This window comes from Cydia pomonella, chromosome 3, assembly GCF_033807575.1.
Source record: "Cydia pomonella isolate Wapato2018A chromosome 3, ilCydPomo1, whole genome shotgun sequence".
Taxonomy (NCBI): Eukaryota; Metazoa; Arthropoda; class Insecta; order Lepidoptera; family Tortricidae; genus Cydia; species Cydia pomonella.
The window spans coordinates 19,426,115-19,570,293 of record NC_084705.1 but is presented as its reverse complement, the minus strand read 5'-3'; the positions used below and the strand labels follow the sequence as shown (position 1 = coordinate 19,570,293).

The following is a 144,179-nucleotide window of genomic DNA, read 5'->3' as shown; positions in this document are numbered from 1 at the left end:
ATTTAGAAATACATGACGAGCACAAAAGGCAGACAAGACAGAAGGAAGTGGCCACAGACAAAAAAACAATCAGCCATAGGCAACGTTTCGGTATTGCACCATAAAAACTTAGTTTATGGTTATTATAATGCATACAATTAATATGCTAAACGCAATTTAACATTAACGAAGTACGTTTTTAAGCTTATCGCGAGGTATACAGCTCACAGAGCCACTTAGTAATATTCCGTGGTTATTAATGACACTTCATTGCATGTTAAACGCTCGCTTAGAGAAATGGCTTGATACGGTTCATGCACCTACATCTGCTTCAATGGCATCTTCTAAACTGCGAACTTGTACATCAGTAGCTTATCCACATGTCAGCCACGATTATAAAGCTTGCTTCTCTGGGCGAGTCTGCAAATAAGCATCGAAAAACAACATAGCCATACGGTGAAGCGAAAAGGTGCCGTGGCAATTGTCATGTTTGCTAATCGACAGTGTCGATTACGAAACCCCAAAATCAATGCACATCAATAACATTTGGCATGTACGAGATTATCTCATGAATGTTTCATGCGTCGGCCGCATGGAAAATTGCATGGAGAAACCGCATGCCGCATTAGGGAAATTGGATGTGAGTGAACAGGGGGGCTTAAGATTATTGAAATATTGCTAATGTTAATGTTTAACTGAATATTAAGTTGTTTTCTAGTTTGAACCGCGTCGTCGATCGTGCGGAAAATTTTACAAATTGTATATGAGTAACTAAATAAATCTAATATCTATTTGAAAAGCGTCTTAACAAATAAGAAATATCGAATTTGTACTACCTATATACTCGTATTACGATGAAAATTCAAGAAACGCATTTTATTTTATAAACAGATTCGAATGTATGTGATATAAAATGAGTGAAATTTAATATTATAAATATAAAATCTATTTAAATTATTAAGACCTGAAAGATGTTTTTTTTTTTTATCATAACATAGTATCAATGAAATTTAAGTTGTATGTATTAACAACAGGTTCAACAACAGCCTTACTTTTTATTATTGTGATTAATGATTTCAATGAAAAAAAAAGAAGAAAGTGTAGGCCAAGTCCTTCAGTGGATTAGAAGTGTAAAATTTTTTTCTTAAAGTAGGTAGTCAAGTAGTATTTATAAAGATAAAATTACTTAAACATGACGCCACCATCCCGTGACGTCACTAGGCCCGAGGAAGTTAAATTAGCACTAGTCTATGGAGCCACGAGGGCCAAGCGTGCGCAATAAAAGCTTCAGGCAGCGTATCATGGTCGCATTTTTATCACTTGTCATGTCATGCGTCACTTTCGCACTTACATACTTGTTAGAACGTGACAGGCATAGTCAGAAATGATAAAGAGCCGAGCATCTTAGCCCAGCTGGTAACCATAACGCTAGCCACTATTTCGATAGTTGAAATGTCTATAGGCAATATTTTCTAAACAAATATACTTACCATGAATGATCCTAAACCTACCTATATTATCTACTTATTCCATACGCCTCAGCAATTGTAAGATATTTTAAAATCCACCCTCTTAGAGCGGCAACACACGGATCATGAAGGGGGATTAGGTTGATCACACACCGACCACCGGGGTCACGGTTGTTTTTGTATTCTGTGCCGTAAGTAGATTAGTAAGCATAAGCAGATAGATAGAAGCGAGTTCGTAATTCGACTCGAGATAGAGTATCGTAAAATTATATTTGGATCAAGTGTGAGTCTATTAGGTATCACAATTAAGTTTTCAACACACTTGCTCAAAACGACGTTTTTATTCCACCGATTTTTGGCTCATAATCCTAGATATTTTATTAGACACGCGTCCTTTTCAGTATATTATAACAGTCGTGCTTTTTCATTATATTATTCGACTGAGTTAAGAAGGTAACTGATTGCTAATAATATGCATGGAAACGGAGCCTTCTTAATTTGGTCGAGTAATACATTTTTTTAAAACCAACTATTAGGTTTGAAATGTTAGTTCAAAGAGGTTTATCACACCAAACATAATTTATAGACTAAATTATCTCGTAAATTACATTAATGAATAAACATAACATTTTATCGATTTGATCGTCGATCCTCCTCCGCCGTCCATTTTCTATACGAAAATATTAGCTTTTTTAAAATTTTATATGGCTGTTCGTCGATTTCGTTCGCGCTTTTGCCTTGCGCGCGCATTGGAATCGTGCGTTGAAAAAAATAACGCGCCAGCCATTTTCCGTATTTGTCATAAAATTGGAATAGTTTTGCATGTTTTTAGTTTATATATTGACAAAAATGTAGATGAAAACATAAAATTGACGCTGCCAGTAATACTAATAGAGGCAAGAGCCGAGAACGATGGCCTTTTACTATCAAAATCGGGTGAAAAATAATTGGCGGCATATGAAACTTTTATTCCATGGAAAATCATCAAAAACACCCAGTCTTTCTCGGAAAACGTGTTGGTAGCTTACTTCAATGAACTGGTGAATAAGTGCCTACAAGCCCAGCACGCTTTGGTGCACTTATTCGATGTTAAAACTGTAAGCTACCATTTTGACAATTGTACTTTTACTGTTTTGACAAAAAAAAATCTAATTTATAAGTTTTGTTTTTACACGCAAGTGTGTTGAAAAACGTCGTATGAAACGCGTGTGCATTGGTCATTACCCACATCGGCTTTCTTATTGCACGCTCGCTTACAGCTCGCGCGCACAATATCGCATCGTGTGTGATGACCAACTTAGCACACCTGTATCATAATGGACTATTTGAGTACCGATAGTGTTGGAAACCTTCCTTGAAGATAGCATGTAATAAGAGCTAGTAAATTAGAAAGAAACAAAAATATGGCGCACCGTACGAAATTTGCGACGGATTCTGATTGAAATTTCGCTGATCAAATCCCTCGACTACTAACTATTTTATACTAAAATTATACTGCTATGGCATGCAGGCAATCGATATACAATTGAAAATAAATCAAAATTAGACATGTTTTTGTGATTTTTATATCGAGACAACTTTAACCTTTGAACTCTTGACTTGAACTTAGAAGGTTTTTCTTGGAGTAGCCCTCGGAAATACATTATGTAGTCTAATTTCGGATTCCGTATGAATTTCTTCAGTTCAATTTTAGTTCAGTTGCAGTTCATTAAAACGTAAATTTTACTCAAAATAAAAACTACAATTTTGCTACAGTTTAACGAGCCTACCACCTTAAATCATTTACCGATTTCTCGATGACGTGCTTATTTTCTCGGCGCCTATTGTGCTTTGAGCTTCTTTGCCGCGGCCTTACAAAACAATAGGCAAACGATGTTCCCATGTTGTTATTTTCCCTTGGCTACCTAAATATACTACACTTAGTACACGAGAAGTTACTTTAACTCCGGATTTGTTAAAGCATTGAAGTCGCGGTCGGGCGGGCGGAGTGACCTACCTTAGAACAATAGGATATTGAGGGACATTAGCATCCAACTGAACATGCATAACCGATTAGGTAGGGAAGGTTGGCCTGTAAACTCACTTAATTCATTTAGCGCCGTAAAACAGTCTAATTTTGCAATTAAATGTAACTTTTATTGTGCATACTTTTAGTAAGTACTATTAATGAAACCACGATTAAGTATCGTAAGACTATCCTTTTTATCCCTCTCTCAGGCGTGTTACTTTGAAAAATTGACCAAGGCCTCCAGTGCCCCAGGCTGGAATCGAACCAGCGTCCTCTGCTATCGCGACAGGTGCCTGAGCCACTCGGCCACCGGGGTCACGGCAGCTTTGGTCGAATTTTTCCAAGTATATGCATTTCTTACTGAAGGCTTACGGCGCCCCCTATTATTTCAGTTTATAATTTATATAGTAGTGTTTCTACTTGAAATAAAAACAAATTAAAATATTTTCTGAGAATAATTTAATTTGTTCTAATACTTCTAATAGTGTTACTTTGAATTATCAGTTTTTTCTTCCCGTTACATTTTATGCATTACCTACTCCGACAAAGTACAAGTACAATGCGAACACTTGTGCAGCAACTTTCAAGAACGCCCAAGTATTATACCGACCATAATACTTGGCCATGCTAAAAAAAAATATCTGTAGTGGAAACTTCATAACATTCGATTCCCGCTGACGTGTCTATTTTATTTATAGGTACTTACACTAGGATATTTACTTAATAAATACTTAAAATCTTGAAAAAAAGCAAGACAATAAACTACGGCTTAGACAAGGTGGTAATGTTCGACGCCCTGCCACTAAAATATATTTTCAATACTATGTTTTCAGGGCTGGCACTACTACCAATTTAATTACATCTCTTTGAAATAATAAAAGAATAATACATATAATTATGTATCTGTAATACAGCAAAAAGTGTAGATAGGCTTAGTATAGCAATATACTTTGTAGGTATCCTCACTTATTGTTTGCTCCATAAACTTAGTTATTGGTACCAATAAAGCTCTTACTACTCGCTCTATGTGGAGTTCTGAACTGGGTCGAGCTATCATGTGATGTTAGTCGGTACATAATGCAGTAATTGGTTCAAATTGTAGACTACCTGCGGTACACTGCGGGACATTGAATTGGGTACCGTATGCCGCACACATCTCACTAAATATCCTATGCTATTAAACGAGCAGTGTTTGTATAAATAAATAGGTACATAAATATTATTGTGAGGGGAAAATGTTACACAAATCAAAGTAACCTTTATAAGGTCTGTGTTGCAGGTACTAGATGATATGTTATAATTAAATACACAGGAAAAAAATCTTAATTCAGGGATTTCGTAACACCTAAACAATATTCAAAATATGCAGAAATAAATGCTCTATATCCATATCCAGCTTTGTAGAATCACTACCAACTTGGACATTTAACGTCCGTTAGATGATACTTGTACCTTGTAGGCAACGAATGAACCTGGACCTAATGGACGAATAAAATCGAACAAATTTAGTCTTTACTATTTATAATTTATTGGCGTCGTATGGTAGTGGCCTCCAGTGTACCGCAAGGGGGGCGTGCCGGTGACAATTTCCTTAAAAGCCTTCACGACCGAACTGAAATAATATCGCTCTGTATTTACCTACCAGAGTTAAGCAGTGGAATCTATATAGGAACAGGTATACCTAATGTCATTAGATCATTACTTAGCACTTGGGTAAATGTGGATATTTATGCACTTAAGAATCCTACACACTGATAAATTAAGGTCAAAACGTGAAGCTGGCTACCTTGATATTTATCGGTGCTTTCGTGTAGTGCAATTCCACATTATTTTTGTCATTCGGTGACATTGCAAGCCTTGGGCTATTGGCTGTTATATCCACATGCATGAGGGAACAATATACTTACCTTCGCTACCAATTTGTTCAATATTATATCTATTTCAATGGCACCTTGATTTTGGCACCATCAATTTGAAACATAAAAAAAAAGTTGCAAGTGCATAACGGCCCGAGGCATGATAAGTGACATATATAAAATAAAGACAGTTTGATTAGTCCGTATGTTGAATCCATAACAAAACAGTAGTGATGTTCATAAATTAATGATACAGATTGAGCTGATAAACAAGTTATAGAAAAAAAAAACATTTTTCATCGTACCGTCTGATTCGTCGTTGGTGTGTAGTTGCATGGTTTTATTGGTTGTATGGGTTCATTAGGACTGTCGCACGCGCGGATCCGTCACGGTGTCGTTCCCACGCCGCGCCTTCCCTGTTTTCATCCGACACGGATTCGACACGGTTAGTACTGTCGATAGTGTACTCTGCTTTTAAGTGATGCGAATAGAATATCGCATTAAACTACATATATCCAGTTAAATATGTACTAATAGGTATATATTGCTAGACTTCTTGAATTAGGTATGTTTTTAAACGTAACTTTCGTGAATGAATATTTTACAGTCCCCACTATGTAGATGTACCTAGGTAGGTACTTCTGAATGTAATTTCTTCTAAATTAACTGCGCAAAGGTTACAAAGTCACCTTAAAACCCATTTGGTCAGCTGTTGCTGCCTAATATACCTATCTGTGGTAATATGACCGTTATTGACCTAAGTCGAAGGTCGTGCCATTCAAGTCGCGGTAGAGCAACCTCCCCGACAGGACGGCAGCTAGGGTTGTGCACAATATGCTCTGTAATTGAGTTCTCACGACCTCTGCTCAAGTGCGTTGCGAATCTACCCGATACTGAATCAATGAAATATAGCTTTAAACTTTTTTAATTGTAACATATTGTACTCGTACGAATTTTCAATCATCAGCATGCTTTCAAACACTGCCCAATCGCGAAAGTTATTATTTTTAAATTTTCAAATAGGTACCTATTTTAAATAAAGAGGTAATAAGAAGGTGAGCAGTTCGGTTCAAATTTATTGTTACTTAGTGAAGTATTTTAGAGACATTTTTAACCCCTCGACCCTTGTCGAAAAACGCCATATTAATGTCTGGATTTAATACGAGTATTAACAACTAATTGTGTACAGTCTCATAGCCACACTCTACATATTTAATAAAAATTAGAAGCCACCTATGATATCATGATTATAACTTGAACCTAGCCGATCTTAATTCACACAAAAGCTTCATTCTTTCTTATCCATTATTAAACGATTACTAAAGGAAGCTGCCGGACCGATCTTATCAGCATTAGGAAACTGTTGGCCTATGTTGAAAGTAAATAGTACATTACGATACAAGTGCGAAAAATAGGAAATTCGAAACGAGTGGCGATAAATTAAAACACGACCGAAGGGAGTGTTTTAAATCGACACGAGTTGCGAATTACCTATTCGCACATGTATCGTACTACGTTTTACAGTACATATGGCTCTTTAAAGTTTCGACATAGTTACATAATGTGCTACTTTACGCACTAGTGCGGAAAAGTAGCACCATATGTACTGTAAAGAATGTTTTCGTATAATCCAAATCATTTTTAGGGTACCGTAGCATCTACTGTAAACCGGTCATATTAGCAGGTAAATATAATTAAATTTTCATATAATTATTAAAAATAGTAATAACGTTTGTTCAAATTCTGTCTAAACAACAAAACTTTGCACCGAATTGAACAGAACAAGAGTCATTATAAATATCATATTTTCATAGAAGTTTGGCATTCATGATAACTATGCTGCACTTTGTTAATGCAAATTCAATGCCCTACCCGTACTCATAGTATTGTGTTCCTGCCGGTGAGTGAGGTTGCCAGAGCTCAACGAGGGTGCGGAGTGTTAGGGTCGGCAACGCGCATGTAACTCTTCTGGAGGCGTACATAGGCTACGGAGACTGCTTACCATCAGGCGGGCCGTATGCTTGTTTGCTACCGACGTCGTATAAAAAAAATGCAGTGTTAACTTGGTCTAACTACTAATAATATATTAAAAATCCAAATCATGCAAAGTTAACAAAACAAATATTCATTGACCTCATTGTTTGAATTCAGCAGTAAGCCCCTCTCTCCTTTTCTGGTATAAAATTTATTTTAGGTGTCCTTATAAATCTGTTAACATTCAATAATAAGTGTATATAAAATTATACTACTACGAGTATTTGATAGAAAACTCGGACTCTCTTGTCGGGTTTTTAAATTTGACGTAACATTTTTATCACCTGTCACATCTGACATTTGAACGCCATTGTGGCCAATGGCGGCTCCTACTTTGAAATTCGAATGTTTTCGAACGGCCATTGTTTTATTTCAGTCAGTTACTTACTTTTGCGTTTTGTTTCTTTATCGGCCAGTTACTTTTTGCATTTTGTTTTTGTCCATCGGCCTATTGTCTGAGAAGTTTCTTTTTTAATTTCGTTTCGTGATTCAGATATGTGGCATACCTACTCGGATCGCGATTGGCTCCTTTGTTCTCATTGGCTTTGATTTTAATATTTATGTAAGTAGAGTATATGTAGTGTCTTGTGAGACTAGTAGATATTTAGTTTTTTACCCGGATTTAAGCCTATGTAGATAGGTATTTGGGATTTAAAATTATACGGAGAAGAAATATTTTATACCACTGCGATAAATGAAACCAATCGTGTAAATTATAGATATATTACAAATAACCCTTTTTTTACTACTTGCTGCATAATATGCAAAAACTGAACCGAAGAGCCCACATTCACAACCTATATTTTACACGTGTAGGTACCTCAAAATTACATCTTCCGGCTTTTAAAGCTAAAATTAGCCATCACTCAAAGATCCATCCATTTGCTGGTTAAATACACGTTGGTCGGTGAGAGTGGCTCGGTTCTGCAACTCACCCCGGGGAAGTTTAAAGGCGCACCCTCTTTGATGCGCCGACAATGTTTTGACAGGCGATTTTTAGGGTACGCGGGTTAAAAGCTTTCTGATATGACTTTGCGCTATGAAAAATTATCTATATGTTATAAATAATTATTATATATAGATACCTTATACTATGTGATAGCTAAAAAAGAGACTATTTCGGAAGTTTCTTAACATACTTACCTACTAGTACCTTAGTGCAGATGCAGGTCGGCCTCCGTTTTCAAGTAGGTAAATGTGATTGATATTATAAACAAAGAAAAAGCTAGTAAAGCTGGTAAAATTAACAGCTATATAAGGTGCTAATGCTTACAAATTAGCTACCGATATTTTTATAGCTGATACTACTTGGCCCTTGGAGTAAGTATATTTAAGTGTAATACATGTTTTATGATGATTTTTAGAGAAATTTGGAAATCAAATTCTATACAAACTAAATTACACATAAACATTTAATCAAATTCTAAAATACTTATTGAAAATCAGAATATCCCAAACATAAAACATATTCATAAAACAAACACGACATTGTCACACATGTAGCCTAATTCCTATTACGCGTGGACTTTTTGCCATACCCCTAGATAATAAGAAATAGTTCAAATCGAAATATAGTTTTAGTTTAACAGCAAAACAAAGCAGAATCCAATATGTTATGAAAATAAATTGTATAATGGGTTTTATATTAAATTCGCCGAGATGTTTACGGAAACGAAATGCCAATATAACAAGATCTATAAATCGATACATTATAGTGGCCCGACGATGGATCTACTTACCAAAAATATAAATCTTTCAACCGTACATTAGCACGTGTCTAAACTTTTTATTTTTATCTAATAATATGTGACGAAATTTTAACAAGTCGTAAACCATGCTTAACAAGAGTGTATTTATTAAAAAAGGTCATGAACCAATGAATACCGAAATTCGTTTCAAAAGTTTTTTTAAGGAGACTCTAAATTGTATCCGTCAAAAAAATAAAATATCTTGTATTACAGATCTTGGGCCAAGGACTACTTTCTTGTATAAAATAACAAATTACAACTATCAAATAAAAGAGCGAGTTCGTTTTACTCGCGCACCGAGGGTTCCCTACAAACTTTGAATGATCTCGTGTAACTATATAAATGCGAAAGACTTTTGATCAGAAGTGCCTATACCAAGTATAATTGTGTACAGCGCTATCTATCGGCAAAGAGTCTAATTAATTTGCGCAATGTAATGCACGTATGTTGGTTTTTCGAGGATAATTCTCTATCATGTGAACCGATTTCAAAAATTGTTATTTTATTTGCAAAATGTGTCTTTAGTGTAATCTCATAGAAATTGTATGTTCAAGTGTAATAAACACGTAAATTTGGATCAATTGTAAATTGAATTAGGCAAGATTTTTGTTAAAAAAAAAAAGTTACCAAGATAGAGTCTGATTATATTTTTCCTGTAAAATTTATAGTAATGTTAACATTATGTAAAAATTTCATAATTTTTCTTAGCTAAATTTCGTAGATAAGGGGGGGGGGGTATTTTTTTTCACATATTCCTTCATAAATCAATATTGAAATTTTCAATATGGAAAAAAAAGAAAAAAAATTTTTGGAATGTATAATTTGAGCTCTTTAAAATGATACCCCACTTGATCTTGTCACTAGACTTTGAAATTTTGCCCCCTCTTCATAATGGGCATTTTCCAAAGTTAAATAAAATAAAATAAAAAAATAATACTTTCAATGTGTCTGGGTTAACATTGTTCTTAATATTCCATATTTCAAATCGATAGCTTAAGTGGTTCTCAAGATATTTAGCGATGTGACAGACAAACAGACGGACGGACGGACGGACAGAGTCGCGCCCATAAAGATTCCTTTTGTGCCTTTCGTACGGAACCCAAGTAGGCTTTAAATTCTTGTCACAAGACTTTTAATTTTGAATTTTGAGAATATAACATTCTTGAAACGTTATTGGCATTATCTTAGTCTAAGATATTAATATACCTAATATATACCTTGGATCAAGATATATTAGTTAATAGATACCTATCTGGTTCTTGTTTCAAAACATTTGTTTTTTATGTGCATGTATGTATCCTACTTAAAATATTGGACGCTAGATTTCTAGCGCTAGCTATCTTTTTTGCTCGTATTTCACTTATCTTCTTTAGTAGGACATAGTATGGGTTATCGTCAAGTTCTGGCTAAATTCTTGTAATAAATATGGAATGTGCATTATTTTACAATGTAGAGATTAAAGTTATGCGCACGCGATGCCTTCCCGACCAATCACAGCGAAGCCCGCCGCTGCCAAGAAGGAGGGCGTGGTCCGGACCTTTTATGAATTTGCCGTCATTTTACGGTGAGATAGCTCTTTTGATAAATTGGCCTCGATTTTGGACAATGGCGTGTCATAATATTTTCATTTTTTTCCTTTTTGATTCCATGCCAAACTCAATCTTAAACCTTATTGCTAAGGTTTAAAATTGATCGACGATGCCATCCTATTGTTGCGGTAGATGCTATCTAAAATATCTTATTTTATTACGTTTTAAATTATAGTTTGCTGTCTATCATTTGAGTTCTTATGGGTCAAATTGGCCTCAACATTAAGCCCAATAATTGGGGTAATTTTATAAAGTAAGCCTATTTTGTAGAATAAGGATGACGTGTCAAGATGACGATGTTTTATAGAAAAATGTCTACCTAGATAGAATATATATTAGCATATATATGTTTAAAATGCCGGAATGATTTAAAAAACTTGATATATCCGGATAGTCTGTTCGGAATCGGAAAGAGAAGAGTCGTGGAATGTATGGGGCCCAATACATTCCACGACTCTTCTCTTCCCACACAGACTCTATACACGGTGTTTTTTTACAGTCCATTAATTTCAAGGGTGCCTTCCTGAGCTTAAATTAAGTAGTTAACTTTCTTAAAAAAACCGGTATTCTAATAAACTCCTTTTTGGAAATAATCAATGATTTATTATGTAGCGTAGCGGAAATGTGGGGAATCAACAATAGTTGTGGTTGTAATCCCGCGAAACTCTTACAGTCTTACTTGTTCTATATTTAAAATATCACTTTTTTTTAAGCTGTTACAGAATGGTAGATACTTATTAAACGTTATTTGATCCGCTACTTTTGATGCTGACTGTACTATCTCCGACAATCGACATTCGACATGTCATTGATAATGTGTCATAGTTTTCAATTGTTTAGAGGATTTAAATACGATTTAAATATGTTTCAACAACGCTATTAATTACTTTAACGAAAAATAAAATAAACTATGCCATTCAGTTTCCTTAAAAAATTTACTTAGCCATACCCTAAAGTTAACGGAGTAAAAAAGAACCACTGTGTATGTACCTACCCCAAAGGGCGTCTTGAAACGGGTTACACGCCAAATTTTTGTTTAATCTGGGGGCACGGCAGTGCCCCCACCAAGTCGAGCAAAAAAGCATCACGGCCGTACCATCCTTTTCTCGAAGCAATTCAGACCATTTTCGACCCCCTGTAACTTCGTTGTGGATAAAACTAGAAGACTGAATTTTCAGTAACTATGCAGGCATTGTAAAGACACGGTATATTTCAAATTTCATTCAATTTGAACCAGTATTTTAAGAATTATAACGGGTCAAATTTCTTAATTTTGTCACTCACTGACTCACCGATCATCAAAATTCTAAGGCACTTCTAGCAGACCTAGAAGCTTCAAATTTGGAATATAAGTAGTGTTTGGTGTATGAATCAAGGAAAAACTAAAAAATCTAGAAAAGACCGCAAAGAAAATTAAGCCCATACAGCCAAGTCTTCAGTTATTAAATTTTTCAATATTGGCTTTATTCGTAACGATGTTTTATTTATTTCGTTGCTGGTAGATATACATATATACAATAAGTAGAAGGTACCGAAAAGGAAAAAAGTAGAACTGTCTACAAAATACAAAAAGAAATGAGATCCCATCAAAAACAATACTTGTCAAAAAAACCAAGTCTCGCAACTCAGTTGTTCTGCGGTAAAAAGTTGTGAGATCCATGTAATACCAAGTCGGTTATTAATTTATTCAGTCTCTACTTAAGCGGCTTTCTGTCTTAATACGTCCAGTCTCTAAGACCACGATCGTGGTCCATAACAATTGAAAATCAATTGTGTCTGGAATCTCCGTACTCGAAGCATTAATTTGTTACGTAATAATTAACAGCATCTTATAGTGACGCATATCAATATTAAAATTCTTTAATGTTTTATATAAATATATTGAGACTTGGCCATCGCCTGAAAACACGTGTAAATTCAATCGCCTGAAAACACATGTAAATTCAATTATTTAGTGCGATGGCCAAGTCTCAATATATTTATATAAAACATTAAAGAATTTTAATATTGATATGCGTCACTATAAGATGCTGTTAATTATTACGTAACAACTTAATGCGTCGAGTACGGAGATTCCAGACACAATTGATTTTCAATTGTTATGGACCACGATCGTGGTCTTAGAGACTGGACGTATTAAGACAGAAAGTTGCTTAAGTAGAGACTGAATAAATTAATAACCGACTTGGTATTACATGGATCTCACAACTTTTTACCGCAGAACAACTGAGTTGCGAGACTTGGTTTTTTTGACAAGTATTGTTTTTGATGGGATAATAGTTCTAGTCTAACAAGTTACGGAAGTTTTATCTCTACTTCTCCAAATTTTCCTTTTTTACCAAATAAATATCATATCACTATTGTAAAATTCCATTAAAAATGGCGGCGCCAGCGCCTGGCAAGCTATGCTACCACAACATGACCTTCTGTACTCATCGCATATCGGGCTTTACAGACGAACCAATGCAATGGCGATCTTATATGACGCAGAATTGTTACGGATCTATAGGTCAACCTTGTAATGGTTCGCCGGTGCATTTTAGGCCGTAAGCGTTGTAAATGAGAGTGATGTTGAACGGAAACGCAATCAATAAGCACTCGACTCCCGCGCATTCCCACGCGGTTCAAAGCGGCGCCGGCGCCACGAGCGAGCAGGGCTGCCAACTCCTCTTAATAAAATGAGACGTTTTTAGGCTAAACCACGTTTTCAGATCTCTATGGCATTAACGCCCTCCCACCAATAATCCGCTTGACCAAAACAGCAACAAAATAACTGCAAAAGGTAAGTCTGTCTGTTACCCATTGTATTGTTCCTCTTCACGCTACCGCTGAACCGATTTTTATGAAATTTGGTATGGAGGTAGTTTGGGGCCTGGAGATAGACATAGACCAGTTTTTATCAATGCTCATCATCATCCACTTCAACGAAGTCGCGGGCAGAAGCTAATTAAGAAATAAAACGATACTTACTATAAAACAATATGCTACTAACTTAATGATATTCGTGGTAATAATGTAAGTGTAAGCTCTCATAACCGCAGTAAGTCTAAGTACTCACGATATTAAGCGTTTTTTATTAAGCAATCTCTTGATGATTACATTGATTACTCATACCCGTCACTCACCTTTAAAACTTGTTAAATTATAAAAGCTTCCACGTTTAAACTATTTAAATAGAAGTTTTGCGTTAATATTACAGAAAACAATGTTAATAGGTTTTAAAATATGAAACTGTAAAAAATCCGGATATCCCGGCATCCCTAGCGCCGAGATAAGCCCGCCTGGAGTGGTCCACAAATACCGCGTATATTTAGCCGCTCCGCGCTTGCGTAACACAACTGTTTTAGGACGCGAGTGACGTGAATGTTCCTGGAAAATTGTATTGTCCTTAGTAATTTTTTTTTGGAACCACGAAATAAAAGTAAAGGTAATTAATGATATTTTAAATTGATAGCAATATAAATTGGATAGTTCAATTACGCTATGAGCTGGACTCAAATAAGCTCGATTTGTGAAAAGGATGTGATTTTTCTATGGCGAATGTATGAGAATTGTAACGGGGAAATTAAAAGGGCTGTGGTTGGAAACGGCACCACTTTTCAGCCTGGCAACATCGAGTTTCTTGAACGCTAGGAGCACTAGTATTATATTATATTATTATGCATATATTTACATTCTAGAGATCCAGATCTAAATCCACTGTTCCACCTAGATTACCTAGTTACTACCCAAAGATACTGACTTGCTAATCGTTTCCCTGTATGAGCTCATGTAATGCAAATCTAACCAATAGTAGTCGCTACCTATTTCTAGTAGTAATACCTACCTAATAAATACTTATCGGACCCAACTCCTAAATCTAGGTATTAGTTTGCAATCGTAAGTACTGGTTGAACGGCAAATTAAACTAACTGCCGTTTGGAATCACGACACTTTATGACATTAAATCCCATCCATTCCTATGGAGTCTAAATGGCAACTAATCAAAAATCCGCAGATTACCAGTTCATTGTTGCAACCCTTGCCATTGTCTACCTTGATGACAACGGCTGCTCCAATGATTCCAATTGTACTCGGATATTCCCGATTGTTCGCAATTGTTCTCGCTCATGGGACAATATTGGATATTACAATAGGACTAGCTAGGCGTGAACGATGATGATATGAGTTTCGACAGATTTTTGATTGGAGAGTCGGTATGTGTAGCTATTGAGGTGCTGAAACCTAAGCTAGGTATGTTAAAAGGTTTCCTAATAACATTAATTAATTATGTTGTATAACACATTGATTGCCCAGTAACATAAATTAAATACGCTTTGTTCAACTTTCAAGTGAAAACAGATACCAAACTTAAGTGACTCTTACAATAGGGTTTCACATTTTACTACCCAGTTAAATTCGAACTCAATTTCAGACGTCTGCGACAATGTGTATCCCATTTATTAAAAAATACTATTTATGTATAGACAATCTGGATTGGAATACCTAGTGGTCTAAATTATAGATCAAATCAGATTTTACTACACATATGAAAAAGGAAAGATATGCGAGTTCGTCTTGGCTGCGTGGTTACCACTCTAATCGGGTATCTTTAGTACGATGTTTAATTAAGCACAATACAGTACCATACAGTACAATTAATAGTAGTAGTACAATTGTACTACTGTGCTACGCAGCATCCGCGCTCTTCAGACTGGAGTGCTCGGTGCTGCCGACATGAAAGAAAACCGCTAGGCGCTACACTTGCCACTTGACTGTCTCAAAATAGGACCATATCGCGTTCTGCGCTACTTTTTGAGTCAGTCGGTACCGACATTTTTTACAGGCGTGTAGTTATATCCATGTCGGTATATATGAAGATGCCGCGGGAAAAAAGGGAAATGGTAGTTGAGACGTAGTTATATATTTTTAATTAGAAAAGGAATGCTTACTTTAAAATACATACTTATATGTTGTTTGCACTAACTTAGACCTCCTATATTATAGATCGTGTCGTGTCAGTACCCGTACCTTGGTTCGTATTGTCATGCCTTTAAAGGTTAGTTTTGTCAAATTCGCGTGTCATTGTGAATGACACGATCAGTACATACTATTTTAAGGTAGATACTACATTATATCTGTTTATTTTTTCTTCCTCTATGTATTTAATTAATAAATGTTAATACTTACGGTCAATAAACAATCTCAAAACGCATAAAAGTCGAATCGCACAACATTCGGCAGTAGCATTAGTGCCATATTTGCTGACACCATCACGCACGAGTGCGTGGGGTGGGCAGCGGCGCGTCGCCCGCGCAATCTGCGCGCTGACCTGGAATCCTGGAGGGTGCCCAGCTGGGAGTTAAGTGATTGTTATTGATTTTTATTCATTAACTTGGTAGTTTGTTTTATGGATACTTAGGGTCTTCGACGTGACAGCGAGATGAGCTCTTTTGATCTCGCGGTGTTAACAGGGGCATTTACTCTGTCATGTGGACAACAATGTTTATCATACGCTCGCTAATATGGGAAATTGATATGCAGTATAGGCATAGTTGCGATAAAAGATGAGTTTGTTGTATATGTAAGTTATTTACCTTGGATTTATCTATAACCATGCTATAATGTTTACCATATGGCATATTTGATTGAATTGTTTTTGCTTGATTGAGATGTAAGCAAATCAACACAGACCACCTGAAGTGAGCTTTGAAACCTACCAAACTCTACCAACATAAGTTTGCACCATCACGTTTTTTTCTAATTATTGTTATTAATTTAGATTACTATAATTTAGTTGTATATCATAGTTTAGATTATCAAAGGTTGTCGGAAAGTTATTTATTCTCCTTTTGTATCCAACAGTAGTCAATATTTTATCATCACAATCTCGAAAGGGTGGATAACAGCAATTTTTTCATCAGTTTTTGAAGAAATAAAAAACACATCACTTCCACTTTCCACTTTTAAAATTCTAAGCTTAATAAAGGAAGCCTTTAACTCTTTATTGTACAAAAACTGATGAGAAATTTGCTTTTTATCCACAAAAGTAGAAAACGAGAGGTATTGGCACTGTGAATGTCGCCTCGCTTTGTGTGGTAAGGCACACCTCCACCTTACAGAAAACCGCAGCCAAATAACACTAGACCCTATTCAAAGTGTTCTGTTCCTGCCGGTGAGTAAGGTTGCCAGAGAGCTCAACGAGAGTGTGGAGTGTTAGGGGTCGGCAACGCGCATGTACACCTCTGGAGTTGCAGGCGTACATATGCTACGGAGAGTTCTTACTATCAGGCGGGCCATTATTATTATTATTATTGTAGTTTGTGGGCCTTTGATTTGCCACGTCGACCAGGCATTGGTCTATTGTGACAGCCCTTTAAAGTTCATTACTGATGCCCGTTGAATCCAGGAAATTCCAGATTCTTTGGGCCCCTAATGTTCTGTACCTCATAGGGTTGCAATACGTGCCGCCCTAAGTGGGTACTTCTTTTTGACATTAGTGGTCCACAGGAGCAAAGAATGTGCATTGCAGTCTCCTCTAACTCATGGCAGAACCTGCATGTCGCGTCTTGTTTCTTTCCAATTTGAAACATGTGTTTGTTCAATTTACAGTGTCCAGTCAAAATTCTGGTCACCACGCAGGCTTTGTGTCTTTTGAGCCCTAGAAGCTCCCTAGCAGTTTTGCTGTTGAACCCTTTGATTAGAGCTTTCGAGTGTTCTTGTCCTTTTACGAACTTCCACCAATCGTTTGCCCTTAATTTTTTCTAAATTGCTGAGCAGTGAATATGCATCCCGTTTTGTGATTCCACAGAACGGTTCTGGGCCGACCAGGGGTGTGTCTGCGCCCTTTCTAGCAAGTTCGTCCGCTTCTTCGTTTCCGTTAATGTCGGAGTGCCCTGGTACCCATCTAAGTGTGACTTTGTTGGAGTTTGCCAGTGCATTGAGGTTTGTTTTACAGTTCTGGGCTAGTTTTGAGTTTGACTCAAGGGATTCTAGTGCCAGCAGAGCAGCCTGGCTGTCTGAGTTGATGTAGATATGTTGGTGTCGTAGGTTTTTATCCAGGTTAATCTCCGCACATTTGTTGATGGCGTAGACTTGGCGGACTTGGACGTAGGCGGGCCATACGCTTTTTTGCCACCGACGTAGTAAAAGATGTAATATTATGAAAATTTTGAGTTGTTTCATGATGGCTGCTGAAATTGACTTTTAAGTAAGATTTTGAATGATAAATATTTAATGGCTGTGTTTTCATTTGATTTGTAATGTTTTACGGTATTTTTCTCACGTTGGTGTGGTACAGTCAGCATCAATAGTAACGGATGAAACAACGCGCCAAAAGTATCTGATATTCCGGATAACTTTTCCAAATATAGATAAATCTCTAAGATTCACATTCAAAAGTATATCTTTTACCGTCTTAATTGTTCTACATATATAACCACCACATTCTGTTAATCTGTTTCAGAATGGTAGATACTTTTGAAACCTTGTTTGATCCGCTACTTTTAATGCTGACTGTACAACATTTACCCCCTTATTCATAAACGTGTACTACAGTTACGATGCCGCTGATCATCGTTTGTCCCTTTCCAGCATACCAATACGTCACAAACGATGATCAGCGGCATCGTAACTTTAGTACACGTTTATGAATAAGGGGGTAGTGTTTAACTCGGTTCAATTTTGGAAATTTTCGCTTGTTCGGGTAAGTATCAGTATTAGCAAGAGGAGTTAAATAACAACTTTGCCCCCTTAGTAAAACAAATAACTATTGTCCCTCCGCAATGGCATGAAACTGTCGGCAATGAACTGCGTCCAGGTTGTACACCCAGCCGCTAAATTGCATGGCCTATATGAATGAACTAATTTTGTAACGTGCCCATGCAATTTTGCAGCTCGCTGTACTACATGTAAGTAACATGTAAACAAGCAGTCTAATTACCCGGCACGGACTAGATTACTCGTTAATGGGCGGGAACGGAGCCCCGCGCGTGCGAGCAATGACGCGTGCGCATGCGATGTGCCATATGACGCCACATGCTCATCTATCAGCCATAAAAATTATGGCATAATTCGTTTATAAGCCAGTCAAAAGTATTTATCATTATTTATTATACCGAAATTATGACCAAGGAGCATGAATGTATGGCACCTGACGATTAGACTAGGGTCAATCCCAGTTCGAGCATCTGTGAAAATAATATGTACCTGCTACAAGTTTAGTAGCTCCAGAACATTCAAGCTCCAACGGTATCTATAAGTATAAAACAACAAAGATATCTATAAGTTTTGTTTTTTACTTACGTCCTATTTCACAAAGTAATTAATTCCTATGTCACAAATAGATGGGCAGTGTAAATTACCGGATCCCTTTCTTTCGCATAATTATCGAAAGTCATAATGTAATGATAGTCATATTATCATTAGTCATAACTCTGAAACTGTTAACTTCTCAGGAATTTCCTTAGGGTATCCTATAGATAGGTTAGGTTAGGTTTGTTTTATGACAATCCTGAAAAGTTACGCGTTTCTGAGAAAAACCAAATTATGGCTAACGAAAATGCGGACAAACAATACATTATGAATTTATGGGAAACAATAGAGCCCCGTAAATTACTCGTGTGGCTGCGGTTTTCTGCAAGATCCTTCCCCAGTTGGAATAGGATTCCTTTCTAAGTATGGTATATATCTAAAGTTCACGTTAGCTTAAAGTTCAATTAAAATATAGTTCACACGCAGTGAAACGAAAAACGCAGGCAATAATGCTAAAAGTATTCAGGCATTATTAAGATGCATGCGCTTTTTGGTGGATATTACTATATCAGAGTCCAAGCTATGATCCAAATCTTTAGCTACCGATTTGACTTACCCTAAAAAATAGATAGGTATAGGTAGGCTTGTTGTATCGGTTGTTCGGCGCGAAGCTGCGCGGAGGCGCTTTTAATCCTCTTAATGGATCGCATTGGAACAGCACCCTCTTTAGATGCGTATTTGTAGAACTGAGGATGTAATACACCCTGTAGTTTGTGAGTAACAGATGATTGTAATATATGTATATTTTATAGTTTTCTTATACTTATACATATATAAATATTGAACATTCTTACCAAATCAATCTAGTCCCACAGTAAGCTCAATAAGGCTTGTAAAGTTGTGTGTAATAGGCGTTTCATGATATGCGTAGGAATTTCTTAATCTGGCGGACTTTATGATCGGCCGTCGATATATCGAAGATGAAAATCATTTTATTTTTTCACATAAAAACATTACATCGATCGCCGATTCAAAGTAATTTACCTGTACAATCTAATAAAATGAAAAGGATCTTCAAATTGTACATATTCATTATAATTTTAGTCGTAATTCAAAATTATTAAATAATGATGTCAAGTCCTATCCAAACGAGATAGGTATTCTACACCTTTCCCTGTTCTTGTCAAGTTGTCCCTTGTTTTTATTCGGGGGGCTTAAGTTTGGATCGAGCGCAGGCAACCCCGACGAAACAGCAGCGACAAGTGACGCGAGAAACTGTTCAACACGCCGGTGGCAACACTTATTCATAGATAGACGACCTAGGTTGTCTGACAAACAGTTTTTTATGAGGCAACTCGTTTATTTCGTCCCTTATGAAGATCTTAATAGGTAATTGTACTTTGTATAGATATAGCTCAGGAATTGAGATTTAAAGTTTGTGTGTTAAGTTAAACTATAAACCATATTTCTACACGACTGCCCAAAAAATAATGTCTTCAGGGTTTATGTTTGTATGTATTTGACTTTCTTTATTGTTTAACTATTCCCATAGCGCCTAACAGCCACTCACTCGCTTATGGTCCAATTTTCTCGGATATCGTATTACTACGTAGGAACATAGCATAACAATTCGAAATGCGAAACTACACCGTCGCATCAGAATTGGAAGCTCGCTCAATATTCTAATACCATCTGAAGTGTTTGGCCGGCGCTGGCACGGAAGCAATATCATTGAAATGCGGCTCATATCCGGCCCCCAGCCGGGGCCCGTTTAAAACAATATCACGCTGTAGTGGCATCATATAAATGCGAATTTGAGGGCCTGAGGTCGGACTGCTGCTGTAGTAAATACGCCGTAGAGCTCTCCACTAAACTAAGGGTTTTATCAGATAGCTATGTGTCTGATGGCGCATATTGACCGAGCGAAAGCGAAGGTCTGTATTTCAAATTGGGCATAAATGCTTTCGTATGTTCTCATCTACAGGTCGCATTTCTCAACCGGTTCTCGTAATATTTTGGAAGCTGGGTCGATAAGTCACTTTTTTTTGTCGTTTGGAAAATGTTATAAGTAAATTGTCACAAAGGACTTCAGCACCATTAAGGGGCTCTCTGGCGCCAATGACCTTGCTGAATCCCTTAGTTTTCTAATGTTTTTTGTAGCTTATCATATTAACAGCAACTGTTTTAAGCAATATTCTATCCCATATTTACTTCAATGTTCATTGTCTTCGAGGTTTTCTGGCCTTAACTTTTGTGTTAATTAGTTTAAAATTAAAATCACTGACCAGTATTTAGAGACGTTAAAACGAACCCAAATATGTAGATTTCGTAAAGTATGTAAGATTTTTAACAGCAATCGAGTAGGTAACGAAAAAAGTGTTTTTTGGACATTGTTTTAAAAAAAACATTCTATATGTAGTACAAATGTAGGAGTAACGACTCAAAACTCGTCAAAAATCGATGAAAACCGCGGGTCTTAAGGCGTAGGCGTATTATGGCGCTTAAGACCGTTGAGACTGTTCGCGGTGCGAATGACTAAACAAAGTAATTTTTATTTTTACAAATTGTATGCTTATTGCTCGCGGAACTACTTATTTAATAGGCAAATGTCACATTCACTTTTATATCTTTCAATGTTGGCGAAGAAACTAAATAATTACCTACTTAAGTAGGTGTTTATGTTTACGTTAGTTGCAGGTGCAAAATTGTAATGGGCGATTTTTGTAAAAACATGTTTACGACATGTCTCTACATTTTATAGGGTTTTTTTAAATGATATTTTCGATCATGCATATAATGAAGCCCTTAACTTTCGCCAGTTTGTTTATCAGGAAACCTTTACTAAATACCCTATTGAAATATGAAAGGTTAAAAATATAATTATTCATAGGAATACGAGAGCAAACATCGGTCTAGGAGCAGATGAGTTAGCATTGATTAGTGATAGCATGTGTTCATATTTTATGTCTGCATGCCATATTTTTCTTTGTACGATGTCGTGGCGTTATATGTATAAATAAATAAATTTTCTTTCTTTCTTAATGTTTATTCGACAATCGAAATAATGACGTGAAATGACAATGTACATAACTACGGTCTTTAGGTAGGTTTTTAATTAATAAAATTCGTCATCATTATCACCCATCACGTTTATTAGGCAAACAAATGTTTGACCGATGAACAATTATTGTAAAAAATGGAAAAGAGGGCAAATAGATTTTATTTAAATTGAACTGGATCATTCATCAATCGTCCAATAATACAAATGTATAGATAATGCGTTAATGACGGACGGACAGACAGACTGACAAATGACTTTGACTCGGAGCCACTAATAACATGCGCTCGTTATGCTAATGCATACGCGTCATTACTGAATTTCCTATAAATATTAGAGGAACAGCATAATAGACACTACGACGAAGTTAAAGCATTATCAAAATTATAATGTACATAGTAAGCTGGTAATTTGAATTTATTTTAAGCAGAATTATATTTTCAGAGTGAGGCGCATGGCACACTGCATTCGATTCGCACGTCGCTCCAATGTTTGAGCGAGACAACGCTATGCGCGTATTATAGCGACATCCCGCTCGCACGCTGGAGCAACGTGCGAATCGGATGCAGTGTGCTAAGCGCCTAATTCAGATAAAAGGTAAAACCATCGCGATGACCATATCTTCAGTCGGAAGTTTCGAGCCATATTTTTATTTATTTTTAATTTCCTTGCTTTACATCCCTTCTAAAAAGGTGACATTCGGATGACAACTGCATTACTGTTGCGAAATTACTGCTGCGCCATTGTCGTCACCTACGTATTCAACACCTTCAATATGATAGGATATCCCTTAATTACATAATTATATTATGTGCTTACTGCAGTCAGATCGTTTTAAAATTAGAAGTAGGTAATACTTAGGTACCGTTACTGTAGTTCTTGAGAGATTTTATAGGTACTAGCTATAGTTAATTTTCTACGAATAAGTAAGACTTAAACAGAATACTCTTAATAATTTAACTCCTGCCTGAGCCTGTATTTTCTGTCGTTTTTTTTTTGTTAAAAACTCAGTTGTTAATGAAAAAGTTAAGTTTGAGAGGATTCAACGCATAGTCACAATGTGCTTGGTTTCCATGCAACACATAGAGGCTACCTAATAGGTTAAAACGTGATATTGCTGTCAACAAAGATCTATGTGCCTCTATTACTTGTTATACTTTTGCAATTAAGGTAAAAACATTTTCTCGTTGAATGGCAGTTGAATGGGCATCAAACTAGACGGACTAAGATTAGATAACAGCAGTCAGTACCGAATGAATAGGTAGATATTGTTAATTTAGTACTCCATCATTCTAAAACGTTTCGTTGGCAACCGAGCAATTAGCTAATAGTCATACAATCCGGCAGCCGGGCCGCATCCCGAATAGGCCGCAGGCCAACCCTACCCCTTTCGTGCTATGGCAGGGATGAGTTAATAAGCAATCACTCCTAAGTACTGAAAGATTGGACGCGCTTTTGGTATATATATGGTTACTTTGAGTGATAAATGGTTACAACCTATATAAGTTATAAATGGTGAATAAATTATTAATAATTTACTTAAAATAATGGTATCATAAGCTTACTTAGAATGATTTAATTATTACATCTGTCAGTAGTGGGGAAGTAAAAAAACGTCCAATAGGTAGGTAACTCAACCTAAATGACCTAAACCTAATAAATGTATCGGAATTAGATGTATTTACCAACAAATTGGGTACCCAAGTAGCATTTTACTCCATTTAAGAGTACACATTTAGTTCCCAGGTGTACTTGAAGCATTATTACAGTTCACTCGTGATGTATAAGCTGCATTATTGCGATTAATAACACCTATACCTGTCTAAGGGACTTATAGGAGGGTAGAGTTATACTTTTATACGACTGTTGGTGTTATAATACTCTAACAACTATCCTTTAGTCAGCCGTCTGACTAAGAGCATTATAGGAGGGTAGAGATACGGCAACCGCTGTTTAACAGCCTACTTGTACGATGTTGTAGAGCTAGCATTTTAATAGAACACACATGGTCATTTATAAAGCCAAAAGCTGTTATGTTTACTTGTTTGAGACTGTTATACAGCTAGTAGCTGTAGTAGGACTTGTTTGTGATCATTAAAATAACCTTTTTTTACTAGCTGTACAGAAGTGTTTAAATGGTTCGCATGTGCACTGTAGGCTGTTAAAAGGATTATATGTGTTGTCCATTAACATCAATAGCAGTTTATTTGTCCACAAGTACTACTCTAATTTGCTGTAAGCTGAAAATGAATGTGAATGTGATATTCTATTACACTTATCCCACAAGCTGTGTGTTTATATTACGATACTTCATTTATTAAAACATACTAGTTTAAATTTTAATGTTACAGTCTTTAGGTAACAACGGTGAAAGTGTTTATTTTGTATGACTGTCCTTAGCATTGTCAAATATACCTACCGTATTCTCACTCTTCAGACTATATAATATGTTGTATATGGAGTTGGAGAATATTCAAAGTCCATACAGTTATGCCTGTACGAGAAGAGCAGTGTCCCCGCTGGAAAATCTGCGAGAGCAGCGCGTTAAGTGCGTAAGCTACCGGTCGCTTGCGCCGAATTGTGACTTGAACATTTAACGTAGACGTAGTTCTGCTACGCCGCACCACGTAATATAAGACATAACATAGTATAGCGAAGTGGATTAAATACAAATATAAGTAAGTTAAACCTTATGTTCTACAGAAATTTTTATTGACAAATTCGTATGGGTTAAATTTTTCTAAAGTAGGTATCACACTAGTTTATAGGTATATACACATTTTATCCTATTTTTAGGAAGTTTAAAAATCTACCTAAACATGCAAGTGTCTGCGTATTTAACTGAGCATTTGATACCTCTCCGCGTTAGTTGACGAAACAATCTTATAGAAAACAATAATATCTCATTGTCTCTCATTAGGTTTACCAACGCGCAGATTTAATTTCCGAGGATTATTAATTGTATCATCTTGATCAAGGATTATTTGTACAATGTAACGCCTCGACGCAACGAGCCCGCCCCGACTCTAACCAAGGGGAAGCCATCATCGTCAATCAGAAACTAACATAAATATGCTTTTACCTCCCCGTCCTCCCACCCCCTCACCGCTGGTCCTCCGGGAGGGTGCAAATGTACCATTAGCGGGGGCGCTAAGCACTGGGACATGTGGATGCATGAAATTTTTAGCCTTTTCGCTAGGATTAGGTGGCTTGAGGGTCCAGCAAAATTTAGTTAGAGGACATGAAAGGACATGTCTCTATACACAGGCAGTAATATATGTGTACCTTTTTGATAAAGTTGCCACAATAAAAGTAGAATGAATTAGGGATGTAGGTTACATAAGATTGTTACACGCATTACGAGTCTAACATGTTTATGATTTTGTGACGGATGGAGCTGTGTGTGTATAGATAGGGAATATTCCCTGTAAAACTATGTTTTCAATCTAATAATTCTACTAGTAATAGATTAACTAAGAACTATATACGTAACTAAGTGGAAAGCTATAGGAAAATTTCATTTTAACGATTTACTACGACTACGAATGCCGAGTTCATACGTTCATGTGCGTGATGGAAAACAGTATGTTACCACAAATTAGTATCCAATACGGCGAACAAAGCACGTTAACCCGGCACACGACTCGCGTTGCACCCCGGCCGCACCCGGCCGCGCCTTCGGCGGTAATCTTCGTGTTCCCTCTGTTACAAAGGACGTAATGGACGACTGAGCTCTGTTTAGATAAGCTCTTGTCAAAAGTCGTGTAGTTTGGCAGCATAGCCAGTTTTATTTCTCATCGCTTTCCGGGGCATGCGAGCAATCTGAGTTATCAGACGGATCAGTCAGTGTAAGTCTGTGAGCTGTGACCACACTATCTGTATCGAGTAGAAGTTTATATATCAGATTTTTCGCGGTTCTTGCACTATTCTCTTAAGATGAACATGAGTACCTAAGGTCGGAATGGGCCCTGTTCTCATTCCACTATCATAAATCATACCTATATTGCGAACCATGGTACATATGGCTTACAATATTTTACGTTTGTGCAGGTAAGTACTTTAGTCATATTAAAACAGCATACTCCAAGTGTCTGTCTACCCATTCACGTACAAACGATCGTATCATTTCGATCTTACTACTTAGCTATCTAACCCATAGTGTCAACTTCTTAACTGCTTTAGTTTGTACGAGGGATGGAATTGCACCATTTGTATTAGGTATTTATTTATTTATTCCCATCAACATTAGAAGAGAATGCCTCGAGTGACCTCTCTTAAAGTTATACATGACATGTATTCGGAAGTTTCTTTTGGCATCGAATTCTTATTATAAGTATCAGTGCCTGGATCCTTTAAATCCTTACTATGCTTAGATGTAATGGGTAGATGTTAATGATATTGTTGTCGTTATATGAAGTATGATACTAACCGTTTCGTCTGGGCTGTAATACTTAGTAGAGCAACTGTAAACATACCTACATGTTTCGCGTTTGCGAACAGGGCGGGATGACCCAAGCACCTCTGTGAGCGAGACACTCGGTGTGGGATCTGCCTAGTGTCATGTTTCTCTTTGAACAGATGATGATTGGAGTCGTTTTGGCAGATGTTATTTTTTCATATATAATACGTTTCTCTGTACATATTTACAAAATGGTAAGTATAGCAATCAGTACCTGTTATTTCTTGTTTACTTGTTATTTAAAGAGATTGAAAATTAGTTATTAACGAAACTCGTAATCAGTAAAGCAGCTGCCCTGACACGCAGTCACCAGTTAGACAGATACGTGCACTGTGCACCTTTTTTACCTAAGTAGAGTTTAGTGATCCTCAAGGTTCGGCTAAGATAGGATACCTAGGTAAATATTTACTTCCTTCCTACTTCTGCGAAAAGCTATTCGATAATTAAGCTTCAATATTACCTTACTACTGAATATCTGATAGTATGCTTTGTAATTGTACAGAGAAATCGACATCTTCTGCAGTGTAGGTATGCTGACACAGCGACACACGTGGACATCTACCGAGATTATTAAAATATCAGAATGTTCGGAATCAAAAAGTCAATGCTTTGGCCGCGCCCGCGTTACTCACCGTGGGGTGCATCCGAGGGCTCCATCTAGTTAATTACAGGGGGAGGCCCGCACGCGATAGGCGATAATGACTGCTGTTCGGAGTCACCTGGTGGTCGACAAACGACAATACGCGTCCGATTATTGCGATAATTGGGAAGTTTTACATTACACTGAAAAGTATTAGCATCAAGCGGATTTCGAAGCTTGTGCGAGTTGGGATATCCGCAACCATGTTGGAGATCCATCAGGACATTAAATGTCGGACTGTTTATTCCTCTCTCCCGGTTGTCAGTTTGTTCAGTTATCACATAAGATATGGGATAGGATGGAAGGCTCCTGGAGAATGGCCTTATGCAAAAAATTCCTCCTATTTGTGCTTTCGCATTTTAGCGATGATAGCTGATGATGAAAGATTCCTGTGGGTTCAATAGCGATAATCGTACTACACGCCGAATGTTTATAGAACAGATTTTTCATAATACGAGAGATTGATTGACAATTCTATAAAAGTGGTCAATCTACAACTAACATAAGCAGGCCCATGTTTCCCTCTAATATAACCCGGGTAAGAGGCTCCTATATCTGGCGGTGTAATCTACCCCTCGGATCGCCACGCCATGTGTTGCTGATAGGAATCTACATGAGTTCCTAGTAATTAGATGATACAGTAATAAAATCATTGGCCGCGTCATGATGGGGTGCTATCGCAGATCTTTGACCAATTTTGAGGCTATTGTTTGACATATGGCGATAAAAATCAAGTGATACACGCCAATATATACTGATTTGTGTAAGAAAACGCAAAAACCTCATTTCAAAGAAATAGCCATCGGTAGTTACGTTAATACTACATATTCCTATACGTATCCTTATTATCAGCTGATCGATCAGCCGGTCGCGACGGCCGAATTGAATGCACCTACAAGTTCAAAATTAGACAGCGAGCATAAAGAAAATGCAATTTTAAATTCCAGTGAAGGGGAATTTAAAACGGTGACGTACAAGAAAAATAAGCAGAAATATCGCTATAGAGGTCAATTTGGTGTGGCAAACGAGGTGAATACGAAATTTAAAGCTGCAGAGCGTAATATTCCAATGTTTATCTCGAACATTCATAAGGACACTCAAGAGGAGGACATAATTGAATATATTTTAACCAAAACGCAAGAGCGTGTATCCCTAGAAAAAATCGATATTAAAAAGGATGCTAATCATAAAGCGTACAAGTTCTTTGTCTGTCCGAGTAAACTGCCTTTATTTTTAGAAAAAAGTATATGGCCTAAAGGTGTAATTTTTCGCAAGTTCGTACACTTTAAATACAAACTAATAAATAAACAAACGATGGGTGAAAACTCTGAGCACGGCAATAAAACCATAAATCCTCCCGGGGCCTAGCCCCCGAGAGGTACTAATGATTTATTTACCTAAATACGTACTGCTATCATGGCATATCGTTTTTGTAGCTTCAATTGCAAGAGCGTAAAGCGATCAGTCGACTATATTAGGGATTTATGCCGAAGATCGGACATTGTAGCTCTTCAAGAAACGTGGCTACTTTCTGATGAAATAATGTTCCTTAATACAATTGACATCAATTTCTGTGCGACGGGCATCTCGGCGGTGGATACATCGGCGGGGATGTTACGCGGGCGCCCTTACGGCGGCGTTGCCTTGTTATGGAAGCGGTCGGCGTTTCAAAGTGTGAGTGTGGTGCGGTGCGATAACGCGCGGTTGTGTGCCATAAAGATAAATACTAAGGATAATCGACCATTCATAGTGGTAAGTGTTTACATGCCTACGGATTGCAGTGACAACTTGGCGGAGTTTACGGATAGTTTATCTCAGGTCAGTGCATTGGTTGACGATTGTGGCGTGGAATCCGTATATATAATGGGGGATTTTAATGCTCATCCGAATGAACGCTTTTATAAAGAGTTAGTTAATTATTGTAACGAACAAAAGTGGTGTTGTGCAGACGTACTAAAGCTAGGGGTCACATCGAATACGTTTACTTTCTTAAGTGATGTTCATCGATGTGAGCGTTGGCTAGATCACTTTGTAGTAACTGAATCGGCGATGTCGTCCGTATCCAATGTGTATGTAGATAACGATGTAACCTGGTCTGACCATTTCCCTATATTTCTAGAGTGTGACTTGAACATTATAATTCCGAGGGCGACTGGCTGCGCTCCTGTAAATAACGTAAACAATGTAATATGGGGAGAAAGAACGTCAGAGCAGACTGAATTGTTTTATAACACATGTCACGAAATGTTAAAATGTATTGATTTTCCATCGGAACTCAGAACTTGTGCTGATAAATATTGTCAGAATCCTGAGCACAAAAAAGTTCTCGATGTGCTGTATTATGACGTAATTAATGCCCTCAGGACGTCAGCGATGGTAGGAAGGCATGAAAAGGGAAATAAGCCTAAAAAACAAGTGACTGGGTGGAATAGGTTTGTAAGTGACGCACATGGGGTGGCTAGGCAAAAGTTTCGTGAATGGACACTGAGCGGCCGACCTACTAGCGGTTGTCTTTTTAAAGAGATGCGTGAGAGTCGGAAGATATTTAAATCACGTTTAAAATGGTGTCAAGATCATCAAAACCAAATTAAACTGGACATTATTACCTCTCATCACTCAAAAAAAGACTTCCGTGGCTTCTGGAGGTCCACTGGCAAAATGAAGCATAGGGCGGGGAACCCGGCTAGTGTTGATGGTATAAGCGATCCTAAAGGCATTGCCAACCTATTTAAGGACCATTTTTTTATAAAGTCTCCCTTAGATCAGTCGCTGGGGGAGCTCGATGTTGAGACCTATGATGAATACCTAGGCCCGGGTTATTCAGCCAAAGATATTGATAAAGTCATTAAATCAATGTCCAGGGGCAGATCCCCGGGACATGATGGGCTCAGCATTGAGCACCTCCAGAATGCTGGTCCTCACATATCCAGGGTGTTGGCAATGTTCTTTACCTTGTGTATGAGGCATTCCTATTTGCCCCTGGATATGATGCGGACAGTCGTCGTACCCGTGGTAAAGAATAGAACTGGTGACTTAGCCGACCGTAATAACTACAGGCCGATATCATTAGCAACAATTATGGCCAAAATATTTGATAGTGTGCTTAATTCACAGCTAAATGAATGTATTAATCTGCATGACAACCAATTTGGTTTCCGACCACGTCTGTCTACAGAATCTGCAATACTGTGTCTGAAGCACACTATCAAGTATTACACTAGGAGTAAGACCCCAGTTATTGCCTGTTTCCTGGATCTATCTAGGGCTTTTGACCTGGTTTCCTACAATATACTATGGAAAAAACTGCAGAAATCCGGTATACCAGCGGAAACGGTACGTATATTCAGGTACTGGTATGGAAATCAGGTCAACAGCGTTAGATGGGCTAATGTGCTGTCTGAGGAATACAGATTGGAGTGTGGGGTGAGACAGGGAGGTTTGAGTTCACCAACGCTCTTCAATTTGTATATTAACGAACTGATTGAGACGCTCAGCAGCATCCATGTCGGATGTCATATAGACGGAGTGTGCGTTAACAACATAAGTTACGCGGACGGCATGGTGCTTCTGAGCGCCTCGGTCTGTGGTATACGAAGACTGCTCAATGTGTGCGAGGCCTATGCTGCTAGTCACGGTCTGAAATATAATGTTAAAAAAAGCCAGTATGTCGTCTTTGAGTGCGACCGCAACAAATATTCGGAGTTCCCCGCAATTGAGCTAAATGACAGTACTATGGACCGGGTAACCCAATTTAAATATCTAGGCCATGTGGTTGCGGCCGACCTCAAGGATGACATGGACATCGAACGGGAGCGGAGGGCATTATCGGTGCGTGCGAATATGATAGCTCGAAGGTTTGCGGGGTGCTCCAGGGGGGTACGGGTTACTCTTTTTAGAGCTTTCTGTACTTCCCTGTATACCTGCAACCTTTGGGTTCAGTATTCGCAGCGGGCCTATGGGGCTCTCCGCGTCCAATATAATAACGCGTTCCGGGTGATTGTGGGACTGCCTCGCTTCTGTAGCGCATCAGGAATGTTTGCGGAGGCGCGCGTTGATTGTTTTCAGACGACCTTGCGCAGGCGCGCCGCATCCCTGGTGCGCCGGGTGCGGGACAGTCCCAACATCATCTTAAGAATGATAGGGGATAAGCCTGATTGTCCGCTAATGCTACACTGTGCGGGACTACATTCCCCTATGGGTTCCATACAGTGGTAGCTGGTAGGTTAAGTGTGTAGGTTTAGGTATAATTTTTAGGCTTAAGTACTAACCCTTTTAAAACTGTTTTTTTTTTTTTCTTTGTAACAAAATGTATGTGTCACAGTTACATGAAATAAATGTTTTCAATTCAATTCAATTCAATTATCCTTACTCAACAATCTTACCCAAATAAATATTAAATACTCAGTACAGTAGCCAGCTGGCCATATGCATGTATTTAGGTATATATTTATAGTGTAGAAGAACGAACGTCTCATACCTATATTTTGTACTCTGTCATTACTTTCATTACGAGAGGCACACATAATAATTACGTTATATTGTACGAATAGTTTTGCTTTATGTATATACTTATGTCTACTACTAAAATACTGGCACAGCGGGGTTGCGAAATGCAGCCATTATGTGTGTTTTTTTGTGTTTAAGATATATTTTATAATATGTATGCTAGTTAAGGTATTAAATACCTAATATAATTAAAGTTTATCTAATGGGTCAATAGTTGACTGAAATTAAAGATTTTTCATTTCATTTCATAAAATCAACGTTACGCTCATGTTACGCTGATACGGCGTAGAACTAATATCAGAATCATATCTATATTTATTATTTTGTAAATTCCCCTTTATTATGATTTAGACATTCAGACGTAATCTCTGAATAACAACAGTGAATTGATCTATTGTAAATACCAATACAATTATGAAAAGCATTGATAAATAATTATTTTAATCAAAAACACAAATTATTTTATGACAGAAAATGATTTTATGTTTATGGTGATATTTGTAGGTGCTAGCCATCAGACATATCGGTGTCTGGTGGAAAATAGACTAACGCGTAATGTGCACGTCTGCCACAGAAAGCTTTTAGAACGGTGTGCCGCGAACGACAACGCCGAAAGAGAACCAACAATATATTTCAAATGTATGGTGACTTGATATTAAGAGGGGGCTAACCCAAAATTAGTTCTATATTGTAACTTGGGTGACAATGCAATGTTTATGGTACCATCGAGATGGTCTGATGATGGAGACCGAAAATAGCAAATTCTAAACTACACATAATAAACCCACTGTGTTTAGGCTCATTTGATTTGTCTTGCAGTTATCTTTCTTATCGAAATCTGGGTTGTCAGGTCGATTACAATTGGAGTTCAAAGGTGATGGGTGATTAGAACTTTACAATTAAATAGAATTTTACACTATAATAATGCATTGAAAATTAGCAAAATAGTGTATCTGCAATGTACTTGTAATAAAAAATTTAAAATAAGTTCAAATTATTAAATACTAAAAGAAAAAGAAATCAAACAACATTATATTAGGGACCCGGGTATGTCCTTAAACTACGTCCAAAAGAGAGATATGGGCAATGTGAATGTCATCTCGCCTTGTGTGGTAGGGCACAGCACAGCAGATGTCATTCCAGATCTAGAGCAGAGCTCAACTGGGGAAGTACCTCCACCTTACAGAAAACCGCAGCCAAATAACACTTGACCCTACTCATAGTGTTGTGTTCCTGCCGGTGAGTAAGGTTGCCAGAGCTCAACGAGGGGGGTGGGGTTAGGGTCGGCAACGCGCATGTAACTCCTCTGGAGTTGCAGGTGTACATAGGCTACGGAGACTGCTTACCATCAGGCAGGCCGTATGCTTGTTTGCCACCGACGTAGTATAAAAAAAAAAAAATTTGTTTGTTGATTATTTTGTAACTAAAAATATAAATAGTTTTTTTTTAATAATAATAGTTTTTTGGCACAACCCTACAGTTAACGATATTTTTGTATAGAAAGTTTGTGGAACCTGCTACAACTTTACCTATTGCATGTGAAAAAAAAGTATTAAGCTTATGGCAATAATTTGACTGTCAGGGACAAGCATAATGTCTCATGCACAGGAGTAAATATTATTGCAAATAGCAACACATTATTTATGGAGATATGCGTCTAGGCAAAGTTACGTCTTAGGCCTACAACTTTGCCTGCCACTTTGATTGCTTGTAAATCGGAAATACAGTATGATTAGGTAATGAGATTTGAGTCTTATCTGGTAAGGCATAGGGTATGTTTTCCGACTAATACTCATGAAACTCATAATGAAAAATAGTTTCACAGATATAAGAAAAAAACGTCAAAATCCAGGCAAAGTTGCAGCGTTTTACAATACCATAGCAGTATAATTTTAGTAAAAAATTGCTAGTGATGCAGCCGAAGGATCTAACGAGCAAAATTTTTCAGAGTAATTGCGATAAAAGGTAATAAGTTTTTGGCAAAAAAATTGTGTAATATGTCCTTCCCCGCCGGGCAAAAATGGGAAGGATGCCTATTTCTATCTGTGGCCGCTGCGCTGTGGCCGACGGAGACAAATTGGAGTAAAGACCGCCTCGTTCTCTTCCTATGTTTTTTAACTTTTTATTAATGTATCCTTTTTTTGGTACAAGCTTTTCTTGCTAACTGTACTTTTTATGCCACAGGCAACTAAACTGTTTCGACCGGCAATGTATTTCGAACATCATGCACAATATGACGTTTTGAGTTAAAACTAAGTAGTGATTGCTTGCTGAATATTTTTATGTGGAAAAATAAAATCCGTCTATTTTTTTATAAAACCTATGATAGTGTGTTCATTAAAGCCTAAACTAACTACCCTTTGATTATGCGGTCGTATCAAAAATACACGCTGTTAAGTATGTATGCAAATCGCAAATCGGGAAGTAGGTCAAATTTAGCTTCCAAGATTTGACCCACACTAACTAACTAATAACTACTAAAAGGCCAAGTTACATAAAAGCTTATAAAAACCCGCGCGATGACCATACCTTCCGTCGCATGTCACGCGGCGCCTGCCGCGAGCGGCCTGGTACTGTACTTTTATTAATACTCGCTGCAGTATCGCTGCAAAGTTTCCAGCTACACCTCCTCGCTCTGCTCTACTTTGAGATTTTCTTGCCCTGGAATTATTCTTAACCGAGTAGATATATAGTATAATAGTAGTATAATTTAATTACCTCTCCTTAACACCTTGCGAATTGAATATAAATGTTTACGATTTAGTAGTACATCTATCTATCACTGAAAGTAACGCCGCTGAACGTTTTAATTACGTATATCATGACTACCTTTAAATCACTATAAGAATACTAACCGTAATTAGTTGTGAGCGTGGTTCAGTACCGGATGAAGTCAGTAGTTCATGTTATACGAGTACAAGGCCGAGTCACACCAGCCATTTCGATAGCACAAAGACCGCCGTAGAGAGATCCGTTTAAGAAATTATGATCATTTAATTATTTTAAGATGTAATACGTGGTAGATGAGTGTGGACTGAACTGCCTGCGGTATTTCCGGACTGATACGATCTTCAAACCTTCAAGAAAAGAGCGTACTCCCATCTTAAAGGCCAGCAACGCACTTACAACCCGTCTGGTGTTACAAGTGTCCATGGTCGGCGGTAATCGTTTACCATCAGGTGATCCTCCTGCTCGTTTGCCTCCTCTATCATAAAAAAAGATACTCAGTATTTTTAACAGTAGTCATTTATTATGGATAGATTGGATAGTCCTTAATAGCCACTATATAGTCTACTCGACAAACTGAAAACGATGAAAAATAGATATTATTTCAGTTCTGCAAGTATGGTCTTTTCTATTGGAGATATCCTCCTCTTTTATTATATTAATTTTGTTTACTAAAATATTAATACTTTTGCAGATATTGGGGAATTAAGAAATATCTATCTTTTCCCCCCTCTCTTTTTGTTACTAACTTATGATATTTTTTGTGTGCTAAAAAACGCTTGGAATACATTTTTCTAGACATCATTACGAATCTAATGAGATATCACACGTATTTTTAAGAGTAGTTTCTAGTAGTAGTTTTCAGTTTATTGCCGCGTAAACTATATATTTGGATCTTGACCAAAGGTTGCTTAAACGGAAAAACTACTCTGCCAAATGAAATTCTTCCAATAATTGTTCCACACTTCACAGAAGCGAAATGAATCGCATATGAACCGAAAGTCTACGAAACGTTACTCGACCAAAAGTTACATCTACGAATAAATCACTACGAACATTGACATATATTTAAGGACGGGCCTTACGGGCAATAATAATGGGGCAAGTACAGCGGTGTCACAAACACGAATTCGAACTAATCGTGCAGTCTCACGCCTCAACGCGATTGGTTGATGAGGTCGCATCACACGCGCGATTGGTGGTCGCAACTAGTTCCGTTAGACTGCACGATTGGCTCGAATTCGAGAGTGACACCACTGAACTAGCACAGTCCTTAGATATATATGTCAATGTTTGCGAAACGATGATCGACGAAACGTCGTCTGCGAAACACATATAGTTTTACAAGACAAAGGGCCTGGCCAATCGTTAATATAAAACGCCAAACGACAATCGAAACTTAAATAACATTATTGATGGAAATAGTCACGTGACTGTTCGTAGCATCTGTCATATTAATACATTTTTTATTTTCGTTTGGTTTAGTAATACCCCTCGAACCGGGTTTGTCAATCAAATTTGAAATGTAATTGGCAAAAATAAATTCTAACAAATAATATGGATAAGTGGTCACCACTTATCCATATTATTTGTTAGAATTAGTGGTGTATTACCATTTGTCCCCGCCGGGCACAGATGGGAATAGGTGTTTTCATATAAATCATTCCCAAGTCCCCGCCCCATGTATGGCGCTGGACATGTGGGCTGGGGACAAATGGAAATACACCGGATGAATACTAAATGGGTGGTAAAAAATAATTTTAATATATGCGGATACCTTCCACATTGCAAGAATGGCTTAGTTAAGTTTAAAATGTTAAAACCTACATCACACTAAATTATTTAATTAAGATTAAATTAAGTGATTGTGAACTTCACCGCGACTCCACCGATTCCCTATTCTCCATTAGTGCCGAGTTGACGTAGTATTTTTTAGAGCTCGCCTTTCGCCCTCCATATGCATCTAGACAGATCTATAAATAGGTAATAGAACAGGCGCTAGTCACGACTGGACAACGTTCCCATGACCAGACATGATTCTATTACCAATGATAATTCGTATACCACCTGCATTTTAGGTACCCCAAAAATGATAAAGGGATCAATCAGCAGCCATTGACATACATATGTATGTCAATGGCTGCAAAGATCTTAGAGAGGCTTAGATATCTAAGGACGGGCCTTACGGGCAATCAGAATGGAGCCAGTACAGCGGTGTCACGTACACGAATTCGAGCTAATCGTGCAGTCGAACGCCACAAGGCGATTGGTTGATGACTTCGCATCACCCGCGCAATTGGTCACAACTAGTTGCGTTAGATTGCACGAATGGCTCGAATTCGTGAGTGTCACCACTGAACTAGCGCCATTCTTAGTGCCCGTAAGGCCTGTCCTTAGATATATATGTCAATGTCAGCAGCAAATTAATCAGAAAAATTTAAAGTCCGTTAATTTCATTGGCGCATTCATGAACTTTAATTAAAGTTTCCTAAAAAACCGGTATTCTAATTAACTCCAGTTTGGAGATAATCAATGATTATTTTTTATCTGGTAAGGGTCCTACGTGCGTGTTGATTAGCAGTGTTTAGTATGAGTTCATACATTACTACTAACCGCAAGTACTATCTCGGACAATCGATATTCGAAATGTCATAGTTTTCAATTTGTTTGGTGGATTTAAATATAATGTCCGTGTTATAAGAACCATATTACAGTAAACACCCCTATAATGGAACAGGCGCCAGTATAAACAAATCCTGTAAAATAAGTATTTAATCGCTGTCAACATTTTACCATAAACAAGAGTCATATTGAGTCATAGAGCTGCTCAAGTTTAATTTTTCATTGATATTTGTTAGTTTGAAAATTAATGGCGCCATACATCCCATGACTGGAGCAAAAATATTATAGTTTTAATTGGTTAATAATATTGAAACTAATTGCAGTAGCTTTCATTAAATACGAGTATATAGAAAACATAAAGGAAATTGGACATTCAACTTTTAAAGCATATAACGGCAGATATTTTACAGATGTCGGTGAAATATCAAAAATACTCCAAATTTTCTCTTAAATGTCCCATGATTGTTGCCGTTAGCATAATTACTTTTTACAAAAAAAAAAATTATGCCATTCATTTTTCTTAAATGTACTTAGCCATACCCCGAAGTTAACGGAGATTTAAAAAAAACTGTGTATTTTTAGGTATGTTACAGGATACAGTGTGTATTTTTGATATAACCTCAAGCCTAGTCTAGTCTTCCCTACAGAGCCTTATTAATTTTTGATTTTTTTTCAAGCTTCAATGTATTTCGTACATCATGATCACTTGTGACAGTTGTGACGTCGCGTCATTAATGAGATGTTTTGAGTTAAAACAAAGTAGTGATACGAGTACATTGTTTGCTAAATTATTTTGTATGAAAAAATAAAAGTCGTCCATTTTTTATAAAACCTATGAAAGTCTGTTAATTACAGCCTAAACTAACTGCCCTTTGATTATGTGGTATATACAGTTGTGTGCAATATAATAGCAGTACATACGAAAATGTAAATTAGGGGAAAACTATAACTTTAGATCAATAATATTGGATCTTTTTATATAATTATTTTGCATTACTTGACATTGTTTCAAAATTAACTGTAAATTTTACTTAAATAATATTGAAAGTAAAAAAAATGTCATGAAAACCGGCTTTATTACTAACTCACGGAAATTATTATAAAAATGTAAAATCTTGTAAAAGAAATACAGTTGTGTACTGTCAATATAATTTAGTATCTTGCCTATTATTTCCAATCAAAGCTTTACATCTAAACCCATGTCATCCAGAAAAAATAAATCTATAAGACGATCTTCGGCGCAGAGTGTACAAGTGGTCCATCATTCGAACTATGTTGTTGATTTTTGACCGACTACTTACTTGGTTTGTCATGGGCGACACTATCATTTAGAGCCTCAAGCAAACAAACAAAAAAGTATTAGGGTTTTTTATATGAATTTCCGCAAGTTAGTAAAAAGCCGATTTTCATGATATTTTTCTTTTACTTCCAATATTATTTAACTAGGTTACTGTTACTTTTGAAAGAATGTCAAGTAATGCACAAGAAATATATAAAAAAATCTAATATAATTGATCTAAGTTATAGTTTTACCCTAATTTTCATCTTATTGAATGCTATTATATTGCACACTTAAGAAAAGACTTAAAGAAGACCATCACTACTATCATGTTGTATCGCTTAAATGACGTTATGATATAGTTTTCATAATATATATCATCAGTTGGAGCACAATTACCCAGTAGGCACATTTACGGTACTTGCTCAGTTTAAAAGTTCACATTCGAAAATTGTTAAGTTTCTTTTACAATGCGTCATCATTAGATCAAAAATCACCCATTGTAAGCGCTTTAAATTGCACTTCGAAAAGGAAAAATGCATTTAGAAAACCGCCATTCGTCTCCATCGGAAATGATTTTCCATGCGATCGCTTCTCAAAACTGCCACCGCACCGCTCCGATATTGCGGCTCACCCATGTGTCCCTAATGCTGTAATACTCGAAGGAAATCATTTTTTTTTTATTAACAAAAATTTGTTTGTACCTACTTTAAATAAGTCGGAATTTCCAAACCATACCTATGTAATTATCAAAGCTAGTATTTTTTAACGGTCTCATAGCCTAATCGATAATGTGACCCTGACATATAGTGACCCTGCGTACGAAGCTCGGGGTCCCGGGTTCGAATCCTAGTAATTATATTTATTTGTGTGTTTATCCTAACTAAACTTAATGAGTCGCTAAACGAAAGCAAAACAGTGAAAAACATTCCCAGAAATCATAAATAAGTAAATGTAGGTAAATTGTATCAATTTGTCAATTCATTATAAAATTATAATCTTAATTTCAAAACCTCTCTTAGTGTAGATATCTAAAACAGTAATCTGGAAGAGCGAGGTCTCCTGACACAGGTACTTCATACCTAATAGGAGGACTCGAACACTGTGTAATTTACCTACTAAGAATGATACGAAAAAAAAATTATCTTATCTCAGATATTTATGTTGTTCTCGATCTATATAAGTATTAATATATGTATATCAATTTAATTATAATACATGTCGCCATAGTACCCATAACTCGAGCCTTATTGAGCTTTTAAGGAACTGTGTCGATTTGTGTAATATTGTCCCATAATATTCAATATTTATATTACGTACTTACTCAAATCGAAGTATCCCCATCTGTCGCAGAACCACCGTTGGTGTAAGTGTGTTTTTCACCAACAACACAAAGCAGTCGACCTTCTAGCATAGGGCGCAGCTAGCGGCTCCAGATAGCATAGGGTACAAGGTTGAGAACCCCTGTTTTAACACTATACTATACATATCTTAAAATAAAGATCGAATGCACATACATGCTAACGTGCTACCAAATCTTTACTGAAGACGGTTTGATCACAAGACAACCTTTTAATAGGACGGGAAAAAGACTACCCCCTTATTCATAAAGGCCGGTAACAATCCTTTGTCTCTTTCCATCATACCAATACGTCGGAAAGGGACAAACGATTGTTAGCGGCTTGTCAACTTTAGCATACGTTTATGAATAAGGGGGTTGTGTTTAAAGTAGAGGACCGAGATTTGTGTCGGTCCTTGGCAGGTGCTTATAAATAAAACATTTCACTTTACACAAATATTTATTTGCCACTGAAGTACACAGGAAAAGTTTCACTCGGAGAAGTTATTACATCTAATGAAAAAAAATCACAGATAAAATACATTGGATCACTAGAACACATCGTGACATTACAGACTACAATAAAAATATTAATTTGAGTAAGAGTATAATTAAGAAAAATATACGTAAATCACAGTTTTAGTAATAAGAAATTTATCACAAAATTAAATACCTAAAATAAAAGTGAAAATAAAATAGAAAAATATTTTTAATATTGGATTGGCTTAAGCCTTTTTAAGCTTTTATGTTAACAATACATTTTTGTTAAGTTTTTACACAATGAAACGTTTAAGCAATTTAAATAATCCTTTTCTCGCCCTTCTATCACAGCATTCCCAAAATTATCGAATTCCTACTTATTGTTACAGTTTACAATCCAATTTCTCGCAATTCACATTTAAATTTGGAACTCCCCAAGGCACACCTCACAGTCCATATTACTAAATTCTTATCATTTCAAGGCATTCTTCATCTTCAACTAAATAAGAACCGTTTCCGTTTTTGTTTGTTTTAATACAAAATTATAAGATCTAAATACGAAAACGGCAAGCCGGACTAAATGATGTTATTTTCGTACATTTTACATTGTCGAATAAAAAAAATTACAAGTAAATTTATTAGACCTTAGCTTCAGGCCATAAATCAACAAAAAGGCTTTATTTTTCGTACAGTTCATAAATTATTTACATTACATCTGTACAAAAGTTACATTCACTAAGATTCTATGTCTTAACAGTTAATTTTAAATATTCTTCACCTCACCTAATGAAAGTAAAATAATAAATCGGCCCATACAAACATAAGGACGAATAGCAGCAACAGAGTAAAGGATTCCGATTGACACCCTTGGCGTACAGCAGAATCCTAATAATACTTAATTAACAACCGTTAAAAAACCACAAGATCTCTCAGTAATCACACAATCAGAGATATATATGGGTTATGCAATTAATTGATAGCAATCTCTCATAATGTATGTGCGTGCAACATAAGTTAAAGGTTGGTGTTAACGTATAGGAATTACTACCATTTCAGTTGTGCTTAGGATTTTTTAATTCTGAAAATGACATGTGGTGACATCACAACACAATCTTTAACAATGAGAATTTCATCTTTACCTAAAGGTTTCAGTGCTACTCGTGTTAATATTAACCAGTGCGTAAATATTTATTCAATAGACAATTTAAATCTGACGTTCTCTAGACTAGCTGTAAATAAGGTTTTTTTTACTTTATAACCTTAACAGATATTACTGATATTAGTGAGTTTGACAGATTAGATATTTTTTTGGAAGCTATTGTATTAATTGAAACGCTTTGTGTCGTATGTATTCTTCGAACTTGGCCAGATTTGTAAAAGTTCCTCAATTTAGAGAGACGACTGGAACGAATGATAAAATAATGACAATGAAACCTATACATGAGTCGCTCAACTTTAAACTAGGATAAAACTAACTGTTAGATTTTGGGTTTTTGGTATTAAGAAAAGGTAATAGGATACATATTTCCTAAGAGGGTAGAGTAGATTTATCCGAGTTTGAAGTTAAGCGACTGACATACAGATATGAATAATATTCTTACAATAATTCAAAATTTAACATGAAGTTAATAGACAGATAACTGTTAGCGTGTATACGACTGTTGTGTTGGAAATGCCTTGAATGCCATCTAATGTGCTTTTTTTATAATCACAATTACAATTTTACAGATTCGTTAGCTAGGTTGTATGCACATCAACGTATAGTGTGTGTGTAGCGAACGTAAGTTTTATTTAAGTACAAAAAAACGTCAATGTTTTATGATTATATTAAAACAGTTAATTGTAAGAAGTACCAACCATGAGATGAAACTGATTGACTAATAAACGGATGCCAAAGAAAAAAACAATGTGAAAATTGCAGTTCATATGTATTTTAGCAAGATATTATTTTGATTCCCACTCACTCCAGAGTTACTTACTCTCTATTCTACAGTACAACACAAGACATTTACTCACATTCCGCCTAACTCAAGCAATACATCGTTTAATTTTTTACAGTAACTTTATTGGGTAAATGCAAGCATAATAAACTTTGCCTTGTGCTCAATGAAAGTACTTGTATATTTGGCACTAAAAATCTACAAACAAAAACATCTAAAATCATCTGTGACGTTATCTATGAAAAGGGACCTTATTGCCGATGGCGCTTCCGGCGTAATAAACGATGCTCCGATACAAATACAACGCTGCGCGACACAGTGCGGCGTAAGCGCCCTCGACAATAAGGTCCCTTTTCCTAGATAATACCACATCTATAGGTACTTTTCTAGGTTTATTAGCGATTTTATAGTTTTTCTCCAGTCAAAGAACAAATGCCTAAATAATGACACCCTTTAATTAATTCGGAATTAAGTTGATCGTAATGCAACCTCCAACCACTTATTTAACAGAGAAAAAATTACCTACTGTAAACTTTTTAAAAATGCGATGGTATTTTCTTAATTCTTTGGAACTTGAATTTTCTTATTAACCCCACCACTTATACATATATTTGAATTAACTATTGGATACTTGTTTGGTCATGTAACTAGAAAGGCATGAAGCTAAAGACATTAAATAACATATTCAGTGGAAGCCTCGGAAGGTGCAGTCTCTACCCTTCATTCATTTGCGGCTGCAGAAGTAAAAATATTTTCTTAGCAATAGTCGTATGTTCACTTCGAACAAATTCGATTGCAAATAAATTCTGCTGCTGGTTGAACGAACAAGTCGAAAGTGCGCATATGAGTTTAACAGTCTGCATTTGATTTGAAAACGAAAATCGCTATGACAAAACGCGCACTGTTCGCGACTCTGAAAGTAGTTTAAGTTGAAGTTTTGATATTGGGCCGTTTCATAGCAAAGCTTAAATTAAAAATTGTGGAGCGGGATTATTGATTTTAATTAAAAAACAAGCATAATGCGCCATTTTTTTTATTGCATAGAATCTGTTCAGTGCCGATCCAAAGTAAAGAATGAGTCAAATTCATGCAATAAAATATGATGTTACTTTTCATCGTAACATGTAGCTTGCTATGTAGAAGATTTGATATTTGGTGAATATAAATACCAAAACTGTGATCATCATGAAGTGTTCCAAATTTGTCGTGTTGTTGTTTTTTTAATATCTATTTAGGCACCGACAATGCTACGGCACATTAATAATTTCGTTGGCAACCGTTAGGCACGGTATACCATAAAATTAACTAGAAATGCTTCTTGTTGTGGTGCAAGAAATTGGTAGGAAAAAGTTGAGCGAAATCAACGCAATATGGTATACCGACTCTCGTAAATAGACGCCCCTACGGTACATGAAGTGAATGCGTGCATACGTACGCGGCAATGTGCTTCCTCTTCTATTTCTTACCAGGCGGCTTCCTGGCGCGGCCCTGCTTGATGAGGTGGACTAGCTTTAGTTTCTGAGCATCTTCACTCTCCAAGTAGTTCTGCAGCATCTGAAATTAATGGCACATGAATCCCTTGTGTCCCATGATAAAAATGAACGTCATCATTATTAGTTTCATAAATTAGTCACTAAAGATTTTTTAAATAAAAAAACCTCAAAAATCTCAGAGGTAAAACCTATTATAATATTAGCAGTAATTATGCTCTTAAAGCATTATGATACTTCAAATCACAACAATATTGACCAAAAATGTAAAATATCCACTCAAAACCTTTTCATACATAAACCATTCAGCAGCTAATAGATTATAGTAAAAGTAAAGTTAACCAATCTAGCGTATTGCGCCAATGACCATAAACAAGCGAGCACTTAGTCGTCCATCAAATATTCAGAGCTACAAATTGGGTCTACATCTGCGACAACACAATTACTGAAGTTTCGCCCAGCTGCACCCGAACTTATGGGGAAACTTGTTTCAACAAATTAACTCCCATGTAAGCCACTGACGTAAAGAAGTAAACTTGGGGGTGAAAGCGATTGAACAGGTAGATAATTAATAAGTCAGAGATTTTTTAAAGCACAATTCTTGCTATGGTTTGTATGTGTGACGCCGCAAGGCGACCACGGGCCACATTACTTTGACAGTCGACATTATATGTCGAATGGCATTGTAATTGGACTCTAGGAAATTTGACATCACTCACCTCCAGGCTGAGGTCGGCGCGGATGACGGCGGCGGCCGGCGGGTGCGCGGCCAGCGCCGCCAGCGTGGGCAGCAGCGCGGCAGAGTGCTCGCCCGACACCAGCCAGTTGGCCGGCAGCGTGCACAGCATGCGAACCACGCTCCAGCCCGAGCAGACTGTCTCCTGTGAATAAATCTCGACTATACCACTTACGCCGCGGTTATACAGTATTAGCATTGGATTTTAGGAACAATGTAATATTACCTAAAACCTACTACGCTCGCTACGAGCTGTTGTAGCTATGTCATCACTAGTGCCGAATGAAAACTAACGTTTTCTATCGATGGCTAAGTATCGCAAAAACAGGAATCATATTGTACTAAAAACGAGTCTCTTTACATCGCTTGAACTAAAAATGAACATATTTTATTTCGGTACCTATACTCGTACCTAGTCACCGGTACACCCACAAGACAAAGTTATCGTTAGTTTGATATCTAAATGACAAGTCATCCCCTATACACGATTAAAACATCCCTCACGACAGCGAACGTCTTCCTGTCACACCTGTATGCCGATGCGTCCACGCATGCTTTATGGCCTGCGCCGGTCAATAATGGACACCTGACCCCGTGGGAACTACGACACGATTCAACATCACAACCGGTTAAACTTATCTAATGGAATCGCGACACTTTGTATGGTTATTTTAGTCGCCAATTTTGAATGATCATGAATGTAACTTATAAATGTATGCCGAAAGATATGCGCCAGTCTGATCTAAACCAAGTAAATATAGAGTTTCCATTGACCCAATTAGACCCAAGTAGGTAATATATGTCCATTGTACATTAACCGTTATGTTTGACTCGCATCATCGTGGGCATTTCTCACTATGTCCTTAAAATTGCAGGAATAGAAATATAATAAACTAATACATAGTTAAGAAAACTACATGCAGGTTTGTTATGTAGGTATGACATTATTGAAATCTTTCACAACCGACAACATTAAAGCAAGCGGCACAATTTAACGACATCGACATCAGTAACGTTAACGCATTCGAACGAAATGCATTTAAGATATGAAGAAATACAGCATTTTAATTATTTTTAAGCATTAAGTCTGCTGAAAAAAGCTGATAAATCTCAACCAAATTTAAAAAAATTTTTTAGCTTTGTGAAAAAAACTACAGTTAAAATAGCGTTATTTTTAATTATGCGGATGTTAATGTTAATTATACTATTAAGAATATATGTAGTATAAGATAAGGTAATCGATCGGAATTGGGAGCCATTATACCATGTTAAAAGTAACATGTCTTATCTGCCGTTCGAATGTAACTCATAAAAGACATGACTTAAGGTCTTTGAAGTGATTTGTATTGGTACTAACAAATTTATAGTTCAACGGTACTTATAAATGGATGTTAATTTCTGCAGCCAATTAAAAATCTATTGCGGTAGAGTCGCTGACTGGATGCTAACAAGGAAACGTAAGGTAATACAGGTGTCTCGCAGGTGTCGCCCGCATGGGAACGACAAACGGTCACACTTCTGCGTTTCTTGAATATTTGCTAATATTTGTGGAGAAAATGGTTAATAGAAACAAGTACAAAATCTTAATGAGAACATTCATATTATTATTATGCATACATAATCTTGAACTAAACTATAGGTATATTTTCCATTATAAACAAATGTTTCGAAATTCTCATTACGCGCTTTCACATCTTTAGAATTAATTAGTGATGTACCGACTGTGAATTACCTTAGTTTAAGAACATAGCCCTCATTGCCCTCTCTGGATATTAACATAATTAAAAATAATTTGACACTATTTGTTGTACATATATTTTTTTAATACTACGTCGGTGGCAAACAAGCATACGGCCCGCCTGATGGTAAGCATTTACCGTAGCCTATGGACGCCTGCAACTCCAGAGGTGTTACATGCGCGTTGCTGACCCTAACACCCCGCACCCTCGTTAAGCTCTGGCAACTTTACTCACCGGCAGGAACACAACACCTTGTTGTATGTATGTATATCAACCACAGCTATGCCCCTACGTTCGTTTTTTTTCGAAATTTTAAGTATTATAAGAGTTGGTGAAATCTGTTTTTCGCACCTTACAATAATAATAAGGTTGCCGGCTTCAGAGAGAGGGTGAAGTCATTTCTCACCTTCTGTACATGGATGACCTCAAATTACTTGCACCAAATAGCCAAGACTTGTTGGAGCTACAGAAAACCACCGAAGTCTTCAGTAGTGCCATCAACTTGGAGTTTGAAAATTCAACAAATTTACAACTTTCTGAGACAATGTCTTTCAGATCTACTTCAGGCAGACTTATCACTAAAAAGCGATATCTTCCATACAACCTTCAGATAGCGATTCAGTGGCTAGAAATAAAAGTTATTGGGCAGCACTGTAAAAACCACAAAAGTGTAAAGCTTATAAAATAAGTAAATAGAAACCACAAACAATGAGAAATAAACAACAATAATCAAAAAAAAAGAAAAGTCAAACGTAAGGGCATATACATCAAATTATATAAAAACATTTTCCAATATGTCAATATCCAGAGAGGAAAATGGAGACTACGTTTGTTTGGAGAAGCGGCCGTCCCCTTTCCTCTTAATCGGCGCTCGGATGGCCAATTAGTCGGTCGACAACTCAGCTAGTCGGCCGAATAGGGTAGTTGACTGGTTAGTCAAACCAGTTTCTTTTTTCGAACGGTCAAAACGATTAGCCACTACTATGGAGTCTATATGGAAAACAGAACGATGACGTCACGGTCAACTTACTCTTTATAGTTCTTTCGGATTAGAAATAAAATATAAATTGTGTCTAAAAATAACTGCGGTCTACATTTTTCCAATATTTTTGTGGAGCTATATTTCGTGCATGGTGTGAAATAATTTATTTTAAATACAGGAATCAACTCTATTTATAACCTACTTTACCCTCATTATTATATTATTGTAACCAACTACAACATGGATATTAAGGACTGCCACGACATACACATACTTTAAATATGATAATAGGCACAAAAATGTTCTTATGCGCCCTAGGTTTAATAGATATTTAAGTAAGTAATAGTGATATAGGTATAAAACATGAAGAATATTGGTTGTTTATTCCGTTTACGTCCAGTTTTTCTGTAACTTATAAAAGGCCGCATACGTGGCCTTTTATGCTGAGCAGTCGCCGACTAATCGCCGACTTCAAATGAGGCTATGTGTACGGTGACATTGGCTAAAATCGCAAACCTCGTAACTCCCATTTAAAGCACATTAAGAATTTGCGATTTAAGCCATAATACCGAAAATTGCCAACGTCTTATCTCCTCCAGAAGATACCTACAACAAGTGTCACTGTGAACCACGGCACTAACCTGCAAGAGTGGATTGTTCACGACCAAGAACCCGATGAGAACGACCAGGTCAATCACCATGTTTTCCGCCAGCGCCTCGTCCAACTTAGGCTGTTGCACTACATCAAACAAAAAAAACACGTTTTACGTACAAGCAAATAACATACAAAGAATTATGTGAGCCCATATACGTAGGATAATGTCGAAATAGTCAAATGAAGGAGCATAGCTTTGGTTAATATACATCAAATTATGTAAACATATTCTCCATAATGTCAATGTCCAGAAAAGAAACTGGGGACTACGTTTGTATGGAGAAACGGCCGTCCCCTTTCCTCTTAATTCCCGGAATTTTGAGGAAAACAGAAGACGACGGTCAATTTGTGCTCGGCACACAGACTAAACTGTACTAAACGTTATTTATGTATTGTATACCTATATTACCAGGATCGAAGTAAACTCACTGGAAGGGTTAGTTCTCGGTGCCTCCTTCTCGCTGGGCGCGTGCTGGGTGAGGAGGCGCTGCACCGCGGCACGGAACTCCAGGCCCCACCCACCTTCCATGAACGACTCCTGTGCAAGAAATATTTATGTTTAGGAACAGCGTATATGTGTGTGTTCGTAGTGTTTGACGACCTGGCTGGTTATTGCGTGGTCTGGTCTGTTGCAGATGCAAAGTCCCTGCCCTTTGAATAAACATATGTTGTGTGGACTTTTACGTAGCAATGGTTTAAAAAAAACTGTAACGAAATATCAGGGATTTTAATATATCTTGGTAATTACAACCCGTTTTTAATAGTACACATTTATAAATGGTCTCAACTGACACAGGTTCCCGTAAACTTCCAAGTAATTTAGACTAACAGTTAGCGAACTAGTGATTAGTGACTAGTGGTTAGTGAGCTAGTGATTAGTGACTAGTGGTTAGTGAGCTAGTGATCTGAGTAACACCCTTTCTCTACGTCTACTGTAGAAAATATGGCAAGATTTAAGCAAGTATTTACCGTATTGTATTGATATCACTACAAAGTATCTAGTATCCCAACCAGAGGACAAGCCATTCATCCGACATAAAATCAGTCCGGAAATCAGAGAAGAGTCCCGTGAAGCATACCTTTGTAACTGGCGTCCCTCACGCAACCAGATTCCGTTGGGGTCTGCAAACTACTTAACTTGCTTCGTGTAACTGATTTAGTGGCACGCGATGCGAATCCACAACTTTTGGTCAAGTTATAGTTTAAGGATACAGTCGGTTTAAGCCGTGCAAGTTTGCTTGCAAATTTTAATAAAAACTTTTTACAAAAATAAGTAAACAGACTTCAAAAAGGATAAAATATAATATTATACATACCTACATGCGTTCATACAAACATACAGGGTCAAACTGATAACCTTTTTTTGCCTAATTCGCGGGCGAAGCCGCGGGCAAAAGCTAGTTTATTTATATTTATACAACTTAAATAATAACAAAAGACATTCCAAAAAATAAACCCAATTATAACAGGTAAGCTCCACATATCGCCCGTGATCTTCATAATCAGTAAGTAGCCTTACCACGACTTTGACACTGATATATTTGCTACAGCGTAACTTACTTTCTATGCATCTCGCTCGTACTGGCATCCTATTAGTGCAAGCGAGATGTATAGAAAGTAAGTTACGAACACGTCAGTTAATATATAGCTTCAAACTCATGGTAAGGCTACAGTTGTACTACATCAAATTGGTAGTTTACGAGAGGAAAGGCTTGAGTTGCTTAAGAATACAGTCAAATCACCATACATGTGCCTTTAAAAATTGAGGAGTTCCCTCAATTCCTCATGGATTCCATCATCAGATCAGAACCAAAAATATTATAGGGCCACCTTGGAGGTAACTCCTTTCAAACAAAAAAAGAATTACTCAAATAGGAGCACGGGTGTCGGAGTAATCGGTAAACATACTACATTAAAAAAACATCATCATTATCATCACAAAATCATCATCATCAGATCCACTTCATCAAGTTGATGAATTTTGAGAGAAAATGCTCGGGTTGCTTAAGAAAACACCTAAATCACCATACACGTGCCTTTAAAAAATGAGGAGTTACCTCAATTCCTCATGAATCCCATCATCAGATCGGAACCCAATTAAAATGGGGCCAACTTGGAGGTAACTACTTTCAAACAAAAAAGAATTACTCGAATTAGACCACAGGTGTCGGAGTAATCGGTGAACGTACATAAAAAAATAACCACAACCGAATACTCCTCCTTCTATGAAATTGAAGTCGGTTAAAAACGGTTGTTTTTCTTTAATTAATTAATCGAACGGCAACAAAAGTAGTACGTATTTGAACAGATATGGACGGACTTTCCATCTACCACATACCTAATAGAAGAATATATTTTTTCCTTCTTATTCTTGTATCGTACAATTTTTATTTTAACTTCGTAGTTCTCTTTGACGGAGACAGAATCACCCCCTAAAACCGACTTCGAAATTAAACACTTAATCAACATTATTTCCTTTATTTAATTCACTTTTCCAAACAAACCCATCCAACACAAAGCAAACAATACAGCAAACATCAAACAAAAATCTCCACCGGCGTATCTAGTTGCTACTCCCAAGGGCCCTGGTTCGATTCCCCGCAGAAACTTTGATGTCTAGAGGCCCGGTGCGCGCTCGTTTGCGGGGTACGCATTAAACACAATTATAAGTTTATTACGCCGGCCGCAGATGTTGTTGGGGCCCAAATTGGCTATGAGTGATTGTAATGTTTTTGATATAGTATTTGAAATTTGTTAGTTCTCAGGGAGGCTCAACAAGATTACACATAATATTATCGGGTAAGATAACCAAGAGTTTCATTCCAACTCTACTATAATAACGTACATTATTGGGAAATTCGAGTACGATGTTCCTGGACTGAGTGGACTATAAGGTATTGAAAAACCGGTTTATATATTCACCTTTTATGACTCGATGCTTAAAATTGAGACGTCAGTAACACTGCCCGAACAACCATCAGTAACATTACATGAGCAAAGGTTACAATTATGCTTATCCACTATAATTTGTCAAAATAGTTAGTTGAAATGACGCTTAAGTAAGCCTGTAGCAACTTCGCACAAACGTTGCAATCAATAATTGTTTGTATCCTGTGAGCAACTGTAAATAGCATCGATGTACGTATGGGATAGCCGAAAGCTTTGACAAGCCAGAAAGCCTTTAAATTCCCTCCAAACCTCGCTTTTAGAGACTTTGCTTAGAACACATCGTCCAACAAGCACAGTATAGCTACAGCTAGCCACTAGGTCGGTAGGCAACAGTAGGTAGGTATAATGGGCGGTCCCGCCGCGGCTCGGCCATCGCAATCGATATCGGACTAATGGATTGGCTTGGAGTATCATTGCGTTCGCTGATGGTGAGTTTAAGGCCCGAGAATTGTACCCTGTAGGTATTTATATGATTTAATAGCATTCGGCATCACTGATTATTCTTTTCTAAGTTCAGAATCACTAATTACACCTAGTCCGCATGAACGCTACGCTTTTATAGTAGAAATTTATGTCGCGTGCCTATTGAACAACATATTTATTTTCAGTTGGTGGACAGTGAAGTATGATTGGATGTGACAACTATGGGATTACGAATTAATACTGTACCAAGCCAAGCTTCGATAGTTGGTACACGGTTCGATAATCCACTCGGAACATGTGCGTGAGAGCTACACAATCGATATAAGTATGACGATTTAGAAAGATTGTTAAAATCCTAAATAACAAAAATAAATTTAAGGCTAGCAAACCATCGGGCAATATAAACGTATCAAAAGATTCTGGTAGTTTCTGAGTTCTGTTTCACATTAAGGTTGTTCGCTTTCCATACAAAAAACGCAATTGTTTTTGGTGTGGAAAGCGAACCACCTTAAATTACCACGTTATCATGAAAATGCTCGACTGGTCAATTGATACTCTGACTCATAGTAACTTTACGCGTCCCCCATATCTCATTACCTTACCACAGACACACGCTGGAAACCCATAAACAAACAATTACCACAGACAATAATACTAATCAAACACGGCAGAGGGCACCGCTGTTTGCGCGAAATAAAGATGGCCACCCGAGAGGGGTGTCTCATGTGGATATGTGGTTCATACAAGAAAGCCCAATGGGCAATGAAGATTAAAGAAGTTAAAAACTGACGCAGCTAAAAACGCAGGAAAAAAATTGTAATATCGTATCGACAATTCGACAATAATCGAATTTTGTATCCAATACCTAATAGGTTTACAACCAGCATTGGGCCAGCGTGGGGACTATAGCACAAAACCCTCTCGCGCATGAAAGGACGCCTGTGGCCAGCAGTGGGACGTGTATAAGCTGAATTATTAATTATTATATTACCTTATGCTTTTCTTGACTGAAAAAAGCGCTGGTGGCCTAGCGGTAAGAGCGTGCGACTTGCAATCCGGAAGTCGCGGGTTCAAGCCCCGGCTCGTACCAATGAGTTTTTCAGAACTTATGTACGAAATATCATTTGATATTTACCAGTCGCATTTCGGTGAAGGAAAACAACGTGAGGAAACCGGACTAATCCCAATAAGGCCTAGTTTACCCTCTGGGTTGGAAGGTCAGATGGCAGTCGCTTTCGTAAAAACTAGTGCCTACGCCAATTCTCGGGATTAGTTGCCAAGCGGACCCCAGGATAAAATGAGCCGTGGCAAAACGCCGGGACAACGCGAGGAATAAGAAGATACTTTTCTTGACTGGTGTGCCAACTTCTCAACTACTTGACCACCGGAACTTTAGCCATGAACTTTGTACAGCATTATTTATGTCTTATTTATTATTTTAAAAAATCTGTTATTTAGCGGTGTGTACAGTAAGATGCAGAGATAACTGACCCCTCCCCTGCAAACAACTTTCTATGAAGGGTGTCCGTTATCTCTGTAGCTTACTGTACACATACCAATTAGTTTAACCGGCATTCGATCGTACGTTTATGAATGCAATTACCGTTTTTGGATATAGCTTTTGCTAAAAGTATGTATACTGTACTCTAATCGAAAAACGTACCTACATATCGCAATTTATAGATTGCCAGTACCAAAGCCCACTTGTGACTCTTCCCGTTAGTAAAACATCCAGTCCCTTTCGATACAGTCGGCTCCGTAAAAACGTGCAGCGCGCCGTATTTGAGGAAGGTCCGGTTTCGCAAACAGAGCAGCGAGCGGTAATATGTTTGCGGTAGTCTGTGCAAACTTTAGGGATGGGGACGGTAGCTAAGTACAGACTGATGTTTCCGTGTGTATTTTTTGTTTATTTTCATCTTCGTGGCCATCGTAAACAAAAAATAAGCTAGTACTTACCCGTGAATGCGCCTGTCTAATTAAAAATCTAAAGACAACGAGTGTTGAATAGTTGAATTCTTATGGTCCTCGTGAAATAACCCTGTCACTATAACATTGCATTGCCACTTTGTAAGCGACAATTTTTGCTCAATCAGACATTCGAAAATTACCTATAAAATATTTCGAAAAATACAAAAATCATAAGAACTTCTCCATTTATGTAAAAAATGTTTTATGAATAATTTTAGTTTATGGATTGGATCAAATGTCAAGTAAAACTATTTTTAAAAGCTTTTACTGTTAAACCATAACCTAGAAGAATTAAATGTCGTGCCGTTACAATTACCTATTTGAAATACAAAATGTGAGATATCGCCCAGCACTAGGGTAGTCGATATAAATTGGCTCCTCGCTACTCTGTTTTAAATTGATCGACTCGCGAGCGGTAACTTTGTTAAGCCAATCACGGCGCAAATTAGTTTGCCGACTGTACGAGATTTTTCCAATACGCTATCGGTATTGGTTTGATAGGTAGCTAAGTACAGTGAATAGTGAATGATGAAAAAAGTGATCCGATTACAAATTGTACAGATCAACGCTATGTAATTATAATGTAAAGATAATCATAAGTACGATAGGAATATGTCGTTGTTCAATTGTATCGTCGAGAACTCAAAGAGTTAGGAACGATCTAAAAGTCATCGCTGAAGTTTCAGAAAACTGCAACTAAATATGAGTTTTCATAGTTGAGAAATTTCATTTGGCACAAACACACACTTTCATACAACCTCTCGGTCTAAACGCATATACCATCACCTTTTCCTCCTGGGAAAAATAATATAACTTGATATAACCAGTTTATGTTGATATAAATGCACCGCCCTCAACCTCTCTTTAGGTTGACTGGTAGAGAATGCCTCATGGCAGTAAGTCCGCCTTTTGTTCTGTAAGGTTTTATTTTAAGGTCTGTACGGTGCAATAAAGGTTAAATAAATTATTAAATATTTGGTATATAAAGGAAAGGACGCTGTCTGGCTCACACGCATGGCAAGTACCTAATTAAGTGACATCGAAGTGGCTCTCTCTTAATCAACTTCGCGTAAAACGAAAGAATCTCTTCACAAATAATTTGATGCTTAGTTTCGTGACCGTGCACATCCTTACACTGGCCAGTCTACAATAATCAAGTCGGTGAGGTTTATAAATAGTCGTCCAGTGGTCTTATTAAGTACGGTTTCGTCCGCACGTTTACACGCAGCTAATTATTACGTTTTTATTTGTGGACGATACATTCAGCGTCAGTCGTTTGATTATTTGGTCTGTTTCGGGCACGATAGCGATGTTTGCTGCGCAAACACGTCAACTATACGGCGTTAATTAAGGACCGGTCAGCAGATGCGAGCTGCATACGTTGACTTTTATCTGTGTGAAGCTCATCGGCGCAGTAAGATCGCAACGCAACCGCAAATGAATGAATTTGAATGAATTTATTTCATAAACATCAAATTACATAGATTTCCTTAAATTAGAAACTCTGCTTCCTAAATAGATATAACCTGTACTTTAGGGTAAACAGCGCTCCTCCCCAAAAATTTAGTTGCAGGAGATGTTTTATTTATATAATTTTAGATAAAAATTGAAAAACATTTAGTATCATTAATACTGAGAAATTTAACTTATAAATCTAAACATGTGTATGTGTGTGTATGCAAAAAGAGAAAATGAATATGCAGAAATGTTCAACAGATAGTTAAGTAATTATGTTCATAATATTATCAGTGTTTCCGTAATTTTGATGTAAAAGCCAGTCTGTAACAATATATTTGGATTCCCTTTTAGTTTTGTCGTAAATATTTAGTGTTTTATTAAGTTAATTATAAATATACGGTCCATTAAAATCAAAGAATCTTCTGCTAAAGGCTGTGTTAATATTTTTGGATCTTTTCCCAACATAGAACGCTCTACGACAATTATTTCTTACATGTTGTCTATTGTAGTCAAGTGTTGAGTGGTATTTGAGGGCAACACTTAGAATAAATAATTGTCTTACTGATAGAACTTTTGCAGTTTTATATAAGTATTCTTTAGGAGTTAAGAAAGGCAGAGAGTGTATAACTTTAAGTACGAAGCGTTGTGCTCTTTCCAGATGTATGAGAGTTGTTTTGGGAGCACCTCTCCAAGCTGAGATACAGTACAATATTAGTGATTGACACAATGCAAAATAAATACGTTTTATTAAGGAAATATCAGCGACATGTCTCACATTTTTAAATATATATATTAGCTTACGCATTCTGCCAGTTAGTCCTTCTATTATATGCGCACTGAAGTTTAATTGCGAATCAATTGTAACTCCAAGATATCGGTTTTGTCAATTGATTTACAGGAGCACATAACACCAAGAGGAATCGGGCACTCATGCGCTATCAGACGTAGTTCGTTTGGAGGCTGGCCAGAAGCTCTGATAGAATGCGTAATATATTTGGTTTTATCTACATTTAGCGTTAGTATATTTTGCTTTAGCCAGTTAATTACAGTATCTAATCCAGTCTGTGCACTAAAGAAAGCGTCTTTCCAGGATTTTTCTGCTACCAGGAGTACCGTATCATCCGCGTACGTTATAATTTTGTTTTCAGAGATAGCAAGTTGACACAAGTCGTTTATATAAATAAGAAACAGCGTCGGCCCCAATATGCGTCCCTGTGGTACGGGAACTTAATCGGGAGGTCCTTACTTATAGATTTCCCCATAGCCACACATTGTCTTCGATTACTCAAGTAATCCCTGAATATATCCAGGGATACGTCACATAGAGAATATAAATAATATGCATATGTCACCTCGATGGTTCAGATCACATTAGTCTTTTGAACGATATGCTCTAATGTCATTTTAGAGCAAAAGTTACCAAGCTTACTAAGATCTATTTTATTTGGATGTCACCGACATTGCTGCCTTCCTCTGGAACCCTTAGCGAAGAGCTAAGACAGTTAATATTTTTGTGTTCTATTAAATTTACCTGCACCAGCTGATGATCCAGCTCGGCCATGACCCGCAGCAAATGGCCGGTCCTGGCGGCGCGTACGAAGTCTCGCGCGACCACCTCTGCGCCACTGAAGAGCGCGCAAAAGTCGGCGCGCGCCCCGCACAAGCCTCGTCCTAAGGCTACGTGGAGAGATTGAGCTGCCGCTAAGCGCTCTGGACTCTGTAGAAGAAAGGATTACATTAAAAATAAAAATAAAAATTGGTTTGATGATGATCTCCTGATCGGTTAACTGAAAGTTTACACTTAGATAAAAGTAACCCCTATTGAACTAGTTTCTAAATCAGTTTGTATACTAATAACTTTATTTTTGGTCAAAGAGATAAAATATTCATGACTAAAGCTATAGATTTAAAGATAGGAAGACATTGATGTCTAGTTTCCATCATGAAAAATTAATCCATTTTAAGTCTTCAGGCAGTTTTCAAATGATTCGCCTGTAAATCACCTCGGAAGAGAAAAATCTCAGTTATTTCAGGTAAAATATTGGAGCCGAAAAATAGCGGAATAGTAAAGACCTATGGTCATTAGGCACTTAACTACTTACATTGTTAATATTGTTGACGTCCTCCACGCGCGGCTTGCACAGCATGCAGCAGACGGTGAGCAGCGTGTGCAGCCCATCGTGGACCTCTTCCACGGTGTCGGCGCGGGCCACACCACTCAGGCAGAGGTAGCTGGAACAAGGACTTGAGTTACCCACTGTTCTATTGGAACTACCATCGACTAGCGTAAGCCGACATCTTCTATAGGCAGGGTTGTCATACGTCCCGTATACGCAACTGTCACCGTATTCAATTATCGCGTCCCGTAATTTTTCCAGTCCCGTCAATACCGATACCTATGGTCACAATAACCTCTGTTTAACTAACTTGTTTCCTCATCTATGTGAGTTAAAGTAACGAGAATGGGTATTTGCAACAATAAGTATTACTCATGAAAGCAATAGAATGTAAATGAAATTGTTACATATTTGCCGTGACTTATTTTTAAGTGTTTTTCAATAAAAATACACGTCAAAATCGCTTACCTTATTTCTAATGCTAAAAAAACGAACTATAATCATTCATAAGCATTTCACATAGCTGAAGTCAACAACTTGAGTAATTCTAACAAAGCCTGCTTACGAGTATACTACATATGTATAAGTAGGTATCTTTAATGCACAACACACGAATCCAGAATGAAAAGTAAACAGCATTGTTTTGGTTGCGGACAACTCTGCGGTAAGCCTGGCCGGGGGACGAATGAACAACAACAACCCGTTATTATATGTAAATTTTAAATCGTGTGGTTTGATTATATGTAGGTAGGTACCTACTGAAATTGTCCGGGCAAAAAATGTGTGTTTGCTTCAACATGTTGGAAGATAAATTATATATGAACGTTCCCCATAATCTTATCATGACATGATGATAACAAAACCCAAAAACCGTTCTCGAAAAGAAAATATTAGCGACGACGTTGCATTCGTCTTAAATGTATGTAACAAAAATGAGTTAATGTAAATGATTAAATGTAGGGGTTTTCCGAAGTTTTACTAACATTGTATACTGGTATGCAAACAATCAAACCAAAAATTAAAAAGAGCTATGCGATGCATCTTCAACCCCCGATCCAATTATAATTTGTATCAATATTTGCCGATTGTACAAGTAGTCAACACAATTATAAGTATTATAACAAGCCGACATCTTCATTTAAAACACGACTTTAAATGAAAGGGGTTTGCTGTTGATATTTCAATTTGATTAATTTTGATTACAGGTTTTTTGAACTGTATAACGAAATCTTAATTAGCATATTTGTGATGGTCTCGTATTTTTTCTATAACTAACTGAAATGTGATATTTTTTCAGTGTGTTTTTTTCTTAATTTCAACCTGTATGATTTTCACAACAGGCCGATTACTATGTAATGACCGGCTATAAATACAATACAGACCAAAAAACAAAACAAAAACATGGCGCCATTGGAACGTGAACAATTCAAAGTTGGAATTCGAAAATGCTGGCGTCTGATTCGTCACCCAAACTTAAACCACTGTACACAAGCAGATAAAACAAAGAACACTCGATTTTAAATCCACATAGAGTAGGTTTATATCATGTGTTTCGATAATTTGGTTGAACTGGAGGTCCGAGTTTCGGTGACGGGTTAAGATAAACTAATCTTAAATATTCGGTGCTTGGTAAAGGTCATTTTAGTACAACACGGACTAAATTACGGTCAGTTTTATCGGGAACTCCTGCCTTTCAGACGAGGATATCGAAAGGAATTTCAACAAGAACAAAGTGTTCGATAAAATTATTCCGGATTTATTCGACTTTTGAACTAACTTATCACCATCAACACCGAACTTGTATGATATGTGATATGATAGCTGCATATATATAACGCTGTTCGAAATATTTCTAACTTGTAACTGAAAGTAATATATGAATGAATGCTGTTTTGCAATTTTTTCTTTTCACACGGAGTACAGAAAAAAAGGTTTTCATTTCACGTCAACAATTTTCCTTCTTCTCTTGATTTAACGCTAAGCTATACGCTAAGATATATTTTACTCAGTCTGAACAGCTGTGTCGGAAGATTTGTACAGCCGTCGTTTTGCAAGCTTGTTTGTGTGTAACCTCATGCCAGGACTCAATACGCGTGCCATCCAACACATCTCCTTGTATACACCAGTATACAGGATGTGCAAAAATGTACAATATACAGACATAATAGAAGAAAGCAGCTAAAATAACTGTCTTTTTTTCTACACTTTGTGTAGACAGTAAGTAAGGAAAGTATGTATATTTTAATTGTTTAAATAGTTATTTATACAATTAAAGTGTACCGTCCTTGTTCTGACGTAATAATTAATTGATAATGAACCAGATCAGTATTTATCGTACTTTGCATAAAACGCGGGAGACACAAGCAATCAATGTATCTCTTAAATTACTTCAAAAAGTCGACTTGCCACCCTGTATTCAGGCGCCAATGCTGCCGAGTCAGTTGAAAAGCCCCATATCTTGTTAGTTAGCATTAACATGTGACCTTATGTTGTAGAATGTCATAATGATTCACGAGAGCCAATCACGCCGCGGTCTAAATTCAAACGCGCTAATGGAACGCGATCTTACGAGCGGCGCCCGCGCATCTATTTTGTTTAGGGTTGCCAATGCCACTGTTAAGATAATGGTCAATCGACTATTTTTACCAAGATCAGTCTGATTTACACCTCTAACCAGATTACATTAAATAGGACCACTATCATATAATAATATAATTTTACAAGTTACTTGCTGACTAACAAATATATTAACGAACAGGTCGCAAAATGTATCGTTACAGAATGTAAAGTGTGTTTTATCATTTAAAAAGGTTTTCTGGTAACTTAAAAAAAAAATCATACACATTTGGATCCTCTAGTATATTTTTGACTCAATATAAGGAAATATATATTTTTTACCGGAGTTCCCAAGTACCTAACTATGTTTGTTTTCATTGTGAAAATAATGATAATTATTTGTATTTATTTACCAACAAATTAAAATTATGAAATGATTTTACAACTTTGAGGAAAACACACATCACATGGCAACACTGTGACACGAGCACTCAAGTTGCATTTAAAATGTTCCCCTTAATTTCAGATAGATAAACGAGCGCATGCGCTTTTCGGCGCCTTTCAACGTGAAATATGCTTTCCCATTAACGACATTGTGTCGTGTTTGATACTCTTTGAAGACTAAAACGCCCAAATTATCATGATCCTTCTACGTACTCGATCTCTACGGGGACGAGAACAATTACATTCCTAATTCTTAGTGCGAGGAGACCACGCTATATTGGTTAAACAGTAAAATTGTTGTGGCATCTTAAAAGTAAGGTATGTTAATTTCGTCGTGAGTGAAATAATTTTAATTTCAGTGTGCTCTGATTTAACATTTCCTTTTTCAATTTCGTATTTGAGTGCTGTTTTTTTTTATGCACTTTGGGCATTTATTTTCGTGATACTCAAATTCTATGTTTGATTTAAATCAAGGCTATTATACTCCCTCTAACTTATTGTTAGTTCGAGTCTTTTTAGTTAATAATAAATAAAACATTATAAAATTTATAAATATAGGACATATATTTTATGTTCTGAACATTAAATTTATTGTCCTGATCCTGTCTGTGCCAGGTCTATATATTCAACCTCACACAGCTTTTTGAGAATGTTCTATATCCAAGTTTTTTTAGCTATAATGTGCTACCTTAACGATACATTTTCTATGCAAGAAACAAATGAGTGTACCATGCTTCTTAAAAAAAACAGACTATATTTAGTAAGTAGGTAGGCTAATTTGTAATAAGTACATATCTCCATTTTAAGATGATTTAATGGTTTATGTAGTTTTTTATCTAAACCGTTTTCAGCAGCTACATTAATAATACATTAAATTATAGGTTAAGGTTATGATTGCATGGGTAATTTCAATATCAGGAATTATGTAATTAAAAATATATGTAAACTTTAAAACTGTGAAAGCTAAGAAACAAATATCATATAATATATCTTAAAATATTTTTATATATAAATATCTTTTTAAATGTTCAATGTAATAATTCAGTTGCCAAATAAATATATTTTTATATTAAAATAATATTTCTTATTTATAATAAGAAATATTATTTTAAGATAGCATACAATAATTATACAACCAGTATAAAATTGTAACGTCGCACATGCTCCAAATGTCAAATTCTAATAACCATATGCATCAATTCAATATGTGAGCGAAGGCAACAAGTGTTTAACCCATAAACTAAACGCCATAAATGACCATAAAATCATCCACGCGTTAAAACTACTTTTATAAAAGGACGAAAAATAACTATGATTAGCATCGAATATAGGCCCTTACGTAACTGAAATACATCAGGCGAAAATCCCTAACGTTACATTGAGACATCAAATATATTGCATTTTAATGTACGCAAATAAATATGCAAATGTATTTTAAACAAATTCAAGCCCTTGGATTATTTCGGGCAGGAGGGTTTGCAGTTGATTGAAAAATAGAATAAATAGAATATTATTATTGAAATTGGTGTTTACTAATGTTATTTATTCTTACAATTCCATATCAATTTTGTTAAAAATGTTGAAATACGTAGATTGATGATATCCTTAAGGTAGGTAAGAATTGTTAATTAAAATATTAGTATAGAGATAAGTCAACCACATTCATATTTCATATACATAGATGATTTTAGGCATGTAATAAATTACACACGTCTTTAGTTCGATACATATACTTTGATTAATAACTTTACTTTGTCTCAACGCATCACCTAATAAAAATCTAAAATACATTCAGAATGAAGTACGGATCAAAAGCACCATATTTACATAGTGCAGCGGAGGGCGGGGTAATCCGGCTAAGTAATTCTCTCTCAGTAAGTAATTCGTTGATAAATGAAATTAAATCGCACAAACAAGTGCTGCAGTTCGCCCGCGGCTCCCCTTTCACTTACGCTCTCAGTTTGAACAGGGATGTTTTCCAAATATTGTCGATAAAATGAATATCGCAATCTAAGTATAAATAAACGCATGTAGAGGTACTTAATGTATTTACGGATTGTCCTGAAAATTGGTAAATTACCTATTAATAAAATGGACAACAGATAGCACAAATTAGAAGTTTCAAAATAAAATAGACTTCTTTAATGAACTACTACTGCACATTTCGTATTTAAATAGACTAAATTTTATCAACGATTACCTAATTAATTGATCATGTGATGTTTAGTGTTTTTGAAATTCAAGCGATACTAAAAGAAAAAAAAGTATCGATACATCCCACCCTATAAAGTTAGCAAAAAAGAGCATCGCAACGCGACATGTGCGCGGCAATCTGTCGATGCACTCAGCTTCCCTCTCCCTTTCACTCGGTTAAGTCAACGGAAGTCCATCTCTATCTAACCCCTCAAAAGTACCCTATTCACGGTTGTCGCGAAAGCTTAGACGTACGATTATTGCGATGTTTAGGATTGTTTTCGATTGTCCGATTCGATTATTGGATAAAAAATAAAATTATCGTATTATGCGCTTGGTATGGCTCGGATTACGAGTATGCATTAGGTGGTTGAACAGTTTGTTTTAACTTTTATTACATTATTTTATTAGAAAAAGTATGTAAATGTGTCAGGTTAAAAGAACAGATAAGTACAGTGTACCAACCGCAGTAGGTACGTTTTAGTCAAGAGCTAAAAATCGAGGGAAGGACAACTTAAATAACTATACATGGTTACTACATTTGGTTGAATCATTTTATTATATTTTATAAAAAAACGAATTATGTCAAAATTCACTTATATTGGGATAGTTCTCTAATAGGGAGACCGAGGTGAGTAAAAACAGCGGTAGGTGGAAACCACGTCAATTTTGAGACATAATTGTTATCGAGCTGAAAAAACTATGTTTAGCCTCGTCCCACCGTCCGCTGGTCCCTCAATATACGTCCTTGCGATACGCTTATAAATACCGCGCAATTGACGTTGTTTCAACTTACCCCTGTTTTAGGTGCACTGCGTCCGACACTCCGAAGTTTGATGGAGACAACGCTATGCGCGTATTATAGTGACATCCCACCCGCACGTCGGAGCGACGTGTGGATCGGCCGCAGTATATATAAATGGTTGGATCATTTCGGTTGCATTGACGTAGATAAAATCTTATACCTTTAAACGAGCAATTCTTGTATATATATATATATATATATATATATATATATATATATATTTCTGTGATCTCGGAAACGGCTCTAACGATTTCGCTGAAATTTGATATATGGGGGTTTTTGGGGGTATACAATCGATCTAGATATAGTCTTATGTTTGGGAAAACGCGTGTTTTCGAGTTTTCATGCGTTTTTCTTTCGACGCAGAATATGTTCGCTAATTTCGTGTTGCCGGCAACTGTCCGTCTGGTCCAGCGGGTTAAGACGCGGACGGCTAGAAATGAGTGTTACGGGTTCGAATCTCGCCCGGTGACTAACTTTTGTTTTTTTTATATGTTCAAGTTTATATATATAATTTTTAATTTTTATTGTTTTAGACAAGTTTAATTTAGTAAAAAAATGTAGTTAATGTTTGACATAACAATATATATTTCTCATAAATATGTCTAACATTTACCTATACTGATTACGTGAATAAGATTTATGCTTTCGAGTTTTTATTTTATTGAGACTTATGAAACAATAGTGCAAAACGAAAAATTTACCGATACAAATTTTAAATACAGTTTCTAGGGTAGTTTTTGTGACACCATCTCTCGGATAATAACATAAAAACTAACTACTATGCCTCGCGCAATGCGTATTGACCTAAATTGAACCATAGCTCACGAGCTATGTAATAAGAGAAATTGACAATAGATGGCGTTACTCTGTGACAAGTGCTGTAAGGTTGAGATTACGAATATCGAAAAAACAAACAAATTAATGTGGATAACAACAGACCTGAGACAATGTAGAAAAGCGACATCTTGAAAACCTATCAGAAATATCTATGGTATGTTTAGCTGTGATAGTCTTAGGGCACTTCACTGACCCGAGCGTATTGTGTGACTTTGGTGGCACAATTTTTTTATTATATTTTAATATTTTACCTTTCATTCTGAAAAAGGACCTAAATAAAAAAAAAAAGTCAGGAAAGCCTTCATGTGATCATATCAGTTTTTAGGATCACTGAAATCAAACATCTGATCTACACAGAAATCGATTGTAAATAATAATATTTGTCAGTTCACATTTTACTTTTTAAGTTTATGTAGATTATCACCTATACACCACCATATTACAAATGATAGTTATAACCGAGCAAAGCTCGGTCGCCCAGGTACTGTTATATTATATGTGATGTACATCAATATATATATCGATAAAATAATTATAACATCATAATCGGCCCACAGCCAATGGGCAGTGCGGTGGCATAACAGCACAGCGGATGGCGCAGCGGGGCGTCCAGTTGGGATTGTGAGTATATCTGGGTCAATCAACATTTTCTTGTGCCTTCACGCCGTGGTTGCCAGTTGGCTTTTACGGGACAAGCCTTTTAAAACAAATTCCCCTGTCGCGTCTATGTGTATGTATGTTCGCGATAAACTCAAAAACTACTGGACGGATTTTCATGCGGTTTTTACCTATTAATATAATAATTCTCAGGGAAGGTTTAAAGTGTATAATTTGTTGACCCGTGCGAAGCCGGGGCGGGCGCTAGTAACAACATAAATTAGATCCGCCCATTTACACCGAAGGAGAAAATAAAGTAAGAAGACTGACGCGACTGCTCTGATAAGAAACAGTGTTTTTCGTGAAAGCAAGAGAGTCAAAATATCAAAACACTAAAATATATTATTTCGGTTTTGGGTCTGCAATCAGCGACTGCCGATTCATCAGAATATATACGGCTAAATACTCAAGAGTGGCAAATTTAAAATGCCGACAACGAAAGCAGTACCTACTAAGTTTGATGGCGAGTTTGCACCGAAGAACACAATGCCGCCTCTCTTTTGTGTGCATTTCTACTACTAATGGAAATAAAGCAGTGGGCAGTGTGTGGGCACAACAGCGCGGCAGGGAGCCCCGCGGGGCGCCTGTGGTAGCTTTACGAACATTATTTAGGCACACGATGTTTGTAATCTGCCGGTGCCGTGGAAGGCGGGATTTTATTCATAACAATTCAATCCTCTGAGGCCCGATTTGGTTAACCTGAAAGAACGTAATCTAAAATATGGACTTATTTGTGAAATATCTTCATTGTATTGATATGAATGCAGAGAGCAATTCTCACTTGACAAGGTGTGATATCGATGTTTAATAACTATATACTTCTAAAATTTAATTGAAGGAATAAGATTTAGCATCTCTTGACATGAATTTATATTTAATATTTTTGGCTACACAATTTGGCTTGTTTTAAGTCAATAATAATACGACGTGCTCTGTCCTTATCCTAAATACCTAACCCTACTTCGACGGTCGCGTAAAAATTAGCAAGCACCAGCTTGTAACCATGGAACACAGTTCTAAAAACACCTAGTTACTGTTAACCTCCTTCGCTAACAATCAAAATGTCTTCAAGACATATCTTCACAAATATTTCACCAAATTCCCTAATATAAAGGGGACATCCGTAGCTACAATTACACGGATTGCAGGAGGGGTCCCGGCGCTAAGTGCTGTGAGACCGTCCAGGTGGCGTTCACGCGGCCCTGGGTTTGATTCCCGGACCCTTGACAAATGCTTTTAAGTGGGTGCCAGAATTATACACAAGCATGAGCATTATGTACCATTTCTTAGACAATTGCTCAAATATGTATTTACATAAATTTTACCAACACAAAACGTTTTTTTTATGAAGAGATCATAAAGGTAACTTACAAAATGCAAAACCTAAAAGTTAAAATTACACACATACGTTTTACGTACAATGCAGGTAAACCACCTAAATAAATTCGACGGGTATAAGTATGTGAAAAGAGTTCATATAATTATAAACTTGAGCTATGACTCAAACGCACAAAACAAAATAGTAGACCTAAAATTAAAGCCGGCCAAAAAATAGATCATCGCGCTAAAAAAAAACGATAAACAGTTCAATCAACAAGTTCTCATAGTAAGAAAAGCTTCCAAGAAAATAGTACAGTGTTAAAACAATGTAGTTATTAAAGTTTGCCTGTCTAGTTACATATCAGTAAATCTATCATCTCGTTTTAAACCTAGAATAAATGCCGTGCGAGATCCCAGGTGCGGCTCGGTCCCGGCCGTGGGAGATCCAGCACTTGTACCCAATTGGGGGTGAAATTATTATCATCTGATTTGGGGCTTACGTTACGACTGAATGGGTATCGTAGAATTTCATAACAAATTATCCTTCGCGTGCGTGTATATATGTACATCAGAATTCTGCTATGCAATTACAATGTTACATTTCTAAGTACTTCCTCCATAATCAATTCTTCCCCCCTTTTCATCCCCTCAATGGCTGATTTACGGGATAAAAACTCTTCTATATCCTATCCCGGGACTCAAATTATACCCATACCAAATTATATTTAAATTGGTTCCGCGGTTTAAGTGTGAAGAGGTAACAGAAACAAACAGAGAGGCAGAGTTACTATCACATTTATATTTGAGAACGGTGTATAGATTAAAATAGACACAGAAAACGAAAAGTGAACATGTCAACTTTTTAGTACACTAAAGCCTTATTTCTGGTAGATTTTGTTAATTCATAAACTTTAAAATTGTCGAAATTTGTACCTCTTATGTTCTGTAAAATATCTGCATGTTCCGTATATGTGATTGACTTAATATAACAATGAAATAAGCCGACTTTAAAAAAGTAGAGCAATAAAAAGAAAACACAACTGTGATTCCCAATTTAATTCGCCATTGTTTCTTAATCAGGCCTATTATTGCTCTATCCTAGGCAAGACTGCACAAAAAGCGTTGCTCTACCCTTCCAATACCCATGACAGTTCCATGACGACATGTCAAGGGCCAGTAATCGAACCCGGTCCCCGGAGTATACACAGAAACCACATTTGCGGCACGCGACCATAACGGTAATTTTGCGCAGTGGAATTAAATAATTATGACATATAACTGACGTTGGGTCCACCCTTCTAATGGTCTCTTTTTTTCATTTATTTGGAGTTAGAATTGTCACTTTTACTCTATTTTATCTAATTTTTTTGAGTCGCAAGGCAGAAGTTAGCTGTAGCGCAAATACTCTAAAAACTGTATTAATACACATGAAAACGGAATAATTTTAAGCGGCAAATCGCATAGTTATCGTTCGTGTCATTCACGATGACGCGCAGATTTGTCAAATCTAACCATTAATAGCATAACAATAGGAGTCAAGGCACGCGTCTTCGTGAATGACACGATCTATACATTGCTTAAATGTAAGTAAACCTACATAATTCTAAGATACTTCTACGCTAGAACATACTTCATTTTGCTTTCCTTAGTCCTAGTTACCTATTCTTAGTCCCAATTCTGTCTGCTGTCGATGTCGGACCTCTTATACAGCGGCGTCAAGACGCACTGTCGTGGACTTCGTGGAGTGGACGTGGACTGTGTGAGCCGCCTTAGGGTGTCATAGGGCAGGTCTGTTATGGGATGGTGTTAACCACAAAACACGCATGTATACGTGGAGGCATAACACTTTAAAATATGATTTAATGCTATCACCCCGTTAGAAGTTATAACTAGAACTTAACACTGTCGGGTAGAATGGATAGACGTGACGCGCCTCTAGAGTACATAGGCAATTAAATTCAAAACCCAAATAGAATTACAGAAAACCAACAATTTACATTGGCTCAATTATCAGACGCGTGTCTCCATTATTGCCAAAATTAACACTACCAGCAAATCTAACGAAAACCCAATGGCTATTCGAAAATTGCTCTTAACACGTTGACATAAAATCCTCACACTATTTTAACAAACGCAAAACCATACTAAGATTTGAAGTAATAGAAAACTCGACTTTATATTACATACCTACGACTCAAATCAGGATAAACATGTATATAAAAACATTGTACGAATCCCAAAATTTAAACACAGTGACATCGAATATACAACTCTATCCCACAAGTTTAAAACTCAAATTCATAATAATAAAATTAGTCACTTTTTATAGAAGGACATGGCCAAAGTTAGGCCACGTGTTATTGTCATCGCTAGGGATTTCTATCGAGTCCAAGAGGAACTCGCTGCGTTATGGGGAAGTCGACTTAACACAATTAAGAATAAGACTCAAATTGGAATGGACATTAAAACTGATATATTTCTCGCTTGGGATTTTGGCCGGGATCGAAGTCCCTACCCGAGAGTATTGCCGTCACGACACGCGACTAGGCGCGTGACAGTTTTGATGGCTAAATTGTGACTGTTTTTTTATGTAATAAATTTAAATTGGCATTGAAACTGATACTAATGGTTTGGGTGTTAGATAATTAGAAACGCGTGAATGAGAACATTGAGAGTTGTAGGGGTTTTTACCACTAATTTTCAACATTTAATTTTCTAGCATTGATCTTTAACCTATAGGTTAAATAATAGTTAACTTATTTCTGCTGGTGCTTTTAGAATTTAAAATATTCACTTTGCGCTAATAATAGAAATTGTCGATATTCCATTTATTTCATTATACATTTAATAAACCAATCAATCACGCTATGATGTTACGATCGAAATATTACATGTGATCAAATGCGATGAATGCAAATTAATTAACGACCAACTAAATTCAAAAATCATAGTCAGAATTTAACCTGTATTTCCTAAAGAAAAATAGAAAACTATTTACAGCTATATCACTCCTGTAATCTATAAAACAACAGTAGGTATGTTATGTTATAAAATGTAATTAACAAAAATAATTGATTAATTCACAAAGTTATCAGCATCGGCACATAAAAATCTGCGGCGTGTAATAAGTACTTTGCAATATAATAATAATACATGCCATAAATATATGATCAATCAGAATAAAGCTCGCAAATATGACGTCACAATCAAGGGGAGCGTCGGGCCAAATGGACCGTCGTCTATTAACGATGCACTTTTTATTACGTCTCTCCACTAGAGTGTGTTTTGATTCAATTTCACAGCCACTACCCGCATATGGCGCTAAGAGCACAAACTTTTTTTAAGTTGCCCGAGTGCTAGTCGCAGAATAAGATTAATAAATTGATATCAGGGAACAATATTACACTAATCATAATCAATCCAGTCACATATGTTTTGTATGTATGTGAGCTAAGTCTTGCTTTAAATCGGTATCTAGACCTACATTCATAAGCGAAGGCAACCATTCAAGACTCAAAATATTCGAGCCAGTCACATATATGTTTAATGATCAATTTTAATTTCCACCCAACACGTATTAAACCCCAGAATACGTGTATTCGAACGCTTTTCTTAAGAGAATGTAATGTCACGTATAAAAATCTTTAAATTTAGAAACATGAAAATTTTGTACATTAATTTTTAGGCATGAGGTAACAGGGTAGACCCATCGTTTGTATTTTATCGCTTTACATATAAGTAGTGATTATTGAGTAAAATAAAGTTCTTACTACGGTCTTGTTTCTCCTACTGACATAAAATCAGCACGAACTCGTTTCACCGTCAACTAAGTTAAATTGTTAAGTTATGAATTACATTAAGGCGAATGGAGCAAGTAATCAGCCGTAAGGCATTGTATTGTTATGTGATTACGTAATGCTCGTCGCATATGTTCGGTTAGGAAACTGAGAGATGTGCTACTGTAATATTAGAAGTAGAGTAAGTAATAAAATTACAGCCGACTTGTCAAAATGGTCGGGGATAGGCGGCTATATTAAATCGTACTACATACTACTAGATTTCTAATTGAACAACCTAGTCTTTATTTACACATGAAGCACCAAACAATGTTCCAATGGAATTACCCTCTACCTATAATCTGAGGGTCTACCGCTACCGAGACTTCTAATAATCTGCAATGGTTATCTGCCTCTGATCAAACATGCCTAGTCTTTTAAATTGTTCTATGGTTTACTGTCATAAGTACGATTTAAACGACCAAGTATTTTTTAATTGTATCAGTTCGATTTCGGTGTCTAGTAATAAATATTTGGTATAAACTTAACATACAAAATACTGAATGGACACAATTTTATTGTTGATTGTATATAAATATAACGATTATACGATTTATCTCCAACAGCCAACTCGTCGGCTAAATCGTACTGTTGACAGCCCCTTAGAAAAAAAAAAAAATAAGTTATTTAAATTTCAGAATGGCATGCTCATACATAACATACCTACTGAACTTTTATATGCCTATAAAAGCCCATTCAAACACATTTGTATCCACATTCATAAACAAAATATCGACGTTTAAGTAAAAACTGGTACGATATAGACGACGATTTTTCATATAAAAGATCGGTACAAATTGTCTGAGTTTCTAATTTTTTCATAATAATAGAAGTGTTTAAAATGAGCTATAACCTTTATAGGTTATTTGCAGTTTATATTCAAGATACAAAAATACAATTTGTAACTTGTTGTACTACGTGTATTTTTTATCTAAGCTAACCCAACCCCACTTGAAAAAAGAACTAAATTATATTTTAATACACTAACCTAAATAACACGTCACAGACAATGATATATTCAAAACAAACACTGTACATCTCGTAACACAACACCCACATTTATCACATGTGCCATCCCTATACAGTTAGCAGAGCTACTGCTAGGGGCGAGCCAAAGCGATAAACGTCACCTGCCATTAAATCGAGGGCGCATCATTGACAAAACACAAATTGAATGCGAGGGCACCCCTACGCGTAGGGGTGACCCTTTTAAGCGTATTGAATAAAATAAATATTATTTAAGGAATAGTTAAGACTTGATATTAATTCTGACGCATGCTTTTGTTTATTGCGTGAACAACGTGTTTTACAATTTGATACGATAATTTAACACAGAAAAAGTTAACGAGTTTTGTGATGATTATCTAATAGTAGTTAGCAAGATTAAAGCACGTTGGTGGCAAAACTTATGTATGAGTTGTATAACGCCTGACGCGTTTGACCTCACATTGAGCGTTTTACGAAGAAAAAGTAATCGCAAAAGCCGCGAATTGACAGCACTTGTCCACCAGTGAAGTGTCCTTTTGATCAGTATTGTTGAGAAAGACTTGTACAATAGTTACTTGTAGCTTTATGCTTGTAAAATGGGGTCCAAGCAGACGTCACCGACAATATACAGAGGCCAGAATTCACATATCACACACGCGAAATGTTGTTGTTAGAAATTATGAATAAGAGTGAAAATAAAAAGCAGCAGTCAACAGAGGATCACACAAATGTCCAGATGCGTGGCAAACTTCGGCGCTAATAAAAAACAAATATTGACTTCGTATATCGAACCCCCGCCATTTTAATGAATTAAAAATGTCCTCGTGATATTACTGGCGGTAATGTGAGGGCTCATTGTCAGCGAGAACGGGATAAGCATCCGTCTAAATTAATATAAGGTGAACGTGGAGAAGACCGTCTTTATATTTTTTTTGTCATAGGGCAAGAACTTTCGTATATGTATACGTACGTCGCTCAGACACAGTCGGAAAGGAAGAGCTTTGCTCTTTCTGCTATACCGACCTTCTGTACGTGGACGCAAGAGTTATAAGCGACAAAAGAGCTTATAGACGGACGGTAAAAAAAAAATATTTTTCTATTATCTCTGGTCTCCATTTGATTTCACCTAGTCCATCCTAATCGATTAATTTTCGTAGTACAAACGTAATATAAACACGAATGTAACACAAAATATCCGAACTATGAGTTAAGTAATAAGTACTTGCCAAATGATGTATAAGGCAATTGTAAATTGTAAACAATATTACGCTTTATTCGACGCTCCCGCTACCGCTCATCTGTCCGCTGCCAATAGAGCCCAAAACAGGGCGTATTAAAGCCAGGGTCCTTTTCATTTTAGAATTACATCGACTTTTTAATTTCGCAATTGGTGGGCGGAACCGGACGGCGACATGCTGTCTAATTACTGAGTGAATATCGTAGGCAAATGGGAGGTCAATTTATTAGAGGACCAATAAATTTATTTAAGCTTGTTAGAATATAAATGTTTTGGTTAATTTGTTTCAATAATCTTATTTAACCTTAAATATTCATAGATTATTTAGGGTTCCTCGGTATTGACGAAGAACCGAGAGAATATCCGAGAACACCCTAGATCAATGCAATTTTCGAGCAGTAAGTACTCGTACCTACCTTAGCATTTGTAGAATATGTATCTACTATGTTTGAAAAACGAGCGCATCTTGCCATAATTGAACTTGAATTTGTCATCAAATGCCTGGAGCCGTTTTTTTACTTGTACGCCTAATATTTCTTATATGTAATGTTTGCCTTGCTAGTGAATGTGTTTGTGTACGAAAATATAAACCTTTCAGAATCTCATTTACAAACATAATTCATTAGATTAGGCTAGCGAGATTTTATATAATAAATATCTAAAACATACTGCTCAGGAGTTGTGTGGCGAATTGAGGGGAACTGCAACGGAACGTCGGTTAACTCAATTATTGAGGAAACTTTCATGTTCTCAAATACCTATAAACTGCAACCGTAGCATATTTTAGAGTGCATAATAGCATTATCGAGTACCCTGGAATCGAAGCTAGGGTATAATTTGATTTGAAGTGGGGCTTCAATGCGGTTATGTGGCTCTCAAACCTAAGTGGCTCGTAATATTCCCGGGCCCTGGAAGCTATACTAGATGTGCATATTTCTACATTTTCTCAGGTTATTCAGCTGTACCTATCCTAAAATGCTTGATGAAAAGTATGAGAGTGTCTACGTCGAAATTAAGCCCCAATAAATGTGGCACTTGCATAAAGTAACTCAAGTTTCTAAGGATAATTTTGCTAAAACAGACATAAGGGGCTCCTCGCGGTTTTACATCGATTTTTGACTAGTTTTGCGTCGTTACTCCCACATTTACACTACAGATAGAATTATAAGACAAACGGCTATCGGATCTTCAATCTTTCATCTCCATTCTGGTTTGCCGGATTTTGAAAGAAATGAACACTTATTTTTTTATATATTTTTTAAACATTGTCTAAAAAACACTTTTTACTCGATTGCTGTGAAGGATTTAACATGTACGAAATCTACACATTTGGATTTGTCTTTGACGTCTCTAAAAACTGGTCAGAAATTTTAATTTTAAACTAGTTAACACAAAAGTTATGGCCAGTAAACCAGTAATTTGGCCTAAAATTGTTCAACTTTGATGCCAAATATCTCAAAGACAATGAACTTTGAAGTAAATATGGGATGCTATATTGCTTACACCCGTTGCTGTTAATATGATAATCTACAAAAAACATTGGAAAACTAAAGGGATTCAGATCGAAGGTCATTGGCGTTAGGGAGCCCCTTAACAGAACTGTTATCTATAAGGCTAAATCAATATTCAGTTACATGTAGGGCACAAGACTCACAGGTGCATCTTAAACATTTTCAGAAGATAAGTAAATTGCATATTTAATTATTCAAAATACTTTTGGTTTCAGACAGCAAAATGCCACAAGCTCAATACCCTCAATAGGTAGCGAGTCTTCATGAAACAGACGTCATAGATAAAATGATATTTTTGCACTTTATTCCACCGTGGTAAGGCCTAAAATGTACATATAAATTTGACATCGACTATACGGTACCATTTGTACTTTCAGGGTAAGAGCCCTACACGGGATTGCTAGTGTTTAATTCCGTTTGAAGAGGAGTTGATTGTGGAACGATGGTCCTTGAGGTGAAGTGTCTTTGATTGCTATTGGATGAGAGATCGCCTATAGGCATTAAATGGGTTTATGGAAAATCTAAAATCATAAGTGTAAAAACATAAGCATGCGTAGTATGTTACGAGATGTTAATAAAAAAATTAATGAAGCATTCCTAATGCCTATTTCTCAGTGCTATTTTTTTGCAAAAGACATGAAGATACATAATTTTAACCGACTCTCATCAATCACCATACAGTATATTTTTATTAGTCCGTTTTCTTTTTTTTTATTATTTTGATTCGAACTCAGATACACAAGGATAATTAAATTTTAAAACAACTCTATTGAAAATCAGAACCGATTAGAATTCGACTACTAAATGACACGAATACAAGATGTATTCTATTCTACCATTTTCAATATTATTATACTCTTCATGATTTGATACTTTGATAGATACAATACAATACAATACAAATACACTTTATTGCACACCTCAATACAGAAACAGTACAAATAATACAACACATAAAGAAGAGGTAAACAACAGGCGGTCTTATCGCTAAAAAGCGATCTCTTCCAGACAACCTTTATGTAGCGGAATTAAAAAAAAATATATATATATATATGTTACGAGTATGTCAGTAGGTGTTCCAGATGCAATAAAAGAAGTCTAGCACAGAATAAACACAAAACTAAACAATATATCATATACAAATATAAATAAAAAAGATATATAAATACATACACATACATATATTAAAATACATATTATATACATATATATATAATAAATGAGAGACGTTGGCTCTCTATGCCTGTTCTACCGTCTGTACAATGGGGAATGTTCTGAAGAACTTTTTGAATTGGTGCCACCGTCACGTTTTTATCACAGCACCTCCCGCCAAAGAAACAAAGTTCATCCTCACTTTCTCGACACGTGGCAAACCAAGAACAAGCGGGCATCTCGCTCGTTTTTTCCCAGAACGTGCAAGTTGTGGAATGAGCTACCTTCTGAGGTGTTTCCCTTGCACTATGACATGGGGTTCTTCAAGAAGCAGGTTTTTAGGGTTCTCAAAGGTTGGCAACGCATAAGTGGCTCCTCCGATGTTGCTTATGTCCATGGGCGGCGATGACTGCTTCCCATCAGGCGGCTCGTCTGCTCGTTTGCAGCCTATTACATAATAATAATAAAAAAAGAAAAAAAAATGCCAGCTATAAGTATGGAAAAGGAAGCAGATAATAGTATTACGGAGCAGGTAAAAAGTGAAGTTTCATGAGTCTCTTGAAAGAATTAGGACATTGAGCGCGCCTTAAGTCTATAGGCAGAAAATTCCATAGTCGGATAGCTTGAAACGTGAAAGAATTATTATAAAATTTAGAAGAGGATGAAGGTACAGAAAGAAGCAAGTTCAGGGAGCACCTAACAGAACGGAGGTAGCTGAAACGGTTCTTGAGATAGCGAGGAGTCGCGGGGTTAAAAAGAATGGAATACAGAAGGGACAAGACGTGAGAGTTACGACGTAAGCGAATAGGGAGCCACTTGAGCTGCGAACGGAAGTGAGAGACATGGTCATATTTGCGTAACCCAAATATAAACCGTATGCACACATTTTGGATACGCTCAAGCTTATTAAGTTGCTCCTCAGTGAGATCGAGATAACCAAAGTCAGCGTAATCCAGAATAGGGAGGAGAAGAGTTTGTGCGAGAGCAATTTTCGTAGGAATGGGAAGGAAGTTCCGTAATCTCCTGAGTGAGCTAACTGCCACGAACATCATCCTGCTAACTTCGGCCACCTGAGGTCCCCACGATAAGGTACTGTCCATAATGATGCCAAGGTTTTTTTACTTGCTGCGAGTAGGGAATCAAAACAGCATTAAAGTAAATAGGTGAGAGGTTGTTAAAGTCGATTCTGGGAAGCAGTTTTGGGCTACGTATTATAATAGTCTGTGTCTTAGACGGATTAACTTTTAGGCCAAAACTGCGACTCCATTTCGAGATTTCCTCTAAGTCGCTATTCACCCTATAGATAATGGACACGAGATCGCCAGTGACGCCCTGCGAGTAAATCTGAAGATCATCGGCGTAAAGGTGATAATGTGAAGTAAGGTTAGAAGTAATTGAATAGATGTGTTTGAATTTAAGAAAAAATAAGTTATATCAAAGAAAAAACTGAAATGAAAAACAATTTTCCTCAAATAATACAATCTAGATTCTGTAAATGATAAGATGCCTAAATAAAAACGGCGGATACGCACAGCTACAGTGCGGTGTCCAATCACTCTTTTAGGCGAGTCGATTCAATGAAAGTGCATGCTTTCTACCCAATTGTTCTATCACAACACACTCGATGTCAGAACATGTGCGAGCGACACTCTATTGTGTCCATATGGGACGCGTTCAGCCCCTTTCTCTGTCAGAGATTAGGCACATAATAGAATGTCTCCAAATAGCAAGTCAGTTTTAGGTAAAATATACCTCCATTTATAAGTACTAATTCCTATGGTTATAGATTTAAAAAAAAACTGTAAATTGTAGCCTCTTCCTTAATTAATAAATTATAAAGTTAATATAAAGTTTAATGTCATCCAAGAACAAAAAAAATGGTAATTGTATTAAGATGGCGAGACCACGAGATGTAATTAATTATTTCAAGGTCCTACATTATAACTGTCATAAATATATTAGCTTCTAATTTGTCTTTATTGTTCCTGTCCATAATTTGGACACAAACCTACGTCGCTAGTGCATAGTGATTTTCAAAACCAAAGCTTTTATTAAAGTAGTTTTCACTGACAAGGAATATTTGTGTTTTTTTAAGTCTGCCCATGAATCTACTACGTTTTTACAACGAGATCTCTTCCCCTAAAATGTCAAGTCTATTGCTATTAATCTATGACCGAGTGAATTGGGGCCATGTGACATCGATAGCGGGTAGATTACAAGTGATTATCGATTTAATCGCATAGCGTTAGTTTGATTAAAATAAACGAGAAATCGCAGACGAGAATTAGAGAGATTTATCACTATCTCGTCCGAAGGGTTCATTTAATAGAGCGCTACGGTCGAATAAATTAACTATCTTCATGACAATCATTAGATTTTAATGTATTACACGTATTACAAAATTGGTGTCCTTGTTTATACCACGACGGTGGCAAACAAGCATACGGCCCGCCTGATTGTAAGCAGTCACCGCAGAATATGTTAATTGTTACAAGTGTCCAAGTTAGTACACGGGTGGGCCCTGTAACAGGAGCAAATTAAATTGTAGGCTTTACTCCTCAAAACGGACTACCATCATCAGTTCATCGATTTTTAAAAATAACGTGTTTTTAGGTGTAGTACACTTTAATGTTTATTCTAAGACGCAATATACAGGGTGATTCATGAGACGTGAGCTGGACTAAGTCTACACAATCAGTAAATGTTAATGAATCGTTCACCATCATATTTAAGTAAAACAATCACGCTTTTTATCTGTTATTTAACGTTTTGTTAAGGGCAAATTTGATTATCTACAATCATGGATACCCTACAACACATAATTAACAAACATAAAACCTCTTTATCCGTTATGACAACACTTTGATTATGAAGAAAATAAAATGTCACACTTGAGTGAGATACGATTTTATAAAAGTAACCACACTCCGATGTCATTCAATTTGTCACTTATTATGGATAAAACAAAGAGGGTGACCATGAATATCGTAAATAAAATAAAACTCTTTTTTTTGAACAGTAAAAATTAAATTAACGTTAATCTCAAAAATACTGGTACGAAACAGTTGCTGATAATTTACTGAATATGCAGGCTTGATCCTGCTCACGTCTCCTGAATCATCCTGTATTGCGAATTTAGTTATGTTTCAAGCGTGACAAGCAACGTAAAATACAATGACGATAGCGTACATTAAAAATAATTACTATTTTTTATGAAAAATAGGTAGTCAAAGACTTGATAATTAAAAAAAAATTAAAAAAGTTTTATCGTTTGAGGAGTACAATATATGTTAATTTTTTGTTTAATTATTTGCTTGTGCTACAGGGCACATCCGCACAACGCAAATAATACACACTACAAAAAACAGTCTAAAACTAATAATTTTTAAGATACAGAAACCGACTTCAATGAGGGAGACCGGTGAAAGAACGATTATTGTTGATTTTGGATTTCATACAATGAAATTAAAAAGACGGCGTCCTACGCCTAATTATGTAGAAAAGGAGGTAACAAGGTTTTTTTTTGTCACTGCACCCATCTTGACACATTTCAGATTTGCCCTATGATTGACTGGTAAGATACCCGCAATAAGGTATTAGACTGTATTTAAGATAAATTATATCACACCATGCATAAAATAAAGCACCAGTTAATTATTAAAAAAACTAAATAGGATAGAAATAAAAAATGTGCCTTGAACACCTAACGGCTTGACAAACATGCAAAGATAAAACATTGCCAAACGAGTTCCGTTCTGTTCATCATCAGCAGTTCCACTTCATCAAATGTCACTTCTACAAATGTAAATACTTGATTTGTTAATTAAAATACTAAGAGCACTATATATATGCCTTTAACATTTGAGGAGTTCCCTCGAGTCCTCATAGACCCCATCGTCAGAACTCGAACTTGACAAAAATTTGTCTTGGAAATTTAATTTGCTTAACAAACACAGCGAAGAGGACAAATGGCCAAACGTGTATTATGCGTCGTTGAAGAGTACCATTCTGATCATCATCAGCAGTTCCACTTCATCAAATGTCACTTTTTTAAATGTAAATGCTTGATTTGTCAAAGAAAATACAAAAATCACTATATGTATGCCTTTCATATTTGAAGAGTTCCCTCGATTCCTCATGGACCCCATCGTCAGAACTGAGTTTTGACAAAAACGGGACCAATCTGTATACACCGTGTTTTTATTGAATTGCGTTAACTCCGGGGTTTCGGTAAGTACGTTTAAGGAAACTAAATGGCACAGTTAATTTTCAAAAAAAAAAAATTTTTTTTGTTTTTTTTTACAATTTTTATATTTATAAAAAGTAACTAAATGTTGCATATAGAGTTGTTGTAACATGGGCATTACATTTAACTCAACCAAACAATTGAAAACTGTGATATATCAATGTCATTTCTAACATCGATCGTCCGAGATAGTACGTACGTTTAGTAGCAAATGTATGTACTCGCACTAAACACTAATCAATAAGTAAACAGGCCCTAAGGCAAGTGTACACGCTCGTAAGGGCCTTATAATATAAAAATTTATGATTGATTATCTCCGAAATGGAGTTAATTAGAATATCGGTGTCTTTGAGAAAATTACTTAATTTAAGCTCAGGAATGCACCCTCGAAATTAACGCAAATCAAAAAAAACACGGTGTATATATAAATTTAAACAAAAAAATTATTTTCAAAATCGGTTCAGAAATGACGGAGTTATGGAGTAACAAACATTAAAAAAAAAAAACAATAAAAACATACAATCGAATTGATAACCTCCTCTTTTGAAATCTTGAAGTCGGTTAAAAAACATACAACCGAATTGATAACCTCCTCCTTTTGAAATCTTGAAGTCGGTTAAAAAGGACAACTGCTGCCACTCATAAAAACATGGCGAACATATCTGCAAAAGCACTATTTCTCTGACAAAGTTAATTTTGATTAGGCAAGTACTTCGATTACTGCGTTCGCGACTTCGCGTAGCTACTTTTACTAGAAACTGTAATAGAAAAAACACAGGTTTTTCAAGACATGAAAATACAGTCACGCACATGCGGCACATGCAAGTCAATTACGATATTGGTCGCTCTGGGTATTGAAAATAACATAAAACATCAGTGCCACCTTTACTTTGGGTGCCAAAAAAACCGAAAATCATTTAGCGCTCAATAGTATTCCGATAATAGTAAAGTTATTGTTTTTTTTTTTTTTTTTTCAATGTACAAACGTAAGGCGGTAAACAGCGGCTCGCATGTGAGTTTTTGAAGAAATAGCTTCTAAGATTGCAAAAACAGGTGATTTCTATCGCGATTAGCTTTCTTCGGATCAAAATTTTGCCAATACCTGCCGTAAGGAACTGATTAGTAATTAGGTTAGGTCTGTTTTGCCTTTACAAAATGTAAAAGTTTACTGCTTAATCTATTAAGCCTAATAATGAACTGGATCAGAAAAACTGTAGGGCTCCCGAGGGGGGCCCCAAGCTATTTCTTGCAAAATGCACTGCAGGGGCAGTTTTGTTTAGTATTTTTAATTAATCATGATGTGCTCGGTGTTGGTTTCCCATTGTTCTAGTGCCAACACCTGTTAGTGTTAGGGGTGATTCTATGAACAATAGAAATTATCGTGAAAAGCTGGTGCTTATTTGGTTGACTTTAAATGTCGTGTTTTGACAACATACTGAACGGAACAAGTTAGTTGATTTGATAGATTGGATTAGACTGACCTCTAAAAAGTAGCACATAGTAAATAATTATCATTTGTATTTACTTCATCTACAGACATATCATAAAATGATGCATTCAAAAACCGCAAATTAAGGCTAGCATAATAGTACATTACGATACAAGTGCGAAAAGTAGGAAATACGTATTACGTAACAAGTGGCGATAAATTAAAACACGACCGAAGGGAGTGTTTTAAATCGACACGAGTTGCTAGTTGCTAATTACCTATTCGCACATGTATCGTACAACGTTTTACAGTACAAGTGGCCCTTTAAATTTTCGTAATGTGCTAATTATCGTACGAGTGCGGTAAAGTAGCACCATATGTACTGTCTTCTTCCTCGCGTTGTCCCGGCATTTTGCCACGGCTCATGGGAGCCTGGGGTCCGCTTGACAACTAATCCCCAGAATTGGCGTAGGCACTAGTTTTTACGAAAGCGACTACCATCTGACCTTCCAACCCAGAGGGTATAAACTAGGCCTTATTGGGATTAGTCCGGTTTCCTCACGATGTTTTTCCTTCACCGAAAAGTGACTGGTAAATATCAAATGATATTTCGTACATAAGTTCCGAAAAACTAATTGGTACAAGCCTGGGTTTGAACCCGCGACCTCCGAATTGAAAGTCGCACGCTCTTACCGCTAGGCCACCAGCACCTTAGCACCATATGTACTGTAAACTTTGAAAATGTTATTATTGCGTAATAATAACATTCAAATTTCGAATATATCTGGTAAACGAAGGAATTTGATTTGAACTCATTTCTAGCATCAGTCGAGATGACATGCCTAAACACATCATATAGAGCTTATAATATGTATGTAGACAAAGCAGTGTATATAACTTTACATAATTAAGTAGGCATTAAAACACTCGTGTGATGTTTTTCTGAAACTCGCTTTCAGCTAGTTTCATAAACCCACACTCATATAATGCCTTTATTTAGCAATCTCATAAACTACACTTATTAAAAAAATAAGCAGTTTATAAAAAGAGTTTTGAAACTTGTTTAACACACGTAATAACCTATGTACATGTATCCCGATGACTGAGCACTGGCTAAAAAGCTGAGGTGTTTAAACCATCTGAACAGAATTTCATGACAGTATTTAAAAATGTGTGTCAGATCATTTAGAACACCTCACATATAGCAATTTATAAAATAGTAATCGTAAAATGTGGCATTTTTTCAAATGTTTTATTTTTTTATATTACAACAAAAAAAACAGCTCCCATAAAGGCAAATTTATCCATGCGCCTACCACCCCAACCTCTTACCTACGTACAGTGTCCACACGCCGCGCGCCCTCTAAGTGCGTCGCAAATTTCATTACGCTAACCGAATGACGCAAAGAACTCGTCATAATATTATTATACTCTTCTATTAGATTTTAGATGCTTTGAGCCGTTATTGAGATGGCAGCAATATGTATTTACATACATAGGTATGTTAACAAATTTTTGTATATTTAATATTAAATATATTCATATCGAGGCCAAAAATGTCCCCATGTTGGAAGGTTAGGTGGTTTGATTGATTGTTGTTTTAAGTTATTTCATAAATATAATATAAGCATCTTATTATGTCAGATATTATTTTAGACGTCTTACCGATACCGACTTAAAGTTTCACAATTTTTATGTTTTTCCAAAGACCAAATGGGGTACATAGTTCGAGTAACTCGCGCAGCTAGAAGATGTTGATGTGGACTTGAACAAATGTGCAGTGTCGGAGGTAGTTTTCAAGTGTGTTAATAACTAAAAAAGACTTTACAGCGACTCGTACAGAGCTTACACGATAAGATTATAGTATTAATAATTTCTATACAATAATAATAACAACACGTTTGAAGTGGGCCTCTAGTGAAGGGTAGGAAGGAAACGTCACCTCCAACTGTGTCAATATTTACCCGACTGCGCAGGAGAGTTGGCGGAGGGAGTTGCATTGTAGGTGGTAATGGAGATGTCAATGTATGGAAGACAGCATCTTTGTATACTAGCGAAAATAAATGTAAGTGTGCTGTACATCCAGTAGCTGAGCGGGTGAGGTTATCAACTTGACACGAATTTATTATTCATAGAACAAAGGCAAATAAAGATCATTTTGATTACGTGTGCTCCGTTTTTTTTCTGAAGCTGATTACATACAATCAGCTCCATAAAAAAACGGATTCAAATGTGCATGCAGGGGTGCCAAGCTATTAGCTTTGCTGACTGTACATACATACATAATTTAGCCCGAAAAGTAAAGTAACGCAAGAGCTAAGTGCATATTAAGGCTAATATAGTTAATTGACCCTGATAGTAGTTTGTGCCTAAGTTAGATTTGCAATTTGCGTCAGACCAGCAGCATATACGCCAGCTTTATATCCTGAAGATCTGTGATATTTCTCCTGCACCACTAACCTGACAAGCATGTGAGCCCTCGCCCAAGTGGCCGGTGGCGAGACGATCTGCGTCACGGAGTCCAGGGCTACCGACAACCAGTCCAGTAGGAGACACGCCAGCTCCATCTCCCGCGGATCGGAGAGGTCTTTCTCCTACAAATGAGATAACTATAAAAAATGTAACTGTCCACTTGATAAAGTCCAAATTGCATGTGCCATAGAAGCCATTGTCACAGCATTGACAGATAACAAAACTACAAAATATCAGAGCTTCATCTCCAGATGGGATCGGATCGGAATATGAAATTTCGTAATCATTATAAACTTCCTGGTTTCAAAAATGGACCAAATGTTCAAAAATACATACTGCATGGACTGCGGTACCGCTTATTGCCACTGCAAACGTAAAAAGTGAAAGGACTATTTCAATAACAAATTTGGTCGTTTCGCTACAGTTACAAATTCGTATCAAATCCAAATTAAACTTTATTTTTTGGATACTAAGAGCGTTTACTTATCTGTTGGATACAACTATTACATTGCAAATGAACAGAGATTGCAATCTCAGCAAACCCTCGTAAAGTAAATGATTCAAGGGAAATAAAATAAAAATATTCGACAATTCAAAGATGGCGTCGGAGATAACGTTCAATTAACGTCGGCGAGTTATTATAAGCTTTTAATTACACATAAAGTTTGTTTAGCGGTCGATGTACAGTCGGCCTGGGAATACGCTGTGCTTTGTCACAGTACTGCGTAGAAATCCTCGGCAAGTTGAATATATCAATTTAAAAGTGACGTTTTTACCATTAGAGTGAGCATTCAAAGAATCACGAGAAATCTAATAATGAAAAACCTACCTAGTTGCAAACGTTATTACAACTTTGAACCATAACTAAAGCGCAAAAGCTTGCAAATTAAAGTATAAATTATCAATGTATCATCACTTCTTTTGCACTCAACGAATGTGCAATTGTGCAGCAACTAATGTTTTAAAATAAATTTTAACCTTATTAACAATAGGTACGATCAAAAAAGTCTGAAATAAATCGACAAGTGTATTATTTTACCGTAATTAAGATAAAATGGCAATATTTTTCTCTTTAAGTACCTGTTTTACAAATACGAGGCAAAATAATTCCAATTTCCAAAGTAATTTGACTTTATAAACGCAAACCAACTGTCAAATTAACTTTAACTCTCAAATGACGGAACCTCTTACATTCATCGTCCTGCTTTCTCATGCAATTAAACCAAATGTATTGAGAAACCCGCTACAAAATACAAAGTATGACGGAAAGTATACGTTAATTAGTATAGCAATTGATTTTTAAACAGTACATTAAATTGGTACACGCTTTATACATTTCAGTTTTCAGAAAGTTGCAATTTTTAAAACTGTTAATTACATGTTACTTGTTTTAAGAGCCAATTATGAGTATTTATTTTCAAAAGTAAATTACCGCCCGATATTTTACTGCAAAATAATAAAATGTGATAGGTAGGAACTACGTACTTTTTAGCTTAATTACAAAGGCTGTGGACATGGATGAGAATGTTAACACAAGATTTAAGTAAAATGTTTGAGATATTTTGTGAACATTTTAGAATGATTATTAAAAACCGGCTAAGTGCATGTCAGACCATGAACTGTAACTCATTCATAAAAAATCGATTTGAATTCCATCGCAATCGAATAAAGGAAAAACAAAACAAATACACTTTTATTAAGGAAAGGAGTTTTTCGTCGATTATACTTGCGGTCCAACCGTTCATTTTCGATTTTACGTTCCTAATAGGCTATCCTCTAGCCGTACACAACCCTACCAAGAAGAGGATATAGAAGACATACACTCATTTAAAAACAAGATCATTCGAGTTATTACTGTACCCCTAGTGTAAATAAATTCGATTTCCAAACGTGACGTACGCGTTTGCGTAACGAAATTTTGGGAACGAAATGAGAAAGAGATTCTGTGTTTGACCGTTTTGATTTTTGCGTTTATTGTTGCGCATTTTTTTGACCAGTTTAGCCATTACTTAACGCTGTTTGAAGTAGCCTAGTTATTATATAAACCGGAATATTAAAAAAAGACACAGGTAATGGTTATATTGAACTCATATAAGAAAAATCATCTAGGGCCAAAATCCAGATAGGAAAATGTCGAGATCGTTTGTATGGAAAAATGTCCACTAATGTTTCCACTTAAATAACAACTCTTAGAATTATAGTACATTCAAGGAGAGGCCGGAAAAACGCTTAAAGATGAGAGAGTGAGTTTGAGTTCAAATAATACGAGTCCATCTTTAGCGTTTCCGGCCGAAGCATTACGTAGTGCTTTTCACGACTACTGCGAGGAAATGAGAAAACATTTGCATAACTATAAGTAAGTTTAATAGAAATTAATATTAATATTAGCGTGAGGACAATTGTTGAAAGAAAGCGATGTATTTTTGCCAGGAACATTTATATTTTCTCCACTAGTAGAACTCATTTTTATAGCGTAGATACGTGTTTCTTGTGTTTTTTAGTCTAACAAAATTAACACTATCCAATTCAGTAAGTATTTTCCGATCCCGCCTTTTTTACTTTTTTTATCACTTTTAAGAGGCGTTTTTCTGTTGTTTGCTTCAAACCGACTCTAAACAGTCTAAACTTAGAAGCGTTTTTGCTAAAAAAACCACAAACAGTTACAAAAGTAAAAACCTCTTAAGCGTGAACTGAATGTTTTTGACGTTTCTTTTTATTTAAGCAAGTAATTGGTTCTATAAATACCTAATTTTATTTTTGAAGGAAATAGTTGCGCCGCAAAAAGACCTTTTACCATCACCAATGACAATGATCACCAATGACAGATGATGATAACAATGAAACAGTGTAGTAGTGGTGGTTCAGATGCTACAGCTATTGCCTACTTTCCAGCTTGGTTTTAGACCATCTATTGAAACATTTCCGAACGGTCGCGTGAAAAGTTAGTTATATTTTATATCTGTTCTTTAAAATCTGAATATACCTCAAATTATTTTGCAAATTATGCGCCTAAAAATACACATGGTTCATAGTTATAATAAACTCTACAAATAATCAAGAAGTTATTAAAAACGGTAGGTATTTGTTTGTCACAAAAACAACCCGAACTTCGTCAACAGTGTTCAACCCTTTCAAAAAACAGATGTCGTAAACCTAAACCCAATCAAGTCCATAAGGAGATTGCGAAACTTTGCAAAGGATAACTACGTCAGATTGGGCGGACATCAAACCTAATCGACCATGTAATGTTTGGTACCCCTTTCACTGTGATAGAAAAAGTTAGAAACGGAATATGGATATAACAATAAAGTATAGTTTTATAGCTGAATCTGAAAAACCTTTTATTGCCTTGGAACTCCTAATTAAAGACAAAATTTAATTTATGAAGGACGTACCACATTTTGCAGGGTAAACGAAAGAGACATTAGAATAAAACACGTCACATTTTATAGTGAGACAGAGCCAGCTGGAAAACTGTATAGAATGGAGGCAGTTATTTTATTAGATAATATCTTCTACGCCGAGTTTCAACTTTCGAGACATGATGCGCCACCTAGTACATAAAGTTGACAGCATATTAAGTTATTAACGAAGTATAGATGGCGCTTATGTCGATAAAATAGTAACATAGACGCACTTCATAATAACAGCAGGAGCCGCTAGATGGCAGCAATAGTGTAAGGTAGACAATACGTATAGTTCGGTATAATAATGGAGATGTAAAGTGGAGCACACTCAAACTTTTTTTGTTATAGTAAATTGAACCTCATCACTGAGGCAGAATGGTGTTCTTACCAGACTAGAGAAAACGGTCCACTTGAGATAGCAAAAGTGGGGCGTGGTGTCTCACTCGCACATGTTGCCAATGTTAAAAACATACCATTGTGGTAGTATTTATATCATTATACTACTGAAATGAAATACTTTCTTATACAATTTTAGTGCTATATACAGAGTGCGGTTCTCAAATCTTTTAAGTAATTTGTAAATAATTATGATGTCAATATTATTAACTGATTAAACCAAGCATGTGCACAACAAAAAAAAACATTAATTTTAATATGGTAGACATTGTAGAAACTTTGAATATTAATTGGTATCCCCAACTTGATGACATATTTTCGAGATATTTTCAAAATACGTGAATGGTGGGGGGCTCAGCATGTAATTGCGAAATATTTAAAAAAGGGGTAAAAAATGTTGTGTGACAGGTTGTAGAAGTGAAAGTTTTGCTGATTTCGGTATATATTTTCACAGGTGAACCACAATCATTCAATTTTACGATAAAAATACAAGACGATAATTGTCAAACTCAGTAGGCTGACCATGATGTCGGCACGATGTGAATCAGTTTTAGACAATTCTTATTAAGTACTTAAGTAAGTTTATCTAATTAGGTATGTCTATATTTCGGCATGATTAAATTGTTGGAATGATAGCTATTACAGAATAATTAATTGGCAAAATTGAAATCCAAAGTCCTTAAACATTCCAGACTTACGTTTATACATTATATTTTAATACTGAAACGGTTTTACTAACTATTTATATATACGTAATCGATTCGATATAGGTTGGACACACATTTCCGCCAGTAGAAAAAGGCGGCAAATTTGAAAACTAGTTGCAATCACAGACAGATCTACGATGAGTAGATGACGCTTAAAGAATTAAAGATAGTTAAAGTGTGCAAAACGTAAGCCATGACGCATATGAACATGAAAAATGACTACAAATGAAAAATCGTGACCATTTTTGAGTTCGACAGTGGCGGCTAACGGCCACCATTTATTAATTTTCAAACACATGTCCGGCATCGTAACACCTTAAGTCGAAAAACCGAAGAACCGCGAAAATCGAAGTTCACCAATTGCGGGCGTTTTTCTCTGCCACTCTTATTACGTCTTAGTGAGAGTAAAAGAGAAAAATCCCCGCAATTTGCGAATTTCGGTTTTTGCGGTAGGCCCCCAGTTATTAGTATGTGTAAGCAAGAACGAATATCGACAGACGAAAAATTGGATATCGTTAGTGTTGTATGTCGACAGAGTAACATCCCTAGTGCGCAAAATGTTCAAGTCAATAAACAAGACCAAGTGCGAGTAGTTCGAAAAACTCGCGCGGCTAGAAGATGTTGATGTCAACTTTAGCCAGTCTTCTTCGAGACCACGGGGACAACGCCGTCCTCGGAACGTCGGACGTAAACATAAAACTTAATACGCGATTAAGTCCCGTTTAAATTAGTTAATAATTTATACATGGAGACGTAAAGGAGTTAAGAGTGACAGAGAAAGATGCTCGCATTTTGCGAACTTCGGCGTTCGCGGTAGGCTCGACTCTAACAAGCTCCATAATACTATCGTAAGAAAAAGATAATATGTTTCTCTCTGATGTCTATTATGCTCCATTGACAAGCGCCTTGGTTAAAAACTATAATAAACGGGCGGAGCGGACCGCGACCCTGGTCCTGTCAGCATATCTGTCTCTCTCTTACTCATACCTTGACAGAAGTTACGGCGGACCACCTTCCTCACGATCGATCATGGTGGCGGTCCGGTACGCCTATCAGTAACAGCTTTTAGGACGACTAAATTAAGTAAGATATTGTGAAGCGTTTTACAGAATAGAATATATTTATTATATCCCTTTTCAGGGGCCATAATACTAGCACAGCAAAACGACAGTAAGATTCTCTCTGACTATGCACGAATGAGAAAAGATCTTGGCCAAACTATATATTTCACGTTATCCTAATATCCCAGATACATATAACTCATGGTCACCCTAATTAGAAAGAGATGCAACGGCCCACCTTGACTTCTCATGTGGACACACTTTTTGGCCAATGTACCCTATCCGGATAATCTTATAAGTCCGTGGGTATAATGTAATACTTGAGCTTTGAAGGGACTGCCACTTGTGGACGAAATAGGAATATATATGATTTATATGAAATATAATTCAAACATCAATGTTAACTTATAAAACGAGACTCATCTACTGTAATATTTATTTAATTATTAATATTTCGCGCCGAATAATAAAAAATCCTGTACACCAGTCAATTTCAACCTGTTTCATGATTCATGAACCACCTTGGCAAGAGGAAGTATTTTGTTTAAACTTACCATTTGGTTGGCCAACAGCTTGACGACGTGGACGGAGCCGTTTGAATTCAAAAGGTTACGCGCGCTCTCAGGGTCCGTCGCGACGCCGCGCGTTGATATAGTCACAGCTGTAGATAGGCACCTGAGTAAAATAATCTCGTTTTAATTTAAATCACCATTAAATAATCTCATTTTAATCTAATACCGTCAATCCACGCGCAGCAAGACTGTAATTTTCTCATTATAGATGGCGCTAATTGACGGGATATGCGCGACAAGCGAGAACTAAAAAAAATGCAGTTGTTCTTTTATTGCCAATTCGTTCTAAGTGTGAGCTAAAACAGCAGCAGTTACTTTATTGGCTGGTCTTTAAGTGCTGAACAAGGTTGTACCAAGGGTCCTTTTCGAAATTAAAGCCGTTTGAACTTTAAACAACTATAATTATCTCCCAAACAAGTCTCACAAACAAGATATAAAAATACACACTTGATGTTCTAAGGCAAACAGTCGTTAGCTAGTTTGAGCAGGTGACAGCGCCATCTCTCGGTGCATTTGGAAACTAACCACCACGATATGTGTGATTAAAGTTATGAATTGGACATACCGCCCACCAAGGACCGAATGTCCTTTCTGACTGTCTACCATTGCAACATTAGCTATTCTATGCTTATATTACTTATGCTACATATTCACTGTTAGATACAACTAGCAGCTATTACATCTATGACAAAGGTTTATCTCTCTAATAGTCTTACTATTGCATTGCACACTTATTCACTTACTGGTAATACACAAATTTTAGAAGTGGGGCGTTTTATCACGGAGTTCTTACATTTCAAAGATACCACTCTCGTTAATCCATCTGAGCCAGGATATTTAGTGAGGATTTTACCAAAAAGCCACTTACTAGGAGGTAAATCGTCTTCCTTCACCAAAACTATGTTCCCGATTTCCGGTTCAGGGGTCTTGAAGGCCCACCTGTAACGATGCATGAGATGGGTAAGATATTCATTCGACCATCGTCTCCAGAAATTCTGTAACATTTCTTGAGTGATCTGCCATCTTTTTAAAGTACTTAGATTACAGTTCTCATAATTTGCCTCAGGGATCGTCACAAGTGGTTCTCCTACCAAGAAGTGACCTGGGGTTAAAGGAACGGCCTCTGTTGGATCATTGCTCAACATGGACAAGGGACGCGAGTTCAGACATGCCTCTATTTGGCTGAGAAGAGTGCTCATCTCTTCATATGTCAGAGTAGCTTCGCCAATTACGCGTTTTACGTGATATTTGACCGATTTTATGCCTGCTTCCCATAGCCCGCCAAAATTAGGTGCGCGGGGAGGGATAAAATGCCAATTAGTGCCACGAACAGCTAGGCTGTCTGCCACTTCTTTGGTCATTGTCGACTTCCCCGCATCGAACAACTCTTTGAGCTCCTTTGAAGCGCCTATAAAATTAGTTCCGTTGTCACTATACAGATTGGCACAGTGACCGCGTCTAGCAACGAAGCGTTTAAACGCTTCTAAAAAACCTCTGGAGGTAAGATCGCTCACCACTTCAATATGCACGGCTTTTGTAACCATGCATACGAATAAACTTATATAACCCTTGAAAGCCTTATGACCTCTGCCTTTAGAGGTTCTCAGCATTATGGGCCCCGCATAATCTACACCACTATTTAAAAATGCTCTCGCGGGTGTAACTCTAACGGCCGGTAGAGTGCCCATAAGTTGATTCTGCAGTTTAGCCTTGTGCCGCACACAAACCACACATTTGCGCACACGATGTTTCACCAGATTATTGACTCCGATAATCCAGTATGCTGATCGGATAAAGTTTAGCATCAATTTTGCATCACCGTGTAACGTTTTCCTGTGAGCGTCGTCAACTATCAAATCAGAAAGGTGTGATCTGTGTGGCAAGATTATGGGTTCCTTAAATCCTTGAGGTTCTTGTGAGTTAGTGATTCGTCCATTCACTCTAAGTAATCCCTGCTTATCGATGAAAGGGTTTAAGCTGAGTAGTTTGGACGATTTGGATGTGACCTGTCCGTATGTATGTATTTCTTTTATTTCAGCTTCAAATTCAGCAACCTGACTTATTTTAATGCAAGTCACTAACGCTTCATCGAGTTCCCATTTATTTAAATGCTTAAGCTCTTGACCTTTATTAATTATTTCTTTTTTCGTGCCGAACCTCCTGCAAAATGCTATCACTCTAATCAGCCTTTGCAGCGAAGAATATTTGTCCAATATCGGCACTGCTATCTCACTCGTAGCAATGTGAACTCTTAAAGATTGCTCTTGATTGGTCTCGTTGTTCTTTAACCTGTTGTATGCTATGTCCTTATTCCATAGAAACTTCGGACCGAACTTCCACAGCCCTAATTCTGCAAGCTCCGATGGCTGAACTCCTCGCGAAGCACAATCAGCTGGATTGTCCTTCGTCGAGACATGAAACCATTGCGAGGATTCCAATTTGGAATGGATTTCAGAAATTCGGTTCGCCACGAACGTTTTCCAGTTACTTGGATGTTTATTTAGCCATGCTAATACTACTGAGGAATCAGTCCAAGCTCTTATATCGGTCCTGGGAATATTCAAAACTCCAGCTACCTCAACCAACAGCTTAGTCAGCAGGGCAGCACCACAGAGCTCCAAACGTGGAATGCTGACTTGCCGAACGGGTGACACTCTGGTTTTAGCGCTAACTAGGACGACATGGACGTCTGAATTTGCGTTTATAACGCGCAAATAAACAACCGCAGAATAGGCGACATTGGATGCGTCCGAGAAGCCATGCAATTCGGTGACGACGTCATCTGCCTTTGTGAACATCCACCGCGGAATACTGAAGTTAGTAAGTTGAGCCAGTTCATTGCGGTAAGTATACCAATCTTCTAAGATGCTTGATGGTGGTTCCTCATCCCATTCTGTCCCTGCTATCCACAATCGCTGAATGAATATCTTAGCTTTTATTACGCACGGAGCTATCCACCCCAGGGGGTCGAATAACCGCGAAACGTCGGATATAATTTTTCTTTTTGTTACAGGTGCAGACAACGGCGGCAGCTTCACCGAGTATTGAAATTCATCGCGACTTCTATTCCAGGTGAGTCCTAATATCTTTACTATGTTGTCCTGTTTAAATTCTAAAGCTTTGTCCTGCTTGCTATTTTCTCCATTTCCTGAGTCATCTATTATCTGTAGTAATTCATCTTTGTTACTTGACCACTTTTGTAGAATGAATCCACCTTTCTTTAATAGTTCCTTCATCTCCTGATATAATCTTGTACCCTCCTCTATGGTCTCGCACCCGGTCATCAGATCATCCATATAGAATTCCCTTGCGACTTTCTCTGATGCCATTGGGTACTCTTCTTTATGATCTGTGGCGACTTGATTTAAACTTCTGACTGCTAAATAAGGCGCTGAAGCTGTGCCGAACGTGACAGTAAGTAACTTGTAGTCCCGTATATCATTTTCCGGCGAACTTCTCCACACTATGCGTTGAAAATCGCAATCTTCTTCTGCTACTCTCACCATTCGGTACATCTTAACGATGTCGGCAATTAAACATACTGGATGTTTCCTCCAACTCATGATCAAATGTCGCAGGTCTGGCTGCAGTGTAGGTCCAACCATCAAGTTGTCATTCAATGACACGCCGTCTTCATTTTTGCAGGACGCATCGAAGACCACCCTGACCTTTGTGGTGATCTTATCCTCTCTGACGACTGCATGATGTGGCAGGTAAGCTGATCTTTCTTTACTAATCTCTTGATTTGGTACAGGCACCATATGACCTAACTGTAAGTATTCATTTATCACTTCCGTATATCTCTCCTTTAGTACCTTATCTTTTGTGAACTTTCTTTCTAATGCTTTTAACCTTTTTATTGCTATCTCACGAGAGTTCCCATTGTTCCAGGTCGACTCCTCATCGCGAAATGGCAACTTCACGACGTACCTTCCAGTTTCATCTCTACGCGTCGTGGCTGAGAACAAGTCTTCACACCTCTGTTCTTCTTTTGTTAAAATCTGTGAACTTAATAAAGGCTCTTTTTCCAATTCCCAAAATCTTTTTATTATTTCATTGTCCTCCACCTGTGTATGGAAAACGGATATTTGATTATCTACTCCCGCGGCGCGCACTGTTCCAGACACTATCCAGCCAAAGGCAGTACACTGAGCTACCGGGGACCCGGCTGGTCCTTTCAATAAACCTTCCCGCAAAATCTGGCTATAAACTTCTGCACTCAGTAAAAGGTCTATTTTATTGGGCGTATCAAAGTTTTTATCCGCCAAACACAAGTCTTTTAATTGTACCCAATCCGGAACCGCCACTTGCCTCTCGGGAAGTAAAGAGGTAATTTTTGTCAAAACAAAACACTTTACCTGTATTTTAAAGTTCGGATCCGTTAATGACTGGAGTTTTAAAGTTACGGTTGCTTTTGACCTAACTGACCTTGGATCATCTCCTAATCCCGAGATTGTAGGGTTGGCAGATGTTTTCTGCAATCCCAACCCTTGAACTGTGGCCTCTGTTACAAAAGAGGCCTGTGAACACTGATCTAACAAAGCTCTGAATGGCCGATACTGACCTGTTTTGGACTCAACGTTCACGATTGCCGTGGGTAACAAAACTCGGTTTTTTACCTGACCTTTCGCAAAACAAGTCACTACCGGTGTAGTCTCCTCTGAAGCCTGAATGGAGCCTCCATCTGAGGGCCCGTTAGTTGCCCTTCCAACTGATTGATCTGAACTACCTGAATTACCCGTTGGAACACCCCTTGGATGAAGTAAGGAATGGTGTTTTTTCTGACATACTCTGCAACTAGTGGCTTTTTGGCAAAATCTAACACCGTGATTACTACCTAAGCAGTTATAACAAATTCTATTATTGGTTACGAACTCGTGCCTCTTCTCATATTCCTGGTTAGCAAATTTCTTACAAAAGCATAATTTATGGTCCTCGCCACAAAATTCACAACTTAATTTTACTATGGTGGTCGCATGCAAGACCTTTGTGTGACCTTTATTATTGGTAGCCTTTGAACTGACTGGTGTTGCCTTGTATACGTTTTTCGGTTCAATGAATTCCAAAGCTCGATATCTATTAGTTAAAAACGTTTGAAATTCTTTAAACGTCGGCAACGCATCCGCCGACACATTAGTTGCAACATTCAGCTCCCACTGTTTTCTGGATTCGGCATCCAATTTAAGTGAAAGTAAATGAATCACAATTAGGTCCCAAGACGATACATCTATACCCAAATTTTGTAATGCGTTCAAACAATCGGAAGACGTGTCCATCAACTCTTTTAAGCAACCTGCTGACTCAGTCGTAATATTCCGTTGACTAAGCAGACGTTTCAAAATGCAATTCGAAATATATTTTTTATTGCTATAGCGTTCCTCCAATTGTTTCCAACATTGCGCGTAATTTGCGTCCGACACAGGTGTGTGCCGAATCAATTGCTCAGCTTCCCCGGCCAAATAACCCTTAAGATATTGCAGCCTTTGTACATTATCTAACTCCGTGTTATTGTGTATCAATGACACAAACAAATCCCGAAAAGTGGGCCACTCTGTATATTTCCCTGAAAATGTGGGAATGCTAATCTTAGGTAATTTGACCAAAGAAGACCTTTTATTTACATTTTCATTTGCACTCACATTTATCTTACTTACATTAGACTGGAACTTAGTTAAAATGCATTTCAAATCACACTTGTATGTCATATACTGATCTTCTGTTGATTCATACATATCGTCGGTTGTATACTTCAAAGTACTTAGTAACGAAGCATCAGCTGTATGCAGTAGCTCTTTATGACCCTGCCTAAAATCATTCCACAGCTGTTCCAATGCCTCGAGCTTACTTTCAACATAATATTCAGTTATACGCTCCTTAGGGGACTTTTTAAAATTACTTCTCGCCTTAGTTATACGAGTTGACAAATCAATTTGAAAATTTACCAACGATTCCATGTTGAAACAAACTAAATAAATCTATAAAATCTCCAAAGTTTCTAAATTATAATTACAAGAACTATTTCATGCACAAACTAAATTAATTTAACACAAGTGTAAACTTGACACTTAGAAAATTCTCGAAGTAAAATTTGTAAAAAATTACAAGTGTTTAAAATATTGGCCTAAATCCGACATGGATTCCCCGTACCTTCGTTTTTTTTACTAAATATTCTAAGTCCTAAAACTAATGAAGCTAAATATTACAAGTTAATTTTTATTCTAAATCTGCACCAAGTCCAGCACTCCTTAGTTATAAGGTTGAAAATGTCTAACTTTCTTGATGAACTTCCACTGATCTTTAAAGTTTTGAACTTCTTTGAAATAAGGTTGAATTTCGCGTACCCAATAATATAAATGTACTCACGGTTTGCACTTTTCACTTAAATCAACTTTCCACCTTGATCTGTTGTGACGCGCTGCTTACGCCCTCTCCGCTGTCCTCCTCTCCTGGCAACACACCTCCTAGTGTATTCAGCTTGGCTCTCGCTAGATGGCGCCACCGTCGCTGTTGCTCTGCCAGCCAAATCGATCCCTCCGAACAGCAATCCACTGCTACTATGGGGTCGATGCGAAGAGTAGCTCTGCTCACACGCACTGCACTACAAACACCGTATCCGACTCGATGGACCATGAACAAGGTTGTACCAAGGGTCCTTTTCGAAATTAAAGCCGTTTGAACTTTAAACAACTATAATTATCTCCCAAACAAGTCTCACAAACAAGATATAAAAATACACACTTGATGTTCTAAGGCAAACAGTCGTTAGCTAGTTTGAGCAGGTGACAGCGCCATCTCTCGGTGCATTTGGAAACTAACCACCACGATATGTGTGATTAAAGTTATGAATTGGACAAGTGCCATTTTAGTAAAGTATTTCTTTCTTGGATCTAATACTTTAGGCACACTCTAAAATCACCTTTCAGAAAGTAGTTTTAAACGTATCCAGCAGGTGACAAACTTTTGTATTTAGGTGTGGCGGAACGTTTTTTTAGTGTGACTCGGAACCACAACAAAGCACAAGCAATAATATGAAGATTGTTTAGATGAATTTATTTGTAAATAAAATCTCTTCGGGGCTGGTGTTCAGTGTGTTTTATACTAACTTGGAAGTGATTTGATTGGCAAGGTCTTCTCTCTCGGCCGCCAGGGCCAGCAGCTGTTCTAGCGCCTTCAGCCCGTGCAGCTTCTTGAACACGGCCTTGTCTGGTGCTTGCTGCCAATAAATAAATAATAATTACACATCTAAGGTACTGGCGCCTAGGATAGCCCATTTTTTCCTATTTTGAATATGAATTTGCTGCAAGTTTTATTGCAATTTTGTCCATGGCACTAGTAAACATGGACGCAAAATTTGAAACAACTCACACTTCAGTATGAAATTTTGAAAGTATGCAGGCCTACGAACCGGTCCAAGGCCATCTTAGGCACAAGTACTACTCAGGAGGAGGAGGAAGAGGTGGAGTATGTACTACTCGAAAAGCTTATATAAACAATTGAGGTTCCATATAATACATAGTTTTGAGATTCCATTCACCTATGTTTCCCTTCTCCATCTCTTTCTTTAGGGTGATTATTTTGAAAATATAAATTACGGTATATTACCTTGAAAGTAACTCTTAAGAGTCTTAAGCTACTTTCACCTTGTAGAAAGACAGCATATGCGTGACGAAATACAAAGCAATTGTAGTAGTAGAGTACTTAAATATTTCTTCAAAATAACATTTTATAAAAACTAACTTCATTTACCTTATCCGACTTCTCCAACATCCTGTGTAATTCATTCAGTAACCTCTCCAAATGCATTGTGTCCAATGACACTTTATTCTTCCTCTCATTCTTATCACTGGTCTTGCTCATATCACTGAGCGAGCTGCAAATACTCTCAGTCTTCTTCATTTTCGCTTTATCATCCTTCTTTTTCTTTTTATTTCTTTTTCCTTCTTTGACTTCTATTACTTCTGTGTTAATATTATTGTTGTTATTATTTTCCGATGATTCTTGTTTGTCAACGTTCTTTTTCTTTTTAGATTTCTTCTTTTCGACAGGGTCTTCTTTAGCGTCATCGCCATTTACTTTGATTTCCGGTTGTTCAGCCGTTTTTTTCGTCTTTAGAGACATCTCCATTGACTTTAATATCTGTCTTGTTTGTTTGTTTGACACCAGTTTCATTTAATTTAGTAATTGGCTCACGTTTTTCCGTTTTCTGTTCGTCGTTTTCGCCGGCCAGCAGCGGGGAGAGAATGTTGTTGATTTGCTGGAAGACTTTGTACATTTTGTTGACGGCGGGATACAGGAAAGCATCGATGGGTATGCGAAGCTCGCTGGCCGATTGATCGTTTCCACTGCGAACAAGATAAATAGAATGCAAATTCAATAACTTACCAAAAACAAACTTACCTGTACAAACTTACCAAAAAATTAACAAGAACAATACCAAAAAATTGGAAATCATTAAATAAATGAATTATAATGTTTTGTGCAATAAAGTGTTTACTACTACTAAATAAACAAATATTATGGGGCATTGTTACACAACTTAACTAAGTCCCACAGTAAGCTCAAAAAGCTTTGTGTTGTGGGTTCTTAGACAACTTCTTAATATATAAATACTCAATACATAGAAAACACCCATGACTCAGGAATAAATATATGCTCATCACACAAATATTCATAGATACACATAGATTCTGTATGTAATAGATTAAGATCTATACTGTGTAAAATTATTAGTTTAAAAAATATAGTTAATAATAAAATATTACGAATGTTATACCATGCGCTGGCAGATGCTGTAATTGGATACGGTTTAATAGCTTATGGACGCACCTTCGAAACTTATTTGGAAAAAATATTAAACTTACAACTACGGCTATTAAAAAATATAATAGATAAAAAAACTAAAGCAAACTGTAGAAACGATTACACGGTCTTATTTAAGAAATTGAACATCCTGCCAGTGCATGATAAAGTTAAGTACTTAATAGCAGCTGAGCAATTTAATAATCCCAAATTTAAAACTCCGCGAGTATATACCCGAGCGCCAAGAGGGTTAAAGCGTCGTAAATACGTGGAGCCAACCGCTAGCAACTACTATGCTAAAAGGACGCGTAGCTATATCACACCGCGAATATTTAATGAGTTATCAGTAGAAGACGAATGTGCTAGTAAAAACATCTTTAAATCAAAAATTAAGAAGTTGCTAATAGGTACAACGCATGAATGAATAAATAAATAGGATAGGTAAATATACTACAACAACTTATACTGTGTTAATATGATATAAATATGTATTAATACTAAGGTTAATACTATTAACCTTAGTATTATAAGTTAATCATATAATTTAGATTAAGGTACTAACGTTGAAAATGAGTGCCTCATTTCGCCGTTAAACGTAAGTTTGGCGAACCTAACACAAGTTTAAAATGTACCATACTATTTGTGATAATAAATAAAATAAAAAATAATAATAAATAAATAAATGCCCTTACCAGGATTTGAACCCAGCACCATCGGCTTCATAGGCAGGGTCACTACCCACTAGGCCAAACAAGTCGTCAATCGTTGTTTAGTTATTTTTAGAATGTCAATAAAATAACATTCGTACAGTAAAACCGTGGATTCGGATTGGAATTCGGACATCGTGTGCGATCTATACAATAGTGACCCTAACGGCCAAAACAATAATTCAGCCACATACACAAGTTACTTCCCAGAAATGACACTTACGAGGCTAAAAGCTTCTGTTTGACCTTCCTTGCCTTCTTTTTGAGCGCCTTAACCTTGTCCCTCTCTTTCCGCTCCTGCTCCAACCGCACCTCCTCATCCAGGTCGTTGTCCTGGCTCTCCGATGTCGTCTGAAATTACATTTTAATATTTTATCCGTAATATCACCAATGCCATATTACATAAGAGACGACGCTAGAGAGAAAACTGGTTGGGATCACATTGAGAGACCGTGGAACGAATGTGTGGCTGAGACTGCAGAGCAAGGTCACCGATGTTGTAAAACGGGTAGCCAGATTGAACTGCATGAAAGACCGATTCGTGGAGTAAACGACTAATCGAGTGGCGACCATGAGGGGTGGAACGTCTTCAAAGTAGACCCCAGATGCGTTGGGACGACGACATCAAAAGGACTGCGGGGAAGAAGTGGTTCCAGGTCGCACAAAATCGTGAGTATCGTGACGAGTGGCCTAAAATGAAGGAAGCCTACAACCGAAGGGTAGAGAGAGGCTAAAGAGACAGAGAGAGAGAGTTTTATCCGTACGAAATTAAACTTTGCATAAATAAGATTTAAAGTTCAATTTTATATATGTATGATAACTGTTTGCGGACTCTGGACATCCTGGAATGTTTTGACTAAAAAGTGTACCTTAATTTCTGGGGATGGTATAAAATCGGTCTGCTTATTGGATAAATAGGAGGTGTGGCTAATACATAGGCATACAGAATTAAATTAGGAGATTATTAATGTTTCCTCACATCGCCATATAAAATCATGTGCGGCACCGTAACTGGAGATGGCCGATCTAAAAAGGTCTCGGGCATATAAAGAAGAGCGCAACGCCATCTAGTGAACTAGGTGAGTTATCTTAGATCTCAACGAACAGGCTTCGAGACTTCGAGTTCTCCAACTAAAGCTAATAAACGATATTATACGTCGTTGTTTAAAAACACAATACATTACAGTTACATTCTTACCGGCTGTCTAGGTCCTGTAGCCTTTTCTCTGATAGCTTGTAGGTGCGACTCTAATCTCTGCTGACTGGCGTCTTGCTTGTCCCTAATCCTGGACCTCAAGGCGTCTGCTTCCAGCTCTGCAGCAGCAGCTAAGGCTGATAGACGAGACTTTACACCTTCCGCCTGGAAAAATACAACGCAAATAAAAAAAAATAAAAAAAAAAACACAAATAAGTAAAAAAAATAAAGTGCAAGCATAGCACAACAAAGTTGAACTAACTTCATATAGACTTCCCATTTTTAAGGTGGTTCGATTTTCATACAAAAAACAATCGCTATTTATTAATTAATTACACAATATTATTACATAAATAGTTGCGCATCTATCTACTTTCGAATATTCATTTGCGCTAAATTAATAGAAAAACTTTGTTTCATACAGAAATCATGCAATAATCAACGTTATATTTTTATAAATTTTACTCATGTGTGTGTGACAAATGTCGTGTACAAATACATTGCGGCGTTGCCACTCCATGCCTCGGCCGGCCATCGGCGCGACGTTGCGATGTTTGACGCGTTTATAGCTGACTTTGTCGACACTGACACTCAGTGTGACCAGGCGTACGATAATAGTCGTACATGTACGATAATTTGGGCCCCGGTATGACGTTATGTTCCAAAGAGCATTATCGTACACTAAAGTACTATACTTTCAGCCCTTGGATGATGCCACCTTAAAACTCTAGTAATTTGAAGCAAAATATGACACTTTCTCTCAGAAATAGGCTAAAATTAGTATCTTTTGGGTGTTCGGCTCCTTGGTGTAAGTTTAAAGTTTAAAATGTCACAATTTCCTGTATACCGTTTGAGTCTATCCCAAAAATACACAAACATAAACAGATTTTTTGCGCAATTTAGACGAAAATTGTCTTTTTTTTATTATTAATTGGAAATTTAAGCTTATTTTGCTAGACATTTTTAGGGGCTGCCTTTTTGATTGGCGTACGATATTTTTTTCAACGGTACAATAATATTGACACTCAAGTACGATAATTCTCTTCCGCTCACCTGGCAACACTGCTGAAACTTGACAGGACTTGGGGGCCTACCGCGAAAACCTAAATTCGCAAATTGCGGGGATCTTTCTTTTACTCTCACTAAGACGTAATTAGAGTGACAGAGAAAAATGCCCGAAATTGACGAATTTCGATTTTCCCGGTAGCCGCCCTGGTGCTTGAGGTACTTGATAGAAAACAACGCTGCCGCATGTTCTGAATTGTGATTTTATGTGTTTTTGGATTGAAAATGATAGCAACGTCTAAATCAAGTTACAAAAATCATCGATATTCTGGTCCGCGAAAAACCAGGAAAAGTGTAACTGTAATTGGAGTCTACAAAAATGACCAATTCATAGAAAATATGACCTAGAAACTAGTTCACTTTTATAAAACTCAATTTTGCCCGAGATTGTACTTAGGCGAATACCTAAGGGAGCTAAGTGTATTGATCTTGAATAATTAGTTGGCTAATACATATATTATATGACTCCAACATGATATGGACATTTACATTATAACTATTATACTTAGTTGGTTACTAAGTTCTGTTACTCGATTTCTTTCTTTCTTCCTAGCGTTGTCCCAGCATATTGCCACGGCTCAATGGAGCTTGGGGTCCGCTTTGACAACTAATCCCAAGATTTGGCGTAGGCACTAGTTTTTACGAAAGCCACTGCCATCTGACCTTCCAACCCAGAGGGTAAAACTAAACCTTTTTGGGATTAGTCCAGTTTCCTCACGATGTTTTCCTTCACCGAAAAGCGACTGGTAAATATCAAATGATATCTGTTCTGAAGTTCTGTTACTCGATTTGCAACCTCTTTATTTCCGTTAAAACAAATACTACCGAAAAAATAAAAAATGACATAATGTGGTGGATTTGTGAGCTATAATTATATACCACACATAACGCTTATCTCGTCGTATCTATAATGAATTGGGGCCTAAAAGAGAATCGTATTCCAATTTTTTGAAACGCTTGTATTACTTTCTATATTAACTAAAAGTTGCCTTAAAATTCAGCTTTTATACTAAAAACGGCTTTAAATATGTTAAATTAACAAAATATATTTTGACAGATGCTTTCGCGCCCAAGACGCTCTTTGAAAATTGTTGACGTCACAGTTTATGGTTTGACACATAACTACATACATACGTAGAAGATACGAACTGTCAACTGATATTTGTCATTTGTTGTTAATCGCCTAACTGTCAACAGTGTCAATCCGAGAGTTGTGACGTCATCAGAATCTTCAATGACGTTTCGAGTTTGGTCACGTGATGTGTGCCAAAAGTTATTTTAAATTCAATTTTTATAAAAATATGGTCATTACAGGTCCCCTAAAAGCAGTTTAACATGTTCTTATAATCCAAAAGAATTTATTGGGATACAATTATGCCCTAAGATTTGTAGATGGAAACAACCCTATTGCGTTGCACAAATGTGGGCACCCGCCAAACATGATTTTGGGTGTGTCATACTCAGGGCTAACACAGATTCATTTCTGTGAAAAAAGTGTGAAAACCGGAAACTGGAAACCGTTCTCGAACCAATAGTGAAGCCCTTAAGCCACACCCTATTTCAAAACCAGCCATGGATCTTTGAACAGGACTCAGCTCCTGCACATAAGGCAAAAACAACTCAAGCCTGGTTTCGAAGGAACAAAATTGACTTTATTGCCCACGAAGACTGGCCGTCCTCCAGCCCGGACCTTAAGCCCCTGGATTATGCCATATAGCAGGTTATTGAGGAGAAAGCCTGTGCTAAACTCCACACAAATCTTAACTCCCTCAAGCGGGCCATAGTTAAGACAGTGACGGAATTAGACATGACAATCGTGCGTGCCGCTATTGATGACTGGCCTCGTCGTTTGAGGGCCTGTGTCAAAGCCAGAGGAGGCGATTTTGAATGATATTGTCATATGTAATTCCTGATTTTGTGTACTTCATTTTATTTTTTAAACTTTCGTTGGTATATTTTATGTAGATAAAGATTATTGCAGTAACAGAATTTAATAACCAACTAGGTAGAAAATAAATTGGATATGATGTGATCCGTTGAATGAAATTGACAATAAATAAAATAAATAAATAATTTTCTATCTCTAGGCATTGTGTGAAACTTCTAGTTGTGTCAAAATATCGGGAAATCAATAATATAAACAAACATGGTAAATATCTCATTTCTTTTTATAATGGTTATAAATAGAAGGCCATGCAATTATGTAACTCACTGTAATTTAATTTAATGTATCGTAAAAAAATGTTTTAATTATTCTACTGTAAAATAGTACCTACTTTTTTAAAGGCTGGGCAGTAAGGGATTGCTTTAATTTTAGAACAAAACAGCGTTTTTTTTTAAAAAAATACCGGAAAATCTGACTTACAAATTTAGACTTTCTTAGGTTCATTCTACTTAGAATCTTCTCCACCCTAGCATTAAAAAAAGATATCCTAAAATATCCATACCATTACGTCACATTTTAGTGTGAAAGAAATTACAATGTAAAACTAAAATTTCAATACAAAGGGTCTAGCAAGCTAAGCTAAGAAGATTGGCCCCCGCAAGGGATTTGGTTGTAATTTGAGGTGCAGTAGTGGCAGGTCCTAAGAACACTGTATGCGTAATATCAGCCTTCGATCTTCTTTTGTTTCAGACTTATCCACGAAAATGTCAAAAAATCAAGGTAATTTTTAAACTGTTAAGTATTACAGCTAAACCAAGCAAGCCAGAGCAACCAAATAAATTCAGAATTAAGGAGCATAAAATGGGGTTCATAATGCATATTTTTACAGACATTCATTTCCTTGAACTTGGATGAAAAAAATAATGTAATTTTTTTCTGCTCCATTTTTTTGCCACTTTTGGCGGAGACACAACTATCAAAAAAATTACGTGATAAGCCACATTTGTTAACTACGTATCCATTTAAAAACATTTTGAAAAATCATGGTGCGTCATATTAAAAACAAAACAATTATGAACATAAAGTCGAAAATATTTGGGCTCCACATACCAGTGCAAATGTCTAAGGAGCTCTTTCTGAAATCCTTACCAGACGACATTTTTCTTACGGACGAAAATATTGCCCGTAAGAGAAAATGTGAATATTGTAGAATCGAATTTAGTTATACTTGGGACGATGAAGAGTATGACTCTGTAAAAATGGAAGAATTGTATTGTTCTGTTTGCTGTACCGAGTTATTTGTTAATATGGAATGGTAATAAAAAATGTTTTTTCAATGACTTTACATCCAATACTTTTATGTAGGTACCCACTTCGTTTCTTATTTGCATATTTAAAAAAAAATTAAATAATACCTAAAGCAATCAATTTTTGCAGCGTTCTTTATCACTTTTTTAGTTCCATTTGTTTTGCGTAAACATATATTACAACATTTACACCTTCTTTCAGATACATATTATTAAAATTGCATAAGAAATAGGTATAAAATGTGTCAATTAATTATTTCATAATGAACGAAAGAGGAAGTTATACTACAGACACATTTGCCACTAGATAGTAGGTAAGGTACTACTCTATTGATATAATATGATATAGTAAACATATTTTCGTAATTGTTTTTTTTTGACATGACGCACCATGATTTTTCAAAAAAATTTTAAATGGACACGTAGTTAACAATTGTGGCTTATCACGTAATTTTTTTGATAGTTGTGTCTCCGCGAGAAGTGACAAAAAAATGGAGCAGAAAAAAAAACATAATTTTTTTCATCCAAGTTCAAGGAAATGAATGTCTGTAAAAATATGCATTATGAACCCCATTTTATGCTCCTTAATTCTGAATTTATTTGGTTGCTCTCGCTTGCTTGGTTTAGCTGCAATAACAGTTCAAAAATTACCTTGATTTTTTGACATTTTCGTGGATAAGTCTGAAACAAAAGAAGATCGAAGGCGGATATTACGCATACAGTTTTCTTAGGACCTGCCACTACTGCACCTCAAATTACAACCAAATCCCTTGCGGGGGCCAATCTTCTTAGCTTAGCTTGCTAGACCCTTTTCGGGTTTTTTTAGCACGAGGATTGATTATGCTAGTGATTCTGAGTTGGAAGAACCCAAAAATATCATGATGTGTGAGAATCAGATTTTTAATATTTTCATGGAAAACGCTCATATTTCTCATAAAATAATTTAATAATAATAGGTACTTGATAATACTGATAACAAAAAATTTTCTAATGAGTCTCGAACCCACATCCTATTGCATGTATTTCCACGTACATACCGCAACGCCATTGAAGCTTACTCACGCTGTGCCAAATTGTCTACTACATGGATCCCAGTAAGACTGTTTCAATGTGTGAGTGATACTTAGAAATAGAGTCAAGAAACATTCTGTCGACATTAAGGGGTAGTTTTTGTACAATGAAGTGTTCAATGTTTGTTGTAATAGTTCAATATTTATTTAAAGAGTGCGCTAAATATAATTTACAGTATAGAAATACCAAGACTACTCCACAAAAAAATTAAAACTCAAAATTTGCAATTGTGGCGCCATCTAGTGAGGTTTAAGCTTTGGGTAACCTAGTCGAACCACCTTAAGTCAAGTTCCTCATGCTATATTAAGCCCTCGAAGCAAATTTAAATATCTATCTTACCCACCCGAAACGTTTAGGCTATCTTTTAAAATAATTTTAATGACAGGTTTATCTGTTTTATATCAAGTACACCAGTGTAATTAACTTTTATTTATTTTATTACATCTCGATTGACGGGGCATTGCCATTGAACCTGTAACTTTAAAATCATTGTATTAAGGTTTATTATTGTTCGTCCCAAAAAAAACCCGCCTTGAATAAGAACCGGCCTTTGTTGTGAGCATTGTCACCTTGCCAAAAAAACACAACAGACGTAGATAATAATAAATGAAAGAAGGTATTACGTAATTTCGCGGTAGCTCCCACAGCCCGGCTAGCTCAGTCGGTAGAGCATGAGACTCTTAATCTCAGGGTCGTGGGTTCGAGCCCCACGTTGGGCGAAATTCTTTTTGACTTAAAATTATGCAAAACTTCTTTTTTTTGTACATTACATAATATACTTTTTTATTTGTGAAATTTGATGTAAAAAGTGATCGGAATTTAATAAACTAATATAACAGTCAGCAAAAATGAAGTGTAGTTTTTTTTATAAAAATTATGGGTGACATTTATTTAGTACCAAACCTAACTAGGTCTCGACTAAAAGGCCAATAGTGAGTTAGTAGATGAAAGCCAGAGTAACTTCAATGTTCAATATTCGTTATAACCTTTGAAGTCACAATGTGTAATTACAAATTATTTTAAATGAATTTATTTTACGACCGGTCTGACCTAGTGGGTAGTGACCCTGCCTACGAAGCTGATGGTCCCGGGTTCAAATCCTGGTAAGGGCATGTATTCGTGCGATGAGCATGGATATTTGTTCCTGAGTCATGGGTGTTTTCTATGTATTTAAGTATTTATAAATATTTATATATTATATACATCATTGTCTAAGTACCCTCAACACAAGCCTTATTGAGCTTACTGTGGGACTTACAAGGAAGGGTACCCAACTGTCCGACTCCGATTTCATTCATTTTGATATATGTTATATAGTCTAAAATAACGGACACGTATTTTTTTTTTAGCTGCCCAAACTCAACCTATTGGGAGAAATTGTCCTCCAAAGTACTAAAAAGTTACTAAATCTTCTAACTCCTATAGAAAGTGATGCTCAAGCAACTTACTAGTTAATGGCTGATTTGAGTATATGTTTGAAAGCAGCAAAAAATAATGAGCACGTGTTTTGTTATATCGGCTAAAACTCATTTTTTCCTAAAAAAATCGACATTCGAAGTTTTATATCTTATCACTATAGTTGATGATCAAACGAACTTCTTGAAGTGAAGTTCGATCGATAATTACACATAAAGACGGGTGTTTTTTTAGGAAAACTTGAGTTTAAGCAGATATAACAAAACACGTGTACATTATTTTTTCCTGCTCTCAAACATATACTCAAACAAGCCAATTAACTAGCAAGTTGCTTGAGCATCACTTTCTATAGGAGTTAGAAGATTTAGTAACTTTTTAGTACCTACTTTGGAGGACAATTTCTCCCAATTGGTTGAATTTGGGCAGCTAAAAAAAATACGTGTCCGTTATTTTAGACTACTCTATAACATATATCAAAATGAATCAAATCGGAGTCGGACAGTTGGGTACCCTTCCTTGTTAGTCAATTTGTGTAATGATGTCCTATAATATTTATTTATTTATTTTGTATTTATTTTTAAGAAGCAGAAACGTCTGCGAACGATGCTATTGCTTAGCTTAGAATAAATTTAAAAGTGAAAAATATTACTGTCTTGGGTGAGACTTTAACTTGACTTGAAAATTTGCTGCCTATGAATGAGGTCTTGGTGATCCAGAGGCCGTGAGTTCAAGTCTCACCCAAGAAGGTAATTTTCCACTTTTTTAATTTATTCTAAGCTTATTTTAAATGAATTTAAAAATCCTAATTTAAGTATTGAATCGTACCTTCTCTCTCGCCGCAATGTCCCTCTCCTGCCGCCTCATCTCGCGCAGGCCATCGACGCGTCTGTCTCGCTCTCTCCTCCGCTCTAACAAGGTCTGCACGTGTCGCTGTCTTTCTGCTTCAATGGCCTGCCTTCTAGCTCCGACGGCAGCTTCGCGTGCTGCTTTTTGCTCCTGTGAAATCATAAATATTTGGTACATTACCAAATACACAACAACAAATTTTATATACTATAATTCAATACTGAAGAGATGAAGGAGAGGAAATGAACCAATTGCATGCTATGGGGCCTATTGTATAACAAAACGGTGTCAATGTGATACCATAATTGAATTCAGCAACCCCGATTTATACGAAAACGATACCATACACGGCCTAGCAGCCTCATTGATGAAGATAAAATTAAGACCCCTAAATAAACTTTCAAGAGCGGATATTTCAAAAACTATACAAGATATCGAAAAACTTGACTACATAAAAAACAAATTTAATCAACTTTAACGGATAGTAGCAAAAACCGAAAAATGGGACCGTCAAACCCTCTTCGCTACGGCTACGGCCGGGGACTTTTAATATGTTCACCTCCTGACTAGTCCAAACAAAGTTACGAAGTCAAAAATTGTGTTACAAGGATTATTACATTTTTAGACCATCCCTTGTCTGGCCTATAGCAGGGATTGATTGGTACGTGCGTAATCGGGCAGCTACCTTAGAATAGAACTTACCAGTTTATTAAGTCGGTCGCGCCTCACCCGCCTGAGCCGTGTGGTGTGTGTCCGACATTGATCCAGAAACTCGTGTCTTCTGTTTTCCGCTTCTAGCTGCTTTATGAATGCAATCTCGCGCAATTTCTCTTCTTCGTCGTGCGCTTTGCGGACAATATCCTGAACAAAAAACATGGTTGGTAAATTACTCTGTTGTACAAAAGCAAGGACACCTTGAAAGTGTATCATTTTTTGTCCTGCTATGTAATTTGCTTAATCTGGTGGCGAGGGTTACTTCGATTTGATTTATTTATTTGATTTGAGGCAATAAATTTATTTTTAAACACACTAAGTAAGTTACATAAGAGTCTTTTAATTATTAGGTATACAATAGATATCGCAGAAAAGTACTTTAGCTTACTTTCAAATGTTGATCACGATTTTCTGTCGCCTTTTGCAGTCGGCGTTCCATTCTTAGACGCTTCTCCTCAATCAGCTGATTCTTAGCTACCTGAAAAATAAACATATGGAATACAAATCTTTACAAACATATGTTCCTTGAGCAAAATTACGTGCCTTTCGCAGTAGCTCGTTAACAAGAACTACGCTGTGAAACTTATAAACTATATATATATAAATTTACCTTAACTTCTTCGACTCTGGCCAGCAGTAGATGAATTTTCTTAGCCCTCTCCGTTTGATATTCCAATCTTTGCCGTTCAGCGCGCGCCTGTTTAGCTTGAAGCCTGAAAATTAAGGAACGGATGTATTTTGGGCAGCAAAAGACCAATTATTGTGATGAACCTTGAAATGCCAATGTCCTAGTTTTGGCCAGTAACATCTTGCTAATTAATGTTGAATTGACGATAAAAAAATCCTTTTTGTGATTTGTGGACGTATATTGAACATTACATTATCAAGTATTTAAAATATGGTTTACCTTCTTAGCGCATCTTGAAAGCTCCCACGTCTTTTGATTCCTTGCGAGAGCTTGGCATGAAGTTGCTGAGCTCGACCTGCCATTACCGTTTTAAAGACATGTTTTAGTGTGATGATTCTCTTGTCATTAAATTCAAGCAAGCATATTCCAAAAGACAGTCAGGGCAACATCTACGAAATGTAAAGCTGGGAGCTTGGTGTGAGAAACCAATAATTTTTAGTTCGTAATCGACGACGACTCTTTGACTTTTTGTTCGTGATCTCTATCATAAAAACTTTTTACAAAAAAAAAGAAAACCAACTTCAAAAAGAATTAAATCAATTATCCTTTTTTAAGTATATGCGATACCAACTAATATGTTTGAAGTCGGTGCCAAGCCTAATGTTGAAGCATACCATGGTTTTGGTGCGATTCGATAAGGATTGCGGCTATATAAGTATGTACAATACGTTGGATTGCCTTACACGACAGCAATGAACATACTTTCTGTAGTAGGTACCTAAGAAGAATCGGTCGAATCTTCTTAGCGCAGTCTGTACCATGTTTGTCGGTATATTAGTATAAATCCAATGCGTTTATTTGCCGTCGTAATTTTTTAAAGAGCTGTTTTTACTGTCCATAGCACACAAGTGTGGAATTGAGACTGAGTTATTTCCAGTTCCTTATCCAGAGAACTTCATTTTATAATATAAAACAATTCAAGGAACGTCTTCAGGGCTTAAACTTTTTACCTTCATGCCAAATTTCACGTAAATCGGTTAAGATGTGAAGATAGCCGTGAAAAGGTAACAAAGAGACAGACAGACATAAATTCACGTTTATTACCTATTCCTACAGTTGTAATGTGATTCATAGACATAAAGCTGATTATTTTTGACCGGTATTGTTACTATTTGGCTTGGCACCGACTTCAAACATCAGTACCTTTTTTTAAGTATATCAGTTGGTAACTCATATACTTAAAAAAGGATAATTTATTTCATTCTTTTTGAAATCGGTTTACTTTTTTTTGTAAAGAGTTTTTATTTTTCCATTTTTAACCGACTTCAAAAAAGGAGGAGGTTCTCAATTCGTCGGAATATTTTATTAGTTATAAGGCACTGTTAAGAGCTTACGAGCAACGAGTGACGTATAAATGAAAAACACAATCATGTTTAACACTAAATTCGTTAACTTTAATAAATAATCAGGATTTTCCTAGAGTCCGCCTGAGAAATAATTCCTGCCACTAAGTACTCTAAATATATCCTGCGCCCCGCCAATGACCCAATTCCTCAACCCTCCGATCACTCAACCTCACAGGACATCAACCCCTGATCTCTGAACCCCTCGACGACCCTGAACCACCAAATCTTCAACCGCCAATCCCCGACCTTTAAATCCTAATTCTAACCCCCAATCCCTCAACTTCCAACCCCCGACCGCTCAACTCCTATCCCCCGACTCCACAACTCCCAACCCCTCAATCCCCGACCCATAAACTCACCGCCCCTTCAACCCCCTAACCTCTCAAACCCTGATTCATCCCTCAAGCCTCAACCCTCAACCCCCAATTTCAGTCTCTCCACCCTCATCGCCCGTGGTCTTCATGATCAGTAAGTAGCCGTACCACTAATTTCACATTGGCATATTCGATAGCGTAACTTACTTTATATGCATCTCGCTCATACTGGCATCGTATTAGTGCGAGCGAGATCTATAAAAAGTAAGTTACGAACACGTTAACTCGTTAGACTCGTGGTAAGGCTACAGTTGCAGTACATTAAATTGGTAGTTTTCGAGAGGAAATGCTTAAGAAAACTGTCAAATCACCATACATGTGCCTTTAAAAATTGAGGAGTTCCCTCCATTCCTCGTAGATTCCATCATCAGATCAGACCAAAAATATTATGGGACCATCTTGGAGGTAACTACTTTCAAACAAAAAAAGAATTACTCAAATCGGACCACGGGTGTCAGAGTAATCGGTGAACATACATAAAATAAAAAGCGGCCAAGTGCGAGTCGGACTCGCGCATGAAGGGTTCCGTACAATTTAAGACGTATTAAAAAAAATCTTCTTATTAGATCTTGTTCAACATTTTCCCACTTTGGACACACATTTTACCACTTTGGAAGTGTCTCTCGCGCAAACTATTCAGTTTAGAAAAAAATGATATTAGGAACCTAAATATCATTTTTGAAGACCTATTCATAGATACCCCACACGTATATGTTTAACGAAAATATTTTTTTTAAATTTTATGACGTATTAAAAAAAAACTACTTACTAGATCTCGTTCAAACCAATTTTCGGTGGAAGTTTGCATGGTAATGTATATTATATATTTTTTTTAGATTTTTCATTCTGTTATTTTAGAAGTTACAGGGGGGGGGACACACTTTTTTTCACTTTGGAAGGTTCTCTCGCGCAAACTATTCAGTTTAGAAAAAAATGATATTAGAAACCTTAATATCATTTTTGAAGACCTATCCATAGATACCCCACACGTATGGGTATGATAAAAATAAATTTTTTTTTTTTTTAATTCATGACGTATTAAAAAAAAACTACTTACTAGATCTCGTTCAAACCAATTTTCGGTGGAAGTTTACATGGCAATGTATATCATATATTTTTTTAGATTTTTCATTCTGTTATTTTAGAAGTTACAGGGGGGGGGGACACACTTTTTTTCACTTTGGAAGGTTCTCTCGCGCAAACTATTTAGTTTAGAAAAAAATTATATTAGAAACCTTAATATCATTTTTGAAGACCTATCCATAGATACCCCACACATATGGGTATGATGAAAAAAAAAAATTTTTTTAATTTCATGACGTATTAAAAAAAAACTACTTACTAGATCTCGTTCAAACCAATTTTCGGTGGAAGTTTACATGGCAATGTATATCATATATTTTTTTTAGATTTTTCATTCTGTTATTTTAGAAGTTACGGGGGGGGGGGGACACACATTTTACCACTTTGGAAGTGTCTCTCGTGCAAACTATTCATTTTAGAAAAAAATGATATTAGAAACCTCAATATCATTTTTGAAGACCTATCCATAGATACCCCACACAAAAAAGATTTTTTGAGTTTCAGTTCTAAGTATGGGGAACCCCCAAAATTTATTGTTTTTTTTCTATTTTTGTGTGAAAATCTTAATGCGGTTCGTAGAATACATCCACTTACTAAGTTTGAACAGTACAGCTCTTATAGTTTCGGAAAAAAGTGGCTGTGACAGAATCGGACAGACAGACGGACATGACGAATCTATAAGGGTTCCGTTTTTTGCCATTTGGCTACGGAACCCTAAAAATAGCCACAACCGAATACAGAACCTTCTCCTTCTATGAAATTGAAGTCGGTTAAAAAATCCCGAGTTTGTGGGTATTTGTCAAATTGTCACACAGGACAAATCCAAGACGTAGAAATAGAAAGAGGTCATTACAACATACCTGGGTCCCGAGCGACGAGCGCTTCTAAAACGACCAGCGTGTCGACGCGCTCGGCCCAAGACATTCCGGCTAAGGCCGTCTCATACTGATCTTCAAGGCTGGCCGCTAGTGCACCCAGGTTTTCGGGTGCCACCAGCGCCGGCACGTCTTCGCAGAGGATTTCTGCGTCCGTCTTGGTAACATACACAACAAATAGTAATAAAAAAGGAAATCATCCAATCACTTCATTCTTAAGGAGCTAAAAAAATAAGGTAGTACTTGTAAATGCTCACCTCAGTATCATCCGTCTCAGTATCCAAGTCTATGTCCGACACCTGCTGTAACTCCATTATCTGACGATTCAATAGGTCTTCTTCTTCGCAGAGTTTCCTCTGGTCTACATCAGATTGGAAATCCAATGCCCAACTAATCTTCTTCTCGTTTTCTTCAATTTGGGACGTCATCGCTGCGATCTCTGACATTTCCGATGGGTCAGCTGATTTTAATATCTCGTTATGATTCGGCATCTGATCGTCATCTTCGAGGTACTTGAAGGTAGATCTGAATTCTGCCTTCCATTTGTCAAAGTCAAACACTTCTTCAGTACTCTCTTGGGACCTGGCTAAGCCCGTGGTCAGACTTTCTAATGAGGAATGCAGGCGGTTCTTAGTCAGTTCAGACGATTCAGAATCTTTGGGCGTGTCTTTGACTTTTTCGGCTTTCTTGGAGAGTGCTTTGCTTCGAGCTGATCTCTTTAAACCAGTGACATCTGATTTCTGTCTAATCATCGCTAAATTAGTTTTGGTTTTACTGTCAACCCTATTCTTAGAAGATACGGTAACAACCTTTTCAGGTTTGAGTATTTGAGGCTGCTCAGATTTCGCTCTGTCTACCTTAGTAGTAGCTGTTGTGTTGATTATTGGCTTGACTTCTTGTTTGGGAGACTCTATCATGTTTAATGTAGGCAGGCTGGTAGTTGCAGAAGGCTGATGGAATCTATTAGACCAATGTGATTTAGATTGTTTCTTTGATTCGCGACTCAAACGCCTAGATTTGACAGTGAGCCAGCCATCATTGTCATTAGTATTACTATCTATGTTAAGCACTTCTACTGAGTTAGCTGCATCGTGAATCAGTTCTAAATCATCAGGGACTAGAGTTCGTAAGCTCTCACTCGATTCTAGACGTGACCTATCAATTTGTGTAACAATTGTATCAGAACTACTATATTCCTCGCAATCTTTAATGTTTCCAAGTGCAGAATTACACTTTTCTTTTTTATCTAATTTTTCGTTAACTTTTAGACTCGTAGGCCTTAAAGGACGTTTTTTCACTTCTACCTTGGGCTGATTGAACTTGGAATCACCTGAACCCATTTGGACATTTTTATTCACTACTTTTCTAGGGACGGTACTTTTATTCACGACGTTGGACGTAGCATCAAAGAGACTGGTCCGACCAGTGGTCAAATTAAATGGGTAGCTACACTTGCTAGTTTGATTTTTCTTTGGACATACTTTTTGTGTTTTAGAAGCTTTATTTGGTCTAATTTCTACAACAGTTTTACTTCTAGCTAATGGTGTGGATCTTGCAAGCGTTTTTATTTCTATTTTGGTAGTAGTTGCTTTAGGTTTAGCAGCTGCCTGTGAATAAGCTGGTCTTACAAAAGTCCTTGTGTCAACTTTCGGCTCAGGTTTTTTAAAATCCTTATCATCCTTGAGCTCGTCCTTATTTTTTACAGTATCTTTTACTTCCGGACAGTCTTGGAAGTCTACATCATTTACCTTTTTTTCGACCAACAAAGCATCTTTAACTTCTTGGGTATATGCCATATTATTTTCCATCTCACTCGAATTAGACACTAGTTCCTCTTTTTTTATTGCTTCGTTTTTAGGCGGTTCGTCAGCTTTATCGTGCTTTTCTTCAATTGATTTTGTCGAACTTTCATTGGAAACATCTGCAAAATTATCTTCCGATTTAATTGGAGATTCATTATCAGTGACAGCATCGATTGCAGTTTTATTTTCAGAGTCAGTTCCTGTTCGACTTTTTGGAATAACCTCATTTCTTGTTTTATTATGCACAACTTCATCATTATTTTTCATTGCTTCCGAGTTGACTTTATCATTAGTTTTCTCGTTAGCAGTCACTGCGATATCAGACTCAACAGTTTCAATTTTTTTTCTTTCTGTTTGGGCATCTATATCTTGATTAGTAAGATTATCATTTTTGACATTACTATTTACCAACTGCTTGCTGAGAAAATCATTCTCCATGGCATCTAGTTTAGCTTTAGTAGCCTTAGCTTGTGTAGACAACTCTTTATTAGGCACTTTCTTGGCATTATCGGGTACACATTTATTTTTGGAAGATTTCACTACTACTGGTTTAGGTGAAACATTTGGACATTGTTTTGCTTTGCCTATTTCAACTATGAGCGGTTCCAGTTTCTCAGCCTTTTCGTTTTGAACCTGCAAGACAGGTACTTCTTTTTCAAGATGTTTTTCGCCGTTAATGACGTCTTTCTCTTCAATATCTGTTAGTTTTATTTCTTGTTTTGGTTCAGTTTTAGCATTAGTAGTAACTTTAGAAGCTGCTGATATTTTATTGCTAAAGAACTCAATATTCGCTTTAGGGCTAGTTGCATGTCCTGAAGAAACTCTAGGGCTTATCTTGCCGCTACCGGGACTGGCTTTGCCAGTTAGGTTTGGGCTATTTTTGCCACTTGGAGTATTATGTCCAGAAAGACAAGGGCTATTTTTGCCTGACACAGATGGGGAACTTTTAACAGAATGAGCACGTCTTGATTCTGGGCGGACAAAATCTGTTTTTCGTATCTCCCAAGCTAAACTCTGGGGCCTTTGAGGAGGAGGAGTATTATCATACTCCCATTTCAGTCGAAACCACTCTCCTAAGGCTTTGAAGTCTCTTGTATAATTTTCTAGCACTAATATAACTTCTTGGCACTCATTTAGGTTTTCGTGAGCTTCTACTGTATTATATATTTCTCCAACCTGTGAAAATAGGGAAATTTCACAATAATATTAGGTTTTTGTGTTTCAGAATATTGTGTCACGATCAAACGAACATTTTCAAATAAATCTTAGAACCGATCTCAGGGAGCTTACCGCTCGTTGCAGGTCTCCAAATAGTAGTGCCCAATATCGCGCACGCAGCTCCGAGCGCTTGTCGCGTCCGGCAGAAGCCGAGCGCAGACGCGACGCGGCGGGCCGCGGCGGAGCACGCCGGGGCGGCGGGAGAGTAGAACGCGGAGGCTTACGGGCGAAACGAGCGGCTGCGAGACGTTTACGTTAAGTTCACAATTCAAATTTGTTCTTTATAAATTCTAGACCCGAGATACAACCTTCATAGAAAAATTGGTCCATCTGTTTGTTCTCTGTCTTATACATAATACATCATCTGACATCTGACCTCATTTTCGTAAAAGTTCTACATACATATATTATATTTCACGGCGAAACTGCTAAATAAGAATGGGGATGAGCATGACTTTAACTTATGGTTTAAGACATTTATTCTCATAAGAATACACATTATTCATTTAAAATGAGAAATTAAATTTAACTTAATGCTATACAATAACGTGGTGTGTATGTTTTTGCATCCCAAGGAAATACGAGTAAATTCGCATAAATACTTATTTGAATAGGAGTAAGGTTGGTATTCGTAGCGCAACCGCGGCCGTGCGATGCAAAAACTGTACAATATTAACTAATTTAAGAGTGGGTAGCGTAACAACAACATGCATAACTCTGAGAGCACAGTGTCCAAGAATTAATAGTTTTAGATCGAAATATATCGTGCTTCTTAATGTAAAAGTATGAACAGTATCAGTTTTTTTTGTTAGTTAGTAAATGGTATAGCAACTATAGCAGTTTCGTATTTGAAAATATTCGTTTAAGCTAATGGGCTGACTTACTTTTTTTATATATTTGCAATTGTTATATGTATTTAACTATTTAAGCGAAATATTATACATATACAACATACCTTTTCAGTTTATTTTTGAATATTTTGAACGAAGGACAATTTTTAATACCCGGCGTCAATTTGTTGTACATTTTTACACCTTCGTTTAAAATACTTCGTTTTCCGTAATTTGTTCTATGGAAGTGTAACTTTAAGCTATGTTTATTTCGAAGATTATATTTATTCTGCTTATATGTAAATGAAAGTTTCTTATGCGGTTTCTTATGTAAAATTTTATAAACCAAGACACAGGTTTTAAAAACGTAAATTTGTTTAATATGCTTAATTTTTAGTTCTCCGTAATTTTTTCTTGTTGAAGTATAATAGTCATATCCGAATAATACCTTTAGTAGCTTATTTTGCGATGTTTGCTACTTATTCAAGTGAGTGCTTGCCGCGCAACCCCAGATCTCACTTAAATATTCTAGTAGTGGCTTCACTAATGAGTTGTAAATTACATAACGTACATTTCTAGGGAAACAGCCGACGACATGGCGCAGTGAGCCTGTAAGCAAAATCATTGTTTTCCTTACACGGTCTATTTGGAGATTCCAAGTAAGGCACGGCTCAGGGAATAGACCTAAGTATTTTTCTTGTGAAGAAGCTTTAAGTATTTCTCCATTGATATGTAGTGATTCGTAAGGTCCAATAGTTTTATTTTTAGCGGAAAATATCACATAGCTTGTTTTAGATGCGTTAATAGTGAGAAGATTTATAGAGAGATACTTGTCCCTGTAATGATTTACGGAATTTATATAGGTTATTGACCCCTGCGGTATGCCGTATGTGATTTTTTTTGTACTACTGGTCATGTTGCCTATTTCTAAGACTTGTTGCCGGCTTTCTAGAAAAGATTTGATCATTGAGAGACCTTTTCCTTCGACTCCTATATGTTCTAACTTTTTAAACATCAAAAAGTGACTATTGGTGTCGAATGCTTTTTTTTAAATCTACAAATATACAGAGTCCTAAGTTTCTTTTATCTATATTTTGTCTTATATCTGTTACTAGGTCTAAAGTTGCAGATAGGGTGTTCGATTTAGCTCGGAACCCATATTGAAATTCAGAAAGGAAGTTTATCGAATTAAGGTATGTCTGAAGCCTAATATTTTAGAAAGTATAGGAAGAACTGATACAGGGCGATAGTTTCCTGGACAGGTTTGTTTTCCGGTTTTAAATATTGGCGTTACTTTGGCTATCTTCATACTGCCAGGAAATTGACCATCTCGTAAACATTGATAAAAACTGTTTGCTAGTTTAGAAACTATTAGGTCTCTGATACGTTTAATACATTTTGTGCTAATTTTGTCTATTCCTGTACTTGTGTTAGCATCAAGATGATCGATTATTTTGCGGACTTCGGAAGCGGTGCAAGGTTCGAATTCTGTAAGATGTTTGTCGGGAATAGAGTGTTTACATAATGTACTAGTGTCTATAGTATTGTGATACATATCAGGAATTTTGTTGGCTAATACAGACCCAATGGTAGCAAAATATTCGTTGTATTCACAGATTTCTTGTTGGTTTATTATTTCTCCATTTTCCGTATTTAAACTTGTTGGTATAACAGATTCCTTTAACTTATTTTTCGTTTATCATGGCCCACATTTTCTTTGGTTTATTTTAAAATTTAGCAAATGTATTCTTTGAGGGAAAAGGGGGAAAAGGGGGGTGGGGACGAATATATTTTTTCGTTCGGAGCGATTATTTCCGAAAATTTTAACTTTATCAATTTTGTATGGGAGGTTTTTTCTACTTTTTATTTTACCATTGTTCCCTTGCATATTTCATGTATCTCTGCCAAATTGCAGCTTTCTAGCAATAACGATCACGGAGCAAAGCCGCGGACGGACGGACAGACAGACATGGCAAATCTAGCTGACTACTTCTTCTTCTTCTTCCTCGCGTTGCCCCGGCATTTTGCCACGGCTCATGAGAGCCTGGGGTCCGCTTGGTAACTAATCCCGAGAATTGCATCAATTTGTTGCACACAGCTGTATAAAGCATGATTTGGTATTAGGCGGGTCCACACAGAGCGAGCATACGCGCGAGGCAATTCCCTCACTCACAAACCGGCCAGTGTAGAAGCGCCTCGGCCGAGGCGGGGCGCGCGTTTCCCTCGCCTGACCGCGCCGCCTCGGCCGAGGCACGTCTACACTGGTTGGTTTGTGCGTGAGGAAATTGCCTCGCGCGTATGCTTGCTCTGTGTGGACAACCCTATTTGACATATCTATAAGGCCAACATTGAATAATAATATTTTAATCATAATACCACAGATACACTGCAGTCTACTTAGATAGGTCATATGTTCAGTCACAACGCTTTTGACTGATAAAATGTAATACAATGCTTTTAATATAGCCATGATTTGAAAGCTAGTTTTATAGTAATCAAAATGTAACATAATTTGTTTTTTAATTTAGGTCACGTCTACATAGCAATAATCTTCTTAATTACATTATTTGCAACTTTGTCATGATCACTCCATTAATATTGAAATATGTCTTATATGGTTCAAAGTGGAGTACTTGATATTTATTTTTAACACCACATTATTTAACAAATCAAACATTCTGTATGAATTTGAAACCTTTTTCGCTTTCATGCAACTACAGATGGCTTACTTTAGCCATGAAGTTTAAAGAGTCCCAGCAAGCTTTGGATTGTAATGAAACTTTGCACATACAATGACATGAGGTATATCTTGTCCTGTAAATAGTTTATATAGCTCCAGTTTATAAAACAAACGAAATAGAGCAAAAACAAGTTTAAACAAACAAATAAGAGCTATCGCTGGACCAACATGGACAAAAAGGGCAACCAACTGAGAGGAATGGGAGGCCTATGCTGTGAGGCAAGTCAACCGATGTAAATATTAATATGAAATGCCATACATAACAATAAACTTTTTTTATTTATGTTTAAATTTATTATTTGTCAATTTTTTTTAAGCCTTACAAAAATGTAATACTTTGATAAGGTTGAAATTAATGACTTCTTCTTCTTCCTCATGTTGTCCCGGCATTTCGCCACGGCTCATGGGAGCCTGGTGTCCGCTTGACAGTTTTTACAAAAGCTACTGCCATCTGACCCTCCAACCCAGAGGGTAAACTAGGCCTTGTTGGGGTTGTCGAAATAAATGGCTATTTTATTTTATTTATTTATTGTAAGTAAAAAGTTTCCGAGCAATCTAGCCAGTCGTTTTAAAATGAGAGCAATAATTCACTTGTATGGAGAACCGAGCTTGCTGCGGACTTTTAAGCCTTTATCAATCAGCAGAGCCCCAATTCCCAATACAATTTCATCATCAGATGTTGTAAGCCAAACAAGAATGAACTGTAAAATTACTATAGCAATAAGGGGGCAAAATTGTATGGCATTATCTGTTTACTGGGTAACATCAAATAGACATTATTCATTAATTTTAAGAGAAAATGGTGAGTCAAGAATAATAGGTAAATACTCATATAAATGTCAACTCGATTATTGAAGATGCAGGGTTGCTTTTAGGATAACACAATTTTAAACAGTTTTATTATAAGATAAGTTCATAAAGTAAACACACCAATTTACTACATGGAAAAAGGTGGTATGGTTCAGTGAATTTCAGACATTTTTATTATCTCTTTCAAGTGTATCTTGTGTTTACTGAAGCTTGATATTAGGGTTTACTGCCAATTGTTTAAGCTGAAAGTTCTCTCAGATTACTCAAGCAAAAATAATATTACTATTTACTAGTCATCTGAAAATTGAGAATTAAAATAAAGGAAACTTAATCTCTTGTAGTTAAGTAAATGAAAGGACTTAACCACTATAAAGAAAATATAATAATATTTTATGTATAGAGTAATACAATCTACATCGAAAATCTCATTGGATTTTAATATACCATATAATCAGTCTAGGTAGTTATTATAATAGAGGCAAAATAGAAAGCACACAGTAAATGCTAATGTTTACCAATAAACGTGATATTACAAAATGCCACTTCCTACAACGTCTTATAATACAATACAAGTGTTACTTACGCCCACGGCAAACTACAAGTACCTAAACTTCAAGCTATAAACTAACAAAAGAATGATGCGTTTTTGAAAACTTACTGGGTGTATCGACTGCCACATGAAAAGCTACGAGGTTCCTCGCTTCTCTGCCTTCTTCCTGTACCAATTGCCTCACTTCTTCCATGTTAAACTAGTAAGAAACACGGTTTAAACGAAGAAAACAAAAAGGCAGTACTAAGCTCATAGTTTCCGTGCTTAAGGGCACGGAAGACTACCTTATCCATAGAAGTTTTATGCTATTGTTAGTAAAAATAAAAACGTTGTTACGTTAAACGTAAGAATCGTAGAATCTTTAAGGATTTCCAGTTCTTATTCGAATTACCAAAACGATGGTTATTTACATAACAATTCCCGTTTGACAGTTTAGTTTATAAATGTTGCCAGCTCTACCAAATTCTACATTAAAAACAAGTAATTTTATGATGTTAGGTGAGCACGAATCATCCTTGCACATAGCACACGTTGACGCGAGCTACATGAATGAATAGAACTATTATTACTCACTAGTATATGCTAAAGTAAGACGCATCCAAGCAGGATAACTATTAAAGTATATTCTAAAAGCATATTTTATAAAAAGTATATTCTATAAGGCCATTTAAAAAGCGCTGGTGGCCTAGTATAGCGGTAAGAGCGTGCTACTTGCAATCCGGAGGTCGCGGGTTCAAACCCCAGCTCGTACCTATTAGATTTTCGGAACTTATGTACGAAATATAATTTGATAAATATCAAATTCGTACAGTCGCAAAAAAGCATCGGTGAAGGAAAACATCGTAATCAATAGCAAAACCTAAATCATTTGAAACCGCCTTAAATAATTATTTATTAGATAAAAGTTATTATTCTTTGCAGGAGTTTTTTGAAGATACCTTTCCGAAAAAATAGAATGCTAGTTTTTATTTAAGAATTATTTTTACCTACATAGCTGTGCAATGTAATTAATAATATTAGTTTTAAGTATAAGTACTTATAGTATAAAAATAAATTGCTGTACCCTTACAGTCTGTATTCATTGTAATATATGAGCAATAAAGATGTTATGAGTGTAAGAAAAAATCGGACTAATCCCAATAAGGTTTACTCTCTGGGTTGGAAAATCAGATGGCAGTCGCTTTCGTAAAAACGAGTGCCTACACCAATTCTCAGGATTAGTTACCAAGCGGACCTCAGGCTCATATGAACCGTGGCAAAATGCCGAGACAACGAAAGGAAGAAGGGAAGATTCTATGTAAATAATGTTTTCATTTGTAAAATAATAATGTGTGATCCTATTAAATATATATAATGTGTTGACATGTAAAATAATGATATTTTATCAATAAAGTTTGATTCTAATTCTATAAGGCAATTTCTTTTTCCTGCTTTCAAAGGAATACATCGTCACAACTTGGTCACAACTACTTTACATTTTGGTTTTTGATTTGAATGAATGGATTGATTTTGAGGTTAGTACCTAGTAATGTAGAGTAGCTGATGAGTGTTTTAAATTATTTAAATGGTGCATATTTACAATCTGAGTAATAAAGAGTAGTATAATATGTATATAGGATACGCAAGTTATGCACCATGTGCAAAGCGTTTGCTTCGCTGTTGTTCGCGGTTCTCGAAATAAATTTATATTTTTTTAATATAGCTCAATATGTTATGATCTAATATAATAAAATTGGATAGTTTTTATAATTATTTTTTCAATCAAGGATTATATAGTTGGTCAAACCAATTTGTCAGTAAATAAGAACAAAAAAAACTATACTCATCCTTTTCTTTTGGATGCTAGTACTAGTGTAAGACAAAGATAGTATGACTCCCTCTGTCTATGTTTGAAATGAGATAGCCCTTTGACAAACTATATATACCAATATAACACTGCAACTGGCAATAATAGAATAATCTTTTTCAAGTATTGTATTATAGCAACATCATCCTTCTTTTCGTTGTCAAGCAAGATGGCGGATCAGGTACGTTCTGGTTTTCTGGGGAAAATAATAATTTTTCCATGAAATAATAGAGTTTTACCACCTGAATATGTATCACTGTTGTGCAAATACGTTTTAAATAAAATACTGTGAAAAATGAAAGTGTTAGAAGTGATAATGTGCATATTGTGTTCATCCACGTGGGAATCGATTTTTGACCGGTTTTATGAGAAAAAAATACTTTTACGTTTATATAATTGATACTCACCAGTTTTCCTTTATTTTTGTATTAATTTTATTGCCTAGATGTAGTATAACGACAAAACTTTTCTATTCGTGATGTATCCTTATAGGTTAGTTTATGATGTGACAGTACTGTCACAAAACTATATTTTACCTTAAATTACCTTTGTAAATGTAGCTGCATTTTTATCCTAGACTTATCCAAAAATATGTAATCCCTTAGTCGTAACAGATTTTTATAGTACTGTTTCAAAAGATGAGGTTATGTTATTGTACCCCAAAATGTATCTAAGTGGCGTTTAGCTTAGTTGGTACATGTAGTAATGAATTCAATGTTACCTTATTATCATAACGCATTGCTTTTAAGTAAAGCAGCCCTTGCTTCTAGCTAATATGCGTTATTATACTAAGGGGATTGCAATGTACATGTACAATATAAATTAAAAATTGCAGACGGAACGTTCATTCCAAAAGCAACCAACGGTTTTCTTGAACCGTAAAAAGGGCATCGGCGTGAAGAGGAGTCGCAAGCCTCTGAGATACCACAAAGATGTGGGGCTTGGGTTCAAGACGCCCCGAGAGGTAACGCATGTAGTGTGCCCGCTAATGTGTGTTTTTTCTTTCGTAGACAGAGAAAGCGTTTCAGAAACAGGCAACGGTCTTCCTCAACCGCAAGGGGGGGCTGAAGAAGAAGGACATGCGGCATTCCAAGAATGTTGGGTTAGGCTTCAAGACTCCCCGTGAGGTTTGGCTCTTTTTTCAGTCTCTGGTGCTCGCTGGTGGTGGCTTATCAACGGTTTATATACAGGGAATCTTGTCATTTTGCTCATATTTGCGGTGTAGGAATGGCTTTTTTTTTCTTAACAATTCAGCTGCTATTCTAATGTTATGACTTTATTATCTATGTATTTAAAAAATATGTTATATATTCATTGGTTTTACCTCATCAAAAATATTAACATGTTCACTGTCTTTGCCGTATATGGGTCTTGGGCAAGCCTCTATCACCAAGCCATTAGGTTAACAACACAGATTGGGATGGGACAGTTAACATGTTAAAATTGTGTTTAAATGTTCTAACATAGCATGTTTCGTAATATAACTAACTTAGTGAAAACCATTATTTATTAGGATAAGTGATTCAATATATGTTATTCTATTTTGTGGGATATTGATAGTTATTCATTGACATATATCTCAGGACGGGCCTTACAAGCAATACAGCGGTGTCACGCACACGAATTCGCGCCAATCGTATAGTCTAACGCCACAATGCGATTGGTTTATGAGTTCGAATCACACGCGCGATTGGTCGCAACTAGCTGTGTTAGACTACACAATTGACTCGAATTTGTCAGTGACTGCTGAACTTGCACCATTCTTAGTGCCCGTAAGGCCCGTCCTTATATACACCGTGTTTTTATTGAATTTCGTTAACTTCGGGGTATCGATAAGTATATTTAAGAAAACTAAATGGCATAGTTAATTTTCAAAAAAAAAAATTTTTTTTTGTTTTTTTTTACTTTTTTTATTTTTATAAAAAGTAACTAAATGTTGCATATAGCGTTGTTGTAACACGGGCATTACATTTAACTCAACCAAACAATTGAAAACTGTGATATGTCAATGTCATTTCGAACGTCGATCGTCCGAGATAGTACTTACGTTCAGTAGCAAATGTATGAACTCGCACTAAACACTAATCAATAAGTAAACAGGCCCTAAGGCAAGTGTACACGCTCGTAAGGGCCTTATAAGATAAAAAATAATGATTGATTATCTCCGAAATGGAGTTAATTAGAATATCGGTGTCTTTGAGAAATTTACTTAATTTAAGCTCAGGAATGCACCCTCGAAATTAACGCAAATCAAAAAAAACACGGTGTATATGTATATATATATGTCAATTTAGTTATAATATTATTACTTATACAAAACATGTAATTGATTAAATATTGTTCATATATATTCATAATAACAATTTACCACAAATGAAATTCTTCATCTGCCTGCCATTCATTGAATTTAGATCACATATTAAGACATTCACTGCCAAGAACCTGCTAGGTGGGTGCATTTTGTATTGGAAATAGGGTGCTTGGCATCGAAAGTGTTAACTTGGCTTGTATCCTGATTAATATTTATCAATTCTAACCCAAAACTGTCACAAAATACAGCATTTGTATTGTATTTTAATTCTGTTAACAAAACTCTCTTAGGGCTGTGTAAAATGATGATAACCCACGACGGTCTTCTGATCAACACCTGATGAAAATCGTGTTTCTAACCCAACCTCTGATTACACAGCCCATATTTTTAATTTCTCTGATTTTCAAACAGGCTATTTAAAACCGTTCATTGTTTTTTTATATTAACTTACAACTTTGTATTTTCGTCCATATCCATCTGTGTCCATATTTATATATGTGGTGTAAAGGAACTTATTTCCTATCATTAATTATTGACTTTAACCTAGAATTATGTTCTCAGGCCATTGAGGGAACCTACATTGACAAGAAATGCCCTTTCACTGGCAATGTGTCCATCCGTGGCCGTATCCTTACTGGCGTGGTCCAGAAGATGAAGATGCAGCGTACTATCGTCATCCGCCGCGACTACCTGCATTATCTCCCCAAGTACAACCGTTTCGAGAAGAGGCACAGGAATATGTCAGTCCATCTGTCACCTTGCTTCAGGTGAGTTAGAATGTCTTTTACACTGCTAGAAAATTACATATTGTATTGTTTACATGTTTATTTATGCAAAAGAATTTTTAACAATACTCTCAGTATTTCAGGCACGAATTTTCATTTTCCCGTAATTTGGTGAAACCAATACGGGACCAGTACATTGTCCCGTAATTTTATGATTCAATAGCATTTAATGATAATATAACACTAAAATTAATGTTGCTTGAAATTATATTGAAAACTATCAAGATTATTCTTGTCTGCATTGAAACGCGCGTCGCTTTGCCGGCGGCGCTCGCGTACCGAGCGCCAACGCCATCTATCGAGCGTTATTTCGTGAAATCGGAGAAAGTTCTAAGGAATAAGGGCTCTTAATTCTAAAATCCATACGCCTGGTACCCAAATGATGATACTCACACGACGGTCTTCTGAATAACCATTTGACGATGATCGTGTTTAACCCATTCTGATTTCTCAGATTAATACCTGTCTTGCAAATTTTAAATAACAAAATCTTATCAAAGGAATTATTCAATTACAGAGACGTGGAACTCGGAGACATCGTGACGATTGGCGAATGCAGACCTCTGTCCAAAACCGTGAGGTTCAACGTACTGAAGGTCTCGAAGGGCAAGGGCTCCAAGAAATCCTTCAGAAAGTTTTAAAATAAAGTTACTTATTAAGTAATTCTGTTTTAATCAATTAGTGTTAGGTGCGAGTTCATACATTAAACGCAAGTAGCAAATGTATGAACTCACGCTTAACACCAATCAATGTGTAAACAGGCCCTTCTGCACCTGCTTAAGAGTCCTTATTCCTACAGACGAGCGTATTTTGTAAAATGCTTCCTTTTTCATTCAAGATTACGACGTAACTATTAGTATTTATTCAAAAACTGATAACGTACTTAAATAATCGTTTCCTAAACTAGGGGCTCCAACAGTTCAAATTTTCATTTTCTCTTTTAAACCTCTTTTTTAATGAGGTTTTTTGGGAGTCTTTTCCAAATTTTGCAGTGAGATGTGGCGTTTCGGTTCTCAATTTTGCTATAAACAAGAATCATTTGGTACATGAATGACTACAATTTGATTCAACATATCTCGTACGAGGGGCTGGAATGATTAACAATCGAAGATTCATTTGAAAAAACTGATAAAATACCTTCCGAGTTTTCTTAATTTTTTTGGCGAAAACAGGGTTTTATTATATTTTATTTCCGCAAATTGTACGCATATTTTGCTTTAAAAATAATATTATAGCAAACTGTAACTTTATGTTAACCTATAAAAAAAAATCGTAACTATGGGACCTACATTGCCGTAAATTTATATTTTTTTAAAACACATATAAATCACGCAGCAGCGACGCCCCGCTCTCAGTCCGCGCGGAGCGCGCTTAGAGGACGGACCTGTGCTCGATTGTCAGGCATTCGTTGCGATCGTAATCAGCTACGGAGTTCCGAGAAGTGCTATATACTGCGATTAGAAAATCTTAATAAAAGTTCATTTTTTACAGTACATGCCTAACAGACTCGCTTATTGATGGATTTTCAGTGTTACTTTTTTTTTAATACTAAGTCGGGGGCAAACAAGCATACGGCCCGCATATGTACGCCTGCAACTCCAGAGGAGTTACATGCGCGTTGCCGACCCTAACCCCCTCCCGCCCTCGTTGAGCTCTGGCAACCTTACTCACCGGCAGGAACACAACACTATGAGTAAGGTCTAGTGTTATTTGGCTGCGATTTTCTGAAAAACGCATTTTCACTTGAAATTACGTTAGGGTTTGCATTATTATTTTTGACCCGGATGAAGTCCAAGTTCTCATGATGGAGTCAGGAGTTGGTCACCAGAACTCCTAATCTACTAATTATAATCCCATCGTGTTTGGGCTCAAAAGATTTGCCCTGACGAACACCATCGATCTAGATGAGGGCCAGGGTCTCATGATGGAGTCAGGAGTTGGTCACAAGAACTCCTAATCTACTCATTATAATTCCATCGTGTTTGGGCTCAACAGAGTTGCCCTGATGAGCACCTTCAATCTAGATGAGGTCCAGGGTCTCATGATGGAGTCAGGAGCTGGTCACCAGAACTCCTAATCTACTCATCATAACTCCATCGTGTTTGGGTTCAATAGAGTTGCCCTGACGAGCACCATCAATCTAGATGAGGTCCAGGGTCTCATGATGGAGTCAGGAGTTGGTCACCATAATTCCTAATCTACTCATCTAGATTAGGAGTTCTAGTGACCAACTCCTGACTCCATCATGAGACCCTGAACATCATCTAGATTGATGGTGCTCGTGAGGGCAAATCTATTGAGCCCAAACACGATGGAGTTATGATGAGTAGATTAGGAATTATGGTGACCAACTCCTGACTCCATCATGAGACCCTGGACTTCATCTAGATCGATGGTACTCGTCAGGGCAAATCTTTTGAGCCCAAACACGATGGAATTATAATGAGTAGATTAGGAGTTCTGGTGACCAACTCCTGACTCCATCATGAGACCCTGGACTTCATCTCGATCGATGGTACTCGTCAGGGCAAATCTTTTGAGCCCAAACACGATGGAATTATAATGAGTAGATTAGGAGTTCTAGTGACCAACTCCTGACTCCATCATGAGACCCTGAACATCATCTAGATTGATGGTGCTCGTGAGGGCAAATCTATTGAGCCCAAACACGATGGAGTTATGATGAGTAGATTAGGAATTATGGTGACCAACTCCTGACTCCATCATGAGACCCTGGACTTCATCTAGATCGATGGTACTCGTCAGGGCAAATCTTTTGAGCCCAAACACGATGGAATTATAATGAGTAGATTAGGAGTTCTGGTGACCAACTCCTGACTCCATCATGAGACCCTGGACTTCATTTAGACCGATGGTACTCGTCAGGGCAAATCTATTGAGCTCGAATACGATGGAATTATAATGAGTAGATTAGGAGTTCTAGTGACCTACTCCTGACTCCATCATGAGACCCTGGACTTCATCTAGATTGATGGTGCTCATCAGGGTAAATCTATTGAGCCCAAACTCGATGGAGTTATGATGAGTAGATTAGGAGTTCTGGTGACCAACTCCTGACTCCGTCATGAGACCCTGGACCTCATCTAGATCGATGGTGTTCGTCAGGGCAAATCTTTTGAGCCCAAGCACGATGGAATTATAATGAGTAGATTAGGAGTTCTGGTGACCAACTCCTGACTCCATCATAAGAACCTGGATGGACTTCATTCGGGTCAAAAATAATAATACAAACCCTAACGTGATTTCAAATAACACTGAAACTCTATAGCACTAATGTGCGCAAACGATTGGCATCTTGACTACGCAGCATGGGTGCGTAGCCACCATGCCAATCGATACGACAACGAAACACTATCTGTCTCTGTCTCGTACTAATATGCACAAACGATTGGCATCTTGGCTAGGTATCATGGGTGCGTAGCCAACATGCCAATCGTTTACGATACGACAACGAAACACTACTCTCTCTCTATCGTACTAATATACGCAAACGATTGGTATTTTGGCTAGGCACTAAGCAAGTGTGTGGCCAACATGCCAATCGTTTACGATACGACAACGAAACACTATCTGTCTCTCTATCGCACTAATATACTTTATTTATACCTGCAGTCATTTAGTAACTTCTTCATTTTACATTGGTGTGAAAGAGACAGAATAAAGAGCAAGGGTTATAGTACACTCTGTAGTCTGTACACTTAGTAGTAGTGTACATAAAAAAAAAACTACTGTGCTTATACAATAAAATAAAGAGTACCCATATGATATCATATGACACTAAAATTAATGTTGCTTGAAATTATATTGAAAACTATCAAGATTATTCTAGTCTGCATTGAAACGCGCGTCGCGTTGCCGGCGCTCGCGTACCGAGCGCCAACGCCATCTATCGAGCGTTATTTCGTGAAATCGGAGAACGCTCCAAGGATTAAGGGCTCTTAATGCCGCATACATGCCAAGCCAATGAAGGGCCTTTGTTGGTCCTGTCTAGACTATTTAGCGTTCGCCGACGATCTGGAGCGTGGCGGCAGCATAGGCGGTTATCACACTGCTCCGCACTATGGAGCGGTATCAACAAATAACAACACATTGGGTCCGCCTCCTCGTGCGAAGGTGAGAGTAGCACGATGGTTCGCGCTTTCGGGCGGAGATGGGTCAGATGGGAGTGCGGGTCGCAGGGTATGCTAGCACGGATTTTTGTGCATAAACGCGGTTCCGAGTAAACCGTACCGTCGTCACCGCCCGCGAATTCGTCGCTCTGCACTTCTAACGAAGTGCGGCGGCAGTGTGATACTGAAACCGCCATAGGGACGGCCGAATGATTTGTTCCTGGTTCGTCGTATTCCTGATTCGTCGGTATTATATACATATAATTAATTATGTCGTGCAGTAAATCTTCATATTTAGTAAATACTGGTTTACTGCCCGACATATTTAATTATATGTAGTACCTGGGCGACCGAGCTTTGCTTCGGTTATAACTATTTATTGTAATATGGTGGTGTATAGGTGATAATCTTAACTACATTTTTTACTAAATTAAACTTGTCTAAAACAATAAAAATTAAAAAAGATATATAAACTTGAACATAAAAAAAAAAAAAACAAAAGTTAGTCACCGGGCGAGATTCGAACCCGTAACACTCGTTTACAGTACATATGGGGCTACTTTATAGCACTAGTGCGAGAAGTAGCATATTACGTTACTGTGTCGAACATTTAAAGGGCCATATGTACTGTAAAACGTACGATACATGTGCGAATAGGTAATTCGCCACTCGTTTCGAATTTCCTATTTTTCGCACTTGTATCGTAATGTACTATTCTAGCCGTCCGCGTCTTAACCCGCTGGACCAGACTGCCAGTGGCCGGCAATACGAAATTAGCGACCATATTCTGCGTCGAAATAAAAGCGCATGAAAACTCGAAAACACGCGTTTTCCCAAACATACGACTAATGTAGATCGAGTGTATACCCCCATATACCAAATTTCAGCGAAATCGTTAGAGCCGTTTCCGAGATCACAGAAATATATATACCTATGTTAATTTTCAAAGAGCGTTTTGGGCGCGAATGCATCCGTCCAAATATATTTTGTTAATTTAACATATTTAAAGCCGTTTTTAGTATAAAAGTCGAATTTTAGGGCAACTTTTAGTTAATATAGAACGTAATACAAGCGTTTCAAAAAATTGGAAACAACCCTATTGCGGGCATTTTTCTCTGTCACTCTAATTACGTCTTAGTAAGAGTAAAAGAGAAAGATCCCCGCAATTTGCGAATTTCGGTTTTCGCGGTAAGCCCCCTTGTACATTTGTACGTAAGTGTGACAGGGAGGCAACACGTCGAACGTGGTTCGCGGTAGGCCCTCAGAATAAAGACATTTGATTGTCGTTTTTCACGGTATGGCATCAGAGGGCCTACCGCGAACCACGTTCGACGTGTTGCCTCCCTGTCACACTTACGAACGAATTCACAAGTGCGACAGAGAGGCAACACGTCGAACGTGGTTCGCGGTAGGCCCTCCATGTACAATTCATTTTGTTTTAGTGGTATCACTGAACTGAGATGACGCACTGTGGGCTGAAATTCGGCTCTCATTGACATAGAAACCGAAGTTGTTATTTTTATGTTTTTTTTTATTGAAATAGGGTTTGCCCTGCATTGTTATGGTAACCTATGTATTTCAGACGATTTGGAATGAAAAATGTCGAGTTACGAAATTTTTTCAATAAAAATGTATGAAGCAGGAACACGAAATCATTATTACTCAAGAACCTCTAAATAAACCGTAATATCCTCACAAGTGGTTATACTACGAATTATTTGTGATTTTTTGGCATACTACATATATCAGTCACGGGCACAAAGTCACGGGTGCGGTTTTTTTTTAAATCATTAATTGTTTCTATGGAAAAAGCACAAAAACCAAAGTCAACAATACAAGATTTTTTTTTATTGAAATTGGTTTTGCTTAATGTGTTTATGCCAAAGAATATAATACTCACTAGTTTATGCTAAGTTATAGACGATTTATAGTTTGTCAAAGGGCTATCTCATTTCAAACATAGACAGAGGGAGTCATACTATCTTTGTCTTACACTAGTACTAGCATCCAAAAGAAAAGGATGAGTATAGTTTTTTTTGTTCTTATTTACTGACAAATTGGTTTGACCAACTATATGTTGAAATTTTTTGAGTTTTTTTCCATAAAAACAATTCATGATTTAAAAAAATCGCGCCCGTGACGGATATATGTAGTATGCCAAAAAATCACAAATAATTCGTAGTATATGGTTATACTGTGACCTGTGAGGATAGGATGTTTTTGGTATGTATTAGACGAACAGACTCTAGCTTCCTTCTGCCAGCTATGTTTTTCCCAGTAAATGGTAATATTTTTAAGAATTGGTTATAATATACTGGACTATTTTAGGTGGGGTTATTTAGAATGAAAGCAGATATAAAAATACTGCAAGTTCTCTATTAACTTCTGACCAAATTGTCAATTTGATTGTCCCGCCTGGACGCTAAAAACATATCGTAGAAAGATTTGCTAGTCTATGGATAGCTGCACTTTGCGCCTGACAACACAAACATGTCCGACTTGTGCATAATACAGAAGGTATAAATTAATAAATACATAACACAAACGATATGATATCGTTTTTTTCCAAACTCTCTTTAAATAACACACAGAAACCATCAGTGGAGCTTGCTAAGCCAGCTTATATGGACAAAAGTGCAAGTTTACAAGAGCTTGGTTACAATGACGAGAATGACTTGAGAGAAACAATTTATGGTTTGTTTTTATGAAGTATATGTGGATAGTAGACTGTTTGTTATTCCACGTGTTATTTTAACTGAACTGTGGTGTTTTTAGACTTTTTGCGGACCATACGAGACCCTGAGAAGCCAAATACCCTGGAAGACTTGAAGGTTGTTTACGAAGAAGGTATTTTCGTGAAGGATCCAACGGAAGACAAAGTGCCTGTTATTCGTGTTGAATACAATCCGACAGTGCCTCACTGTTCATTGGCGACGCTCATAGGACTGTGTATACGGATTAAAATCCAGCGATCATTGCACCATCCTGTAAAACTGGATATTTATATCAAAAAAGGCGCACATACAACTGAAGATGAAAGTGAGTAAAATCGTTGTTAGATCGCTCATTGCAATAGATTTATTCCGTGTTGCACTTTTTAAACTCATTTCACACCTTGGAACTTATCAAGGCTTGGCTTAACCCATTTCAATCTTTAACTGTTAATACTTTGATTCATATCTCATATTCAAAACATTAACAATGTAATTGAAGATAAAATACAAGTCAATACAAATACTGCCAGTGTTGAATAATACACAAGAAATATTGGTCTAAATCATATTTAAACATATTTTCACAAATCATAAAAATAAATATGGTTATTTTTGTTGCTACCTATTACCTGCATGTTAATATTATTAAGTGCTTATACTCCACTAAGATTAGTTATTGGAATTGTGATTTTATTTCACTTAATCAAATTTGAAATTTAAATGACAAAATTGGTCGGGAGTTGACCGCCTACCACTCCAAGGGATAAAAGTTATCACTATTTTGCAAAGTTTGCATAAAACGTGTTTATCAGCAGTAAATGTTTGATAAAAAGGTCAAGTGATGATAGTCAACCAGATAACATGAAAAGATTATATATATAGTCTTCTACCATTATAATTTATAAAATTATAATTCTTTCAAATCACTGTAACAACATAGTATTGTGGCACCTTTTTAAGAAAACTATAAATTGTAGAAACATTAATTAGAAATGTTTGGCCTATTCTGTATTTTACATAGTGTTCCCTATTCTGTAAAATAAAAGCACAGTTTCACCATATGTCCTTTGTTTATTTCATGTTTATTCCGACCAGAATGACAAGCAAAAAAGGAAAAACTCGAAATAAACAAAGAGCTCTTCAAACCTATCAATTTTTATCAAAATCTGTAAAAAAAAAAAACAATTGAAAAAAAGGCCCTTTTTGCTTTTACATATAGTCAGCTTGCTGTTATAACCATACATTGGGGTTTTTGGTGTGGGAATGTTTTACATTAGCCAAAAAATAGGTAAAACCTATAAAACATTTCTAAGCACATTTCAAGCTTGGTTTTTAATCCATAGTTTGGTAATAATTTTACATGTTTTGATAATGTTTATAAACAAAGTTATAAATACACGAAGTCATTCCTGAACCAAAAACCTTGATGAATGTATAGTTATGATTGTAAGTATTGTAACTCACAACTCTCACATGTTAGCTTCACAATTGTTTTGTTTTTGCTACAATAACACCTCTAACTAATCTGTTTGTGTTTTTTATTATTATTATTATTTTAGTTTTTTATAATTCGACATTTAGAGACTTTATACATCTCTAAGTAATAATAATATATTACTTACTTTTTCTTTAAACAATAATACTGTAGTTTGCATTTATATTTTCAATTAATTGTATTTTATAATTGTTGTTGTGCTTGTTTTTGCTTGTACGTAAATTCCATGTTGACGTGTATAAGTATCCTTGTGGCCTATTTGCTGAATAAATGTTGAAGTTGAAATTGAATCTATTAAAACGGTTGAAATGAATGTAAGGGTAATTAAACAATTATCTTCATATCAGCCAGAAAACATACTCTGCTCAACAAAGGCTATGGCAGATTGGAGATTGAGTTTCTTAAACATGCAAATGAAATATTTTATAATATTGTTTTACATAGTTTTTACAAACTTTCATATGTCTAAAATACTATTTTTCCACCATAACCTTCAAACTTCAGACAATGATATTGTTATCTTATTTAATATGTCAATATAACAGATCATATTCATATACATATATTGAAATGTGTCAAGTGCTTGGTCACACTCCCATGTTGCTTCTCAATATAAACTACTTTATTATCACCATAAAATAAGTTTAAAACTTGGGTTTTCTTACTATTGCGGGTGCTTGCGGCTTTTGATTTAGATTAATCTACTTAGGTCTTAAATTCTGTCACAAAGGTTTTGAGTGATAAAATCTAATAGATCAAAGGCCAAAGGTACAACCTGGTAAGGTGGCGCGACTTTTTGATTTTAACAAATTTAACACATATCAGTGAAACAATAAGGATCAAACTCAAACGGCATTCTAAAAGTTTTACTAATGTGTCGAAATACGCCAGTAAATCTACTGTAGCTACTAAATTTCCTTTGACAATCCACCTCTATTTCAAATTCTCTTTGGTATGAGTTTATACATTTGCTACTAAACGTAAGTATTCGAAATGTCCTTGATTATATCTCATAGTTTTCAATTGTTTGGTGGATTTAAATATAATATCCAAGCTTCAGTTGTTGAAACTTTGTTGTAGCTATTAATTACATAATATAAAATTTAAAATTCGTGCAACTATATGCTACTCAGTTTCCTTAAATATACTTAGCCATAGAGCCATACCCGAAGTTAACAGAGTTTTAAAAAACATCGTGTAGACACACCAGATGTCTGGTTTATCTTAGGATTCGGATCGGTCAAAGTTTCATCTGTAAGCAGTCCAGGGTCCTTTGGCAACTTACAAGGAAGGGTACCCAACTGTCCGACTCCGATTTGATTCATTTTGATATATGTTATAGAGTAGTCTAAAATAACGGACACGTATTTTTTTTTTAGCTGCCCAAACTCAACCTATTGGGAGAAATTGTCCTCCAAAGTACTAAAAAGTTACTAAATCTTCTAACTCCTATAGAAAGTGATGCTCAAGCAACTTGCTAGTTAATGGCTTGTTTGAGTATATGTATGAGAGCAGGAAAAAATAATGTACACGTGTTTTGTTATATATTTTATTTCCTAACTCACTAATTTTCAAAGTTGACAGGAAACTGAGCGATTATAGCCAAGTCAATGAAACTTTGGAAAAGGTACTAGAATGGTTCACAGCAAATAACTTACTTCTTAATGCGAAAAAGACGAAATGTGTCAAATTTTCGCTGCCGAATGTAAGAAAATCTGAAACTATCATCACATTAAATGGCGAAACGCTGGACCTTGTCGAGAATACGGTTTTTCTGGGCCTTACTTTAGATAGTAAACTGCAATGGGCCCCTCACATATCTGCCCTGGCGAAAAGGTTGAGCTCTGCCGCGTATGCAGTAAGAAGAATCAGGCAGTTTACTGACGTGGAGACAGCTCGCCTAGTTTACTTCAGTTACTTTCACAGTATTATGTCTTATGGCATACTGGTGTGGGGCAAAGCAGCTGACATAGAAACCATCTTCGTTCTTCAGAAGAGGGCAATCAGATCCATTTATAACATGGCTTCTCGTGACTCACTGAGAGAACGATTCAAGGAAATAGATATTCTCACAGTAGCTTCACAATACATACTAGATGTGATAATGTATACGCATAAGAATATAAAGTCCTTTAAGAAACTGTCTAATATCCATAGTTATAATACGCGAAATAAACATAAGTTAGTAGTCTCCAAGTTTCGTCTACAGAAAGTTAAAAAATCGTTCATGGGAAACTGTGTAACATTTTATAACAAAGTACCCTTAGAGGCATGGAACCTGCCCTATACTTCATTCAAGCAATACGTCAAAAATGCACTTCTCAAAAAGGGATACTATAAAATAGATGACTACTTGGGAGACACGGAATCATGGCCAAGTATCCAGTCTCAAAAGCTGTAATAGTTTTGCGTGCAGTGTCCCGGAGAGGCATATGGCGCTGTTGTTTCTAGCTGTTCAACCTTATGTATTAATGTTTGTTATGTTTTAGTCATTTTGATGATGACATTGACATATTAAATACATAGTAGTTATGTATTCTGTAGAACTAGTTTTAAGATTGTTAGCTTAACAGTCTCTTGACGTGAAATATGTATTTCATACAATTTTTATTTTTTTTATTCTTTGACATTTGGAGAACCTTTACACCTCCAAATCTTATTATTGTGTATTATTATTTTTCTCAGACTGTGGGGACCTTATACATCTCCAAACTTAATGTATTAACCGTGGAGACTATACGTCTCTGTCATATTGTATAATATACTTGACTTGGTACATACTAGTTATGTACAGAATGTAGCATTAGTTTATGAGACTGCTAGTTTAACAGTCCAGACGCGGTTTATTTATTTAGTATAAATTTTATTTTGACACTAGGAGAGACTTTACACCTCCAAATTTTATTAATATTAGTACTCTGACATTGGGGACCTTTTACATCTCCAGATTTAATGTGTTTTTAACCATAGAGACTATACATCTCTATTGTATTGTAGTAATTATTTATTTTAAGATTATTATAATGTAATGTTTACCCAGGTATTGGCTGTTGTATTTATAAAATGTTGTTATGTATTTTTCATGTCACTATATGATGTTACTGTAAATGTTGTATTGACTTGTAAAAGAGCCCTTGAGGCCTACTTGCAGAATAAAATTTTGAATTTTGAATTTGAATTTTGAATTTAGTATCTTTTTAGTACTTTGGAGGACAATTTCTCCCAATAGGTTGAGTTTGGGCAGCTAAAAAAAAATACGTGTCCGTTATTTTAGACTACTCTATAACATATATCAAAATGAATCAAATCGGAGTCGGACAGTTGGGTACCCTTCCTTGTTAGTTCCTAGAATTGGTGTGGGCGCTAGTAAATCTTCTTGTCGAATTACACTTGTACATGTGAGATGGTTGTATCCAGCACAGATTAAAGTAACAAGGCCGGTGAACAGGACATTCCATTTCACATTACTGAGCCACAAAAATAAATAATTAAACAAAAATCTCTTTGTTTCAGTCAACAAACAGATCAACGACAAGGAGCGTATTGCGGCCGCAATGGAGAATCCTAATTTAAGGAACCTTGTTGAGAACTGTATAGCGGACGAAGAATAGAAGTTTACGAGAAAAGCTTTAGAGTAGTTACCATGGCACCAGACGCAGCATTCTCGAACCTCAGTGACAAGAACGAATTTACTAAATTCACTAGATTCCTCGCCTATAAAGGAGTTCAGGTCATAGTAGAATCCAGAAAAGGAGTAAAAATTGAGCTGAGCAGTAAGCTTCTAACTTCTGACTCTGATTGGTTCAATCTCCAAATACCAGACTCTCCAGAAGTCAACCAAGCTACCAAAAATGCTCTGCCATCAGACAGAGTACTGGAAACTATACGATCACAGTTGCATGTTGAAATATCAGTGCAAACTGAAGATGGCGACGAAATGGTGCTGGAACTGTGGACTTTGGGACTCGATGAGACACAATTTGATACTTCTCTCAAAGCAATGAACACTGTTTATTTTCGAATGGGCATACTTTTAAAGTCCTTGATAACTATCACGAGGATTACGCCAGCCTATCATTTATCACGAAAACAACGAATGGAATCTTTCACTATATTCTACAGGGTATATAATGGAGAACCTAAAGTTAAATCGTTAGGAGATTCTGTGAAAAACATCCAAGCTGGAACTCTTAAAACTCCTCTAGGAGGCCTATGTTTTTCCGTTGCTTACAGAACCAACTTCTCAATTTCACCTAATCGAACAGATAAGAGTAAGACCTTACTGTTAAAGAGTGATCACTTTGAACTGAGTCCTAAGCATGTAATATTTGAGTGCAAAAAGAAAAAAGAACAGAAAGATAAAGAATACAAGCCTCTTAAACAAGTTGACCTGAATAAACCATTACGGTTAGCTGCTTTTGTTGATGATGAAGTCATTCAGAGGGCTATAGAGGAATTCTTTAAAAAGATACCTATCCCTAAGTGTAGGCAGAGGGAGAGGCCCAGAGTCAAAACGCCTCCCAAAGAATACCCCATAGAATCCAAGAGCACACAGGATTTGGACACAACTGTTCTCTCAAAGAGTCCAACGTCGTTTGAGATGCCTCCTAGAAAATTTGCCGGTTTCAGAAGTGAAACTGAACCTCCATTAAAATTGCTTCAATTTCCTTTCGCCGACAACCACCCTATTAGAGATTTAGCAGAGTTCTACAAAGATTTCTTTAATGCTCCTCACTTGAAGTTAGCTGACGAATTGGCTTCTATTAAGAGCTCTGATTCAGTTAAGGAAAATGTTGAAAACAACGATGATTTATCAAAAGACTTGGAACTGTATGAGAGTTCCGTGCAAGAGTTTGACGATCTTTTAGCTGAGATGTGTCGTTCGGCAGAATGGAGTGGGAACTAGGGAACATTGGTGATGGGAAAAGACTGATATTGAATGGTTACTATAAAGGTTTTAATGTTAAGCCAGGTATAAAGTACTTGATGTGAAAAACAAGGTAGCAAAAAATTATGAGTGTATAAGTTGCAGTCTGCTGTAAAAGTTGTATGAAATGCAAATTCAATTCAAGAACTACATTTGTTTGCTATAAACATGAAATAGAAAAAAAAAAGCGAAAATATCTATTTTATTCTGTTAAATTTAATTCACTTAAAAATATTGGCAAACTGCCCTGTTACACTTTTTATATTTTAGGAACCTTTGAATTTCATATAATGTAATTTACTGGTAACTTTTTATGTAAATAATGAATTATATACTGGTTTACTGCTATAGTTAAATGTTATTATTATAATATCAATATGTAAATTAGATTACAGTCATTTTATAGTACCTAAATACTTGTCCATATTTTAATTGCTGGCCAATGTAAGTCCGTCAAATGTTATTTTTATTCCTAGAACTTTTTCTAGCAAAAACATGGGATTTAGCAAGATGAAATATCAACATAACTGTTATTGATAAGCCAAGCAAGTCAAAAACAAATATAAAAGAAAGTTATAATGAGTTGTACCTAAAGCCTATAGTTCATACTACGTTACGTTAGTAATTAGTCAAATAGCAAGTATTTTAGGTAACTAAAATCGGTCAACTGACCAAAAATCACTACAGACGAGCGGCGCGAGCGAGTGACAGTGAGAAGGCAGTGTTTTAAAATGAAAGACTGGTTCGGACTACGTTAATTTAGTCAAGTGGCGAGTATTTTAAATACTAAACGTGTCTGAACACTAAAAATTTAGTCAAGTAGATTAGTAAGAGTGGCGGGGCTTAATCGCCAGAAAAAATAGAATACAATGGATCCACTCCACCAAATCGCTGACTTATCTACTCATCTTATTTTTTGGTGTTCAGACACGTAATACTCGTCTGAATTACTAAGGTAGTCCAAAATTATCGGTATTTCATGTGAAGAATCCCTCTTTTTTGCTTTTAACCATTTTTAACATACTTAGTTGTCTGATATATCATTCGTTTTATGTACAGTAGGTACATAAATTAGTGAAATTTTGGCCTTGAAAATCGCACCAATAATCGTCATGGTGAAACTTAAGTAAAATGTATGCGATTTTTAGTAATAAAAAATGCTTTTACCGGTGTTATTACAACTTATTTTTCTTTACTCTAAAACTTAATGTACACAACACCTAAGATAAGATAGGACAGTTACCCAAGCATTCTTTAGCTTTTTTGTGTGATCCTCCTTGAGCCTTGGTGAGCTACAATAGAATTATACAATATAACTTGGGGCAAAGTGGATCTTATATACAGGTTGATTTTTAAGTCGTGAATAGTAACCACATATCCCGATAAAGCATCCTCAAAGTAACGAGGAACGCTAATTTAAATGACAGTTAATTAGTTCCTTAATTGTGACGTTCTCAAGCAAAAGGTACCACATTGTCGCTTACCATAAGGACGAAATTTGCTCGTATCTTTATACGAATAACCTATCAGAGCGTCCTTATGGCAAGCGACACTGTTGTACCTTTTCTGAAGAACGACACAATTATTTTTTTCGATAAAAAAAATATCCCTATTTATCAATATTCATCATAGTCACCTTACTAGTCACGTGACGTAGTATCAATGTAAACAACGTAATGTCGACTTAAATGGTATTCCGCCTCTCTAATTGGTCTCATTAGACAAAATGTGAGATGCATAAACAAAATGGACAATTACAATATCAATTAAAAAGCGGCCAAGTGCGCGTCGGACTCGCGCATGAAGGGTTCCGTACCGTTTAAGACGTATTAAAAAAAATCTACTTACTAGATCTTGTTCAACATTTTACCACTTTGGAAAGTGTCTCTCGCGCAAACTATTCAGTTTCGAAAAAAATGATATTAGGAACCTAAATATCATTTTTGAAGACCTATCCATAGATACCCCACACGTATGGGTTTGATGAAAAAAAATTTTTTTAAATTTTATGACGTATTAAAAAAAAAAACTACTCACTAGATCTCGTTCAAACCAATTTTCGGTGGAAGTTTGCATGGTAATGTATATCATATATTTTTTTAGATTTTTCATTCTGTTATTTTAGAAGTTACAGGGGGGGGGGGACACACATTTTTTCACTTTGGAAGTGTCTCTCGCGCAAACTATTCAGTTTAGAAAAAAATGATATTAGGAACCTAAATATCATTTTTGAAGACCTATCCATAGATACCCCACACGTATGGGTTTGATGAAAAAAAATTTTTTTAAATTTTATGACGTATTAAAAAAAAACTACTCACTAGATCTCGTTCAAACCAATTTTCGGTGGAAGTTTGCATGGTAATGTATATCATATATTTTTTTTGATTTTTCATTCTGTTATTTTAGAAGTTACGGGGGGGGGACACACTTTTTACCACTTTGGAAGTGTCTCTCGCGCAAACTATTCAGTTTAGAAGAAAATGATATTAGAAACCTCAATATCATTTTTAAAGACCTATCCATAGATACCCCACACGTATGGGTTTGATGAAAAAAGATTTTTTGAGTTTCAGTTCTAAGTATGGGGAACCCCCAAAATTTATTGTTTTTTTTCTATTTTTGTGTAAACATCATAATGCGGTTCATAGAATACATCTACTTACCAAGTTTGAACAGTATAGCTATTATAGTTTCGGAAAAAAGTGGCTGTGACAGAATCGGACAGACAGACGGACATGACGAATCTATAAGGGTTCCGTTTTTTGCCATTTGGCTACGGAACCCTAAAAATGAGATGTGGGCCTGTACTGTATTACTTGTTTTCGGTATATGTACATACATGAAATAAACCAATGCTAATGTGAAATGTAATTAATTTTGTACAAATAGTTGATTACAATTTTAATAGGTATGTTATTTTAATTTAGAATTCGTTCATAAAAAATGTAAACATTTTACTCTTATGCCTTATTAATAAAATTCTATTGAAATATCTCTGTCTGATTAATTTGATTTTACCTACTGTTATTATATATTAATACAACATGTTCATCGGCGATCTTGCTTCCCAACCAGATACTGTCTCATTTCAAACATAGCTAGAGTGAGCCAAAGAGCATATAATTACTACGTGAGTGACCTATATATAATGTCTTTGTCTTACGCTAGTGAAAGAGACGAGTTTAATTTATTTATTTCACGCCTGCTCACACTAAAAACTGGTAACTGTGATTGCAACAAAATTTTTTAAATTTGCCGCCTTTCTTTACTGATGAAAATGCCTGTCCACCCTATATAGAATCAACTACGTATATATACGTAATTTCATGCTAATCTATATGAATCATTATTATTATTTATAATATTCAAATTTACGACAATATTAATAGTTAGTAATATTGACATTATAATTATTTACAAATTATTTGAAATATATCAGGGGACCTACCGCGAAAACCGAAAATCGCAAATAGCGGGGATCTTTCTCTTTTACTCTCACTAACACGTAATGAGAGTGACAGAGAACAATGCCCGCATTTGACGAATTTCGATTTTCCCAGTAGCCGCTCTGAAACATATTCTGAATATAGCACCAAAGTAGTATAAGAAGGTAAATAAATTAAATAATTTCAGTAGTATATTGATATAAATACTACCATAGTGGTAAGGTTGTCTGGAAGAGATCGCTTTTTAGCGATAAGACCGCCTGTTGTTTACCTCTTCTTTATATGTTGTAATATTTGTACTGTTTCTGTATTGAGGTGTGCAATAAAGTATATTTGTATTGTATTGTATTGTATCTATTTAACATTGGCAACACGTGCGAGTGAGATTCTGCGCCCCACTTTTACTATCTAATGTGGACCGTCTTTAGTCTGGTACGAACACCTTTCCCTAGATAAGAAATCTCAATAAGGTTCAATTGAGTATGACAAAAAAAAAATTAAAGCGTCCTTTACCTTTATAGGGGCCGTGCGCGTTGGAGGGTCTGCCATCTTGTGGCCTGAATCGGAACAATAAACATGTACATTTACACGTCACGTGTTTTCTTGTGCATAGTAGATTCTGCCATCTTGTGGGCTACATCGGAACAATAAACATCACATTTACGCCTCGCGCCAAAAATCTGACGGCTCCTGTGCTGCCTCCTACAGTTCATGCACGCTCCCTATGGTATGGTCATGACAGATAAATGAGCGCATGGCATTGACGCGAGTTACAGTATTTAAATTGATAACGCTCCTATTCCGTTGAAATACGAGTTATTTTACTTTACAGTAATGGATGACTTTTAATTGAATTAAGCGTCTGATTTCCGCGTCTGCCAGAGCATATAATCACTACGTTTTAAGAGACGGGACTCCCATACTAGCGAGTGGAATCAATTTGTTTCGCAAATCATTACCAAAATGTACGACAAAGAACTGTCAAAGAACCATAGTACCAACATAAGCGATTTAAATAGTGTAGTACGCTACACGCTTGGGTTTCTTATCGATATCTGTACGGATTCTCAATCAAAACACTTATTGTTTAAAACTACAATTGTCTTTATTAATCCCCTTTTTGCATACATTCAGATTTAACTAGCTGTTTAACATTGTTTCCATTTTCGATGCATATCAATATCTATCTGTCAAAAGTGACAGCTCTCAATCAGTGACGTTCCATCACTGATGGACTCTACAATCTCTTTCTTTCTTAATAAAACAAAAGAGTTCTAAAATAAGTAATAACACACTTAAGATACAAAGACATAATATAACTTTGGATGTGGTTACAACATAATAACCAAAAGAATTGGAACATTTTAACTAACCAAGCAAGTATGTTCAATCATATACAAGAAAAAGCAATATGACACAAATTGATAGAAATTAACATATAGTTTAAATACCCTTGGCATCATTGAGATATTACATTTCAATACATGCTGAGTTTATCAGCACGTCCTACGGGTGATCATAAATGTAACGTTTATTTGTTCATACACTCTAAGATGAGACTAAGGACAAAATCTCGATATTTAACAGGTGCATGTCTCTGTCGCTTTGGTACAGTACTAGCATTAGAGTCAGTAGTATAAGTGTCTGTATCATTTGTCATGTCTGGTAAGCCTTTATTCTTTTTATCTGGTATAGTCTCAGTCACATCCGGTAGATCCTCTTTCTTCTTATCTATTTTTCTTTCTGTAGACTCTGACAATGTCTCGTCTATGCCAAATCTGCTCAGGTCTCTATTCTTTATAGGTTTAAATTGGGAAGAGTTCCTTCTGACTATTTTCCCCTCCGGTGATTGAGCTGCTACAGAATTTCCACTTTTCCATACAACTGTGTGCTTACTTGGAGAAAATGTGGTACTTAATTTGTTTTCCTTTCTTTGCTTGACCAAGACTTTATCTCCAGGCTGAATTTCAGATTCTTTTGCTTGCCTTCTTTTGTCAGCATACTGTTTGAATTGATCTTTTTTTAATCTGTCCATGTCACGCATTGCTTCATCTCCAAGGCTATTATTTTGTTCTATTTCTGGTAATTTAGTTCTTATGCTCCTTCCTCGAAATACATTTCCAGGAGGAAGTCCAGTGGTACTGTGTGGAGCTGATCGGTAAGCAGATAGATAAATGAGCAGCTCTCTTTTCCAGTTTTGTTTAAGTCCCTGTGCAATTCTCAGTCTTCTCAAAATATTTTTATTCTGTCTTTCAATTTCTCCGTTGGCTTGGGGCCACAACGGGGTAGTATGTCTTAGCCGAATCCCGTTGATGTCAAGGAATTCCTTGAACCTTTGGTCTATGAAAGCAGGTCCATTATCACAGATTATTTCATCCATTATTCCTTCCCGATATATAATTTTTTCTAAAGTCTGTATTGTTACTTCGGCTGTTTGTTGTTTTAATATTTCCACTTCCAAGTATCTACTGTAGTAATCCACAATGCATAGAAGGTAATGTCCCGAGGGCAGTGGCCCAAGATAGTCAATTCCAACTAGTTGCCACACTTTAGTAGGTAATTCTGTGGGCATTATAGGTTCTGGGCCAGCCCCTCGTCCTACCAAGCGGCAGCCTTCACATGTGTCACACCAGTATTCTATATCACTGTCCATACCTTTCCACCATACCTTGCACCGCAGTTTAGCTTTCATAGAATTAGTAGCAAGATGTCCTTCATGCCCTATTTCCAGTATTGACGGTATCAATTGTTTGGGTATGACTAGTCTAGTACCTCTGAGAATAACGTCATCTATTGTACATAGCTCTTGCTTTATTAGTTCATATGATCTCAGCTCTTTGGTCCAAACATCTCTTTCTATGGCATCTTTTAGCCGTGTCAACTCTTCATCT

General features: G+C 36.6%; 4 protein-coding genes and 1 non-coding gene across 7 annotated transcripts; 3 read left to right on the top strand and 2 right to left on the bottom strand.

The window, feature by feature from the left end:
• Nucleotides 1-56,455: 56,455 nt before the first annotated feature.
• On the bottom strand, nt 56,456-96,206 carry LOC133516653 (uncharacterized). The gene is made up of 8 exons (XM_061849670.1): nt 96,057-96,206; nt 95,414-95,523; nt 94,700-94,890; nt 92,930-93,039; nt 89,179-92,623; nt 88,293-88,399; nt 82,156-82,289; nt 56,456-56,597 (listed from the first exon to the last, which is right to left on the bottom strand). The coding sequence occupies exons 1-8, from the start codon at nt 96,204-96,206 to the stop codon at nt 56,456-56,458; spliced, it is 4,389 nt and encodes a 1,462-aa protein (XP_061705654.1).
• Nucleotides 96,207-96,256: 50 nt separating this feature from the next.
• Nucleotides 96,257-120,245, bottom strand: LOC133516225 (uncharacterized). The gene is made up of 12 exons (XM_061849039.1): nt 119,740-120,245; nt 114,774-114,940; nt 111,939-114,659; nt 111,667-111,838; nt 108,223-108,298; nt 107,926-108,028; nt 107,704-107,793; nt 107,304-107,462; nt 106,581-106,751; nt 99,015-99,176; nt 98,040-98,167; nt 96,257-96,652 (listed from the first exon to the last, which is right to left on the bottom strand). Exons 1-12 carry the CDS (start codon nt 119,822-119,824, stop codon nt 96,400-96,402), a joined length of 4,287 nt encoding a protein of 1,428 aa, XP_061705023.1. The 5' UTR covers nt 119,825-120,245; the 3' UTR covers nt 96,257-96,399.
• Trnak-cuu (transfer RNA lysine (anticodon CUU)) lies at nt 104,986-105,058 on the top strand. Its single transcript has one exon. It is a non-coding gene; the product is annotated as a tRNA-Lys (tRNA).
• Nucleotides 120,246-121,564: 1,319 nt separating the features above from the next.
• LOC133516226 (small ribosomal subunit protein uS17) lies at nt 121,565-125,236 on the top strand. 2 transcript variants are annotated; one of them, XM_061849041.1, is made up of 4 exons: nt 121,565-121,658; nt 122,488-122,604; nt 124,350-124,555; nt 125,091-125,236. In XM_061849041.1, the coding sequence occupies exons 1-4, from the start codon at nt 121,647-121,649 to the stop codon at nt 125,212-125,214; spliced, it is 459 nt and encodes a 152-aa protein (XP_061705025.1). In that variant the 5' UTR covers nt 121,565-121,646; the 3' UTR covers nt 125,215-125,236. The 2 variants fall into 2 exon arrangements, with proteins under 2 accessions (XP_061705025.1, XP_061705024.1); XM_061849040.1 differs by lacking the exon at nt 122,488-122,604 and adding an exon at nt 122,313-122,441 and having other exon boundaries at nt 121,625-121,658.
• Nucleotides 125,237-131,150: 5,914 nt separating this feature from the next.
• LOC133516223 (MIP18 family protein galla-1) lies at nt 131,151-140,836 on the top strand. Of its 2 annotated transcripts, XM_061849036.1 has the most exons (3): nt 131,151-131,397; nt 131,479-131,742; nt 136,426-136,674. In XM_061849036.1, the coding sequence occupies exons 1-3, from the start codon at nt 131,253-131,255 to the stop codon at nt 136,521-136,523; spliced, it is 507 nt and encodes a 168-aa protein (XP_061705020.1). In that variant the 5' UTR covers nt 131,151-131,252; the 3' UTR covers nt 136,524-136,674. The 2 variants fall into 2 exon arrangements, with proteins under 2 accessions (XP_061705020.1, XP_061705019.1); XM_061849035.1 differs by lacking the exon at nt 131,151-131,397 and having other exon boundaries at nt 131,601-131,742; nt 136,426-140,836.
• Nucleotides 140,837-144,179: the final 3,343 nt, after the last annotated feature.

What these genes read in the sequence shown, in the direction of transcription:
- LOC133516653 (XM_061849670.1), bottom strand. Translation starts at nt 96,206, where the DNA reads ATGAAGAAGACTGAGAGTATTTGCAGCTCGCTCAGTGATATGAGCAAG. An exon ending in CTTGTTTTGCGAAAGGTCAG is followed by an intron (nt 92,624 to 92,929) that starts GTAAAAAACCGA and finishes TTACTTCCCGAG; the next exon opens with AGGCAAGTGGCGGTTCCGGA. An exon ending in GGAAGACGATTTACCTCCTA is followed by an intron (nt 88,400 to 89,178) that starts GTAAGTGGCTTT and finishes GCCTATCTACAG; the next exon opens with CTGTGACTATATCAACGCGC.
- LOC133516225 (XM_061849039.1), bottom strand. Translation starts at nt 119,824, where the DNA reads ATGGAAGAAGTGAGGCAATTGGTACAGGAAGAAGGCAGAGAAGCGAGG. An exon ending in CCAGAGTCGAAGAAGTTAAG is followed by an intron (nt 107,794 to 107,925) that starts GTAAATTTATAT and finishes TTTATTTTTCAG; the next exon opens with GTAGCTAAGAATCAGCTGAT. An exon ending in CTACAGGACCTAGACAGCCG is followed by an intron (nt 98,168 to 99,014) that starts GTAAGAATGTAA and finishes ATGTAATTTCAG; the next exon opens with ACGACATCGGAGAGCCAGGA.
- LOC133516226 (XM_061849040.1), top strand. An exon ending in GGTTCAAGACGCCCCGAGAG is followed by an intron (nt 122,442 to 124,349) that starts GTAACGCATGTA and finishes TTATGTTCTCAG; the next exon opens with GCCATTGAGGGAACCTACAT. An exon ending in CATCTGTCACCTTGCTTCAG is followed by an intron (nt 124,556 to 125,090) that starts GTGAGTTAGAAT and finishes ATTCAATTACAG; the next exon opens with AGACGTGGAACTCGGAGACA.
- LOC133516223 (XM_061849035.1), top strand. Translation starts at nt 136,556, where the DNA reads ATGGCACCAGACGCAGCATTCTCGAACCTCAGTGACAAGAACGAATTT.